A 111750-nucleotide genomic window follows, 5' to 3' on the forward strand; every position below is an offset into this window, starting at 1 on the left:
CTTGAATTTTACTTGCACTATGTCCCATTTAAATGTGTGTCCAGTTGAACTTGAATGTGTGTAAATCAGAGACCATGGGTCTTTTCTTCTGATCGCATTGCAATGTTCCTGTATACGCGTGGCGAGTGTTTTGATGTTTGTCCCATGTGTACAACTAGATACACATTATTCATATAAAAAAGTGACCAGCTGAATGATTTCCACAACCACATCAGTACAATACTCCCTGCAATCCAGTTTACTATAAAAAAAGAAATAAACAGATGCATCAATTTTCTGGACATATCCATTAAAAGAGGTAACAATGCCACCATGATTACAAGTTTTTATCATGAGGAAGTCGGGAGTGGCAGAGAAGTACGTAAGAGTTGTACAGGATATGTACGAGGGAGGTGTGACTGTGGTGAGGTCTGCAGTAGGAGTGACGGATGCATTCAAGGTGGAGGTGGGATTACATCAGGGATTGGCTCTGAGCCCTTTCTGATTTGCAATGGTGATGGACAGGTTGACAGACGAGATTAGACAGGAGTCCCCGTGAACTATGATGCTTGCTTATGACATTGTGATCTGTAGCAATAGTAGGGAGCAGGTTGAGGAGACCCTGGAGAGGTGAAGATATGCTCTAGAGAAGAAAGGAATGAAGGTCAGTTAGAACAAGACAGAATACATGTGTGTGAATGAGAGGGAGTTCAGTGGAATGGTGAGCATGCAATGAGTAGAGTTGGCGAAGGTGGATGAGTTTAAATACTTGGGATTGTGGAAGAGGGGTGAAAAAGAAAGTGCAGGCAGGGGGGAGTGGGTGGAGAAGAGTGTCAGGAGTGATTTGTGACAGAAGGGTATCAGCAAGAGTGAAAGGGAAGGTCTATAGGACGATAGGAAGACCAGCTATGTTATATGGGTTGGAGACAGTGGTACTGACCAGAAAGCAGGAGACAGAGCTGGAGATAGCAGAGTTAAAGATGCTAAGATTTGCATTGGATGTGATGAGGAAGGATTTGATTAGAAATGAGTACATTAGAAGGTCAGCTCAGGTTGTACAGTTTGGAGACAAAGTCAGAGAGGCGAGATTGTGTTGGTTTGGACATGTGCAGAGGGGAGATGCTGGGTATATTGGGAAAAGGATGTTAAGGATGGACCTGCCAGGAAAAAGGAAAAGAGGAAGGCCTAAGAGGAGGTTTATGGATTTGATGACATGCAGGTGATGGGTGTGACAGAGCAAGATGCAGAGGACAGAAAGATATGGAACAAGATGATCCACTGTGGCAACCCCTAACAGGAGCAGCCAAAAGAAGAAGAAGAAGATCATGAGGATTATGCAGACAAGATAATACACTTTGCTAGCAATCATCCATCATCACATAAACAGAGCTGTGTTAAGACACTATTTAAAAGAGTTCACACACATTGTAATACCAAGGAGACTAAAAAGAATGAAAGGCACTATCTTTTCCAACTGTTCACATCAAACAGCTACCCAAACACAACCTCACATTGTTTGCCACTCAAATAGGCATCTCCCCAATTTTTTTGAAATATCTGTTGAGCTACTGCTTACAGTGTTTTACAAAGTAAATACTCATTATTTAATTGTTGGCCAGCACTGCAGCCACACAGTTTCAGCAGAATGATGTCTGTCTGTCTATCGAGAGTTTGCACATTCTCTGCAGGACTTTTCCTAGTTTTTTGGGGTTATAAATAGTATATTTATTTTGGGACCAACATACTTTCACCCATCAAAGACATATCCTTAGTCTACAAAAGATTTTGTATTAGTAAAAACATAAATGAATGTGCTCTATCAAAGTTGTTTATCTACTGTGGCGGGCGGCTGGGACACCTAGAAGGACCAAGAGAGGGACTATGCCTCAACCGGACAACGAAAGGGCAGCCGCCCTGGTTTGTATGGGGGCCACGGGAATTGAGCATGGAAGCTCAACCTTATAGAGACCTGTGGCCACCGCCAGGGGGCACCCGGACAAGTAAGGAGCCCTGGACGTCAGCACTTCCACCACACCTGTAGGTGCTGGCGGAAGAAATAACAGGTACACCCGGAGTGCAGGAAGCTCATCAAGGGGCACCTGGAGCACATCTGGGTGGAAATAAAAGGGGCTGCCTCCCTCCAGTCATCAGCCGGAGTTGGGTGGAAGAAGACAAAGCTCGGAGGAGAGGAGTGGAAGCGGTGAAGGCAGGACTTTTGAGAGGCCCGGACTTGAGGGTGTTTGGTGTTTGAGACACTGGGTTGTGTGCAGGACTATATTTATTGTAAATACTTTAAATAAACGTGTGTGTGCTTGAACCATCGGTGTCTGCATGTCTGTGCCAGGGCTGGTTCTCCACACTACATATACTGTATATATTTTATATTGTCACACACGTGCACCTGGGAGGTAGCTAGAAGGACCAAAAGAAGATAATTCCACGCCAAGCCAGGGGGAGGTAGGGTGCAGTAGACCTTTCTCTTTTATCTCTGCAGACCAGACACAGAAAATTCTGCCTGATTCCAACAAAGTCACTTCCAGTTCCGGGTCCCGATGACATCACTTCTGCTGACCTACTTTAAAAGCTGATCAGTCTCCAGTTGTATTCAGTTCTGTCTTGGACTCAATTCTGTGCACAACTCTGCTCCATATTTGCCTTTAGGAATTAAGAATATGGGTGGTTGCCCCAATCCTTGTTTCATGTGTCAAGGCTGTTTATTTCACAACATATAGGCAGCACGGTGGTGCAGTGGTCGAGCTGCTACCTTGCAATAAGGGGACTGGGGTTTGGAAATTTGAATAGACTGGACATTGTTTAGAAAGGCACACCCTTGTGTATATAAGGTCCCACAATCCACACTGCATGTCAGGACAAAATTCAAGCCATGAAGTCCAAGGAAGTCTTGATACTCCTCCGTGATCAGACTGAACTGAGGCAAAGATCTGGGCAAGGAGATAAAACCATTTCTAAAGCTTGGAGTGTTCCCAGGAGCACAGTGGCCTCAATAATTGTGAAATGGAAGAAGCCTGGAACTCCAAGGATTCTATTATTTTCAACCAACCAGGAGATAAGCCAGACAGCAAGAGTGCTGCGGAGACACACTTTACTGAAACGGCAGTGGCAGATTATTTTTTGTTTGTATTATTTAAGTTTGCTTTTCAAACAGGGAGTACCAGCTTGCCCCCTAACCATTGCAGCTGAACATATCCCATCTTTTCACAACACACACACACACACACATATATATATAAATTATTTTTATTACATAGGTCTCCCTTCTATAAAAAAGGTTATTGAAAGTTCAGAGAAAAGCAACTAGGCTGATCCCAGGACTGTGACATATGGGTTAGGAAGAAAGATATAAATTAAATTCTTCAACAAGAACACAGAGGCACAGATGGAAACTTGTTAAGGGTAAATTTTGCCCCAATTGTTATAAAGTCTTTCTTCACACAGAAAACCACAGACACATGGAGTAAATTTCCAAGTTGTGTTAGGAAGTAGGACCTTAAGAACCTTCAAAACTTGAATTGATGTTATTTTGGAGAAATTTGGTGGATAGGATTGGGAAACGTTATTGGGCTCTATGGCCTGTCCTAGTCCTAATGATTTAATTAATTTCATCAATCAGTTAAAAAACTGGCCGATCAGTAGCTATATGTCTCTGAAAACAGAAAAAGCAGAAATATTCTTAACTCAGGGGAACGATATAGACATCAGTGTTTTAAACATTTGCTTATGTTACTGATTTGACATCCAGTCTAGGTGTCAGTCAAACCTTTCATACAGACACATTACAGCACTGTCTAAAACTTGCTTCTAAAAGTTTGCACTAACCAAGAAATTTTCCATATATGGGGGGCTCAGAGAAGTTATTCCATGCATTTCTTTGTAGTAGATTTGTCTACTGCAATGTGTTATTCACGGACTGTTCAAATTGTTTTATTTGCAGCTTATTTCAAAATGTTGCTGCAACATTTTTACTAGAACTGGGGCGACTGACCACATAATTTCCTTCGTCCTGATACAGGCTCCCAGTTAAGCTTAGTGTTTATTTCAGAATCTGTCTTCTTGCCTATAAAGCTTTAAATGGCCAAGGCCCTGCTTACTTGTCGGAACTTATCTTTAAATATAAACCAGAGTGTGCAGTAAAATCTAAAGATGCCAATGTAATAAAAACTCCAAGGATTAATAAAACAACAGTGTGAGGTGGAGATTACAGCTACAGGACCCCAAAGCTGTGCAACCATGTGCCTGATTGTGTGGCAGATGTCCCTTCAGTCTCAACTTTTAAATCCAACCTGAAGACTCGACACTTTAGCGTAGCACACCCTGATTAGAACTGCTGATTAGCTGCTTGTTAGTCATTTGCACAAAAATACAAGCTTGTCAATTGTTATGAACTGTTACTGACTCTCCTCTCTTCAGTTTCTCTTTTTGGTATCCTACTGTGACACTTTGTGACACTGCTACTTTGGCAAGCTGCTAGTAGTTCTCAGAGACGATGGCCCAGAACATATACTGAGTACAGTATAATTCATAGGAGGTGGTGGGTGCCTAGTTGGACTATGTCTCCAACCTTTGTCCATGACCATGGCCCCCCAGTTTATGTTCTCTTGGATTGTGTTAATTGTGGTTTTTGTTTTTTTCTCTTCTGTTGTCAAGTGTCCATATCTTAATTATAATGTTAATGAACTCATATTCTCACACATACATGGTTTTGGATTGAAATTTGCTCTGCTTTATTATATGTTCAATGTGATTTGCATTTTTCTGTATGTACATGATATACGGCTTAATTATTTCTATCACTGCATTATAGCTGGAAACCATGGAAGCACCCTGTGCGTGAACTTAATGAAGAGCAATATACAAAAAAGTGAATTGACTGACTAATATGTGCTTTGGTTGAATTTCACCTCAAACTAACTGTTTCCTGAGACAAGTCAATAAATTTCACTGTGAAGGCTGCCATTAACCCATTACGTCACTGTAGATATAACTATGGGACGGTATGTTGAGCATGTTCATAAAAAAGTAAACAGCAAAAAGACCTTCTGTTTTTCTCGTGCCTACATGATCACAAAATGACATCAGGTCATGTAGACAAGCCTCACAAATCTAAGAAATGCAGTAATGTGTAATGAAAGCTTCAGTGATCAGGACAGACGCCAAGCAGCAGTGTTCAAGGTTGGTCTGCAGTGCCATCTAGTGTTGTCTGTTAAGCACAGCTTTGGAAAGGAGAGCAAAAGTGCGAAGTTAAAAGTCTGAAGGGAATCAAGTGAGATACTTAACAGCATGTAGATACCATTTTCAAATTGAAAGTGCTGAGTGCTTGTTACGTCTCTTATTTTTTTTAATGTACAGTAATCCCTCGCTACTTCGCGGTTCACTTATCGCAGAAGTTATGTTCCAGACCCATCATCAACAGCAGCCACTACTCAGGGAGCCAGAGTTGGGAGGAGGAGCGAATAAGCTTGACCTGAGGAGTGGAGGAGGAGAAGGAAAAGAGTAAAGGAAGGGATTTATTGTTTGTGCTGTGCTTTTGCTGGGACTGTGTTATACTTGTGGGGAACAGGGAAGGCGTTTCCCACAAGGGAAAAATAAAAATAAAACTTGTGTGCCGTGAACCTGTGTCCCATGAGTGTCTGTGTTGGGTTCGGCTGGCAGTGCCAGCCTGGTGGGCCACAACGTAAATGTTGTAAATGTAATGCCACAACGTAAATGTTGTAGCATTGATTTTATACAGCATAATTTGAACATATTCATTTTGGAACACCTTACAATATAGTAAGTATTCACAAATGGCAGCCTATGCATGAGAACTGTGGAAAAAGAACTGGCAAAAAACAGCAATGTTTCTAGAGTCATAGTTTTTCTATTAGTACTTTTTCTCTGTTCTGAACTTTTGGCAGAAAGGAGAGACCATCAGAATAAAGATATCCTAACTCCGCACCTCCCCACTGGATTGACTCTGTAATGCCACATTAGTAAGAATTACATAACCTGACATTAGATTGAATTTTAAGGGCATTTTTATGAACCTAGCAGGAACCTTGGTGTTTTCCTAAAGTTTAAACAAATTAACAACTGTCAAAAAAAATAACTGCTCTCCATCTAGCATTATTCACTGCGCAGGACATGAGGCCAAACAAACCTTCTTGGCAGGCAAGAAGGACTTTCAACCCATGTGGGACTGAAAGAATGTGGATTTGTAAATTTTTGGTACTCTTGACAGTTTTTTTTTGTTTTGCTAGATTCATCAATCAATATATGAATATGTGATTCAATACACTCTTCACAGAATCCATTAACACAAAATGTGTAATAATGTAAATGTACACAAAAAGGAGAAAAACAAATGTACAATTCAAAAGATTCAAAGTAGACTACATCAATTCCTAAACATTTATTTGGATGTCATCTGGTAAATGAGTCTGAAATATCTACAGCATCCCTCAAACATTTAAGTATTTTTAACTCAATAATACAGTGTAATAATTTTCTTTTTATGAACATGTTTTTGATGCACTAATTACTGACAATTAACTTTTAAACAATTCAAAGAACTCACTCCTACTTTTTGGCTGTAAAATTAACTGATCTCTTTAATTTAGAAAAGAATAAAAATTACCACCAGAAATAGCATAACTACAAGTTAAAAATACTGTATTAAGATTAAACCTTGTCCAGAACTAGTATTCAGAAATTTGCCAAGAATGTTACATCTGCTCTCCCTGGTGATGGTTGTTCACATTTCCTACCAGGCTCTCATGCCAAGCCTTAAAATGTACACACAGATTATAAAAATATTTTTTATTTAAAGATATATTTTATTTGAATAAGAAATCGAGTAAATAATACTGAGTTCACAATGTAACATAGCCTGCTAGAACTTTCTCTCACTCAATTCGGTGTCGTGAGGCCTAACTGGAGGTAGGAAACAAGCCAGCACAGGGTGCCAGTTCATCACAGGGCAAACTGGAAATACCATTCAAAGCTAACCTGATGGTCTTTGAAGATGTGGTTGAACAGAATTCCCACAGGAAAGCTTATGAAGACAAGGGGAGAACATGAAAACTCTGCACAGCCATAACCAGATGCAGGTTTCAGACCTCTAGGATGCTGAATCTATGAGGTAGCATCATTACCCAACATGCCACTGAATTCATTTATGCCAATAATTCCTAATATCTCAGAAACCATAGCCTCTATTCAGTGTCCTTGCAAGTCTCTATTAATTGTTAATATGTTTAGTTACCTACAGAATCTTTGCCTGTAGGCTTTCAGTTTATCCATAGCTCACGATAAGCGAGTCATTCCTTTTCCAGTATAATAAGTGAAACAAGGCATCCCAAAAAGGTACTTGAAATTATGGTGATGGAAAAAACATCAAAAAAGCAGCCAGAAAGAGAGGGATGACCATGGAACAAATGACGAACCTGGCAAAAGACTGAAAAAATATGAGCAATGGCTCAAGACTCCGACACTAAGGTACAGTGGGAGAAGATAAAGTAAGTCGCTCATTCCTTTTTCAACTTGCTGGCTGGCGTGTTTTTATTCTGTATTCAGAAAAGCCTTTGTAGTGAGATTCATATTTGTAAAACGTTTTTATTTTTGTCATAGCTTTAACTGCTTAAAAGTATCATTTGTCGTCACAACTAAAGAGTGGAGCAGACACAGGTTACATCCACCTATGTGTTCATTAGTAAGTGAATAAATATACAGTATACAGGTATGTATATAGTATATATTTATTAGTAAGTTCAGTAAAGGAAAGTAATTCATTGTGTAACATATTAATTCTTTGTCCTTATCAAAACTTCAAAAACAGGTAGCAATACTGATTTCAAGTACATACCCCAACATAAATTGCATATCAGATTATCAAAATAGATAATAACTGTACAGTACAGTAGAACATCAATTTAGGCAAACTGACAGTTGCTCAAAAAAAAAATTGAAAAAGAAAGAGTGCAAAAATGTAAATTGGCTTGGCACGGGCTGATGCATTATTTTTTTTTCTCTCCATACCGTGTTCCTCTTATTGTCGATTTGTCTCACTCACTGTGGTATGAGCGTCTCTAGTACTCTAGCATTCCCCTCTGACTAACACCAGGGCCTGAAGTCTCCAAACTACTCTTGCCATGTTTTACTGTTGCAGACAGGGGCACAAGATGACTACTATACACGCACCCTACTGCATAGTGCCCGCTGAGCACTGTATCCAGCTGTTCGAAACAGCGAAAAGCATGTTTCCTTAACGTCTCACTTCACAGTGGGATGGGGATGAGAAGAAGCAAGACCCACTCCACTCGGTGCTCTCACGCCCTCTTTCTCACCCTGGCATGCAGCAGGGTGAAAATGAGAGGGTTGTGCCAGTGTGCTTGCTCTATTCCCCCTCTCTTTCACACTACTGCACAAGGTGAAGTCCTCTCGAGTTCTCCACAGTCTTACACCAAGCAGCACATATAATTTTTCTGCCTTTCTCACCATTTGCATCTTGACGGTCAAGTGTTGACGTCAACTGTCATTTTTTTAAAATAATATATAGACTCTGGTTATGTTGAATGGAAATGTGGTGAAGTGTTTGCTGTAACTTAAAGCATGGAGACCAGGTGGCTAGCAAAGTAACTATACTGTATATGGGTATATTGCATTTAAAGATATTGACGCATATTACCCATGTATTATATATACAGTACAGCATATGGTGTGTATATCCACACACACCACACGTAACAATGGGTGCAGGTTAAACCATTTTTATTATTTTAAGGGCAATGTAAAGGATTGTCTATGTATACATTTGGCTGTGAATTTCCACTATACACATTGCTTTGAAATGTCACATAAGATGACAATCATAAGAAGAGGTTCTACTGCATCTGCTTAACAACATATCCAATATTGAAAACCTACCACTTGAATATAAGTGAAATTAAATTAATAATGCACTTTAATCCAATTTTTGTTCCTTTCCAACATCATCTTCTTCAAAGAAGGCATAAAGACTACTGCCTTTTGAAACATATTTGATGTTCTGAACTTCTCCACCTGAATTGATGGGCTTCTGAAAGTAAATTTCTAAACAGTCTTGTAACTCTTCCTCATCCATTAGCTCGTTGATACCAGACAGCAGCACCGTCCTTTTGGATTTAACACCAAATGCCTTTGAGAACAAAAAAACAGAAAAAACATAATGGACGAACTAGATAAGGAGAATGGAATTGAACAGTACAATACAGTACTGTCATATTTAAATATATGTACTTACCCACAATTAAACGTGAATTTAAAACATTATGGATATAATAAGGCTGCTGTCATGTCATGCAAGCAAGTCTTTTCATTGCAAAACACCATGCTTAGTATGCGACATTCTTCGTAATGTTCATAATTACCTCAAGTATCCCAAACCCTTATTACATTATGAGTCTTACCTGAAACTTTTTTATTTGCTCATCGTAGTGCAACTGGACAGGAACTGAACAGACCCTTGTTCCTAAATCCAAGGTATATTTTCTTTTCTTGGCTAAGCGCTCAGCAACTGCAGATACAAGAGGAGAACAGTATTTGACAAAAGTCCACTTATTTCTGAGTCATGGCGTGTTCAGGTATTGTGGGTACTACAGAGAACCAAATTAAACTTCTTATTCCAGTCTCTGTTATAATGCTGGATGGATTTCATCTAATGTGTGTGGAAAAGGCAGGAGTGGGGCTGGATATCTGTCAATGACCAATAGTGTAAAGGTGAGCATATTACAAATAAAACAAAAAATGTTGAAATACTGCCAGAATTTGTCTATGTCACTGACTAGAGCCATAAGCCACATCCCTCTGATTAATGTTTATATTCCTCTCTCTGCCAACAGGGACTCCTGATTTACTCTGTTACCAACACTGTAATGATGAATAATTCTAACCATGGAATGGTGGTGACTTTAGAAGTAACAATTATAAAATAGGAGCTTCTGTAAAGTCTTAATATACCTTTGGGGACAAATAAAGTATCATCTATGAAGTCTTGCATACAACAAGAGATCATTCAGTCAATCAAATCAGTTAGCTAAAAGTCAAGTTATTATTTTGAGTTTATCTGTATTTAAGTAATTGAGGAAGCTCACCAAGACTTCGCAACATAGTAACCCTTTGTTTTGTGTTTCAGTACCCAAGTGCCATAGATCTTCCAATCAGCATATTAATTGCCACCAAGTCGTGAATGTAGCTGCACGGCTATCAATTTTCACCAGAGAAAACCAGAACATTTGTGTCACTATGGTAAGCAAGAGACGTCAAAAAAGCTAAAACTCACAACTATTTTTGCACTCAGAACTGGAACCATGGTTTACATCACTGGACTGGATAGAAATGGACTAAGATGTTCAAAAACAGCCAGAGAAGGTGTGATGGATGCACATCACTGAGGACAGCTGTCAAAAATCGAACACCAATGAGAAGGAGGAAGAAGACATGAGGGCAGTCATTCTCACAAACAGAGTTCATCAATATACAGGTCATGACAGAGTAAAAGAACCAATGTATTTCTAGCTTCCCACCCAACGAAAAAGCCAGAGAGATTGATAGTGAAGTTGGAATGACTCTAATAAGTAAACACATTTTAAAAATTAAATTATTTAAAACAGTTTAAAGAATGCTTGTAATTTTCTTTGTAACCCAAATTCGAAAAAATTTATAGTATAAAAAACTGTAAGCTAGTTTAATGAAATTTGTGTCAGCAAAGAAACGAGTTAGAGTATGCAAGGTGTAACATTCAGGTGTGTTCAAGGGCTTTTCAGTAGGCCAATTCTACAGCTCCAATTCCAGAAAAGTTGGGATGCTGTGTAAAATGTAACTAAAAACAGAATGCAATGATTTGCAAATGTTATAAACCCATATTTTATTCAATATAGAACACAGAAAAATATCAAATGTTGAAAGTGAGACATTTTACTATTTCATGAAAAATATTAGCTCATTTTGAATTGATGGTCATCTTAAAAAAGTTGGGATGGGAGTAACAAAAAGGCTATAAAAGTGAATGGTACTAAAAAGAAACCGCTGGAGGAACATTTTGGACTAATTAGGTTAACTGGCAACAGGTCAGTAACATGATTGGGTATAAAAAGAGCATCTAAGAGAGGCAGAGTTTTTCAGAAGTAAAGATGGGCAGAGGTTCACCAGTCTGCACAAAACTGCATCTACAAATTGTGGAACAATTCCTCAACATAAAATTGTGAAGACTTTGAATATTTCATCATCTACAGTACATAATATCATCAAAAGATTCATATTTCATCATCTACAGTACATAATATCATCAAAAGATTCCACGGATCAGGAGACAAAGGACAAGGCTGAAAATCAATATTGGATGCCTGTGATCTTTGGGCCCTCAGGTGGCACTTCATTAAAAACAGGCCTGATTCTGTCAGGGACATCACTGAATGGGCTCAGGAACACTTCTGGAAATCATTGTATATGAACACACTTTGCTGTGCCATCCACAAATGCAGGTTAAAGCTTTATCCTGCAAAGAAGCAGTCATATGTGAACATGATCTAGAAACACTGCTGTCTTCTCTGGGCTAAAGCTCATTTAAAATGGACTGAAGCAAACTGGAAAACTGTTCTGTGGTCAGACAAATCGAAACTTGAAATTCTTTTTAAAAAACATGGACCCCACATCCTCTGGACTAAACAAGAGAGGGACCATCCAACTTGTTATCAGCGCTCAGTTCAAAAGCCTGTATATATGATGGTAAGGGGGTGCATTAGTGCCAATGGAATGGGCAGCTTGCACACCTAGAAAGGCACCGTCAATGCTGAAAGGTACATATAGGTTTAGAGGAACATGTACGCCCATGCAGACGTCTTTTTCAGGGAAGGCCTTGCATATTTCAGCAAGTGTGTATAGTGGGTCCGTGACTCAGAAAAAGTGGCCAATTTTTAAATAAATAATTGTCCCCTGAATGTGCAGACTCCAATCGGGTGGATCAGTCAGGCACCTAAATGATGCCAAAGTGAGAGAATAGAAAAGAGGAGAACTGAAAGAAAACAAAAGGGGAAAAATGAATGATCAAAGAAAGGAGGTTAAAGATAGGAACTGAGAGAAAGGCAGGAGTGAGCGAGAGCTGGTGCAAGACGGGAGGAAGCAGGCGGACGGGAAGGCAAGCCCCAAGAAGGAGCGTGTGGCCAGCACTTAGGAGGGGGCTGAGGGATTGCTCCTGTCGAGTAACTATGCAGCAGGAGCGACCATTGTGCTCAGGGTGTGCTCTCATCATGAGAAGCCAGCGATTGCCAGCGGTGGGAGTGGAGCAGGGCTCGGTGGCTCCCTGTGGAACGCCATGGGACTGGATAGGCCAAAATTAAACTGGAAGAAACAATCAAAACCTAAATGACCAAATGGGAATCTTTCATTATAGTAAATTTTCTTACTGATCGTATTTGTTGCAGTATTAAATGTTTACTTAGCATTGATGGGTGACAGATCCGAGTCACCATATGGGGATTATTATTATTATTTACACTGACAACAACCAGGCCTACAATTTAAACTCATGATGCTAGATCTGTGAAGGAGCACCAATAACGATTGTTCCACCTTGCCGTCCTACCTAAGAGCTACTCATCTGTATTCAATTTGCTAGTGAAACACATTGGCATTGTTACTATTCTACATCTCTACATTTCAGCCCCTGTCAGCTACAGTGAAATTACTTACCTGAAGTATGTTTGGAACTGCAGCTGGCTCCAATAATAGGTAATCAGGAACATGTTTTTGTGCCCTCTTCTTCCCTCTACCCATCCACAGAAAAATGAGTGCTAAAAACTTGCAGGTTCACTTTCAGTAGGTCTTCTATTCAAGTACTCCTATCCAACCTAAGCACTACAAGCCATAACTTCAAGGTATTGCGGTTACCATAAGGAAGTCGATGAAATCCAAATTTACATTCACATCCCAGATATGAGTATTTTCAATCCATTTTCTCGAAAGACAAAATTGCTCTATGCAGCTTCGGACACGTTTGGTTTCATGTTGATCAACTTCCTCATTTATGTCTAAACTACAACCACTACGGTGGCTGTGACCATATGAGCAAATAAAATGTATTCTTAGTTTCAAGGAAAATTGTTCCAAGAATTAATGATAAAGAAATGAGTTCTAGTTTCATTTCGTTATCTCAAACATGCCTCACAAACATGAAAGCATGTTTTGCTAAAACAAAACCGTTGTTGGACATACTTGGTAAGTTTAAGGCTAGGGATATACTCAAGTGCGCGAAGCATAAGCTTCAGGATGCGGCTGCTACACAAACACTGCACTGTCTATACTTGCGGGCGTACTTTTAAGTAAATGTGGAGGATTCCACCAGGTGTCAGTGTGAGAAAACAACGTTCGATTTCGTTGTTTTATAAGTTGAGGGAGAAAGATGTTAAAGATAAAAATTATTTTCATTCTGATGCTGTTGCAAAGGTGCAAAAAAAAAAAAAGGGCAAAAACACCACCACCTTTAAATGTATCACGTTATTACAATGGAAAATATGCAATGCTTCTATTGCCTATGCGAAAAATGGATAAAAAAGCACCATGCATGCATTCACATGCCTGCATTTAACTTGGATGATTTGCTTCACCGCATGGAAACATTGATCACACACTGAAGCATGCAGATTTATCCGGTTTGTAAGAGCCAATCTTAAAGTTAAAACTTTGAGATGAACTCATTATTAGTGTTTGCTTAATTTCAATAGAATATACAATTCTCTCATATTCATAGACAATGGTATAGTCTTTCACCCCTGTAAGTTAGTAGGAGATAGAACTTTATTTCTATAACTAAAATACAGTGTGTTAATTGATTCAGTTGTTGTTTAGAATAGGTGCCAGTACTCAGGGACTTAAAAGACCCATTTTCAACACAGAAATGGGATAGGCATACAGTTTTCTGACCGTTTTGAAGTGATTTGTAAAGATTAGAAATGCAACAAGATTTAAAAGCTTTGAACAAAACTTCACTTAAACAAGAACTTTTCTAATTTTTTCTATTTTAATTTTTTCTTTTTTGCGTGAGCTGTTTTACTTTGAATTTTAACTAAAACTTTTAAAAATGAAGATATTTTGTCTGTGGAATCATTTCAACACGTCAGGCTTTTGCTGAATCCCATTTTTTATGCTAGAGCTGCTGAACTTTGGTAATTTTGGGAAAATGCAGCTACACTGTTAGAGCAGCATTGTGGCTTGCTGTCACATTTTGAAGTAAACAACAAAGCTGACCCCACGTACCAAAAAGCAAAACCATATTTTTGCTGGTACTTTCTAATTTCTGACAAAGTGCTCAGAGAACGTGTCAAAAGAACACTGGGAACCCATGATGCCTGCACATACGAATTCTGACCATGAAGTATAAACCAGACCTAAGCCTTTTTATCATACCTGGAGCCAGGTTACCATGAGCCCTACTTGGAAGATGCAAGGCATTTTTAAAATTAATAAAAAATACTCTTTAGAACAGAATTTTATGTGGCATATTAATATATAACATGATTGTGAAGAAATAATTTTGACTTGAAAGATATCAAACTTATCATTTAAAGTCGTCCCCCCGTCCCCCACCGAAAAGCAATTCCTCCTTTGGGCTTCATAATGGCCAGGGATTAAATGCGCCCAGATGCACTCTTGGCCAGGCTGAAAACTGAAATCAATATAAGTGCAGTACTTGCATGTTCATTTAGCTGCCAACCCCTGTGGTTCGCAGACAAGAGACTGATCTTCAAAAACCATACTCATTTCAATAACATGTTGTGGAGCGAGATGCTCTTAGTGATGATCTAAAAAAAGTGACAATAACATCATCTCCTTTGATGGTTCTCCAGAACTACAGTATATTACAAAAGCATAAAGAACATCACCAAATATCAGTATTACCTCTTCTACAAGCTCTTGACAGGATTTTTCCTGGAATTGAAATCTGTAATGTTTCAATGTATTCATACAAACCTTCAGTTTGCAGAAAGGTAATGACAGCCATTCCATCTTGTTTGTTGTAATTCACATTTTCAATTTCTCCTCCTCCCTGGCTGGGTTTTGAGAAGCTTATCTCTATTTTGTCTTTCATTCTGTCATCTTCAAGGACACCAGGAATATCACGGACTACTAGCTGCTTCCGTGAAATAATGTAGTTTATCTGTATTAAGGATTTAGAAATTATACAAAAAATTTAGTATGATGAGAAACACTCGTAATATTTACAGTATTTTGCAAAGTCTTATTTTGTTACCATAGTTGAGATAATACAATAATAAAAAAACTACACTAGAAATTAAAAGATCAGAATAACAATGTTGATTTTCTATACTGCATACATAAATTATTTATATTTCCATTTACATATGTTGTTCATTTTTTTATTTACCTCAAATTTTACTGCAGAGTTTATTGAAACAGAGGAGGGCTTCACATCCACTTTGCCACTTGGGAGAGTCACTACACATTTAGGAAGTTTCAAGATTTTCTCAGCAACTTAAATGAAACAAAATTGTAAACATTTTAACAACAAACTAAACCATGCATGAAAATAAAAACAATACTCCACTAAAATGTCAGCAACACTTAAAGTTTTGTTACTTAGTGTACAGATCACATTTAGGACACAGCTATATACAGTTGGGCTCCCATCCTGCACATATACAGTAGACACATTCCTCCCATGTCTGCATGAGTTTTCCTCCACTTAGCCAAAGATGTACCATTAGATTAATGAGCTATTTCAAAACAGCTTGGTGTGAATGTGTATACAACTGTGTGCGTAAGTGGGTGATGTGCTGCTAGCATAGACTTTGCTTCCTGCCTGTGACTCTGAAGACGTAGTGTGTTTGAGAATGTTCTGTCACATAATTCATCTGAAACTGTGCTGTTACAAAAATGAAATCTAACTTGTTAGCAGAATTATAAAGGGAAGAATAAGACATCTCTCTATTATAAAAAAAAATCCTGTGGGAGGGAATGACTAGGAGACGATACGTGATCTTCACATTAAGATCACGGAAGACAAATAAAAGACTCCGTGGCCATTCTCTTTCGTCTCACGGGGATATAGAACATGAGATTCTTGCAAGACACACCCTACTTACAAGCAATATCAGAGCACGGCCAGCAAAAAAATCAGTAGTGTAAAGGCACGCAGCACACACAGATCCAGGGGTCTCAGTGCATATAAAGCGTATAAAGGACAATACGTTATAAATGAAACGTTGACGACTAAAAGATCGCATTAGCGCAAACAAAAGGAAATTAATCATCAGGACCAGGTGTAATTGAAAAAATAGCAGGACAAAACAAGGTCAAAAATAAAAGGCAAACAGCAGAAAACAAAGTCTTTTCGCCTTCGCATCATTCAATGCACAAAACGTAGATTTACACAATAATGAACCATACGCTATGAGAATCTGTGGTTCCGCAATAGTTAAAGCAACGACAAGTTTAATTTCAAAGAAAACACAAACATGGTCAGGTGTATATTTATGATCACGGAGAAGCGATCACAACGCGAGCAGCAGAGACACGAAGTGGAAAAAAGGACAGCGGCTGTACAGACTTTAAAATGATCGACGGGCAGCACGAGAGCAGCTGCCCCCCTTCACAACGCGAGCAGCGTTATACGTCCTGCAAGAAAGAGATTTAACCACGCCCAGGGCTGGAATTAAAGGACAATTATTGTTTTTACAACATCACGCAAGACAAGGCAGTGAGCCATCATTTAAAACAAGTCCACAGACATCTAACCTAGCAGTTGTTGGATTGCTTTTGGCAGACATGCATCATGTGCTCCCAGCTCTTAAAACAACAACATGCGACAAGCAGAACAGGCAGCAGCATAAAGACAGCAGATGATCCGACGGCATATCCTTAGCGTGCGTTCAGCCGACCCCACCTTTCACAATGCAAGCAGCGTTATATGTCTTGCAAGAAAGAGATGTAACCACGCACGGGGCCAGAAATAAAGGACAAGTATTGTTTTTACAAAAGTTTTTAAAGTAAAAGTGAAAATAATGCATATGTAACAATTCCCATGAAAATAACAATCTCTTTAAATTGTATATCCGGTAAACCAAACACAGGGGTGGGCGAGCAAAGAGAGCAGGGGGCGGAGCCCCCAGTTGTATACAAAATATACTAATTCAATAATCCAAAATATTCTCATTTCTAGTGAATAACGTTCAGCATAGACTTCTCAAGGATGTTCAAATAATACAGGAAATCCAGACATAATTCATAGTGAAAAGCCTGTCTTTTTCTATATGTGAACAATGCTATACTTCAATTGATATTTGTCTGAACACTTGAGTGGCAAATATCAACTAATGAAATAAAAAACTTTTTAATTTTATAAAGCCTGACTTTAATACAGAGATGTTGCTTCACTGTTCACTGGGATTGAAAGTGAACATTTTCCTGGATGGTTGAAACGGCTTTGTTTAAACTGAAATATCACTGCACACCCTCTGAGTTTGACGTGCCCCATTACAGATCCTTCTTTGGTGCTGCCCATATAATATATCTGTCTATACCGTAGACAAAGAAGGACTCAAGAAAATGTTTAGAACAATAGATGCAAAATACAACTCATCCAAACACAAACAAAACGCTTACTGTGCTGATGAATGTTATAAACTAAATATCCACACACATCATACAGACTATTACATTCGAGAAAAACCATGTATAAGCAAATACATAATTTGGAACCATTATAAATGGTGTAAAGCATAAGAAATGTGTGTATAATATACATATGTACCTGTATAATGATCTGTAAATAGCACATTAGTAAATTAAAGGCTTTGTCTTTCCATATATAAAAATATAATATAAGTCATCGAGCAACAGAAATTGAAGGAGCAAGATTCATGTTTACTGACTTACAGACGTAGATGCCAGCAAGGCAATCACAGTGTTGAACACAATGCATGCTATGCAAACTCAAATATAAATAGAAGTGATATAAAACAAAAGTGTTTGGAAAAGATATGTGATTTAGGCTGAAAGTTTTATTTGAAACAAAACTATTCATGAAATTGTTACATTTTGTGGGAAAAAAATAACAGTTTCCTTCACTAATACTTAATATTATTGTTGTGACAAAATATAACAGGGTTTGGTGTCTGTATAGAAAACGTGTATATACATGTTTATATGGTGTTGATTTTTAATCTTTAACCTCCTTGGCATTACCCTAGAAAGTGACTCATGCTCCGATTTCTATGTTATTACGATTAAGCCAAGTCAGGTACGGGGTGACATGTAATGATCCGCTTTACAGTGTTAAGCTCAAATAACTCTTGGGATAGTATTCTGCTGCCATCTAGTGGATACAATAACAAGATGTGAAAAATCATGAATATGTCTGTGTGTTTTGTCATTCTAAGGTAACTTATCAATATTCATGAGTGGGGTGGAGCCTTCAACCAAAACACAATGGCATGCAACCGAGAAGCTGTAAATCCGGTTTTAGAATAAACTGAAACTGAACCATTAGTTGAATCAAGTGATAGATGATAACAATGTGAATTGGTCATTAGATGTTGGCATGGATAGTGAAACTGATGCATGCGTACTGTATGACCAAATCACCACGATATGCCTGGTAAATTAATTTGCCTTAAGGTTCACTGTGCAATAGGTGCATGGTAAAAAGGCAAAATGATTGTGATAAAGTAGAAGGACAAGAAAGACATTAGTCCCCTAAGCACTGCTCACAATGCAGTGGCTATCATTCATGTCAGGAGAAATGTGGAAGTCATTAAGCCTTGCACAGTGGTAGTTTACCATAACACAATGGGCATGTCCATAATGCATATCAGGCACTGACATTTACCCTCTCATGCTCAAACAGAAAAAATATGATAAGAAAAGTGTGCAAAGAAACACGTCTACTGTCCAGATTGCAACATCGGGCTGTTTGTTGGTGACTGTTTCAAAACAAGTCACACAAAGGAGGCGTACTAAATCTGCATCAGTACAACAGTGGACACTACACATACCTGTCCTACTGCGTTTAAATTGATGTTGCACTATTTACATGGTTCTGTTACACATAGTAACATTTTTTCTTGCTAAAAAAAAAAAAAAATCAGCTGTTTTGACTTGTTTATCGTTGGTGAACAAAACGCTAAGGAGGTTATTGGTGGTTTGAGAATTTATAAATAATAAATATCAGATGTCGCATTTTGGGTCAAAATAATCACAATATTAATTTAAGTTCATATCACCTAGCCTACTTGGTCTTTCTCTAAATACAATCTTACCTTTATGATGATGATCATATATGCACATGAATATTTGTGTGGTGTAATGCTTTAATAACAAAAATATGAAATTTAAACAGATTTAGTATCAACTGCATTTACCACTTTCTTCTTCAAATGTAATGAGAGCTTGTCCTCCCTGAATTTCAAGAGCAGGCTTCTGATGAAGGGAGAATTGGGCATCAATGCGCATACAAGCATCTTCCAGTCTGTTTGCTGCAATCTCTTTTTCTACTTTTGTAAACTTGACTTTTTTCTCTGGAATCTCAGCCTCTATCTGTTTGAAATATAAGAAAAAAACAAACGATACCATATGAATTATGCAGTATGAAGATTAATTAAATAGACTTTAAGCTATAGTGAAGGCAGTAAGGAAAACTATACTCTGTTACGCATAACAAAGATAAAAGACATAAAACAGGGACCTGAATCTATAGAAAAAAAAAAGCTGCAGACGAGCCACAGTACGACTCTCCTACCATGAACTTTTGTTTTAAGTGGCTGTATTCTGTGTTCTGTAATGCAAGATTTTCTCTGAGCTCCTGATTTTCCCGTTTTATTTTATTGTTCTCTTCTGTTATGTATTGCAGCTCTTTCTAAAAAAACAAAACATATTGAAGAATTCCATAAAAAGAAGCAAACAAAGTCATTAACAGGGCACAGGAGTCAAATTTCAATATTAGAAATTAAAAGCAGAGCTTACTTTTAACTGAACAGCAACAGATTGTAAACAGAAGAAAAACATTTCAAATTTGACTTCATGCATTTAAAATATGACAAAAATCAAGCAGATGAACTGTATTAAGCTCTAAATAGATAATAAATTTGATTAAATTACTGGTACACTGAAGATGGGTTGGAGCTCTTCACTACCAACGCCAACTAATGAGCTGAATTAACACTTTTCTCAGATATGGATCAGCCTTACAGATTGTTCTGACAGCATCAAACAATATTTTAACCCCTGTATTATGTTTCGCTTAGAAGACAAGAGATAAAATAACATCCTCAAGGCTGCTTAATCCAATTCAGACTATGTAAGCAGTGTGCAGCAAGTCCATTGCAGGGCTCACTCGTACTTACAAAGATGCCGATTTGGAATCACCTGCTAATCCACCCTGAATGTCTTTGGGGATGTTGGAGAAAAACCCAAGCAGAAATGAGAACGATATGCAAACTCCACTCAGACCACGTCCAGAAACAGGACACTGAATCCATGAGGCAGCAGTACTACCCACTTTATTACTGTGCCAACCGAAAAGGAAACTAATAATTAAAAGAAAGATTCTTCTGTATAGCAACAGAAGTATAACTCATTTGTACTGAAAGCTGCACCAAAGACAAAACTTGTCAGCATTCTTGTTAGCTGTGCAAAGAAAGCTTAGACGAGTACCACTGTGGGTTGGAATTCAAGCACATACTGTATAATAATAATTCTTCACATCTATATAGCACTTTTCTCACTACTTAAAGCAATCTACATTGAAAGTAGTGAGCCACTTCACCCACCACTAATGTGTAGCATTCATCTGGATGATGCGAGAGCAACCATTATGTATCTGAATGAGTATGCTGTAGTGGACAATTTAGCCAGGACATCAGGAGACACCCTACTCTTTATGAAGGATGCTCAGGGATCTTTAATGACCACAGAGAGTGAAGACCTTGGCTTTACATTTTATCCGAAGGATGGAGACATATTTACAGCACAGTGTCCCCGTCACTACACTGGGGCATTGGGACCCACACACCCCCTGCTGGCCTTGCCAACACCTCTTCCAGCAGAAACCCAAACTTTTCCTGGTTGGACTCCCATCCAAGTATTGGCTAGGCCCGAACATTCTTAGCTGGAGGTGGAGGACTTGTTCTGAAGTGCGTGTGGCATGGCTGCTGGCTAATGGCTCATTACAGACAACAAGCTGAATCACATAAAGCAGATCTCGGTGTTATGTTTGGAAACCTTGGGATTAAATCTCCAGTGTGTGATTCATGCAGATTCCTAGTCCTCAGCTGTCTGTTACAATTCTGAGCTACTTTACATGCACTTGATTCTGTCTGAAAACAGACACCATTCTTTCCCTGCACCAAGATTCCATTATGGAGGCTTTACTTTTATAGTAAAGGCACTGCTGTATTTTTAGGTCATAAAAGGTAGTGAATGGTCATAAAGTAGTATGCCATTTGTTTATGCATCTAATAGAATTCAGACTCCTTATCTATCACAATGCATAGCAGAATGCTATTTTCCCATCTTAACTTAAACAGACAAGTGTGAATTTATCTTTAGTGTAGGACCTTTTTTTAAGTCAGTGGCAAAGTTTCATAAACTTATTTAATGTGTCCGCACACACAGAATGCTTTAAATCACTAGCACAGCCTATACAGAACAGAGCAATTGCCTAAAGTACTGTTGTTTTGAAAGCAGTTCATTTTCTGCAGGATATATCCAGCTCAGCTGGGTGAAGGCAATATGCTTTTTATTTTGTTCTCCTTTATTCTGTGTTACCATTACACATAGCAGTACATAAGATGATATACAAATAAACATTCACGTTGGACAGGAGCCCTGTCTAACATGGAGGTCACTCAAGAACACACTCACAAGCTGCTATGACTAGCCAGCTTATGAAATATTATTTTTATATGTATTGTGTATATAAACTACCTGTGTAAGCCTGTGCTGCAAAAAGCCAGAGATCTTAGAAACTATTGAAATCGTCAGAAAAAAATTGAAATGTAGAGATGTCAGGTAATTGAAAGGAACTACTCTGGGCATCTCTCTCCTAGGAGGATGTGTTTTGCCAACGTGCTCGCATCGCTTGTGCATTAGCGGCAGGAGTAAAAGTAAAAGAGGTACCGCTTTGCCAATGTTAGCGTCGTTTTGTGGACGTGCTGGCCTCGCTTGTGTTATTAGCAGCTAAGCGAGTTTTCTGTTTCCTCGGAGGTGGAGCCTTTACCCCAACTCCACCTCTCACTTTCAGGCTGGACAGGCTGACATACACTTCCACGTGTTGACGTTTATATATATATATATATATATTATATATATATATATATATATATATATATATATATATATATATATATATATATTATATATTACATATACACATACACACACACGCATGCACACGCACACGCACACACACACACACACACGGAGTGACCCAAAGATAACGACAATTTTTTTAAAAAACATTTCCAAAATATAAATCACCCTCAAAATACTCTCCCCCTGAGACGCAATACACTTATCCCACTGCTTTTTCCATTGTTCAAAACTTGTTCTGAAACTCGTGCACAGTGATAGCCTTCAGTGCCTCCATCGTTTGCTTCTTGACCTCCTCTATATCCTGAAACACTTCCTTTAAAGTCCCTCTTCATTCTCGGAAATAAGAAAAAAAAAAAAATCGCAGGGTGCAAGGTCCAGCTTAGGGGTGGGAAACCACTGTCATCCCATTTTCTGTGAGAAACTGACGCACACTCAATGCTCTATGGGTGGGAGCGCTAACGTGATGCAGAAGCCACTCACCCACAATTTGGGTCATTTTCTCCGCATTGCATCACACATTTGCTTTAGCACTTCAATCACACTGCTTGGCCAAATGATGCAGAGGACAGTCTAGCACATGCACCTAGCAGCAAACGTTGGAACTAACGCCCCTCCAGCATCCAGAAAAAAAATCTTCTTATACTTGGCCCCCCCTCATATATATATATACACACTCATGGCCGAAATTATCGGCACCCCTGGAATTTTCCTTGAAAATGCACCATTTCTCCCAGAAAATTGTTGCAATTACAAATGTTTTGGTATACACATGTTTATTTCCTTTATGTGCATTAGAACAACACAAAAAAACAGAGAAAAAAAAGCCAAATCTGACATCATTTCACACAAAACTCAAAAACCAGGCTGGACAAAATTATTGGCACCCTCTACTTAATATTTGGTTGCACACCCTTTGGAAAAAATAACTGAAATCAAGCGCTTCCTATAACCATCAACAAGCTTGTTACACCTTTCAACTGGAATTTCCGACCACTCTTCTTTTGCAGACTGCTCAAGGTTTCTCAGATTTGAAGGGTGCCTTCTCCCAACAGCAATTTTGAGATCTCTCCATAAGTGTTAAATCGGATTTAGATCTGGACTCATTGCTGGCCACTTCAGAACTCTCCAGCGCTTTGTCTTCAACCATTTCTGAGTGCTTTTAGAGGTATGTTTGGGGTCATTGTCCTGCTGGAACACCCGTGACCTCTGACGCAGACCCAGCTTTCTGACACTGGGCTCTACATTGCGCCCCAATATCTTTTGGTAGTCTTCAGATTTCATGATGCCTTGCACACAGTCAAGGCATCCAGTGCCAGAGGTAGCAAAACATCCCCAAAACATCTTAGAACCTCCACCATGTTTGACTGTAGGTACTGTGTTCTTTTCTTCGTAGGCCTCATTCCATTTTCTGTAAACAGTAGAATGGTGAGCTTTACCAAAAAGCTCTACCTTGGTCTCATCTGTCCACAAGACGTTCGCCCAGAAGGATTTTGGCTTCCTCAAGTACATTTTGGCAAACTCCAGTCTGGCTTTTTTATGTTTCTGTGTCAGCAGTGGGGTCCTCCTGGCTCTCCTGCCATAGCGTTTCATTTTGTTCAGATGTCGACAGATAGTTCGAGCTGACACTGTTGCACCCTGAGTCTATAGAACAGCTTGAATATGTTTTGAAGTTGATTGGGGTTGTTTATCCACCATTCGGACTATCCTTTGTTGCAGTCTTTTATCAATTTTTCTCTTCCGTCCACGTCCAGGGAGATTAACTACAGTGCCATGTGTTGTGAACGTCTTGATTATGTTGCGCACAGTGGACAAAGGAACATGAAGATCTCTGGAGATGGACTTGTAGCCTGGAGATTGTTGATATTTTTCCACAATTTTTGTTCTCAAGTCCTCAGACAATTCTGTGCTCTTCTTTCTGTTCTCCATGCTTAGTGTGGCACACTCAGACACACACCAGAAGGGGTGAGTCAACTTTTCTCCATTTTAACTGGCTTCAGGTGTGATTGCTATATTGCCAGCACCTGTTTCTTGCCACAGGTGAGTTCAAACGAGCATCATATGCCGGAAATAAAACGATTTACCCACAATTTTGAAAGGGTGCTGATAATTTTGTCCGGCCCATTTTTGGAGTTCTGTGTGACATGTAGGGCGGCACGGTGGTGCAGTGGGTAGCGCTGCTGCCTCGCAGTTGGGAGACCTGGGGACCCGGGTTCGCTTCCCGGGTTCTCCCTGCGTGGAGTTTGCATGTTCTCCCTGTGTCTGCGTGGGTTTCCTCCGGGCGCTCCGGTTTCCTCCCACAGTCCAAAGACATGCAGGTTAGGTGGATTGGCGATTCTAAATTGGCCCTAGTGTGTGCTTGGTGTGTGGGTGTGTTTGTGTGTGTCCTGCGGTGGGTTGGCACCCTGCCCAGGATTGTTTCCTGCCTTGTGCCCTGTGTTGGCTGGGATTGGCTCCAGCAGACCCCCGTGACCCTGTGTTCGGATTCAGCGGGTTGGAAAATGGATGGATGGATGTGTGACATGATGTCAGATTTGGCTTTTTATCTCTGTTTTTGTGTTGTTCCAATGCACATAAAGGAAATAAACACGTGTATACCAAAACATTTGTAATTGCAATAATTTTCTGGGAGAAATGGTGCATTTTCTAGGAAAATTCCAGGGGTGCCCATAATTTCGGCCATGACTGTAATAACATAAGGCGCTATATTGCGCCCGACCCGGCACAGACTGACACAGAGGCACGTGTAAAAATAAAACAAAGACTTTTATTGTTTCTTCACCTGTGGGTCACATCTTCCCTGTGCCTGAACACCACAGGCACAACACAATCCCAACAAGCACAAGCAAAAACACACTCCTTTCTGGCACCACCACTCCTCCCGTCAAGCTTCATCCTCCTCCTCCTCCTGACTCTGGCCACTGAGTGGTGGTTGCTGGCCCCTTTTATATATATATATATATATATATATATATATATATATATATATATATATATATATATAAATAAATGTGTGTGTGTGTATTTCTGCTTATTATTATGGTAGAGTGTTCTTTTTTTTTTACTGTGTATTGGTTTCCTTTGTTTTCACTCCTGTGCTGACTTAGAAACATCTAAAAGGTTCTATGTTTCCCAAATTTTCTAGAAACAGGACTATTTTCATATCATTTAAATTGCCAGAATGTCAGATAAACTCAGATGGTGAAAGGACACTGGGAGTTTGCAGTAGTTAAAAGTAAGCAGAAGTTTGCATAAGTGCTAAGAGAATAAATGTAAAGTTCAAATGTAATCTGCGCTCCAACACCCGACCTGACTTTATTTTGAAGAAAAAATGATAGACAAGCTTGTTCGGCTACAAATTGTTTGCCAAGATTGTTCCAATGTTGTAATGTCTCTGCAAACATGGGGACAGAATTTAAACTGTATTCAAAAGGTTAACCAAACTACATATTTCATACAGTGTGTCAAGCTCATTATTTTATATAATAATTTTCCTTGATGTATAAAATCCCAAAGAGCTTTACAGGCACCCTTGACAATTGTTTGCCTAAATCTGGAAGGGTAAATAATTTTGTTCAAAATCCCAAAGTGAGTTAATGATGGGGATTAAACTTTTGTGGTTATATTTGATTTGCTTAGCGAGTGGTCTGCACTGCTTGCCAGTGAAGCTGGGGTCAACTACTATGAGGGGACAAGCCTACCTGCTCTGCTGTACCCGTCCGTCACTCCATCTACAGTTCACTTTTAATAAATATGTCTTAATGAGTTTGACAGGTTTTCAAGCAAAGGCCTTCAATTAAGTGTAGCTTTTTGAGGCATCTTTATATTATTAAAATGTATTATTGGTATACCTTTGTTAAATGCCTTTCTGAATAAGCCTGCAGTATCTTACTTTGAGAGACCTTATGTATGCATATTCCTTATTATGCAATGCACATTTCCATCAAGAACAGTAATACTTAAAAAATGAATTCAACAATAAAACCAACATTTCAAATTGTCTACTTTCACCTTTACAGTTGAATAAAATTCTCTTTACCTTGCAGTTATCCTTATTTGCAGTTATGAGTTTTGAGAGACGCTCTTTTTCTTCAAGAAGTCGACACAGCTCTTCTTGGGATTTCCTTTTACTGTCTTCAGTACTTAGTTTATCTAATAGCAGTCTTGATTTTTCTGTGTCACATTTCTCATATCGGGACTTGTTAAAATATAAAAAAAAATGTCAAAACTTAATATTAAATTGTAAATTAAATACAAATATCAATATTTTTTCAGCAACAAGAACAATATGCCTGTTTCAGACTTCTTTAAAAACGTTTTAAAGACAGAAAAACTTTCATGTAAGAACCAGACATATTTGAAGCTGCAATTTTGTGCAATGCGATGCTCCCTTCAGTGTTATGACCAGGATTAATGCACAGGCCTACCTGGGTGGCCACATAACATAAAAAAGTCACAGTTTTTTAACATTCATTTATTTCTGTGTGCTAAATGAATATATAAAGAATTAGTGATTTAATTTAAAAGAACCAATAAAAATATTTGGAACTTGTAGTCTAACTTGGTGGTAATCAAAGAGGGGCACTAGGGAAATTCTAGGGGGCGCCTGAAGTGGCTTGACTCTTCTGTAAAAGTATATCTAGTAGCGGGATCTAATGGCACGCTGTGCATCAGTCACACTTTGTCACTTTAACAGTTTCATTCCGCCAGCTTGCAGCAGTGTTACAGTCACTATAGACATTGGTCTTACACAACTGGCAAAAGTCTCGTTCATCTACAGTAGCTGTCATTGAAACGAATAAAGAACAATACGTTTGTTTCCAGCTTGAAAAAAAATACTCCTTTCTGTGATATGGCTGTGTGACACCCTGGTGACAAGACATTAAATGAACGAGTCTTGTAAGGTGAAAAATCTGATCTCCAGCTAGATAAGTCAAGTGACTGAAATTTGCTTAGCTACTTGTACCTGTGAAATACTGCTTTGATAAATTTAAATGTACACAGTTGTGAAAAGAAATAATGAATGGGGTGGGTAGGGGCACCAGTTATGACCTGCATGTTACAGGAGGATGAAGGAGAAAAAGGGTTTAAGAATGACTGGTCTAACTAGCCAGTTTCCTAAAATGAGTTACATGGTGCTTATTTATCCTCTACAGTAAGCTGTCATGTTCTTCCTACTGAGACTCTGTAACTATATCTAGCTTACAAAGTAGAATATTGTCTGTTTAGTTCAGGACTGGGCTCTACAACTGTTGGGTTTTGGATTCATTTGTGATGTCATTGTTAATTTCTTGAATTCTTTCCATCCCATTATGTTATTTATCCCCACTTGTGTGCTGTTGTACCAAATAGGGGCTCGCAGGCAGAGATATCATAGCCCAGGGGCACCCATCCGGGTTAATCTAGCCCTGGTTATGACTATGGGATGGACCTCAAGAAAGCATGAGGAGTACATGAAATTGTATTGGGACACTTGGTCCAAAACTGACATCAAGCCCATGCAGTGCAAGGTACCAAGGATACGCTTTTCCCCCAATATACCATCTTTCCCATTACTGATCGGCTTCTCTTTTCTTCTCTGTGGATGAAGCATGAACAAAATTTTAAAATGTCCTCCTCACAGGCAATGGGATTACCCTGAAAGTGACAGTTACTGTATTCATTCCAGCTGTGACCAATGACAGCATTATGCCATGAAAAGAGCAAATCCTTGCTAATGTCTTAACTTTTTTGGGTGGCACAGATTACAAAGTACTGAACAGGAACCATAACCTTGAGACAAACACTGGATGATCAGACTTTTGTATTTAAGGGTGCAAATTTTAGTTCATTTTTTTTTAAGTACATAAATATTTACAGCCTCATTTAATCTTACTTTAGATGGCATCTGATGTATCACCACTTGGCACACATACAGTATATCGACACACACAGCAACAGGAAAGCCTCCCTGGATATCTAGCACGACATCAGGTATAAAATGAACATCAACATGGCAGCACTGATGCTGTGCCTAGCTGTTAGTAGACTAATAACAGTCCACCGATGGATTTGAATAAGACATGTTAGCTTCTTTCAGTCCTTTCAACGATAATTTCTTTTCAACCACAGAATTAGTATTAGCTGGACACTTTTGAATAGTTTTGATAAAAATGCAATGCTATTATGCATGAAAACCCCAAAAGGGTTGCTGTCTCTGATATGGTCACACAAGAATGTCTGGGATGTACCACTGTGCTGTGTTCAAACTGACACAAGTCAGGAATTTAGCCCTTTCTTATTCTGACTTGAATGCGCTCATGTACACAAGCCATGATAGTTCTGTATCTGTCTCAAAGTGCATGGTCTGCCCATAAGATTGTGCCACTGATTCAGCATTAAAGAATTACATTGGATGCACAGCTGTAGAGTGTTGTACTGTGTTAGCCATAGATTGATACAGGAGAAAGTAGGGTGAAATGACACCTTTTATTGTCTAACTAAATAGACTACAAATGCAAGCATTCGAGACAGCTAAGGCCCCTTCATCCTTGCCTGATGAAGGGGCCTTAGCTGCCTTGAAAGCTTGCATTTGTAATCTATTTAGTTAGCCGATAAAAGGTGTCATTTCACCCTACTTTCTCCTATTGGATGCACAAGTATATAACTAATCAAGTCATAATCATTTTTTTAGCTAAGTTCCAAAGAGCTGATGTACACAATAAAAACAGCAGTGACCTGTTTCAGGTCAGAATACTGCACAGATCTTACGCATGGCCACTCGCCTTTAATAATCATAATATATTTTATTTATATCCCTCTCTGAACTCTCACACATGACACCATCCAAGACTGATTTGTGACCCCGGGTGAAGAACTGCTGCTGTATTAGGCATACAATTTTGATTTAAGTTTTAAAGCTAGCAACTATATAAGCTAACATGAGTCAAACAAATCTGAAGCAATTCCTACCTTCCAAAATTCCAGCTGTTCTTCTGCTTTTTTGAGTTCTTCATCATTGATTGACAGTGGCATTTCCGTCTCTGAGAATGTCTTTCAATAAAGAAAGAAACCTTTATTAGTGACCCTAAACAGTTTTATTTACTTTAGAAAACAACTCTCCAAGTTAAGCTCCTATTCTTATTATGCTTTCATAATGCACTGTCATTAAAACATTCAGCAATTAATAATGGAGAATGAGCTTCAAATGATTATAAAATGCATAAACAAGTACAATGCAGCTTCATATCTCATGATAGCAACATGTACTTATTAACCAAATTGTACATTTTCAGATTAAGAGTAGTGTGTTTTTTTTTTCTTCAAGAGACTTCAGGTATATGAAATTCAAAGCATTGTGGACCAGCAAATGTATTTTATTCAAGATTTTAAAAAAATAAAATAACATAAAATATATACTTCTGGGGCCAATCAAAATTAATATTAATAAACGATGTTGAACAGTGGAGTTAAATATCTTTGAAGAATTACTGTATAATATAAATACCACCAGTCCTTCCATTCTCTAACCCTAACCTTTTAAATTAAAGACTCATAGGGAGCCATAGCCAATCCTAACAACATCAGGCATAAGGCAGGTAACCAGTTTATCATTTGGAACTCTCCTGCACAAACCTACATTTACTCAAGCTGGGCCATATTAAAAGTCACAAATTAATCTAAAATTAATCTAAATTGGGATGTGGTAAGAACCCTGAAATTAGTCAACCCTAGCATGGGGAGTACAGAAGCAGTGACCTGGCTGTGGATGAAGTGTGAGACAGCAGGGCCAACCAATACATTTTTTGTAATACCATATATACTTGCGTTTAAGTTCTCCCGGGGATGCGGGGATAAGTTAGGACTTGATTTTAACCGCATAATTTCCGGTATTTTATAATGTCGGTTGTATAAGTCGAATGCGGAAAACTCACAAGTCCAAGAGATTATGATATGCTAACGCCCACTGAGAGAGTAACCACGGAGCACACTGCCTTTTTTTCATGTATTGTGCCTACGTGACCACACAGGAATACCCAAATTATCCCGAAGCAACATTTGCACTGTTTTGTGTTTTTTGTATCTCACACCCTCATACACCTTTATTGTAAGAGCGTCTCTTATCTACGATGGAGCGTTCGATCAGAAGAAAATATAAAGCTGGTTTTAAATTAAAAGTTGTTGAAGTGGTGAAAGAAATTGGTAAGTGTGCTGCTGCAACAAAATTCAATGTGTCTGAGAAACTGGTGCGGGATTGGAGGAGGCAAAAAGATGTGTTAGAAAAAAATTTAAGTGCCGCATTTTTGAACGTACATGTAAGTCGGGTCTGATTTTATAATCGATTTTCTTCGGGTTTCAAGACCCGACTTATACGCAAATATACGGTAAAAACATACAATGAAGCATTGTGCTGACCCCAAATTAAACATACTTATGAATGAACATGCTGTACAACTGAATTAATTAATGCATTTAGACACTTCTGAAAATAAGAGTGTGGATTAACTGGTTTCCCTATAAATGCAAATGCTTTCTTATTCCATTTACCAAATTACTTAATCATCAGTTGGGCAGTATAGGGGCTCGATGGCTTGTTAGTACTGCCACCTTAAAAGCAGAGTACATCGAGTTCAAATCCTGTGCCCAGCTGCTGTCATTCTCCCCATGTGTGCTCCAGTGGTACCATTAGGGGTACTTCCAGGGCTTTAGCCCCTTATCTTTGACAGCACAAACCCACATCTGTCCTATTCATGTATTCCTATAGCCCCTGATCTCTTAAAGGCTATTCCTGGTTTCTCCAATTTACTGCTCTGATAATGACCACTGACAGTGAGAAAAATCCAAGGGGGAATGCCCCTCAAATGCCAACAGCACAGAAACTGGGAGTAAGCCCGCTACAAGTGTAGAAGCTAGCAACGCCTCTGTCGGAACAGGTTTCTTCAAAGACCTGCATAGATGTACGTAGGCTCTGCAAAGGGCTGGTGTCAGTGTTGTGCTGTGCTGAATTCATCCCCCCTGCCACATCACACACCCCCTCGTGTGTACGTGCATCATGTCAGATCAGGTCAGGTTGGGGAGCATGCACTGGTACCGCACATTCCTACACCCACCACATGACAAAACAGCTAAAGGATCCTGGTTGGCAACCCCCCAGGCAGACACACGGTCCAGTCCCACCCCCGGGAAATGACCATCTACAGTATCTGCTGCAGCCAGGTGTTACACGGGCATCCCCTTGGAATACTCAGGTATTCAACAATGAGGATCTTGTGAGCTGGATCACCCTCAGAGAATTGCGCCACATGGCGGTAGTGCTATAACTGACGCTCCCTCACAATGCATGTAATGTGCCTCATTTGGGGCTCTGACATTCGACACAAAGTCAAACCAGCGGTACCCAAGGATTCTCTGAAGAGACACAGCACCAAAAGAGTCCAGTTTACGTGCATTACCCAAGCCAAAAGGTATTTTATCTTTCTTACGGTAAATATCTAAGTGCTATCGATTAATTCCATCATAATATTCAGAAAGCCCATAGAAATCATAAAAGGACATCATCAACAGGTCAGTAGGTGACAGCAGATAAAATCAGAACCGATTCTGTCCATCCCATCTGGAGTTTGGGGGAAATTATTTCAGCAGGGGTGATATCAACATTCTAAAATCCTGCTTCAGCTAATGTCAAATAATATTGCTATCTTACGATCACTGTAGGGGATGATTTGGTGGTGTTTTGGCAAAACACCGGCCAAGCTTGTTTCCTGCCTTGCACCAAGTACGGTCTGGAGATGCACCACCCTCCCCGATTTGGCTTAAGTACTTTTAAGAATACTGTTGTTTGCATGTGCGCAGTGAAATTTGGGTGTCAACAATGAAGACACATCAAAGTCCCGCACAGGAGGCCAGCCCAAAGCATGACACAGGCACTCAGCCCCAAATGTCACTATTGAGTACGTAAAAGAAAAACACAGAAATGCTCACCTCGTCAGAGTTCCCACCAGATTCATCATTACTGCTGTTCATCCTTTACCTGTTCAAAAGAAAGTGTGGATAAATCATTCATTTAGAACAGCCGTGTCTGTTTTGCTCTACTTTTAGTTATACAAATGCCGCACGTTTTGCGCAGGCGCTAACGTAAAGGCTTTCTCAGCGAAAGGCGTGGAGCAAAACTGCGCCAGCACCTGTCCGGAAGGGCTGCGGTGGCCCAAAGTTTTTAACATGAAAGTTAACTTCAGAATGCGCGTGGAGAGGAAAAAAAATTGTGGACCCGGAATCGACACCGTCAAGAAAATTATACGTAAATGGGGGCTGAAGTACTAAGGTCGTTAGTAAATACCAATTTATCTTACTTTCACTTTCTATTTATAAGTGCTAAAATACAACGTTTCTCGACCGTTCGTTCAAATTAAAGTTTTAGTTTAGACTTAAAAAATGTACCCCGATTGGCCGGGATCCTTCGTCTCAAGCCGTCTTGTTTGCATCTTTACTTACGTGATGGAGATGCGCTCCGAGTTCAAGCTGCTGCTGTGCCTCGGCGGCGTCTGCTTAGGAATAGAAAACGAAAGTTACTAGCTCGTCATTGCCAGGGGCGTGGCATGTTTAGCAGGAAAAAAATAGTTTTGAAAAGCACGAACCTGATATTCATGTTCTTTAAAAATAACTAATGCTGCTAGGTGTCGTCTGGAACGGAGGCCGTTAGCAGCCTGACAACCTGTAAAAAGACTCACGTCAGGGCGGCGGAATGAAGTACTTCAGCCGAAAGAGATCAATACAAGTGGCCAATGATAAAATGACACATTCTGGATGACAGAAGAATGAAATCCGACGAACTGTGCTGCGTAGAGTGGCACCCCTGGGTGGGGCACCAATTTGTTGTGTAGAGTTGGACAGTTTGAACTGTGGGGTTCCTGGGGTCGGGTGTGGGAATGGTATCTCACACAGGTGCTTACTATTGAGAAGGCGAAGCATGAAACACGGCCCGTGTCACATAAACTTTCCCAAGGATTTTCAGTCATTGCCTTCATTTGCATAATTATGAGCTTTAGACAATCACGGCACGCGGCGGTAATGGCAGTCATGTAGTATGAGATCCCCAGTAGCCCAGTCGAAATCACAAGGGTTCTCCATATACCCCAATGCCCAACACCGCCTAAGTACAAAGTTAACTTTTCTCATTAAATCCCGATTTCCTTAGGTCATTTGTTATTTAATTTTTCTATACTCTCTATTGCCTGATTTGCTCATTTTAAAATAAAATATTTAATATAATTTAATTTCAGGGCGGCACGGTGGCGCAGTGGTAGCGCTGCTGCCTCGCAGTTAGGAGACCCGGGTTCGCTTCCCGGGTCCACCCTGCGTGGAGTTTGCATGTTCTCCCCGTGTCTGCGTGGGTTTCCTCCGGGCGCTCCGGTTTCCTCCCACAGTCCAAAGACATGCAGGTTAGGTGGATTGGCGATTCTAAATTGGCCCTAGTGTGTGCTTGGTGTGTGGGTGTGTTTGTGTGTGTCCTGCGGTGGGTTGGCACCCTGCCCAGGATTGGTTCCCTGCCTTGTGCCCTGTGTTGGCTGGGATTGGCTCCAGCAGACCCCCGTGACCCTGTGTTTGGATTCATCGGGTTGGAAAATGGATGGATGGATTTAATTTCAATAAAAAAACCAACAAACAGAAAAAGTAGCATTGACAGTAAGCGACAGTAAGCGACAGACCCCCCCCCCCCCCCCCAAAAAATGAGGGTTCATGATGATTAAAAGTTACTGATGCCTGTGAGAGAACTCATACAGACAAACGGAGCCCAAAAGCAGAGCGAAGAATTGAAAATGGAAGAATTAGGGATTAAGACAAGCAGTAAAATACAGACCACTAGTTAACCAGCTCCCCACCAAACGCATTGCAACTTGCCACTTCTCTATATTGGAGACAGATAAGCCGCTGATCCAAATCGCAGATTTTCAAATAATTAAGACTAGAAAATTTACAATTTCCAGAAGGTAACAGCGGTGAGAAAGTCAGGAGGTTTCCAGTGAGAGACTACCCAGACAGATACTCTGACAGATGTTGTCTGGTTTACAGTTTTTGTATTTTGTAGGAATTGTAACATGGTGAATATTATTGACCTTTTCAGTATATAATTTAGTCACTTTCTTCACCTCACTGTATGATTCTAAGCAAGTCACATTTTTAAAAAGAAAACTACAGATAAATGAGCGGTGGCACAGTGGCTAGCACTATAAATGTACACTCTTAAATGCAAAGGTGCCAAAGCAGTTCTTCAGAGCGATGCCTTAGGGGAAACAGTTTTGGTTCCTAAAAGAACCATCCATATGATGGTTCAAAAAACAACCCCTAATTTAGATCTGTTACAGGTTTCATAAATACCCACAATTAGATGATAACAGATTTTTAAAATATGAAATACGAATTCCTAATTTTAAAAGGACTTTTGCTGCATACAATAGCACAGTTCATGTTTGCTTAATCTGTTAGCATCCTGCTATGTAGTCTGTTGTGTATTAAACATTTCTTTTTTGTCCACACATTAAGAACGTTTTCAGTGTCGAAAGAATCAATGTCATATGCAAAAACATTCTTCACAGAATGAAATGGTTCACTGTCCAGCAACGGTTCTATGAGGAATGACACAACCCTGGAAGGTGCTATTAAAGAGCCGGCCTTTTTAAAAGGGTACCTTCGTTTCCTGGCCTGGTCTCTGTGCGCATGTGTAGACTTTGTTCAGTTCCTTTGTGTCAGTCTCAGTTTTCCCGGAATACTTGAGATTCATCTCACATCCCAGAGATGAGTTGACCTGGGGTGGTCGAGTAGGTGGGTCAGTGTCCCAACGGTTCATTCAAAGTTTCTGATGATGTCAACCTGCACTGAAGCTCTCTATGACCCAAAAATAGAAAACCTTCAGAAAATACGGGGACATTTCAGCAACTGTGCCATAGTTCTATACTTGTAAACTGTCATATGTTGATGTTGACAATACCAGTCCACTAGATGAACCATCGTTTGTTTGATGATAAAACACAGTGATGTGTTGCATGTTGGTTAGCAAGTGTAACAATTTCACTGCACTCTGCACGTGTGACAACACTAACCCAATAAGCCAAAATTTAAAATCCTTTTAATATTTAAATTTTCTAGCTCCCCCCGTTGTATTTTAAATGCCTACACTAAATTTTAAAAAAAGATGTTTCATGCTAATGTATATTTGTTTTATGGCCATAATACTGTAAATAAATAGAATTAAAGTATGAAAACATGAGTAGAACCAGTATCTTTTACAAATGACAGAATTACTGATTTTCAGCAAATATATAATATTCTCAAGCCGCATTACTCCAATTCAGGGTTGTGGTGGTGCCGCAGCCGATCCTAGCAGCACTGGGCGAGAGGCAGGGATCTACGCTGGGCTGAGCTGAGCTGCTGTTCATCTCGGGGCTCAAACGGGAAGTTTAGAGGAGCTGGGGGAAACCAGGAGGACCTCCACACGTACACCGATGACTTGAAACCTGGTGTCTTAAACAATGGAAGTGGATGACAGAAAGAGTGGATCGCCGGTTAATAAAAAAAACAGTAATGAAAACCAGGACCAAAATGTGTCGAAATCGTAATCTAATAATTTACTGTGTCGGCAATTTGTGTCAGTTTCGTCACAGTTTGCATAATTGTAAATATAAACACTGCGTGTTGTAATAACGTTTTTTTAACTACTAGAGAATATCTTTTCTAGTTTTGTTTATTCATTTATTCACAATTTAATACGGTTAACTAAAAGAACGGGTTTTTAAGTATAATCCATATTATTAAAATAACTCCTTAGTTTTACGTGCGGACTTGTTTTTACTATTAGGGTATTTTTGTTGCTTAAGATTTTGTAGTTCGTTTCATTTTCACTTTCTTCACTTGCAGCTGATTTAGCAGGAAATGCACAGGGGGCACAGAGGCAGCTCGTTGTTTGAAATCCTAAAGTCGGGTCGAGTTCTGAAAGGTCATAAAACTTCACCGAACGTGAGGGGATCGGCAGCTAATGGCTGCAAAAAGTCTTCTCTTGCAGGTCCGTGGGCTCCCTGATAATTTCGAGGCAGTGGAGTCGAAGTTACAGTTGTATTTTATGAACAAGAGGAAATCGGGAGGCGAAGTATTGGAGATTAGAAGGCACCCCACGGACAACCGAAAAGCTCTGCTGGTGTATGAGGATGACACAGGTAAAGATCGGCTGGGACTGGGGTGGGAGACGCCACACGTAAACAGACCCCTTTCTGCTGCACTTCCGTATGGCGTGATTCGGTCAACCGGGATCATAAACTTTCACATCTGATTGTTTCGACGGGTTCGGATTACTTTACAGATTTGATTTTAAAAAGGAACTCAACACTTGTCAGTCGACATTAAAGTGGAGGTATAGTTGTGACTGTACTGCTCGGTACTTCGCGAGCCTTGCCCATACACGTCTTTTAAAATCGTTATCATGTTTAACTTCAATAATTAACGCCACGTAGAGTATTTGATAATGGATTTGGTCTTGACATTATTTGAACTTGTGTTGATCGTACGAGACCGGACTGACTATGTGGATGTAAGGGTTCCCCTCGTCAGCTCTGTGAAACTATTCAAACAGCTGATGTCAGGAGAACAAACTGAAAGACCGCAGGGGTCTCCAACTCCGGACCGGAGCGCAGCTGTGCTCGCAGGTTTTTTTATTTTAACCCACTTTCCTACTTAGTGACTTTTTTGCCGCTAGTTAACTTCTTTTCCATTATCTTAAGTCAGGGCCGGCCCTAACAATTGCGGGGCCCTATGAGAAATGGATTGCGCGGGGCCCAGTCGGGGTAGGGATAAGGATAATAAGTGACAATTAAGATTTTGTATTAGAAAATAAATTCGTCTTTGCATTTTATTCATTCTTTACTAAGTACAAAATCACGATCAAATTAACTTTACTTTACGAGCCTTGCGTGTAGCGAAGTCATACAGTATATCATCAAAATTTTGTTTCCTACATAGATCACGCTCAATAGCAAGAATTGCCAAATTGTTCAATCTATCTTCGTGAATTGTTGACCTCAAGTAATTCCTGATTAGTTTGAGGCGCGAGAAGCTTCTTTCACCAGATGCCACAGTTAAAAAAATGAAAAATGAACAAAATAAAGTATTTACTGATTTATTACGTCGTTATTGCATTTGATTACGTGATTTAACGTTTGAACGACAATTTGCATTTGATTATGTCACGTTTGCATTTGATTATGAGTAAATAAAATTTTAAAAAATACCTTAAGTCTACCAATTTAGGGGAACTTGAGGTAAGATGAACCACTTTTTAAAATTCCTTGTCAAATCCACATTTTTTGCTTTTTACCAGTAATTTTCAGTCAGATTATTGTTAATGATCTGCATATGCATGCGCTTGTCGCTTAGGGATGAATCGGTACGTTTTGAGCAAGTGTTTGTGAAAAATTTTTTTTTTATCTTACCCCTACTACGGGTAAGATGAAACAATCGTTTGGGTAGACGAATCACATTATTTTATTTTGTAAAACTATCTTAAACATTTGAAATGAGAGACTATTCATAAAACAAATTGTATAAAGATACAAGTTGACGTGCCGATGATTCTATGGCTGACTGTTAACATAGGGTGGGTTATCAATGTACAGGATCTTCGAATTTTATACAACGCTTGTTTCTGAGGAACAAGCTTTACTCACCGGTGAAAAAATCTTCGTCTGGCAGAAAAGAGAAAATTTAAACCACTGCCGGTAAATTTCAAACTATTCATCCAAAAAATCGATAACATCATCTCCATAAATAGCTCCTCCTATTTGATTGGTTTCACTGAGCTGAGCCATCATAAGGTTAAGAACGGTGTCTGTTTCATCTTACCCCAAGTTCCCCTAAATGACGAGTTTAGAGATAAAGCACCCGAGCAGCTACAATTTTTTTTCAATTTTATTTACTTGTCGTAATCACTTGAAACAACGACGTAATAGATAAAAAACACTGTAAAAACATAAAAACAGAATAAACACGCTGACATATACATGATTATAAGTTACAATGGTTTAATTTAATAATTTACACCTAGAATTAGCGCGGGGCCTATGAAAGTGCGGGGCCCACTGTGGCCGCATAGGTTGCAGTGGCCTAAGACCGGCCCTGTCTTAAGTGACATGTTTTTTAACAAGTAGTTCTCCGAATTGCTTCATTTTTCTTTAAACTGCAAACAAAGAAGCGAGATGTGAAGTGAGGTCGCATATGACAGGCTAAGTCGAGGCCTCAAACTCCAACCAGTTTCGCTCCTGCAGGTTTTTTTAATCAGAAGCCGGTTAATGTTGTTAATTAAACTGTTTTTTTAATTCCATGGCTTGTTGATGCTCCCATTGTGCCACGCCAGACATTTCCAAAACTGTTGGTTTTCTTTTTTCAAAGAACACCTTCAAAATGTTTTGCAGGCATGAGCTGCTCAATATTACTGAGACTTTAACCTTTCTTTATTTTCCGATATTGTAGGCCTATAATGGACACAGGTTGCTGGTCGAGTGTTGACACATTTTGTATATTATTATTGTTTGGCTGCTGATTCAGGAGTCTGAGTCTTAAATAGCAATTTAGTTATTATTAATGCAAAAAAGTTAATTAGCTGCAAAAACTGGACCCTAATTAAGAGAACTGTTAGAATGAAAAGCTGCAGCCAGAGCAGAACTCCAGGACTGGAGTTGGAGACCACTGCTATATTCACACAGGAAAGTTTTGCATTATGCCTTAACAGTATTTTCAGCAGTCAAAAATAATAACAGTATAATTTCTCTTTGGCCTATAAAGTACCCACCAGGAGGAATGTCGTGGAAAAAACGTTCCTGTTTTCTTCAAAGAAGGCAGTCATGGAGTCCAGATGAGAATGCAGAACAATTCTTTACTTATAAGCAGAGTTATGCACAAATGTCTGAGTCCATGGAGTGAGGCCCTTAATTAAACAATTTATGCTTTTTTCTGATTGCATCACTTTATCTAATCCATCACGTCATCTGACTCTTAATATGCAGAACTTTGATAATCTGTTCCATTCAACTAACCCCACCAGTAATTTCCGATTTATGTCGATGCTCCCATTTTTCAGATCATGGCTTTGTTAAGAGAGGTGTTTTGTGGATTATCCTGCTGATCTTAGCACCGCTTCATAGGAGGAGTGTATGGGCTTTCCCATCAGTTTATCCCCACTTTCTGGAGGGGAGTTCTTTACTCATTTACCTCATTCAAACCTTGGTAGCTTTTCTGAGATGAGGCAGAGACCTCTAGCTTAAGCTTTGTTACATTTAGTTAACCCTTGAATTACATTCAGTCCTTTTCCTTATGTTTAATAATTCATTCTGTTCTAGCTTCATATATATACTTGTAATAGACTGTAAAAGATTATTATATATTAACCTAAAATTCTATAGGAAGAAGTGAGCTGATGAGCAGTGTCCATCCATTTACTACACACTTAGCCAGGATGGGTCCTGTGTCAGCATCACTGGAAAAAACCTGGGTGAGGTGCTAGACCATAAAGAGCACAATTACACACACACACTTACTCATAGTGGGACAATTTAGAATTGCCTGTTAACCTGACCATAGAATGGTAACACCTGAACCAGAGTTTGGTAAATAAGAAGGGAAAAAAAAGATCTGGTGTGGAAACCAACAGCTTTTTGAAGATAAGACTGCAACAGCAGATGGTGCTGTGCAAGGCCAGATTAAGACCTCTGGAGGCCCAGGGTGCCGAAGCTCGTAGGATGACCCCCATGCACAGACACACATTATGACCATGACTCACTGTTCTGTATATTGATAATAAATGCATTAAAGTAGAATATTCCAGAACCTTTTTTGCTCATTAGTGTATAACAATGAATGTAACCAAACTATTTGATGAGTGCACTGCCTCATCTGCTAGAAATGCCTTTCTTCTGATAGGGCAAGAATTAAACATTTTTAAAGGCCCATGCCACTTTGGCAAATAATGTATATAACCGCTCATTTTGGGTTTGCATATTTGAAACAAATAAAATAAAATACTGGAAGCAGGTCCTGGATAGAAATGCTGGACACACACTTTTACAGGATGTAAAAGCAGACACATCAAATCAAATCAAACCAAAATTTATTTATAAAGCACAATTTTAAAAAACCATAAGTGTAAACCAATGTACTGTACAATAAAATCAAAAAAATATCAATAATAAATCAGTAAACAAAGGACATAAATTACATAAATACTAAAACAAATAAGTTAGAGGAACTGATTAGAAGATAAGCAATTTACAGAAAAACAATGGATATGAAAAAATTAATAAGTTATTAATAAAACTGATACTAGAGTTACTCATACTGTATACAGTTAAAAGCAATCAAAATAAAAGACACCGGCAAGTGCAGTGGATATTTCAACTATGACAAGTGCCAAAGGGACAAATGGGCGGTTACAGCAACAGAGAATAACACTGTAACTGTCACAATGGGGAATTCTTTATTCAGGTTTGGGTTGTTGCCTTTCACCTTGTTGTTCCTGTCTATGTCGTACCTTTCTAGTTAATCTCTGCTGAACGTTTTAAGTTTTGTTTCAGGGTTCTTGTTCTAGTCATCATTTTTTTATTAAAGCTGATAATGTTTAGTACAGTTTTCAGCAAAGTAATGTCTTTTGTTTCGCAATTTTTTTTTTTTTTCTTCTTCTTCTTTTTGCTGTGTCACTGCAGGGCTGTTGTTTTAAATGACCATTCACGTAGACATTTTGGCAGCGTGGTAACACATCAAATGAATGATTTCATGAAAGTGACATATCGGACAACTGCCCTGATTGTGTCCCAAACACACAGACCAACCATGACTCATTATGTCTCTTTTAAAAAGATTTTTATTTAAGTCTAAGTTTGGACAGATTTGTAGTTTTGAGGAACAAAGTGTGTGCTGAATAGCAGGTTGGTGAGAGTGTCTGTCAGGGAAAAACGTGAACTTTTCAGTTTACTAGCCATTTTTGTCTCGCATATGCTAAGGCTCCTTTACATGCAGAATCTCTGCACTTTCACTCAATTTACCCTGATGGTAGATCGTGCCATGGCAAGGTGACTCAGTGTTTAGTTCTGCTGACTTTTGGATCCCATGTCTAGAGTCTGAGTGCTACATTGGCTGCGTGGAGTTTGAACATTCTTTTCTGTGCTTGTCTGGGTTTTCCATCCCCATCCTCAAAGATGTGTAGGTTAGTTTAATTAGCAATTTTAAACTGGCCCTGTTTGGGTGTATCTTTGAGTGGGCTGTGCAACGGAACAGTGTCCTGTCTTGTTCCCTGTGCTTCCAGAATAGTCTCTGGAGCCTTGTGACCCTGAGTTTGAGAATATCCATCCATCATCCAACCCGCTATATCCTAACTACAGGGTCACGGGGGTCTGCTGGAGCCAATCCCAGCCAACACCGGGCGCGAGGCAGGAAACAAACCCCCGGGCAGGTCGCCAGCCCACCGCAGGACACACACACACCAAGCACACACTAGGGACGATTTAGGATCGCCAGTCCACCTAAGCTGCATGTCTTTGGACTGTGGGAGGAAACCGGAGTACCCAGAAGGAAACCCACGCAGACACGAGGAGAACATGCAGAGTTTGAGAATATTGTGGTAGAATATAATATAAAACTGTATGAAGGATGGGGCAATTTGAAAGAGTGTGGATTAACATCCATCCATCCATCCATTTCCCAACCCGCTGAATCCGAACACAGGGTCACAGGGGTCTGCTGGAGCCAATCCCAGCCAACACAGGGCACAAGGCAGGAAACAATCCTGGGCAGGGTGCCAACCCACCGCAGGTGGATTAACATGGGAGTATTAAAATAGTAAAAAATAATCAGATCCCTTTTCAAATGACAGAAAAGAAAAAAGAGAACAAAAAAAGGCATATTAGAATAATGATAATGAAATTACATGAAAAGAGAATTGGAATTTGTAGAAAAGTGAGCTGAAAGGTTTTCTAGATCATTTATGGAAACAATAGATACTTTTTTTGAAGATTGGTATAAGCAAATAAAAACATTTAATATAGATCAAGAACAGGAGAGAGTTAAGTAGACTGAAATGGAGGAAGCTGCAAAAGTGTTAGAAATGTGTAGTTTAGCTCTAAAAGTTTTTACTAGATGAATACTGCAATGTCGGAAAAACTCGGTGAAATTCTTTAGAGAGATACTGTATTAACTGAAAGAGAGACCACCATCATCAAATATAATCAAAAAAAGACAAAAGCATATTGTTAAAATCAAGTCTGATCCTTGAGGGCCATAGTGGCTACAGATTTTTATTCTCACCGTTTTCTTAATTAGTTTTTGTTGCTAATTAACTTCATTTAATTGGTTTGCTATTTAAGACTCTGACTCTTTAAATAAGGGGTGAGCAACGGTTGTCCTGGAGGGCCACATTGGCTGCAAGTTTTTGTTCCAACCCAAATAGACAGACATATATAAACGAAAGACTTGTGTGTGTGTGTGTGTGTGGAGCAGTCCACTCTGCTCATGCTCAACCTCAGCCAGTAGATGGCGCATGAGTGCACATCTAAATTTTTATTGATGCCAGCATGCACCTCACTTCTCACTATGAAAGACGTGTGTGCAGCAAACGCCACCACGACATTGTGCTAATGGCACAGATGAAGAGGCACAGTGCTGAAACAAAGCAATTGTTCAACAATGTGCAAGAGAAACACCTCAGCAATGGAGGACAAGGCTTGACGTTTTCACTAAAAACATTGTCTATCCATCCATTATCCAACCCGCTATATCCTAACTACAGGGTCATGGGGGTCTGCTGGAACCAATCCCAGCCAACACAGGGCGCAAGGCAGGAAACAAACCCCGGGCAGGGCGCGCAGACACACACACACCAAGCACACACTAGGGACAATTTAGAATCACCAATGCACCTAACCTGCATGCCTTTGGACTGTGGGAGGAAACCGGAGTATCTGGAGGAAAGCCAACGCAGACGCAGGGAGAACATGCAAATTCCAAGCAGGGAGGACCCAGGAAGTGAACCCGGGTCTCCCAACTGTGAGGCAGCAGCGCTACCCACTGCGCCACCGTGCCGCCCAACATATATCTATCTGGAGGCATTTTCTGGAGACCAAGATTAATAGGACTCATACTGTATGCCAGCAATATGGCTAAGATATGGTATCGCCAGTGTCTTCTTATGAAAGCCAGTGGAGCAGCAAGCACAGGTGGGTCCACATCCTCTGCACTTGGTAATTCTTAAGAGTTAGCTGATGCCTCTCCGAGTTCACGAATATGGTAAAACTGCTAGGGAGTCTTTGGGTTGTTTTTATGTCCCAAAGACCACATGTAGCTAGTTGCTTCACAAGAAGTAATCAGTGACATTTTTCTGCTTGCTTTTAGTTGTCTGACTTGTTAAGATCCCAAATCCTTAATTGCGTATTGAGTCTTAGCTGTATTCACTGTTTTTAATTGCTCCTTATTAGCAATATGATGCCAAAGTCAAATGAACCTGCAGCTTTCCATCTAATTTCTCTCTATTTACACTTGTGGGTATTCATCATGCACTATTTGTTTTAATAAAACATTTGGAAGGAAACTAAAGAGAAGAAAGTCAAAGAGTGACAATTATTCTTCTGTTTTAGGCTACAAATCATTTGGATGATATCCTAGGAAAGGCAAAAAAATCTGATTTAAGAACGACCTGACATGGCAGAGTTAAAAACGCTAACAAGTCATGATATTAAACAAGACCTGTTATTGACAAGGGTTGGTTTCTAATTAAGCAACTGGGTTGGAACAAAAACCTGTAGACACTGCAGCCTCCAGGACCGCCATTGATCAGCCTTGGTCAAAACAGTCAAAAGATCATGAGAATCTGCTGCATCTGCAATCTACCAGGGGGAAAAAGCGGATAAATTGTGTTAGTTGGGAGGTACCATGAATTATCCAAGTGACGGGCAATGGGAGATGCCTTTAAGTTCACTTAATATATTAACCAATTCACACACAAATATATATGGAATGTGTTGAAGAGATGAAAATTAATGAATTAGATCAAAATTATATCTTGTTTAATTAAATATGAAAAACTGAATCAAAGCATTAAAAATCACGAGCGTGAGAGTTATGGCAACATTTGTGATTTTATGTTGTATTGAGCCATTCTCCAACAGAATGGAAACTGATTTTTATATTTAAAGTACAGTAGTACCTCGTAAGACATCTGTTAATCACATTGTTAAGAAGTGATATTTTATTAACTACTGGGATTTTTTTGTAAACTTCTGATTTAAAGCTAAATTAAGAGTATGTAGTGCTATTTGGGGGATTAGCTTTGGAATGAGTGCCCACAAAAGGAAATTAACACGATGGTTGAGGTATTAAGTCTCAACTATGGAGCTATAGTTCAAGCCCTTAGTGCACAGGTGTCGAACTCCAGGCCTGGAGGGCCGCAATGGACTTCAGGTTTTCATTCTTATCATCTTCTTCATTAGTGAGATTTTAATGCTAATTAACTTTTGCTTTAGTTTTAATTAACTTGACTCAGGCCCCTTAGTTGTCTCTTTTTTAATTAGCAGCCAAACAATAATGAGACACAACGAGCCGCCACTTGACCAGCTCACCTGTGCCCGTTCACACAGTATCTAAAAATAAAGAAAAGTGAAGGTCTCGGTAAGGTTGATCTCTCAGGTCACCAAAACATTTTGACGAACAGAAAATCAACAGTTTTGGAAATGTCTGCTGTGGCAGAATGAGAGCAGCAACAGGCCACAAAATTAAATAACGAGCTTAATTAACAGCAAGAATCAGCTTCTCATTAATAGATTGGTTGGAGTTTGAAATCCCAGTTTAGCTGCTCATCTGTTGGCTCATGTCATGTCTCATTTCTGTTTGGCTGCCATTTCATGAAGAAACGAATCAATTCAGAGGACTGAATCCTTAAAAACGGGGCTATTAAAATGAAGTGAAAAGGAGTTAATTAGCAGTGAAAACTGGTCACTGATTAGGAAAAGGGTGAGAATGAAAACCTGCAGCCACTGCGGCCCTCCAGGTCTGGAGTTTGACACCCCTGCCTTAGTGGGAGTATATCGATCATTCTGAAAGGATGAGTGGGTCAGCATCTTTACATAATGCCGACTGAAGTCTTCACTTAATTAAGGCCTTCTGAGTTGGTCAAGTATCAGGGCTTTAAATATATACATATATTTGCACATGCTGCAATGACTGTTTTATTCATTTTTTCAAGCTGTTAATTTCAGCAAGTAAATAGTAACAGTTTATTAGCTGTTTCCTCTTCTTCCGTAGCTATTTCCATTTTATATGAAGTTGTGATTTTTTACAGTTTTGACTAGGCTTCTCCAATAGAGGTTTCGACATGGTTTTTTTTTTTTATGGCCGGATGCCTTTCCTGACACCATTTATCCAGGCTTGAGACAGACTCCAAAATGGAGGCTGGGTTAGTAATTGTTCATTAGCCTGGAGAAAAATCTATACTGTAGTATGTTTTAAGTTTGCATTATAGAGTGGTTGTGTTTTATCTTCTTTTCACTTATAAATTCAATGAATTCAATTTGATCAAAGGTATCCATACTATGTGTATATTTGTATATATCATTTTATGGGAACACTCAGTATATAAAATACATGCAGTATTCAATGTGTGTTTGTATAGTGCACATGTTTTACTATACTGTGGAACATCTCCAATGTATTCTACTTTCTTAATAACAGGAAGAAATAAAGTGCTGTCCAAAGAAGCTCATCATGTTGACTTTAAAAATTTTGGAACTGTGAAACTCTTTGTTGAATGTTTTATAAATGAAGATGCAAATCCAGAACTTGGTGAAAAGGAAATCGGTTCATCAGCATGCAAGGTATACTACTTGTTATCATCATTTAGTCTTAATGGAGTTGTTTTTTGTCGAAAAGCAGATATTAATTCAGTAATATTAGTAGATTTAATTAAAACATCATTAGAAACCAAGAAGGTATCAGAGCTAACCAGCAAAATTACTAGAATAGATGAAGAACATGCCAGGTGTCTAAGTGAAGCTCTTCATAGGAAAAGACAGGCTCTGCATTCAGAGCTCACCCTCTTAACAACCAAACAAACTGAACAACTCATTTTTAAATCAAGACATCATTACTATGAACACGGAGAGAAAGCTAATAAGCTCTTAGCTCAACAAATCCACAAGCAAGAAGTTCGCAATACAATCCCAGCAATCACCAACATGAATGGAGATAAAATCATTGACCATAAAAATATAATGCACACATTTAGAGACTACTATAAATCCTTCAAAGAAGACAACACACAATCTAATGCATTTCTTGATACATTACAGATACCACAAATAAATAATTTTATTGCAGAGGAATTGGATAAACCTTTGGCGCTATCAGAATTACTAGATGCTATAAAGTCACTTCAGAGTGGGAAAGCAGAAGGCCCTGATGGCTACCCTGTCAAATTTTATAAGAAATTCTCCACTCAGCTAGCTCCCCTCTTATTAGCAACATTTACAGAAGCTAGAGACAATCAAATTCTACCTCAAACTTTTTGCCAAGCATTAATCACCGTCTTTCCTAAACAAAACAAGGATTTATTACAATGTGCATCATACAGACCAATTTAACTTCTGAATAATGAAGTTAAGATACTCTCCAAAGTTCTATCTAGAAGGATGGAGAAAGTGCTGCCTTCGGTAATATCACAAGATCAAACTGGATTTATTAAAGGTCGTCACTTAGCTTCCAATCTCCGACGCCTGTTTAATGTGATATATTCACCTGCAAAGTCAAACACCCCGGAGATGATATTATCGTTGGATGCAGATAAAGCATTTGATATGATTGAATGAAACTACCTTTTCACTACATAAGAGAAATTTGGGTTTGGCCTGAATATTTGTGCATGGATCAAAATACTGTATACCAATCCAGAAGCTTCAGTTTGTATTAACAACACTTGCTCAGACTACTTTAAACTAGAACGTGGTACCAGACAAGGATGCCCCTTGTCACCACTGCTATTTGCAATCGCCATTGAACCACTGGCAGTTCACTGTCGAAATGCTTATCAGATATAGGGGATTATCAGAGAAAGACTTGAACAGAAATTTTCTCTATATGCAGATGCTATGGTTTTGTATATATCAGACCCACAAAATACTGTGCCTGGAGTCTTAACAGCACTTACAGAATTTCAAAAGATCTCTGGTCTCAGAATTAATTTGAATAAAAGTGCACTCTGAATTCTCTGGAATGATTACCATAAAATCAATACAATTAAAAAAATAAATAAATAATAATTAAAACATCCACATACAGTAATACAGTTGCTTGTGTAAAGGCATGCGATTGAATGGAGGTCATAATATAAGAATTTGTTTATCCCTGCAGTGGATTAGCATCCCATCCAGAAGTGGTTCCTGAATTCCTTTTACCAGATGTTACAGGGATAGCGGCCAACTCCCCAAACTCTGTGCTGGACAGAGCAGAACAAAACATGAACAATAATTATCTTGTAACACTTTGGGGGGAAAAAACAGAGTGGTTAAGGCTTTTGTCTTATAGCTCCAGAGAAGTGAATTAGATTTTTGGCCTATTCACTTTGTGGACTATTTTTTTGGAAATAGTGTTTTCTCAGTCATCTTAAATATAAGAGATTTAGGTTTACTCGCAATTGTCATAGACCAAGTAGGTGTGAGTGTCCATTTAAACTTGGTGTTCCTACTCCCTGTGCACTGGATGTGGCACAATCAGAAAATACATATAATAAAGAGGAAAAAAAAATAATAGAAGACCACTGTAAGAAAAAGCAAAAACAATCAATAAAGAGTTGGGGCATTCGCAGGCAAACCCCATATAATTGAAAACAAAACAAAAGTTATGAACACGTTAAAAAGAAAAAGAGTTTGAGGAGTGCCTGACTCAAGATGCGGATATTCTGGTAATAAGGACTTCCGGCAGGAAGATGTGGGACCAGGTGGATGGACACTGGAAGTGACGTCAAAGGTGGTAAAGCTACCAATCTTCCAGTTGACAGAGGGACAAGGTGTTAGTAAATAGCGCCATCCTGTGTTCTGGCAGGAAATTACCATCACCCAAACACTTGAGCTGTCCCCGATGCACACACGAGTGACACCCTAACCTTATAACTAAAATAGTGTAAGTTACATACTAAGTGTAAAAGTGTTCTTAAAGATTATAATCATATTATATAAAGTGAATATTGTTGATTAGATAAAATGTCTTTTTTAAGTTTTTACTTTCTAGATAGCGTGCAATTTTTAAACCTAATTGATTAAATCTTTTTTTTAATTTCACAGGAGAGCAGTGATATGGATAACGCTGTTGACATCAGAGAAGGTACTGTGGAAAGAATAAATATTTCCTAGTCCAAGAGATAAAATATTAGATAGATTTATTACATTTATCTTGTGAAGTACAGTAGTTTCTGTTTTGTTATATTCAGATTTTCTTTTGGTATTTTCTTGGTTGAAAATATGTAACATTTATTGCAATTTTGATGTTGTTTGCAAGGGTCTGCACTGAGATACAATGATTAGTAACTGTGCATCACAGTTCCGCAGTGCAAATCCTCCATGGAGTTAGCAGGTTCCCCCATGTTATCGCAGGCTTTCCTCACACATCTCATAGACATGCAGGTTAATATTATCATTATTATTAAAACATTTTATTTTTATAGCACTTTAGGTGATCTGGTGAATGTAAATTGAGACTCCGTGCATAAGTGCACTTTGCATTGGATGGGCTCTCTGATTCCCACCTTGGGAGTAGCACTGTGACCCTGAACTAGATTATCAGATGACACAATGGCGGATGGAGTTCCATTTACAATCTCTGAGTGCTGGGCCTATTTGTGAATGTAGAATAGTTACAATGCCAACTCCCAGGGAATAATGCCAATGAAGTCTACATATACACGTTCAAGATATAAATTAATGTATGTAGTTAATGTTCCTAAATATTATTAATATAAGTAAATGGTAGAATATGAATATGTTAAGCTGAAGTCACTTTACACAGAAAGAGAAAAACAAAACTCAAGTTTACTCAGAATTCAAAGAAAATTAATCAATACAAACCATAAATTATAAAACTAAAAACTATTACAAGAAAGTTAACGTGTCACCTCACATGGACCCCGAGTCAGTTGTGCACATGGGATCACTTGGTGTGGCATTTCCACGCCAGCAGTCATCTTCTTCATTGAACCTAAGTTTGCTATTGTTTGATTTTAGATTCATGGGGCTTCTTTTGTGGGGTCCTGAAATACACAGCCTTGAATCTGAGTAAATGGTTAGCTGGATTGCTTATTTAATATCCAGTTATGTTAGGAATAGAACTGATCTGAAATTTCTCCTTCAGATTCGCTGTTGTTGCTGTGCCACACCGATTCTGAATCAATTAATGATGAAATCCTCAAGCTGCACTTTGAACAGTTCTGTGAAGAGCTTGATATTCAAAAAGAGGATACAAACAAATGGATACTCAAATGTGCCAGCCAGGATGGTGAGAATGCTAAATAGTCAATACTTTAACGTCACTCCGTTTTTGATGTTACTATAATACTTTCTGTGCATGTTTCATAACTTAGAAGCTGTTTTGTAATATAACATTTATCTTTTGATCTCTTATAAATTTACTTTGGTGGCTGACATAGTTTTCTGTTTTTATCAATTTGGCGTATAAACCAGGAAATAGGAGTAGAAATAAGTCAAGGTGGTTATGCACGTGATGCATGAATGCAAATAACTTTCTTATGGAATTCCCCAAAGTATTGTGCATGCGCATTTTGCTCAGGGAGATCTTGGACGCCCAGACAAATACCTTAAAGATAGGGTGAGAAGCTCAGTCATCCGGGAGGGGCTCAGAGTAGAGCCATTGCTCCTCCGCATCGAGAGGAGTCAGATGAGGTGGCTCGGGTATCTGATCAGGATGCCTCCTGGACGCCTCCCGGGTGAGGTGTTCCGGGCACGTCTAATCGTGAGGAGGCCCCGGGGAAGACCCAGGACACGCTGGAGAAACTATGTCTCTCGGCTGGCCTGGGAACGCCTTGGGATTCTCCTGGAAGAGCTAGAAGAAGTGGCCGGGGAGAGGGAAGTCTGGGCATCTCTGCTCAAGCTGCTGCCCCCGCGACCCGACCTCGGATAAGCGGAAGAGGATGGATGGATGGATGGATAGATCTTGGACGAGTTTCCACCTCACCGCCCTTACACTTCAGTTCAGTTCCCAGTCAGAATGACTACTGCTAGGAGTTTCCCCTGTGTTTACACGTGTTTCCCCACCTGGACTTTGTCTTCATTCCAGTACAAAGATAAGACCGTCCATTCTAAAGTTGCCCAATGTGAGTGAGTATCCCACCAGGACGTACCAGGGATGTTACACTGAAAAAAAACTATTTAACCCCATAGATGGGTGAGTCGTGTTCTCCACCCTTTCAGACATCTGTGACTAGCCATGAGATCTTAATCCGTTATTAATGCCATATATTTTTTCAACAAAAACAATTTATTTCTTGTTAAGCCCAAAATCCACACAAGGAATACCTCAATGGACTTTTAACAGGTTCTTTTTGTTGAAAACCCCCTTGTCTAAGAAGACAAAATTCCCAAATCTTGGGAAGGGCAGTTCAGAGAGAGACCCCTTCCAGTTTGGTTGGCCGTTGCTGTCAAAAATGGGGTAAATACAATGCACAAAACAGAATACAAGTAATCCTCTTCACAAAGCTAGATAGGCAATCTGTCCGTGCCACCTCGGAAATACAACACAATGCAATGTTCCTCTTCTTAAGTAGTTTTTTTACAAATCTATTTTACCATATGGGGTATTGTGGCACGCTCATTGTAATGATCCACACACTGCTATAAGTGGATAAGAAATAATAAGGGCTGGAATATTGTTTGACAGATGAGCAAAAGATTTTTCCCTATTACGGTCTGAGTGTGGAGCAGTCCCACAACATGCGGCTGAGTGAGGTAGATGCCTAATGGCTTTGTTCATAATTAGGGTCTGGTCTTGGCCAGGGTACATTTTAGATCACTGAAGTCACGATAAATGAGTGTAATGTACAACCTTTAGCTGATCTACACCATGCCTTGCACAGGTTGATGAAGAATATTCTGTGTGTAACCACAAGGGGGCACCACTGAGCCCCAAACTAGCAATTCCCAACACAATTCCCAATTCAAATAAAGGATTTTATTGGACAAAAACACATTTTTCATAAGACCACCAGCAAAATTACACCAGCACACAATTCTTGCCTACTACCTCCTGACTCAGACTCAATTTAAGTACAGTGGCAGGCTTTCTTTTAAGGTCAAGAACTGCTTCTGGTCTCCTATCCAGGTCATCTGGAGTACTTCCAGGTCATGCAGAAACCAGGGCAGTCCTCTGGTGGTCCCTGACAGTGCCATATTTCCAGACTCCAACTCCTATGCCACCCTCTGGGTGTCCTGTTCAGGTTTAGCCCTGCCACCTATCATTTGAGGGAAATGAGCTGCTCCTGGCATGCCTTTTTACCTGGTCCTTCCATTATGGCCTTCTGGCTGGTTATGAATCCTTACTTTATCCCGGCCATGATGCCTGTCCTTCATATCTGGCACCTACAATTTGTCAATGTCTTATTTTTTTCTTTTTGATATACTTTATTAATAAATTCCTGAGGGGACATTGTCTTTTCGCATGACTTTCAGGGGTCAAAGCACAGGGTTGGCCATTGTACAGCAACCCTGGAGCAACTTTCAGGTTATGGACCTAGCTCAAGGGCCCAACAGAGTAGGATCCCATCTGGCAGTTACAGGATTTGAACCATCAACCTTCTAGATACCAGCACAGATTCTGTTTGTATTGTTTATCTTAAATTTAGATTGAAATGTCTCTTATCCAGCACTGCCTGAAGTTATCTAAAGAGGAACTTTTTCAAAAAGAGTGTGGGAAAGTGTAGATATACTCTTCAAGGTTGCTTTATTTAGTCATGCTTACACAAGAAAACATAAAATTTGCCTTCTCAGTTGCATCTAATAAGAAGACAGAAGGAAATGAAAGAAAACAAATAGAGACAAGACAGGTTACAGTAAGGCAGTTTGATTATGCATAGTTACTCAATAATTGTTACAGGATACATATCAAACCTTAATCATTTTTTCAAATATTCCTTATTAAAAAGTCATATGGTGCTAGGAAGAAAGGAATTTCTGGAGCGATTTGTGTGAATTTCCAAAGCGACTGTTCTACCTGATTTACTGAAGTTAAGTTCTACATGTAATGGATGTCTTTCGTCAGTTGAGATTATTTGTAGTTTCTTTGGCATTGTCGTCTTACACACACTTGCCAGATCATTTACATCAGTCCCAATAACATTAGCTGCATGCTTATTATTCTGCTGGAGCTTTATTAAATTTTGGTTTATATAGACCACTAAACCAGGCAATGAAACTGAAAGTGATAACAGACTGAATCATACTGCGATTAAAGGACAACATGAGGAGGAGAAATTAACGCTGATTGCATTTAGAGAATATTTTTTTTTTGTATTTGCATTCCAGTTAAGATTGTTATCTAAATTAGTTCCTATGTATTTATATTCATTCAGTTTTTCTACCTCCTTGCCCAAAATAACAATGGGTCAGCATACAGATTTCTGTCTCTTAAAATCAAATTTCATTTCTTTGGTCTTTTTTACATTCAGAGTGAGAAAGTTTTTATTACACCAGTTTACCATGCAGTCCACTTGATTTAGATAGTGGCCTTCATCCTATATATATATATATATATATATATATATATATATATATATATATATATATATATATATTCAGTCTTGCAAGTCAGTACGGCTTCTGCTACCAATATTAAAGGAAAAATATGGAAACCAGGCAAGTGACTTTTACCAAAATATCAGAGTTGCATATAATAGAAGAAATGGGTTGCCAAAAAATTACATTTGATATGTAAATGTTTGAAGGATGTCAAATATTGGATGGATTTTTTTTTTTAGGAATGATCCAATGATAAACATCTTCCATGTTCCCTGAGACTTAATTAAGGAAGGTTGGACAGATGAGTATCATTCGCTGACTCAATCAATAGTGACCTCTGAGACTTAACGTGCCTTCCACTCTGGACCGGGACAGGTTCCTACAACAACAGCAGTAGTTGGTAGTAGCAGGTGCACAGTGTAAAGGATAGAAGATGAATTGGATCAGGATTTTCTTTCTAAAGTTAATCAAGCCAGTACATCTTCATTTCTTCCTGTCTTCACAAATGTATGCTTGCAACCCAGTAGGACATCTGACAGCTAGATAGTGCCAGGCTACCTTCTGCTTTAGATCTTTTTAATCCTGATTCTTTCAATTCACAACCTCCTTGCTTTCCAAATCAGTGTCATCGTAATTATTTTTGTGCCTCTCAAAGCTAATGTTAGATGATGGGGTGACTGTAGCTTTGAACCTTTCAGTAGGTTTAAAAATTAAGGTTTAAACAATAAATGCAATACCATGTTTTGAATATTACTTATCTGCAATTAGGAACTTTATTTGCAGTACAGTACAGTGTAATAATAAAATGTTGTGACTGCATCTAAATAATATATTTGCCTGTTATCTTTGTAATAATGGCGAAACTTAAGTATTGCGCCATTTCCCTTTTTCAATTTATTTGGCTATAACTGTAACTTTGTTTCAACTGTATTAATCATCTTATACTCTCCCTGCACTCCTGTGTGTTCACAGTTTATCTTTACTTCAGTAGGCTCTTCAAAAATTGTTTTCTTGTTATTTGCCATGTATTGAATGACCTCACAATTTTAATATTCACTTTGAATTTCACTCCTATTTATCGTGTATAGCACCTTGTAATAATGTGCATAAGGTAATGCTCACATTTAACTGGGGGACTCTTTAAATGTAACACCAGCTCAGTTCAGTGACAACAATTTACCATCTTCTGTTTCCTACTAGATCGGGAGAAGATCCTTTCTTACAAAGCGCACAAAATTGGAGAAATAAATGTGTTTGTTGAGCTGCTCAATAATAAAGCACACCGAGAAAAATGTGACCCCAGAAGGTTCACTGTGACAGGATTTAGTTTGGACTGCAAGATCAGCCATATTGAAGTCTACCTCAAAAGCTGCAGTCATGGTGCAGACCTCTGCTTTGACATTGTGGATAAAGGACAGAAATTAATAGTAACATTTAAAGAGGATATCGGTAAGTCAAAAGCGATTTCTAACTCGTGTATGTAAGGAATTATTTTTCATATCCGGCCCATAAGCTTGCCTTGTGGCTGACTTGACAGGTTGAGATGATACAATTCTTCTTTGGTTTTAATTAAAACTGCTCTAGCGTTGCAGTTGCACACCACATGCACTTCAGAAGAAGTTATCCACCTGAAGCTAAACATATTTGGGCTTGTACAGCACTTGGATGGGAGGCCAACCAGAAAAAGCTTGGATTACTGTTGAATGAGGTGTTGGTGAGGCCTGCCTAGACTGTGATCAGAATGTGGGTCTCAATGCCCCAGTGCAGACATGTAAAAATGGCACCAACCTATGGGTGAGATATAAAACTAAGGTCCTGACACTCTATGGTCATAAAAGATCCCTGGGCATCCTTCATAAAGAGTAGGGTGTACCCTAATGAACCGGGTAAATTGTCCACCATGGCCTAGTCATTTTGGCCTCCTAATCAAACCCTGCTTCTAACTGGCTATCTGTCTCACCAACTCACCACCTAACGGCTAATGTGTGGTGAGAGGACAGGTGCAAAAATGGCTGCCGTCACATCATTGAGGTGGATGCTTCACATTAGTGATGGTTGAAGTGGCTCCCCACTCACTTGTAAATTGTTTTGAGTAGTGAGAAAAGTGCTATATAAATGTGAAGAATTATTATTATTTTATATTGAAGTACAAATTCAATTCATTCCCTTTATGTAACTAAAACTTTATAAAAAAAATAATTTCCATACACTGTACGTCAAATTGTAATGACATTCTATCATGAAGTTTAATTCTTTCTTTTGGTTATTGAAATACCACAAATATTGTATATTCATTTATTGTTCAAAAAGAAGTCAAATTGAGGTTAACATAAACTAGGGCTTATACAGGAGTTAAAACTATTTAAATCAAAAGTTTGTTAAATATTAATATGAAAGTGTGTGTATTTAACCACTCCCTGTATAGTCTGTGACAGTTGGGATAAGAAAGTGATCGCAGAGGACCCTATATTTATTATTCTAGTTTTGTGTCTGGACTTGAGCAATTTTATATAAGGAATTTATTTTTCACATCCGGCGCAATATAAGTTTGCCCAAGGACTGACGAAACGATTCTTCTTTGGTATTAATGAAAACCGCACCATTATTTTGATAGTGAAAATTATTTTGGGTGCCGCTTGATTCTGAACACAGTGCTGCGTTGTATGTCTCAGAGTAAATGTAATTGGTTGCATTTTTATTTTTGACTGACTTTTAAGTTCGTTTCTTGAGGTGCACTGCTCATCTGCAGATTCTGAGTGAGCGCTCTCCATGTCTTACTATTTCAAACACAGCGCTGTTGAAGGAGTCGCAATGGGCTACACACATACACGCACTGTGAAAGGTCAAATGAAAGGATTCAAGTCATATTATTAGCTCTATTACCTTAATAAGAAGATACCTGTTCTTTGATTTAGGTCGTTGTCAGAAATTGTGACTTGCTAAGGATCACACCACCAATGGCTGTTTAACTGACATGTCCAGGCTATTTGTCTACCACAGCACAGTGCCTAAGAGAAAACCATCTGACCATTATTACCAACTCATTCATTTTCCTTTTCTGGGATTTCAGACCGAGAAGCCTTTATTAAGAAATGTTCCAAGAAGACATTCCTCAACAAAGAGATCTCAGTTTTTCCTCTTCAGTACTCCAACTCTGTATTGGTTCTGGGAGACGTTGACCAAATCCAGTTGGACGAGGTGAAGCTCTACTTTTCAGATACTAAGAGAAGCAAGGGCGGTGCAATAAAGACAGCGGCTCCTCATCACAATTCCGGTGGTGTCATTATAACGTTTGAAGATCATCACGGTAATTATTCAATAAAGAACTTTTTGCACATCAGACTTTTCTCTAATGATTCTTTCTGCTGTTTATTTTGACAAAGTATGCAGTGCGGTGCAGACGAAGAAAATAGTAAATTCTGTTTCATTTTGATTGAAACAAAGTGAGTATATTTGTATTCAATTAGAAGGCATACATTGTGTTTTAAGTGAACATCATTCTGCTTTAGAAGCTCTTGTACAACCTAAAAATAAAAGCACAAAACGATGTGTAAAATTAAGCAAAGCAGTTTAACCAGATTTTTAATTAGGTTCGCTTCAGTCTTTTGTATTGTCTTTGTTATGTAATAAATGCATTTTGTTTGTATTATTGTGTTAAATCTTTATAAAACCAAACAGCCTTATTGAAGTTTACTCCTCTCTTTTAAAAGTGTCCCAACTAAGAAAAAACAGGAAATAAAATGCAAAATATGAGTGAAATGTGCAGTACATACACTTTATAAAATATTAAACTATTGAAAATAATAGGAAGACTAAATGTGACGGAAAGCTAATCTATACTCCTGTTATCATCTTGTTAATTAAACTTTATATAGGCTCAAAAAGTTTAATGGCGTTATGCTAAGTTTGTTTTTTAAAAGCGATGTCATAATTGAGGTTCAAAGAAGCAAAGAAAAAAAATCTGCGTTACCCAATTCACTATTTTACTGAAATATTTCAAGCAGGGAATCGTCCCCATCCTCGACCGCTTTTATATTTCACTATGTACAAATGGATGCTAAAATATTAACTGATATGTAAAAACAGATCAAATAAACTTTGATAAAATAAAGTCCTCACATCCTTTAACCCATGACCATCGATAGTCATGTCCGAGGATGAGACGGATAATGAGGACACATAACAAGCAATAGTACGGTGCAAAGTGTGGTGCTTTTATTACAACAAACAAGTGTTCCAAATGAAAGAAACGTGTTGTTCAAGTCTTCAATGAATAATAAAAACAGTGATAAAAGTGGAACTTAAACAAAATCCAATAAATGAGTTACAAATCCATACAGGAGAGGTAAACCCTATATATTCCTTTTTTTCTCTTCCTTTGTCTTTGCCAGGACCCTGGTGATTCCCCTCAGACACAGCCCACTGCTTCTCCACAGTCCGCCACCTCCTTCGGTACCCGTGGACCCAAACTGCAGCCTCTACTGGTACCCACTATTCGCTGGACACAATGCCCATCCTTGGATGGCACAGTGTCGTAACACCTTCTATCCTTTAAATTTAATACAACCAGTAAGATGGAAATTTCCTAGCTCATTCTCCTCCTTTTGTACCTCTCCCCACCAGTGATCAATGCCTCTGTCATTTTTATTTTGGTTTCCTTTTTGTTCCCTTTATCCCACTCCCATTCCTTTTATGCTTTAGTGGGCATGGGTAACAAATATCACATCCCAGAGCTGCATGCTTTGGCTCGTAAAATCTTGCTTCACCAATCAACACCCCAGGGCCACTTGTTCATGCTACCATATGCACATGCGCCCATCCCGAGCCTGAGTGCACTGTTTTTAATTAAAAACTAACACACTGCCACAGAACCCAGTCACACCTCATCCAAAACATGACAATAGCAAAAGAGCTCAGTATGTATGACTCCACTGAATTCATTCTATGCTGTCTTTACAGTTGTATTCTTCATAAAATGAACTAGCTCAGGCAATGCAAAAATGGCAAGGTGTTCTGGCAGTTAATTGTCATTCTTCTGAACAGTCTGTGCAGGTGTTTGAGCCCCCTAGCTGTTCGTTCTTCATCTTTGGTTTATCCACTCTCTCCACCAGTTTTTCTGTCTTTCCAAGAGGCTCATTTTCATCACATTCTTACTCTTTCACCCCTAATTCTTGCTATCTATGTATAACTTATTTAGATATCTCATTGATTTTCTTTTCATTATCATTGAAAGCTATGCTATCTTCATTGCATATACATTCCATAATAATATGGATGTTAAAATCCCTTCCTAATTGGTCTACAATTGCTTTAATTTATTTACAAAAAAAAAAGTTATGAAAGCACCCACTATGACAGGTGCCACGTTCAGATGATAAATAATCATTTTTGTAATATTAGTAATGCACTTCCATACGTGACTCGTCTAATATGTTTTTGTTTTCTTTTCTAGCTGCTCAGCGAGTGGCTGGACAAACACATGAACTGCATGGCACTTCTTTGCAGGTCTACCTCTACTATGAGTCTTTCCAGCAGCCATTAACAGGAAAAACACATCTGTCAAACCTTCCTAATGTACAGATCCCAGTGGAACCTGTTCTTTTGGATTATATCTTGCACAAAAAGAAACTCCGGGAAGAGTTGGAGGAGAGTCTACAGCGTATTTATTGCAAAGTCATCTTTGATGAATTGCCGGATGAATGCAATATCATTCTACAAAGCTCTTTTGACCAGGATACGCTGCTGGCTTACAATGTGGCTGACAACTGGACAGAAGATGTTAGCACAATGGTGCACTCATTCCTGAAGAGATATCCTTCTCAGGAGTTTACAGTTGACCGAGACATATGGGAAGAGGTTCAAGCTAAGTGCCTAGCTTTCAACTTCTCTGATCTGAGTATCTACTGTAAACAGTCTGCTAACCAAGTTGTTGTTGTTGGGGAAGAAAATCAGTTAGCTCATGGAAGAGATGCAATAAATAATGTAATAAAAACTGTCCAAGAGGAGTTTGAGGAGAAAAGAAATGCTATTGAGGAAAAGATTGTTTTAAATAACTCAGACGAGCTTGCATTCTTATTAAACTTCGTCTATGAGCATCTTGGAGAGGTTGAGAGCAAAATTGACGAGATTGCTTTAGCGATAATTATTAAAGGACACCGAACAAAAGTTGAAAAAGCTAAAAAAGCCATTGAGATGACCCAGTCGGCTTTGTGCACTAAGAGCTTAGATTTCCCACCTAATACTGAGGCTTTTTTAAGATCAATTGATTTGGAATTATTCAAATTTAACTATTTCTTTCAGAATAGCATTAAGGCTACAGTTCTCCTGGACAAAGATGTCAAAATCATGGCTGTCCAGGAAGACTTACCGAAAGCAGTTGATCTTATTAATGATCTTTTTAGAAGTGAAGTGATTACGCTGTCCTCTGATCAAGAGAAACTGACTGAGGAAGAGGACTGGAAAGAGTTTTTTAGTGATCTTGAAAAAGAAATGGACTCCAATACTGCAGAACGCAGGATTAGCATTACATTCTGTCCTCCAGAAATAAGGCTAGGTGGCTTCTCAAATGATGTCACAGATGCTGCAAAGAAGCTGCGAGGTTATCTTGACAATAAAAGGCCTGTCACGGAGGTCATTCCTCTAAAGTATATACGTGCAGTTGAATTTGTAGAAAATTGCATAAAACTCACCAGTATTCCAGAAATTATGGCTATGGATGTCAGCATATTATTCAGCAGAAATGTGACCTTTCCATGTCTTAAAGTGAGTGGCGTTCCGAACATCATGAAGAGTGCTGTGGCACTAGTTAAATCTCACATTGATGGCATTGTGTCAGAAACGTACACCTACGACAAAGCAGGAGAATCAAAAGTCCTTGAAAAGCACCGTGTTTCCCTCCAGGCTCAGGCAAAAGACCTAGGCTGCATGCTATGGGTGACTTGTTCAACAGATGCAAGCAAAATGTCACTTGTTTGTTCGCAAATCTGGAATTCTTTCCATTTTCAGATCATACAAGGTGACATAAGGAAACAAAACGCTGATGCTTTGGTGTGTCCTTTAAATGGTAATTTGACATTTGACAACCCTTTGGCTATGGATCTCCATACTTCAAGTGGAGATGAAATTAAGCAGGCATGTGAGGAGTTACTCAAAACCAAAAATGTCATAGAAGCGGGCACGGTGATTCTATCTAACCCAGGAAAGCTGCCTTTTCAAAAACTTCTCTTTGCTGTGACTCCAATATGGGGAAAGTGCAATTATGACTTTAGGGGAAAACGCAAAGAGGAAATCTACCTGCACTCTTTAGTTCAGCAGTGCTTGAAAACTGCAGAAGAGGAGAAATGTGCTTCAGTTGCACTGCCTGTGCTCGGATGCGGACAATTTGGCTTTCAGCTCGACTGCAGCGCTAGAGTCTTAACAGAGGCAATTATGGAGTATTGTGAAAGTCAGCAGAACACCTTCCACAACCTGAGGGAGATCTTTGTAGTTGATCCAGATGTTGGGACGATTGAAAAATTCAACAGCATGATACATGATGTGGTAATTCTGTCATCTTCTGTGTACAGTAGTAGGTAGATCGGGGGCATCAGATGTGTGGAGATTATGAGATAGCTCCGGACATTTTATGTTTTGTAGCATTTAGCTAAGCATCTAACTCGGCAATAATATGGCACACAAATCCAAAGAGTCAGAGTCCGGCCTGCAGCTTATTGCTTACGATTTAAAAAAATAAATGCTCACAGATATGTTAACAGTTGGCGTTGAATGTTACTTCTGATTTGTGGGTTTTAGGATCTTCAGATAGGCAGGGGGGAAAAACAGTGTGCCAGTTAAACCATCTAACAAGCTAAAATGACTGCATACAGGTAATCCGAAGTAAGCATTTACGGGTATGCTTTTCAGTCATTTTACTTCTTTAGTCCCTGGCTCACTTTGGTGGGTAGAGTTCTTGCAGAGAACAGTTGCTGCAGTGCTCAGTTTCATTGTGGTGTAGAATATCACATATACTGCATTTAATCATTTAATATTGTTAGATACATTATAATAACAAAAAAGAATTCATATGTAGATGAAGTGTTTCATTTTACCTAAAAGCCTTCAAGAAACTTACCGTATATACTTGCGTATAAGTCGGGTCTGGAAACCCGAAAAGTCGATCATAAAATCAGACCCCGACTTATACGCCCGCTCAAAAATACAACACTTAATCACTTAATTTTTTTTTTTTTTTTTTTTTTACATCTTCTTGCCTCCTCCAGTCTCGCAACAGTTCCTCAAACACATTGAATTTTGCTGCAGTAGCGCAGTTACCAATTTCTTTCGCCACTTCAACAACTTTTAATTTAAAACCAGCTTCATATTTTCTTCTGATCGAACACTACATCGCAGATAAGGAAAGCTCTTACGATAAAGGTGTATGAGGGTGTGAGATACAAAAATGTAAATGTCGCTTCGTAATAGTTCGGGTATTACCATGTGGTCATGTAGGCACAATACATAGAAAAAAAGCAGTGTGCTCCGTGATTACTCTCTCAGATGGGCATTAGCATATCATAATCTCTTTGGACCAATAGTGTGAGTTTTCTGCATTCGACTTATACGACCAACATTGTAAAATACCAGAAATTATATGGTAAAATGAAGCCTGACTTATCTGTGGAAGAACTTAAATGCGGGTATATACGGTAACTCAAGCAACAGGAAACACAGCAAAATTTATAATATCACTGTACTGAATCAAAACACGAGACTGTTATCAATGAAAGGATATGCAAGAGGGGCCCCAAAAAATTCCCAGAATTGGTCAATATATTACAGTAGTAAGGTGTAGTTAATGACTATGCCACTGGGTTTTGTATGCCTGCCCTCTCATTAATCAGTCTGTCATGTGGCATTGTGTTGAGTTGATTGAGTGCATATTGACATTTACTCTACAATCATGCATGTGGCTTTGCCAACTCTTTTTTTCCCCACGCCGAAAAAAGTACATCAGGTCATAGCAAACATCAAAACAGCGACGGACCTGTTCCTGAAAAGTTTCCACATTAACAGACAGTTAATCAGCAACATTACACTGAACTGCTGAGGCGGCTGTAGGAAAACATTAGGAAGAAAAAACATCTGACGTCGTGGAGCATGCAAAACTGCATTTTGCCCCATAACAGCTCACCTGCATGCAATGCGTTTCCAGTCAAAGGGTTTTTGACCACAAACAATGTGGCTGTTGTTTCGCACCCACCTCCCACCACCGTATTCTCAAATCTCGCCTTCATTTTATTCCAAAAATTGAAATTCAGACTGAAAGGAAAAACGATTTGCCACCATGGAACAAATTCAGAATTAAATCGCAGGATGTTGTAGACACGGTAACAAAACAGAAATACAGGTAATGTTTCCAGGAATGTGAGAAGAGTTGGAACAAATGTATTGCGTGTCAAAGGGAGTACTTTGACATTGACTATGTAAAATGAAACTGCTCTAAGTTGTATAACAAAGTTTTTTGTTTTAAACAATTCTGGGAATTTTTGGGTTCCCCCTTGTATAAAATCAAAAGGTACAATAAATTAAATCAAAGTCTTCTGTTATTGATTATGTTATTCTTGACCATTTAATCCTGGCAGCAATTGCCTTTGAAAAATGTTTATAATCAATCCTGTAATTATACACAGTAACTGTCTTGTTTAAATTCTACCAGGTCAGTAAAAAAGAAGCCAACAAAGTTCAAGACAGCACTAGAGATCAGTCTGCAGCAGGTACGGTTTCTGCTACACCTAACATTATTAAAAGCTCTCTGTTGATAACAAGTGGCACTAAAGTTTTATCTGTTACATTCATAACCTCTTATCCATGGGTAAGATTTGCTACATTTTATAATTATGCGTACAGAAAAGTGTTCAAAGGCATAACTTTGAGCTTAGCAAAAACGTGGGACATTTATTTTCAAATTGTTGTTAAGCTAGCAGAGGATTCTCATTCTTAATGTGTAGTGTAAAAGACCTACTGAAGCAGCTAGCCCCCAAAACTTGAGCGTTATTTTCAAGTCTGTGACAACTGCTTTCTCTATTTGGCAGTGGACTGACACCCTGTCTAGGCTTGTTTTCCCACCTCATGTCTAGTGATGCTGGCATAAGCTTCTCGTTGTGATTCTGGATTGAATAAAGTCGCTTTACGCTTATCTTCACTTCTTCATGAAGCATTTGGTTTAATGATTTAGTCTCCTTTGTAAAGGACTGTCCAATTTCTGCTTCTGTGTATCTAACGTGGTCTTTTGTCAGAACCCCAAAGCACAGTCTGTGCCCCCACTCTTAGAATACATTAATGTACATGTTGTAATGTATTTTTTCCCATAAAGGTTTGTATACTAAATTGCTTTTTTAATTTTCTACTAGAATAATTCATTATTGGATTGCATTTGCTTGCATGTCTTGTTGTTAAAAAATCATCTGCTCACAATTGCATTTTTCAAGTTGCAGCTACGCCGTGCCCAACAATCAGTGTAGCTGGATTTCCAATTAGCCTGAAAATTGGAGACATCACAAAAGAAAATGTGGACGCCATTGTGAATTCAACCAACAGCACACTAGATCTTAATTCAGGTAAGCACCCAAAAGAATATTAGAGGTAAAAAGTAAGACCAAAAATATCCTGCTATACTCACATTGTCCCTGGGTACTTTAGTCATTGTGTCTAAGTTAGTTTGCTAGTTCTCAATTTTAAGCTTTTAGTTGTTGACAAACATGCTACAGTAACTAATGACTGATACTGGTGAGTGGGATGTTTGTTATTTTCATTTTTCAAATATGTGAAATAATGGATGACATGACATTCAGTCAGGTTTTGTTTGCAGTGTGCTGCACGCAGTAGATGAGAGTTGGCATGTCCGTCACAGAAAGTTGCATTAAGTGGTGAGGCCTGGCCTTATGATGCAGTCCGAAAACTCAAATTTGATGTGATTGTTCACCCCCTTTAGGTGCGTTTCACTGTGTCTGCAACAATTCAGCTCAGGTGAATGAAAAACGCTCCTCAGCGCTCAGCTACAGAGGGATTAAAGTCTGGGAGAATTATAAACATATACTACTATATATCATTCCTAAAAACCTTACTTTTATAAAACTGATTATTTGATAATAAGCATCTGACATCTGTTACACCCTGAAGCTGTCTGTGAAAGGTCCTCAGTGGACATAATGGAGTCTTGACCACGGATGATTGTGTTGCCTGAAAATAGCAGTCTATAAACGCAGGCCTCCATTAAGTAGTAGTTAATAGACATATGTGAATCACATATACCAGTTAAAAGGGTAAAAATGTATCAGAACTCACGAAGACACTTGCGTTTAGCCAGGATGGATTGATTTCCCTTACTGGCTAAGAGGCCAATATCATTTATGGACAATAGAAATCTGCCTCCCAGGACCATTTATTCTCCCGTTGTGCAGAGTGTCGGTATTCTTCTGGTGGAACTCTCATTTTGAAACCTGTGGTACTGTATGGGTGTAGTAGCTCCAACTAGCAGCCCCTGTTGGGGTCCATGAGTACAGGAGGGAGCTGCCAGGGGAAGACTCCCTGTTATGTTGAGGTTCTATCTGCCCCTGAAGTGCTTTCTGAACCAGACGTTCTCCCAATTCCAGGTTGAAAAGGGTCCCCCGACCTTAGCTAGATAATTGAAGTTGAGAGCGGAGGAGGACAGCACTCACTTGGAGAGGAGAATGAGAACTGGGGAGTCATGGTTGGTTTTGTATCTGTTGTGGATTCTGCATATTCTGGGGTGCTTTTGCTTTATAAGAATGGTACTTCACTGAATAAAAAGGGCTGTGTGTTGTGGAATATAAGTGAAGGGACGTTATGCTCAGACTATATAATGCACTAGTAAGACTGCGTCTGGAGTACTGTGTTCATTTCTCATCATCAAGATACAAGAAAGACATAGCAGCACTTGAAGCTGTGCAAAGGAGAGCAACCGTGTGCATCCCAGACTTAAGGACATTTCCTACTGTAACAGACTCGGAGAATTAAAATGATTTAGTATCGAGCAGAGAAGATTGTGTGGGGACCTAATCCAGGTATTTAAAACCCGCAAATGCATTGCTAAAGCAGATCCAGCAAACATTCTTTCGTCTTCAGGGTGAATCACATATTCGAGGACATCAGTGGAAATTAAGAGGAAGTGCATTTAAAACAGGAAGCTCTTCTTTACATAGATAGATAGATAGATACTTTATTAATCCCACTTTATGCAGACAGTTGTGGGACTCTGGAGCAAACTAGTAAGACGTGTAGTTGAAGCCGAAACCTTGACAACCTTAGCTATTAGCTAAGCAAATGGGCTTGATGAACTCGATTGGTCTCCTCTCATTTTTCAAATTTTCTTATGTTTCTGTGTTTCTTATTTATGTTGGTCAGTTGTGTCTGGGGTTTGGGGGAGTGAGATGTTCCTTATCTGCCACCGACATCATTTACATTATTTTATTGAAGGTGCTGGTTTGAATTTTCAGCTTTTGCAATTTGTAATGTCATCCAGAATTTGAATATGAGGAAAGAACTACTATTGCCATTATAAAGATATCACAATCTAATCCCCATGTTACTTCCCGCACCAGTAAAAGTCATTAACTATGTTGCTTTTAATAAATGAAAATCAAAAACTGCTAATTCTAGCAACAGAAGTGCTAAATTAGCAATAGACGAACATGCATGCTAATTCTGGAATCTTCTGATCTTACTAATCAGTGGGCGCAAACAAAATGCCAGCAGTGGTCTCTTTGTAGAAGTGAGTCAAAAACACGAGTGTGAAATTATTACAAACACCGAGCTGCAGTAACCCTGGATACTTGGCAAGCGGAAGCACACATACAGGAGCTCTTCAAAGTCAAGTTGCTAGTCTATCTATAATGCTTAACCTTATTGATTAAATAAAAAGTAAAACATTTCACAATCTTGGGGAACCCACAAAACCTTATGGGGTTGAAGCTTGCCCACCTTGGTTACAATATTGTATTATAATCAGTTTTATTTCAGGTTTTGTTATATCGACTTGCGTCCTTCAAAGGATATACAGAGCCGTACTTCTTTTGCTTTGAACGCAGGTGTTTCTGGAGCCATCCTGAAAGCTGCCGGAAGTGCTGTTAAAGTTGAGTGCAAGACGCTGGGTAAGTGAAAACTCTGAAAAATCTGAATGGCGAGGTTTCAATGTGTCTCTGTACTGGTAATTAAGGTTAGGAATTTCAGAAGTAATGTGAAACACCAGATATAGCAAAGGGAATGAGAGGAACTTGAGGAGAATTCACCGTAGATCACAGCCAAGTGAAAGGTCATTGAGCAGAATGCATGATGTGAAGCTTTGTAAATAATAAGGACAACCACTGAAATAATTCTTATGTAACATTCTTAGGCTGGTATGTTGGAGCACCTTGCATTCTTGGTCTGTAATTATAGGATTTCTTGTTCGTTTTCAAAAAGCTTCTCGTTCTATCGAGTCATGGTCACTGACGAAACCTGAACTTGTCCCTCATACTCTGACTGTCCTGTTAGGCGCTCAACCTGCTGATGGGGTGGTTTGTACTGGTGGTGGAAACCTCAGCTGTAAGCACATCGTCCAGATGGTTGGCCCAACTACAGCAGCTGGAATTACCTCATCTGTGGAAAAGGTTCTGGAAGAGTGTGCAAAAAAGAACTTAACTAGCGTTTCCTTCCCAGCAATTGGAACAGGTAAAATTTAAACAAGATGCTGCATTTTCTCCTGTACCAGTTGTGGGGCAGCCCAGAATATCCTCTGTCTCTTTCTGTTTTAACCTTCTATAGCAAGCGGAGTTAACATTTAGAGACAGGTCAAAATAAATTTCTGATAACTTAAAATGTAGTTAAAATGTCCGAAACTCCTTTAGATTCCTGAAAATCTGTTCCTTTATATTTTAAGATCTCTGCAACACATTATCTCAAAATTTCAGTACATCTAAAATACATTTTCAGATATCGCAAAATAACTGCTTGTGCATTTCAAGATCTTTCAAACTGAGATATTTCCAAATCACTTCCTGTAAAATTCACTATTTTTTAGTGGTTCTTCTCATTTATTTTTTGATGTCTTGAAATGCATTGGAGACCCCTCAAAATGTGGAGTCATTTGGAGATATCTTGAAGTGTATTCCAGATATCTGATAATGGACAGGAATCTATTTTGAGATATCTGGAATAGCAGAAAATGAAATTCAAATATCTTAAAATAAGTTCATGTCTTTTTAAAGATACCTTAAAATGTATTTGAGATATCTTGAAATCCATTTTGAGATATCTGAAATGGAGCAGAGAACGATTCTAAGATATCACAAAAAGAATTTGAGATGTCTAAAAATGTATTATATTTTATTTATAGTATCTGAAATGTGAGTCAATATGAAGATATCAGAAATGTGATTTCTTGATTACACACCCAGAGATCTTCAAATAACATCCAGGCCATTTTGAGATATCTGAAACGCATTTTGAGTGATGTCCGATACATTTCTTACTATCGCTTCCTGCCCCTATCTACAGTGCATTTTAAGATATCTCAAAATAAGCTAAGGATTATTTCAAGATATTTGACAGTTATCTGGAAGTCCCGATAAAAACATGAAGGCCATTTTACAGAATATCTTGAGTTGCATTTGCGATTTCTCAGAATGCCTACAGGCTCTATTTCAGATATTTCAAAATGCATCAGAACTTTATTTCAAGATGCCTTGAATTGCATTTGACATACAATATCTTGAATTGCATCTGAGCTGTCTCAAAATATCATTTTGCGATCTCTTGAGATCTATTTGAGATATCTTAAGATGCATTTTAGGTCTAAAAATGGATAATCTGTTATTTATTTTAAGAATAACTAACCTCCATTTCCAGATATCTTAAAGTGCATTTTGAGATATTGCTAAAAGTTAATTCGGCTTGTTATAATCGTGTCTCTTTACCTTTTTGTGAAATCATCATCCTGTCTGTCCCTTCTCTATACTTGTAACAAATTCACTGCTTTGTCATCGTGTGCTTTAATCCACTTTTATTGTTTCTCTAAATATTTTATAATCTCTAGGACCCAAGTTGTATTTCAGAAGCTTGATATCAGACGGACTCGGCATTGCTTGATTTTAAAAGTAACAGAATGGCCGTTGCTCTTTGCCAGTTTGTTGGTTTTGTACTGCAATTATTTTCTACTGATTTTGTTACTGATTGCTGTTTCTGGTAGCCTTTTGTATTATGCCTATTGTGCCCTATTTATTTATTTATTTTCAGACTGTTTGTAAAATGATGAAGTATTGGATTTTGTTTAGAAGTTTGACTGTTTTGATGGTGCTAGTTCAAGAAGGACTGGAGAGCAGCTTTAAATCCTTTCCTCCTTTTTTTTCCTCTAGGTAAAGGGAATATTGCACCTTTAGACTCCATTGAAGCGTTTCTAAAGGCAACGGAAAATTATTTTACAAAATCACCTTCCACAAGCCTCAAATCTGTGGCAATTGTCGCATTTGAGCAAAAAATCTATGACTCTTTTAAGGAATATTTTAGTCAACAAATCCAGCAGTCAAGCGGAACAACCCAGGTATGTTTATTCATATAAAATGTCAACTTCCTTAACTTACTTATTATGAAAGAAATGTTCAAAAATGGTTCTGACAATGTCTAGAAGAGGCAAATGTAAAAGTTACTTTGGGCTGTGTAGTAGTTACTCTTCAATGAGTCCGCGGCTCTTTGAAACTCAGCACAGGTTTACATGGAGTTGAATTGAGGCTTCAGATTTGTTACCTTTCACAGAATGTCAGTGAAACTGTGTGCAGACTCCAGAGACAACTTATTAAATGTCACGTATGATTTTTTTAATTAAATGCAATAAGCTGCACAGCTGCTTTTGAAAATGCCTGTTTTTTTCCTGACCATGAAGCTGAAGTTTCCTCCTGTTCAGAATTAACTTTCTGCTTATAAGTGAAATAAGAGTCGCAGCAGGGCTGTCTTAATGTATGGGTACAATGGGCAATGGCCGGGGCCCCCCGAAGCATAGGATGCTGTTAAGACGGCCCTGAGAGTCGGGGAGGACAGCAGCACTGCAAGTTGGTCTTTGCTTATCCTGAAAATAACATTAGCTTGTCCCCTCTGTGATAAGAGGTCCATGGCAAAGTGCGAATTTTAAATAAATAATCATGAGTCTCGGAGCGTGCAGGTGCTGGTGACACGCACTGCTCCGAGGCTGATTGGGTAGGGTGCTTGGCTGATCGCACATTCACATGCAAATGTGAATGGGTCAGTTAGTAAAGACAGCACTGGCGCACACAATCGGGGCTATAAAGAGACAATTGGATAAGAAGAAACAAAAAGACAGTCCAGGAGTATAGCTGAAGAAGCAAATGGTCAGGAATAAATGAGATGGCAAGAGCAGCATCAGTGCGTGAGAGAGGAGACAGAGTGACGGGGCTCCGCAAGCAGAGCAAAGAGAATGGTGCGCTGTGGGGTGTCTCTGTTAATCAGTGTAAGAACAGGGATGGTGAACAAACCTCCCAGACATCCTTTACCTTTTGGAAACTAAGAGCACTTATGGACAAAGAATAATCTTCATTTTTTTTTCTATATTAGGTATTGGATCCTCAGAACACCTCTAGACCTCCCACTGTGTCCATTCAAGGTATTATCAGTCATCAAGTTTTGAAAATGTGCCGACAAATGAACCTCACTAACCTGAACAGGAATAAGAGGGTTCAATTTTGTATAAATGGATGGAATGTGCAGTAGTTCAGAGGGTGTAGTAACACAGCCTGCTCGAACTCTGCTTTAAGACAGACAGACAGTAATCAACAGAAGCTGGGACACTTGTGCAAATTGTTTGCTTTAACTTGCAAGGCTTAATTTACTTTCATTGCTGCAGAACATCTGTAGGTTGTTCCATGAAGAAGGCCCATTTGTAACATTCTGAAGTTTCCTTTTTTTCAGTTTTTGCTAACGTAAACTTTAAATTTAAACCCCTGGCAGTTTACTGCTTACCTTTTCACCATTTTAGATCATTGCATTTCAACTAAGTAGGTTTGAAGAAAAACTGAGGTGTTGTAAAACTTTTGACCAGTAGTGTACAGTATATATGTATGTGTATATACTGTATATGGAATGTAATGCAAAGTTGCTTTACTTCATTCAATTTCTCGTTTATTTAAAAAGCTGACATTTGCCAGTATGGTACATTAAGGTCAGTAGGTATCTGCTAAGAAAGGACTTTTCAAAATATTAATAGTCCAGGGTAAACCCACCCAGTAGAAAAAACTAAATACCATATATACTAGAGTATAAGCCGACCCGAATATAAGTCGAGGTACCTAATTTTACCTACAAAAACTGGAAAAACTTATTGACTCAAGTATAAGCCTAGGGTGGGAAATGCAGCAGCTACTGGTAAGTTTCAATAATCAAAATAAATACCAATAAAATTACCATACATTAATTGAGGCATCAGTAGGTTAAATGTTTTTGAGAATTTATTTCAAAGAAAAACAGATAACTAGCTGTGTAAGTGGAGAAGAGGGTCAACAAAAACAATATGGTATCTCGCTTGCGCACGCGCTTCTCTCTCTCTCTCTCTCTCTCGCGTGCGTGCGTGTCTCTCTCTCTCTCTCTCTCTCTCTCCCTCGCGTGCGTGCGTCTCTCTCTCTCTCTCTCTCTCTCTCTCTCGCGTGCGTGCGTCTCTCTCTCTCTCTCTCTCTCGCGTGCGTGTGTCTCTCTCTCTCTCTCTCTCTCTCTCTCTCACACGCGCCTGTGTGTACCTTTACAGCTTTCTGTTGGGTTGGCGGGGGCAGCCAACTCCAAAATAAGCTGAGGGTGAAGTTTTTCAGCACATTTTGGGTGCTGAAAAACTCGGCTTATATTTGAGTATATACGGTACCCCAAAATCTCAAACGCTTTGACTGATTAAATTAAAACTTGGTGATGTTATAGGAAAGAGAAAATTAGCCGACTCTTGTTTTTTTTGTATTTCTCAATATTATTGTTGTAGCGAGTGTGTTATTCTTAGGCACCACATCCTTTTTGCATCTCAGCATAAAGAAATGTGGCTTGCAGTACGTGCAGATAAGCTGCACCAGCACAACACCACTGACCAATCAGAGGCTATAATTGTGTCAAGGATTTTGACTGCCGCTTCACGCAGATGAACAAGAAGCGATGTGAAGTGAAGACTCAAAGCTCAAAGAAGACATGCTTAGCAAGTTGTGTCCTTGTGTAAACACTGTACTCTGTGTTCTGTCAGCTTCTTCCTACTCCTCACAATATGGTATAAGATACGTACAAATTTAGAGAGGGCAGACCTGTTTCTGATGGATTGTCAGGTGTGCTTATATAAATACACTTCAAACAACAGGGTGGGGGACGACGGGCCCTTGGTGGTGAATTACAATGTTCTAGAGAAACAGAATGACCCCTTGGAGGTCACTACACTCGGGTTCACAAAGCTGAAGCAGGGAAGTTCTGGTACGGCATGTCGGCCCACTTGAAGTCCAGGGTACAATGCAAGCTGGGAGCGATGGCATTCCTTGGTCGGTTTAAATGCTTGCACAGCTCAGTAAAGGGGTCCCCCACAGACAGAACATAGAGGAGGTGGACATTGTACTTGCAGTAGTTCACTGTTATTTCTTTTCACCTGTTTTTATCGGTACAGTGCATAAATGTTCAATTCATTGGACGGGCCATGTACTGTACATGTGCAGCCTCGAAACATCAGTGCTGTATGTGATAAGTTAAAGTAAAGCACGATTCAGTTTATATTGCTTTTGATCTAAGCCCTCCAAAACTTTGTAACAGTAGAAGATTACACTGAAATCTGACTCAAGCTACCATTTTTACAGAATATGCTTCAGGATGAAATTTATATTTATACCTAACCAGCCGCATTAAAAAAAAACAAACAAACAACCTCACACTGTTCCATTGCATTCAAACTGGTGTGGTGCTGAGGTGTCACCCGTTACATGGCTGCACTTGGGCAAATATTGTATCTGTAAAGCTACTCTGTTAGTTTCACAGTACTGCTGATACATCAGATTAACCGACACCACTATAACTGATGCCCACTCTCTCAGGAAATGTCCCAGCCAAGGCCAGGCAACACAGCTAGTCGAAGTGTGTTACGTATGTATGTGTGTATGTGTAATCAATCAAAATTAACATCTTTAAAATGAAAACTTCTTTAATTGAATAAGTAAGGATAAAATGAGAAAGTGGTTCAATGTACCACAGACAACCGTGAAGTGTTGGGGTCCCTGGTGGCAAACCCCATACACTGTAATTCAAACAAAAGGCGAGTTATAAACGCATTAAAAAAGAAAAGAAAAAAGCCTTTGCAGATGTGAGTCTCAAAGTTGGCTGTTTCAAGATTCCGCTGATAAGGACTTCCGACAGGAAGAGGTGGGTTCAAGTGGGCAGATACTAGAAGTTACGTCAATCTTCCGATCTGCAGAGGGACGAAGAGAGAAGGTGTTTGTAAACATAGTCATCCTGTGTCATCCATTATCTGAACTTTCAAGCTGCCCTCAGTGTGTCAGTATGTAAATATTTAAACTGTGTAGTGTTTTCTGCATGTATACAATATATTGGTCGCTTTGAAAGCTTAAACATACATCTTCATGTCTTCAGGTTATACTTACTTATTTTCTTTGAAGATAAAACAGATTCAGCATATAAGTGAATATCACATATGCACTGTAAAAATACAGATTACACACAGCAAAAGGCTTTCAAGAGTTAAAAGTTCAATTTAGATTCCTATCCCCCCAATGCTCTTAAATCAAATCGGCATAATTTTGGGTTCTTCTGAGACACACACTTGGACGTACCTTCTGGTGCGTCTGAATGTGCGATCCCAGTTCCCAATGGCTTTCTCTTTCCTTTCATGTGTGGCCTGGTCTGCTCAGCCTGGATGTGAAGGGTTCTTGCTTGCACTCAGAGTTGCAGCAGCCATGCCATGCATTTCCTTCCACAGCATCTATCACTTCAGATAGAGACCTGTGATTTTAGTCTTCTATGCCTGGACTGCACCCTTTACAGTAAAATGGGAAAACATCATGTTTTATGTTCTTGTATTTGTCATTATTGTCTTTTTTTTGGCTGTTGTTAGGTTTTTCATTTTCATTCTGGTGCAGATTTAATTTAATATTAAACCCCATCAGATCAGCGGGTATGCTAGGAGTTTGTGCGTTCAATGCCAAATCCACAGCACCAGTCAGTAAGTTGCCACTCTCTCCATTTGTGTTGTTAGGCCTTCTTCAGGCCTTATCACTGAAAGATTTTGGATTTCCTGAAATTTAGTTTCTGTTTGGTGAACTCCCTAAACAAAACATTTTCAGGATGTATCAAGGTTTACCTTTTGTCTTATAATTAGCCAGTAAACAACATGATTTAGTTTGAATCATATGTAAAACACAGATGCAGTATACACATATTTTAAAATGTAATTAAATGTACTTTAAACTTTTGTTATACATTTTAATAGGGTCTTCATTTCAAGTAAAATTATTATTTGCAATTAATCACAGCAAACCCTCATTATTTAGATGGTTGATGGCCCTTACACGCTGTGCATTATGAAAGTATTCAGACAACCAGTTTGGAATTGGAATGATTTCTTCTTTAGCCTATGAACTTGCTTACATTACTGTGTAATTCTCTCACATCTGAAGACTTGAAGTAGGTCTGAACTCTTCTCCTACACTCCTACTGACTTATATGAGAGAAGGTGGCGAGGCAGCTGCATACTACATATGGTGTCACAAAAAAGGGAAAACCGTGACCAGTCATAGCAAATTATTCTGAATGCACTTGCTCGGTGGTGTCTATTAAAACTGTGTAATGCTTCTTAGTTTGTTGTGAGTTTTGTGCTGCTTTCTAGTAACGAGTCCTTAAGTTTTTATCTCTCCTTGTTTGCCTCCAAGGCTGTCCTATCTTCGCCATTGAAGTGAGAATCTGCAATGTCACTGTGGCTGTAAAGAAAGGAGACCTCACATTGGAGACCGTCCAAGGGATTGTTAACACGACCAACAAGACTTTCAACTCGACCACAGGTAAGAGTTTATCTGTCCTTCATGTGGTTCACCCACAGTTTATCAAATACTGTAAGTGGATTAAATTAAGAATAAAGTAAGAATGATGCTGACAACAACAACAGCACCATTTATTTCCATGGCACATTTTAATACAATAACGTAGCTCAAAGTGCTTTACAAAGGTAACAAAGAGAAAGTTACAAGGAAACAAAACAATTAAGATTAGGCAATAATATTAAAGAATTAAGTAACAACAAAAAAGGTAAGGCCAGATGGCTGGGAGGACAGAAAAAACCAAAAAAAAAATTCCAGTTAGGCTGGAGAAAAAAAAAACAAAACAAAATCTGCAGGGGTTCCAAGGCCAAAAGACCACCCAGCTCCCACATAAATGTTCCTAAATCAGACCTCTTAGTTTTCATGGTTAATATGATAGGATTTGATGAAGTTGGTTTTGTAAATAGACGAGACATCCGCCTTCAGTCTGTCACCTCAGGGGCTGCATGGTGCCTTGATCAGGTGGCGGTAGTGCAGATCACCACCACAGAAGAACCAGAAAAGACAGCAGAGAATAGTGGGGATTAGTACAGGTAGTGAATTCCTGAATAATATGAGAATTCAATGCCCATATAGTCTATCAGGGATACAACTGAAATGTAGCTACGAGAAAGCCAAATTAAAATAATGGATTTTAGTAGTTTTGTAAAATGTTCCACAGTGTTATCCTGGCGAATTTCTGTAGGTAAAGTATTCCAGATTTACTTGCATAACAGCAAAAGGCTGCCTCACCACTTCTTTTAAGTTTGGCTCTTGGAATTATATGCAAACCATTTTTAGAAGATCTAAGGTTAAAACTTGGAGTGTAAGAGGATATAGGAAGGAGCGAGATTATTTAATGCTTTCTTAAACCATTAATAGTATTTTAAAGTCAATTCTGAATAACACAAGTAACCAATGTAACAGCTCTAAAACTGGTGAGATGTGCTCACATTTTCTTTTATCAGCTAAGACTGTGGCTTCTGCATTCTGCACTAATTGTAGGTGATTGATGTTTTTCTTAGGTAGTCCGGTTAGGAGTACATTATGGTAATCTAGCCAACTAAAAACAAAAGCGTGAACTAATTTTTCAGTATCTTGTAAAGTTACAAGAGGTCAAACTTTTCCTGTATTCCTTAAGTGAAAAAATGCAGTCCTAGTTATCTGGTTAATATGCGATTTAAAGTTTAGATCAGATTCAAAGATTACCCCTAATTTCTTTACTTCTGCCTTGATTTTTAAACCTAAGGGGTCGAGTTTATTTCTAATATTCTTACTATTTCCATGTTCACCAATTACTAAGCTTTCTGTTTTCTCCCTATTTAGTTTGAGAAAGTTACTACTCATCCATTCGGAAATACTGCTAAGACATTAGATCAGAGAGCCAAGAGCATCAGGGTCATCAGGCACTATCCTTTATAATAAAATCCCTGTGTGCGTCCAGGTGTCCGTGTGTGTGTGTGTCTTCTGGTGAAGTGCGCATGCGCGGGGAACGGTGCGATGCACAATATTACTGTCAGAGAAAGTTACAGGCGTTTTACGGAAATACAAACTAGTATTACTGCGAGAGGAAATTAAAGGTACACAATACAGTGACTCATATTACAGCCACATACAAGCCAGTATTACTGTCAGAGGAAATTAAAGGCATATTACCGACGCACATGCCTGTATTACCACCAGAGAAAATTAAAGGTATATTATGGACGTACAAGACAGTATTACTGTCACAGAAAATTAAAGACATACAATACACAGCGGCAGCCCACGAAGAGCGGTCAGCTCAGCAAGTAAACATCAACAAAAGAAAGGCTAAAAGACAAAGAAAAATACGACCAACAAAAAGAATGAGGTCAAGGTCCCTTGCCATTTAATATAGACTGTTTCTACTAATGTTTATGCACTACTGTTCGAGCGCCCGTTATTGTAACGGGCTTAATGACTAGTAGATAAATAAAGCTGTGTGTCATCTGCATAGCTGTGGTAGCTCACCCTGTGCTTTGATATAATCTGACCTAATGGAAGCATGTAGACTGAAAAGAGCAGCAGACGCAGAGTAGATCCTTGTGGCATACCATATACAATATCATGTATCCAGGAATAATTCTTTGCATTTATATAGCGCTTTTCTCACTACTCAAAGCGCTCAGCAATTGCAGGTTAAGGACCTTGCTGAAGGGCCCAACAGAGCAGAGTCCCTATTGGCATTTACGGGATTCGAACCGGCAACCTTCCGATTGCCAATGCAGATCCCTAGCCTCAGAGCCACCACTCCGCCATAGGAAACACAATCCCCACATTTAACAGAGAATTTTCTACCTTTTAAGTACGACTGAAACCAGTTCAAGATGCTGTCAGAGAGGCCCACCCACTGTCTGAGGCCATTTATATGAATACTGTGGTCTATGGTGTCAAAAGCTGTACTCGAGTATAAGAGATTAAGAACAGATATATATCCTAAACCTGGTTTTAAAACCTGACTGAAACTTGTCAAGAATAAAATGTTGAATCAAGTAATCATTTAGCTGCTTAATAATTGCATTTTCTAGAATTTTACTTAAGAAAGGCAAGTTAGGAATTGGTCTAAAATTGTTGAAAACAGAGAGGTCGAGATTATTTTTCTTGAGCAGTGGTTTAACAATTGCAGTCTTTAGACAGTCAGGGAAGAGTCCCGTATCTAATAATGGACAAAAATAAAGCAAAAGCTCCACAGGTTTCACTAATAGTATTTAGCAAGCATCCCATTGAGTGAGCTGGGTTTAAAAGATGATCAATAGTTGAGAGAATAAAACTTTTGGATTATCAGCATTTTCATTTGTAATTTTAGTGAAATAGGACGTCCTCTCAAGGAAGACTGCATTGTTCTGTTCTATTCTATGCTATTCAGTTTGTGTTTTTTCCCCAATTTACACTCGGCTCTACGGCATGTTCTCTTTGAATCAAACACTCTTTGGGCCTTCCAAGGTATAATAGTACTGGAAGATTTCTTAACGGTCTTTTCAGGGGCCAATATGTCAACTGCAGCTCACACCTTAGCATAAAAATTCTCCACCTTACTATTAACACTGTCAGCTCTATTGAGGTAAGCACTATAATCTGATTTGATTATTTAAAATATTAGCAAACATTGAAGCTACATATGTTTCAAAATAATGTTTTTTTATCAATATGCTTCTCATTAGTTGTAGTTATCAGCATTTTTACATTAAATAATATGCAAAAAAATATATACCGATATCCACGAGCTGCCTCACGTCAACTTTTGATTCTTTTGAAATCACTAAATCCAACATGTGTCCTCCTTTACAGTATGTGTGAAATGGCTAATGTGCCAACTGAGGTCAAAATAATGCAGTAAGTTCAGGAATTCTCTTGCTTTCAAGTCACATTGGATATCCACATGAAAATGAAAATCACCTACAGTATAATTAGGAAACTGTCATAGTTATTATTATAGATACCAAGTCTTTGAATTCTTCAATAAAAGACGTATTATATTACTATAATTGGTCAATACAAGAGACTGGGAGACTCCTTGAATAACAATGATAATATGCTCAAAAGACGTGAAAGTACCAAAACTGGAATTTTTAACATTTGATCGGCTTGAGTAAATACTCCCTAAACCCCACGCCTTTTTTGCCTTGGCAAACCGAATGAGCAAAGCTGTAATTTAGAGGTGCTGCTTCAATTAACACTACTGCACCATCTGAGCTGAGCCATGTTTCACTTAGTGGGAGAAAGTCGATTTTCCTATCACCGATAAGATTGTTAATGTAAAAAGTCTTGGTGGTTAGCGCTCTAATATTTAGCAAAGCCACATTTACATTCTTGGAAGAGCAGAGCTAAATCGGAGTGCTACATCAGCTTGGAATGGTAATAAAGTTTTTCATATTAATGCTGCTTTATACAATTTTTTTATTGAATCTATAATATGTTGTCATCGTTCTTATACAGCGCACATCTAAAGGTGAAATTGTAATTAAATTATTTGCATTTATACTGCTTTGTTTTTTTTGGTTAGATTATGCTTGGTTATTATAGTGCTAATACAATGTACATCTAAAGGTGAACTCAGTACAGAATTATCACATCCTAGCAAGGCATTATGGAAAACATTAGGAGTAAAATTATGTAGTCAGGAAAGTTTGCTTACCTTCGAGATGTTTTCGGAGATGATCAGGGTGCCGAATCTGTTTGGATGCAAACCATCTCACTTGAAGAAACGTGGTCTCTCCCAGAAAAGATCCAAGTGGTCCATTGAAACTGAAGTTTTGTCTCTTTGCTAGAAGCTTCTCAAACAGTTGTTCAAGGCCACCAGACAACTATACAATTAATCTGAAATTCTAGCCAGAGGCAGGGGACCTGAAATGATGATTCACGCAGCCGGGGTCCTGTCCTTCTTGGCTACAACAACAACAAAAACAACAAATTTATTTATATAGCACATTTTCATACAAATAATGTAGCTCAAAGTGCTTTACATGATGGCTAGAAGGAGTGCTGCAAAGTCTACCTTTAGAACCTGTCAATGACGCATGTCATTTACGCCCGCATGTAATATGATGGTCCCAACAGCCCTGTCCTTATGCTTCTTGAAGATTATCAGTGCTCTTCTTGTACACGTGCACTGGGCAAGAAATGAAAGATTTCTGTTTAGGGTATGAACTATTAAGGTTGCATACAATTGAGTCCCCAGTAACAAATTCTTCACCGAAGACTGCTGGCATGGTGGTGGAGTGGAGAGGGTCGAAGTGGTTCTGGATGGCGATGCTTGGCTGAGCTGACGGAGAATGATCTAGCCTTGAGCCCCCATCTGCATTGCTGAAACAGCCAGATTCCATTGTCGTCGTCATTCCGAGTATTAGTGGGGAGTAAAAACTCACTTGGCCCAGTGAACGTGCGGCATGGCGCGGGTTTGATGCTGCTGAATCGAGACAAGTTACAATGATCTCAACTGCTGAGGAGGACTGATTTAGTGGACAAGCCTTCAGTTCCCTGAGGTGCATTTGTCTGGCTAGGAGTTGCTGAACGTGACTCTCAAGAGCCAGGAGTTGTTCTTCGACAATGTGCTGCAACAAGTCGGCAATATTCCACTTCCCAATAATCATTGGGTGCACTGCCCATGTTAAAGCTCTGGGTGTTCAAGTTTTTAGTTTTGTAACCCATGGATAATGAGTAAATCTTGCAGACACAGACAGAGAATGAGAGATTATTAGGCAGGTTTCATAGATTCTTGCACACTGCTGTATTCATATTACTACTGTAGGCAGCATATTCAGCTTCAATCAGCTGGAACTTTTTAAATAGTGCAAAGTAAAGTACATAGGCTGAATTGTAATTTTAGTTCTCCTTAAATCTTCAGCGGTTCATAGGTGTTTGTAGATGGCGCAGACTCTCTTCTGATTCTGGATGCACTTCTTCCTCTTCATTTCATGGATTTTAAACCAAGCAGTAAAAATTCAATAACTGCATTGGCTTCTCTTTCTTTGTCTGTCTAGGGGTATCGGGAGCCATCTTTAAAGCAGCCGGAAGCTCTATTCAGGATGAGTGTAAAATACTCGGTAAGTGGATTAGAGGACCAGTAGCCTTCAAGGAACTCGGACCCTGCAACTGAGGGCCACAATCCAATGGGACAAGCTGTACTGGTACATTTGTGCCATCTACTGGGTGTAAGTGGTAATGCATGAAGTTTTACTAAGGTGTGCCCTTTAGAGCAGGGTGGCTCTGTTTGCCTTCAGGCGGCGTGACTTAGTGAACGTACCTGTTTAATTGTCACCTGTGACAGACTCTGTCACCTTGAGCAGGTAACACGGCAAAGTAACAAAATGTAAACAACAATATCTTCATATAAACTAAGTATGCACTTGTAAGGCAGCTTGGAGTGTGTTTGTTTGTGCAAACTGCTTTACTAGCATAACGGTGCTATTACAGTCATTACACACCTCGAAAGAAACCTGAAACCAAAGTGTAGGACTGTCTTAAAGGAAAAAAAAAACAATCATTTTAGTTTTGTGTTACATCAGCTTCTGATCTGCACGTCTCTTCGTTTTAATATCCTTTTATGGAGTAGATGGAGCTTCAGAAGAAGTTCACTGGACCATCTGAAGCTTTCTAGCAGTCTGCTTTGATACAGTCCTTTTGTTTTGTGCAATTCTGTCAATCTCTGGAGTTTCTCTGCATTATCTAGGTTATGTTATTGTAATATCTTAATCCAAATAGTGAAATACCTGCTGATTGTTTTCTTCTGTCAACTGAATAGCCATGTGGTTGGTTAATTTCAGGTGAAACATAGCAATGAAATACCACAACTTTGTCATTAAATTATATTATCTTTATCCACTAAAATATCTCCTACTAGCCGTTCCCCGTAGTAGTAGTGAAACAGGACAAACTTTAAAAATCAGTAAAGAAAAAGGTATTGCTAGCTAAGTGGAGGCAAGGTACACTCCAAAATGCAGAGGTAGACTGACTCCCTACTCCTGATATCATGCTTCCCCCTCCTCTCGGCCCGCAGCCTCTGTCTCAGATTAGCACGAATATATCGCTCCTTCAAGCCAACTATGATACTTAGCACGATGAGAGAAGTTGCAAAATCAACCGGAATGTTCAAGCAAATTCTAGAAAAAAACTTGATCTTAATCCACTAAGTAGTTCTCTCGATTGCTAGCTAAGCAGAGGTAAGCAACGCCCCTCGGCCCCACACTCCTCTCCTCAGCCTGCTACGTTTCTCTCGGATTCACACAAAAAAATCGTACTGCAAGTGAACTATGATACTTGGCGCCAAGAGAGAGGTCGCAAAATCAACCGGAATGTTCAAACAAATTCTAGGAAAAAACCCGATTTAAATCCATTAAGTAGTTCTCTCGTGAAAAGCGGACAGACAAACAGACAGACAGACATTGGATTTTATATATATATATATATATATATATATATATATATATATATATATATATATATATACCAATAACTGCGCACTGCACGATAACATGCAGTGAATACACTTGACTTGTAATTACTTAGTACGTTTTCTTTAATTTTTCACTTAAGCTGGCACTTAAGTCTTCAAATCTGCCTCAAAAATTAAGATATGAAGACGTAGGGGAAGTGACAGTGAAAGTGGTAGGAATGAGAACGGCGCTCGTACACATGCACCACACAGCCACCCTGCTGGCTGCTGCCAAGAGTTGATTCTACAATAAAATAAAAAGAGGAATAACCTTGGAGGTCAATCATCACCCCGAAAGCGGATAGCAGGCGTCACATAGTGTATGTGTACCAAGTTTCAGGTGAATAATTCAAACGGTTTGCGAGCTGCAGGTGATTTAACATCCTGGACAGACAAACAAACAGCTACGGTAGCTTATATATATATATATATATATATATATATATATATATATATATATATATATATATATATATATATATATATAATATAGAGAGAGAGAGAGATTTAGAGACATGCATCTTTTCTGGTTAGTTCAGGAGCCAAATATTTAGTTTGTATGAAGTTTTACTGTGATGGTGCACGGGCTGGGGTATATCAAATTTAAAAATAATAGTTCTTTACATTTATATGGCGCTTTTTCTCACTACTCAAAGCACCCTTCACGCTGGGAGAACCCAGGATGTGAACTCCCGATCAATTTGATTTGATATTTAAGAAAAACTCAATATGCAAAAGCCAATATTGTGACGTTCAACACTTTTATTTATCATAACACTTTAGGTACTGCAAAACACATTCATTATTCATTTCCTGTTACGTAACAAGACCTTAATAAAGGCTTCTTCTGCTATTCGTAGTACTTGTAAAACATCACTAGATGGATTATTCATCTCTGTGCTGTGTGCCATATTGACATGATGGTAAAATGACTTTTTAATATGAAGAAGGATTCACACGTCTTACACTAAATATGTAATATGAAGAGTAACATGTCTCAGGTAAGCCACCTCAGACCACTTCAAAGTGTCGTTTTGTTACTGGGTCACATTGCAGAGATGAATAAACACTTTATTGATGCTTTGTAAGTGTTATGAAGACCCAGGGAAGTGTTTACTAAGGTCCTGTAACATAGTAGTGAATGAGGAATAAATGCATTTTTGAAGTACCTAAAGTAAAGTGTTACCATATTTGTTTTTCCACAACGTCTTCTGACCATTAATTAAAATCCGCAACATCACCAGCACTCCTTCTAAACGTGTCTACGCCGACTTCTCCCGTGTTGCCTGGCAATGAGGAGTGTGTGAAGATAGTGAAGCGAGGATCAGAATAAGAAGACAGTGCATGTAATACAACATCTAAAGATAAAACCTGTCATGAAGAGGTCACTCAGGGGACATATGGCACCTGCATCCTGGTGTCCCACCTCCCCAGAAAAAATGCAAGATGGCATAAATATTTGCTATCCTGCTGCTTTGAGTGTGACTAGATAAGCAACAGGTGGAAGGATATAAAGGCTTCAACGACTCGCCATATTGAAAAACAAACATCATCTACTCAACAAGCACACTAGAAGTACTCTGAATTTCTCTGGTCAGAGGACCACCCAAAACACTCGATTCGCCCCACACCAGAGGTGAGACCTTCACACAACCATCCATTTCACACAAATTAAATTAAAACCACAGCCTTCAGAGACAGACAAATAGATAGAAAGAACTTTATTTGTCCCCATGGGGAAATCGGGCTTTTTACAGAAGCTGTTTTAATAAACAAATATGCAAATAGATAGATGAATAAATATTAGGCCTGGGAAAGTAAACGCATCAATTTTTGCGATTAATCTCCTCTGTTTAACGCATTAAAAATATTGCTTCCAGGTACGAAAACGAGGCATACGCCTCAGGCAGAACTTTGGTCAGGGTGGTATTTTCATGTAATTTTTTTTAACATTACGAAACAATAATACTATACGGTTCATGCTGGAGAGGCAGAGGGCCATGTGGCTGGACAGCTGCTGAGCACTGTACTTTCAGGAGGCGCAGTGCGTTATGCAAATGAAACATCTGAGTGGGAGCAGAAAGTCCTGGGAAAAGGGTGAAAGGAGCATGAGTGTGGAAGGTGCTAGAACTGAAGCGCTTTTGTGTCGAGGTTGGTGGCGGAGCACAGGAGTCGCACACCGCGCTGCTACTTCTTGTCCTCACCCGTGCTGCAGCTACCCCGTGTAAGAGTGAGTAGAGGGGCTCAACCGTGAAAGAGCGACGAACGCTGAGGCGAAACACCATATAGACAGAGTAGAGGAGTCGGAGTGCGACGAAATTTAAGGCGATCACAGAGCTGCTTTTATGTCGGGAGGCCCATCCTCCTCAGACGGGTCTCGACCACCTGAGCAGAGAGTCTCTCTCAGGTCAGGACTCGGGGCTACTACACTGTTATTTTCATGGCACACCAGCTGAAAAACACTTGTGTAGAGTATAATTATCAAGTTGTTGATGTTGATGAACAATTGAGGATAGTATTTTCGGAGTTTTAACACAAGTTTTAATGTATGTTAATTTAAGAGATGCTTATTCTTTCAATTAAATCAGTCATCAGCAGTGCATTCCAAGTCAACAGTCATTTGGATCTTTTATATTTTACTCAAAGCGTCTGTGTCTCATATGCCATACCAAACTGAGAATTAATACACTGGCCTCGTTTTCTTATTTGCTATCTTTTCAACGCCTTTTAGGAAGCCACTCAGATTCAGGTTGTATTTGCTGAAGTAGCATTTTGTTAAAAGTTCAGGTTTAAACTCTTGTTTAAGTTTAAACTATGTCTTTGTGTTCATTCTACATTAAATTTATATTTCAATGTGTATTTACTTCTAGATATTTATATCAATGTCACTCCGTAAATAGCCGTGAGTAGCCTATGACATTTTTTCAGTTTCTTAATGAAGATTTATTTGTGTAAGCAGGTAAAGATTAGAATCTAAGCAATATCTTTATCTTAATTGCATTATTTCATACAAGTCAATACTGAACCAGCTAGAAATACAGAGAGATTCACTCGAAAGAGGCCCCCAATATTCTGTTGTAACTCCCATTAGGATGAAGCAATCTGAACCAACAAAATACCCTATATACCTTGACGTATGTGTAATCGATTGCATTACATGCGATGCTGGAAGTGGTTTCCATTTTCTGCCAGACACATGTTCCTGAACGCTTTGGCAAGCATCTTTGGGGTTGGGGTGAGGGAATAACAGCAATTTCACATTGGATGTTTTCCTTCAAATCTTGTTCCGATAGACGTTTCCTTTGAGCATACCCCAAAGGAAGAAGTCTGGTGGTGTCAGATCCGGCAACCGTGGTGGCCAAAGCACCTTTGAAATGTCCCTGTTTGCCGAAGAAAGACTCAATTTCTGCTATGCTTCTTGCCGATGTGTGACACGTTGCTCCATCTTGCTGGAAGTAACCTTTCGTTAACTCGCGATCATCCAGTTGATTCTGACATCGCTTAAACGAATTGGTGAACCCATAGGTTCGCACGATGAAGACGCGCTGCTCAATACTGTACACCACCATCCTGATGAGAAGTCGAGTGACTGAGTGAAGGGATACGGGTGGTATGTACCCAGAAGTTGCAAACGGAGGTTAAACGTCACGACAGCTGTGCAGTGTCTACGTCATCGCTCCGACTCAGGGGCACCCCTGCTTGTTCGAAGCTCCATATACATGAGGAGCACATTGCACGTTGTTTTTTCAGATTGCTTCATCCTAGCAAGAGTTATTACAGAATATTCGGGCCTCTTTCGAGTGAATCTCCCTGTATCTTTAGTCTATACCAGTTTAAATTTAATTTGAAAAAATCATTGTGTAATTATGACACCTAGATGAATAAACAGCTGTGATACAACAAATGGAAAATGTTTATAAGCCATAACATTGATATGGAATAATATGCCAAAGTGTTTGTTTTTAAACAGGCAGTCATGCAACGGTGGACTTTGTGGTAACCAGTGGCGGCTCACTCAATTGTGACTTCATCATACATTTAGCTGGGCCCAAAACCATAAGTGACGTGACGTCTAAAGTGGAAAAAGTGCTCCAGGAGTGTGAGAAGCAACAAATCTCGACACTGTCTGTTCCTGCCATTGGGACAGGTAATGGAGTGCGCACATCATTTTTCCTTTTTTTACTAAATCCTTATGTGATTGCAATTCTGATTTATATAATACATTCTAACTTTTATGGCTTATCTTTTATTTTGACAAAGGTGTGTGTGTGTTTTTTTGTTATTCTTCATTTAAGGAGGAGGAACATTAAAAGCCAGGAATGTCATTAATGCCATGCTACAAGGATTTGAAAATCATTTATCTAAACAGACCTCATCGTCCCTCAAGCTAATATATATTGTTGTGGACAAGGACAACATCCTGCAGGATTTTGTGACTGGAATAAAGCTGTGGAGTATTACCCGGTTCCTTTTAAAGGAAAATGTAATGAAGGTATGTCATCTCTATGTAGCACCCGCTGTTATTTTCTGTAGAGCATTCCCTAGTAGCTGGACTGGAGTTGAATCCACGTAATTCTTAGGCAGCTCCTGTTCTATTAGTCCTGCTTAGAGCTCTGAAAATATTTACAAATGCGCTTCAAGTAAAAGATAAACAATAATGCAATATATCTGCAATCCATCGAACATCTGTATATAGGTGCTATACTATACATTTTTAATTCAAATCAATCTGTCACTATTTTCAGACTTGTTCAGTATGGGAAAAGCGATCTTAAAGTATCAAGAATAGTAATGTAATAGTAATAGTCTGGAGTTTTTTTTTGTTTTTTCTGTCCACCCTGGCCATCGGACCTTACTCCTTTTCTATGTTAACTAATGTTGTCTTATTTTAATTTTGTATTTTGTCTTTTATTTTTCTTTTCTTCATTATGTAAAGCACATTGAGCTACTTTTTGTATGAAAATGTGCTATATAAATAAATGTTGTTGTTGTTGTTGTAATGAATCATAACACAGCAGATAGAATTTCAATATGTTTTATTTAAAACTAAAATATGCTTTTAATTTTGAGCTTTCTGCCGCATCTGTGGATGCTTTTTGGAGTAATTTTTTTTAACGCATTTTGCAGGGCGCCACTGCCAGCAATGACGAAGATTCAAAGTCGGACACTGAAGGTACTGCTGACTACAAAATGTCTGTCTTTCAGACGAGTGTGTCATGGTCAGGCCAGCTCTCCTTTCTCAAAGACTACAGTGGCCACATACACGAGTTCAAGGGGTGTTTTCTACATGTGTTCAAGTGGAGCTTACAGCTTTTATGAGCAGATGTCATTTTGTCTTTCAATGTTCTCATATATTGTGAATTCCTTGTTTAATCAGAGTGAATACTTTCCTTTCTAAAATAGATAATCACAAATGATAAGTATTAGAAGAATTAATGATGTGGTTTAAAAGAAAATATATACCGTATATACTCGTGTAAAAGTCAGGTCTTGAAACCCGAAAAATCAATCCTAAAATATGACTTTCAACGACTTTCAATTTAAAACCAGTTTCATATTTCCTTCTGATCAAACACTCCATCATAGATAAGGGACGCTCATACGATAAAGGTGTATGGGGGTGTGAGATACAAAAAACACACAACAGTGCAAACGTTGCTTTGGAATATTTCGGGTATTACCGTGTGGTCACGTAGGCACGATACATAGAAAAAAAGGCAGTGTGCTCCGTGGTTACTCTCTAGGTGGGCGTTAGCATATCGTAATCTCTTTGGACCAATAGCGTGAGTTTTCTGCATTCGACTTATATGACCGACATTATAAAATACCAGAAATTATACGGTAAAATCAAGCCCCGACTTATACGTGAGAGAACTTTAACGCGAGTATATATGGTAAATAAGAATTGGCTCAGGTCAATGCAAATGGAATAACAAGCTTACAAACATTTTTAAAAAAGTCTTTTAGTTAAGTGTTCACAGTTCATACAGGTGGCTGAGATTTTCAAAATGGCACCCTACAAATACTGAACACACATCAATAGATAGATAGATAGATAGATAGATACTTTATTAATCCCGATGGGAAATTCACATTCTTCAGCAGCAGCATACTGATACAATAAATAATATTAAATTAAAGAATGATAATAATACAGGTGAAAAAAAAAACAGACAATAACTATGTATAATGTTAAATATTAACGTTTACCCCCCTGGTGGAATTAAAGAGTCGCATAGTTTGGGGGAGGAACGATCTCCTCAATCTGTCTGTGGAGCAGGACAGTGACAGCAGTCTGTCGCTGAAGCTGCTCTTCTGTCTGTGTTCATGTGTGTTCATGACTCCTTGAAAGCATGTTTCAGATTATTTTAAAAAGTTAAAAACCTAATTTGCTAACACCAATTATTTGGTACCCTTTGGTTTTACATTTTTTTTGAAGGGAAGGGAAGTTAGGTTATTTTCAAATCAAAGTTATTTCTTCATAATCATGGTATATATAAATTTTCCACATGAAATTGTGTCCTACTTTTAAGCGCTTTCTGTAAAGTAAAAAAAAATGCATAGGTTTGCTGAATTAGTACGAGTCCAAACGTGAAAGCAAAACTCTCAAATCTTACTGATGGTGTCCATTTTAAAGCAGTAAAGATTTCAGCACAAGAAAACGAGCCTTTAGCATTTCTGATGCCTTCTTGGGACAACAAAAGTAATTTGATCACAGGTTCTTCATACTGTTTTCTTGAGGTAAGGATACGTTTCCTGTTCAGTTGTCTGCTTACAGTGGCTGTCATTGGAGCTTTGATGTTTTCCACAATTGTCTGTTGCGTCAGTGTTGCACAGAATGGTGCATTAACCTCCTTGTATCTGTCCAATCCAATTCTGTTTTATCAACGGTTATGCTCTGCCGTGGCTTGTAACAAAAGATGCACAAATTGTGTCACGTATAGAGGCAGAGCTGTCGGTATGCCATGACATCACCTGATTTGGGTACACGTCTGTTATCACACTATTGTGAGTGTATGTGCTTCAAAATGTGCAACAACCCTGGCAGCCCATGTGTACTCCAATCCAATTGTATTATATGCAGTGCTGGTGCACACACTGAATCGCAGAGAGACACAGTCGTTTAACGACAGATGCACACTCATATCATAGGGTTATTTTCTTTCCTAAATGGCACTTCACATACAGTCACATTCCATGCTGCATTGGCCCTTCCAGACATAGCTGCGATGCAACCTTGGATGTGTGTCACCTTCTACCAAAGAAAACAAACTATTTATTGTTGTGTTTTCATACGTTGACTGGTCGAGTATCGACCAATATTTGATTACATTTTTTGATGTGAATAACTGACATTTTCTGCACGTTTTAAAGATTTTGTTTTCGCATTGAACTCATTTTAAACTGCAGGAAAAGGCTATTAATTTTTCTAAATTGATACAAATAATGCTTAACTTTAGAACACAAGTTAATTTGGTAATTTTAATTTATAACATGATTGTGAGCAAATTAATTTGACACAAAGCATTCCAAACCCATTTCCATTGCATGTGGTGGTATATGCTCACCATATACACTTGAACAGACCATATAAACCGTAGAATTTCTGGTGCAGCTATGAAATCCTTCCCTTTTCAGTACTAGTTTTATTAAACGTTAATGTTTGGAGAACATCTGAATATATAAAGAATGTCTTAGTAGACCAAAAGTTGGCTTTTCCATGCCGATTCAGTCAGGCCTGATTAATTTGAATTCAAAAGTAAGCCTTTTCTTGTCATCATCCATCAGCTGTTCTGTTTTTAAGTTGAATTTGCCGTTATAGTTGCTGATGTTTTCAGCTAAACACATTATATTTTATAACACAAAACTACAGTAGGTAAGTCATTATCCATTTTTACAAGCCTATTTTCTTTTGTCCACAGATGCATCAAACACGCCCACCAATATCGATATAAAAATCGGAACTGTAAAGTTGCAAGTAGAGGTGGGAGATCTCACTTCTGAAAGGACGGAGGCAATCGTGAACAGCACCAACGCTACTTTGGACCTTTCATCTGGTAGGCACATCTAGACTTTTATCAGCAGATTTGTTTGTTTGTTATTTACTGTAAATTTGAACATATTCAACAGGCTTATTTACCTCAAACAATGTCCTCCAGTGTGATACGCTAGGATCAATAGACAAACAAAACTGCCAGGTCATTGTAAATGTAGGGATCGGATCACAAGAAGTGTGATGAGATGAGTGTGCTTGTAATCAGGTATCTGTAGAAGACAATATGTTGTGACGGAGTGAAGCCACTTAAGGGAACTTTATTGTTAGAAAAGTGAGACATCTTTGCAAGCAAAGCTTCACAATTTTATTGCAGAGCACATGGGTGCTGCATATGAGGATATCCACTGGTGTTCTACTTATGCCTTTCACGTTAACTGGTTGCAGAGCTATATGAGGATCCATTTTTTCCAGTTTGATGACATTCACATACCACCAGATTGCATCCTTAAAGTCGGAACATCTTTAGGTTTTGTTCCACTTCAAAAGGGTTCCATGTGGGGCTTCTACCTGCTGCTTCATCCTGTCAGAAAATGAAGGAAATGATGATGTGGGAACATCAACTGCTTTTGGATGACTTCAACTTTACAGTACCTTCAGAAGATGTATGCTGTATATAAACTACACCACTGGACTAAAACCAGATACTCAAAAGTGAACATTTGACCAAACGACACTTAAGGTTTAGGGAGCAGAATGTTTCAAAGGTTGACACATACAGATTGCACTGTCGGGTAGAGGGGTCCTTTCATTCCATTGGCTGGCCCAGCGCTGTCTCTCAGCTGTAGAATGGCCAATAAGGGGAGACAGCTTGATGGCTGACGTCTCCAGGACTCTGACCAAATTCAAATCCTATTATGTGATATCATGTACTGTTAAATTCTGCTCTGTACTTGTAATATTTTTATTTTACTATTACTAGGGGGCTTCACCAGCGCTATGCACTGTTGTGAAGAGGAGGGCTGAACGCACCCCAAGGAGACGCTGCTGCTCCTCCAAAACCCAAAATGCTGATACAATAGGAAACAAATAAGAATTTTTTTAACCTCCTCTTTGCTCGATCAGCTGCTGGTTTACTGCTGCTGCCATGCTGCATGATCTGTACTTCATGCGGCGCTTCAAACATTTAAAAGCCTGCACAGCAGCTGCCCTTTGGTCTCACTGCTTTGTCTCTCTTCTCCGGCAGACATCCTCAAACACTATTCGATCTCTTTTCCCTGTTCCATTATTTCACCGAGTGATAATTTACGTTTGTTTGCGCTAATGCGATCTTTACTATCATTTTTTTGAGACTTTTGAATTTTCCTACTTTCATTATCTCTAACCACCTGCTCGGCATGTGTATTGTGTCAACGTGTTTGAATTCTTTATGACGTTCTACTTTGTCATTTTCTGGCCCCAGGCATGGTTAAATCTCTTGCCACAAAAAAATTTTAAGAGCTGAGAGCACAGGAAGTGTGTCTGCCAAAAGCATCACGGAACTTGCTTCCAAAGGTTGTATCACGTGGCTTGACCGTCTCATGGGACGTGAAAGTGTCTCTCTTCAAAAGATCACGTCTCATCGCAGGAAAAAAGTCTCATCTCGTCCCAAGATTTTTTTTTTATAATAAGAGAGATATTGTATTGAGGATTACTCGTGGTCTGTTCTGTCAAAAGGCAGAGCCTGTTAAAGCCCACTATGGCACTTCTTGTGTGATTTTGAGCTATACAAAAATAAACTGTATTGTATTGTATTGTATTGATGTCTAATAACACGACTGGAAATTTGAAATGGATTCCATTTTCCTTTTTTTTATAATTAGTAATTAATTTTAGTTTATTTAGTAATGTTGCCAAAAACAGAGACCTTATTGAGTAGCACTACAGCACATCAATGCACTCCAACAGTTCACTTTCCTGTGCTGTCCTGACACTCTAACGGTTTTGTTGCACTGTTTGTTTGACCTGATCACAGCATGTTGTGGCAGTCATGACAGCTAACGGTTATCCTGCTTGCTGAATTTCAGGAGTATCTGGAGCAATTCTGAAAGCAGCTGGGCAGTCTGTAGCAGATGAGTGCCAGAGTTTAGGTAAGCACATTATCTAACTTATTAAGACTGTGCCTCTGCCAGTTTGCCTCTCTAGTTCTCATCACTCATTTTTATCATCATTATCCTTTTTTTATGTATTTTAGTCAAATTGCTTTATATTGGAGGAAAGAGACAGAATTGTATTTCCTAAAGATTTATAGTAAGCCCAGAAAAAGGTTTATTGTTTATTTTGGTGAAATGTTTTGTCTTCCCACTCTGATTTCTATAATTGTGTATTGTGTAGTGGGAATCATCTTGAAAGTAAATCTTTGAATAACTGGCCAGCACATCCCCGAGCACCATCTGCAAACTCCAGCTTTTTAAAGCCTTTGTTGAGGTTGACATCCACAGTTGTGTTATGGCTGCCATCCTCTGTTGCTCATGAATAGCCACTATACAGTAGAGAGATGCAAAGAGCTCAATTTAATCTTATGACTTTCACTACCAACCCACCTTACTCTGGCTCTGCGTCATGGGGGTCTGAGACAACCAGGTATGGGGTGCCACTTTAACACAGGACTTTCAAAAGCACACTTAAGAGTTTTCTGATGAGCATTCTAGATGCGAACAGGCCATTCAGCCCAACAAAGCTCACTGGTCCTATCCACTTAGTTCTTCTAAAGAAACATCAAGTCAAGTTTTAAAAATCCTTAAAGTCTTACTGCCTACCACACTACTTGGTAGCTTATTCTAAGTGTCTATGGTTCTCTGTGCGAAGAAAAACTTCCTAATGTTTATATGAAATTTACTCTTAACAAGTTTCTAACTGTGCTCCTGTGTTCTTGATGAACTCATTTTAAAGTAACAGTCTCAATCCACTGTACTAATTCCCTTTATAATTTTAAACATTTCAATCATGTCACCTCTTAATCTTCTTTTGGTTAAACTGTATAGGCTCAGCTCTTTTAATCTTAACTTATAATTCATCCCCTGTAGCTCTGGAATCAACCTAGTCGCTCTTCTCTGGACCTTTTCCAACGCTGCTATGTCCTTTTTGTAGCCTGGTGACCAAAACTGTACACAGTACTCCAGATGAGGCCTCACCGGTGCATTATATAAGCACCATCATCATTTGATGGAACTGGAATCAATTGTTTTTGCTGTTTGTTCTGTTTTAGGTGTGTAAATCTAATGATGCTATGCAGTAGTTAGAATTACATGTAGCTGTACTACCTGTCTAGAATGAAATCTAAGTAATCGATGTAGACCTCATGATCTTCATTTGATATATGGGTTGTCCATTTGCTCTGGTATAATAATAATAGTAATAATACACACCTGATCCCTTTCCTTTGCAGTGGTCTTTTCCTCTTCAGATAGAGTCCCCCATTTTCACTGCTTCCTCTAGTATGACTCATCAAACTGACTGCTGTTATAGTCAAAGTGTTTTGCTGGGAAAATGTGGTGGTTGTCGCTATGGCATTGACTGGCAAGACCAAATTTCTTATTTTTAGACATTTGATATTTTTATTATCATTGTTGATTTTTTTTAACCTTCTTTTACATGTTTTGCCTATTTTTAATTTTTCTCCTAAATCCTACCAACCAGAAGGACACACAGATACACAGGCACTTGTGTTTTATAAAGGTGCATACTAATTGCCAGTATTTTTATAGATGAGTTATTTACTGAATAATCCTTTTATTATTCTCACTGTATTTATTTTTATTAAGTATCATAGGCAGAGATAACATTGCGGAGACATAAGTAGAAATGTGATCAAATCGCCGCCTGTGTAGACTTTGCAAACACGCGTGTCTTGCAGTTTCCCCCCACATCCCAAAGCCATGTGCAGGTGAGTTTGTCCTGCGACAGACTGCCACTCAATGCTGTTAAGTTGTGGTGCCTGGTAGGACTGAACCGGATTGGGCAGGTATATCAAATGGATGGATGAATGGAAATATTCAAGGATAGGATTAAAATATAGATGTGATCGGAACTTCGTATTTTGCCGCAATGGATTCACATTGACCAAAATGATGCAATTTCTGTCCATTTCCAACAAATGCAGAAGGAGACGGCGGCTATATAGGAAATGGAAACCACAAATGAAGCCAAACATCCAAATCTCCATCGGTGCTGAACCCACAATCTGATAGTGTAGTACATTTGTGGGAGAAGAAGAACTGCACAGTGCCAGCATACAGTGTACTTCCTCGGGTTTCATATTTAAAAAGCTAGAATACTGAATTAACAGAACATTTATGCAAAAAAAAAAAAAACTTAAGTGTCTACGTTAGAAATACCATACCATAAATTTAGTGTACACGCATTTCTTATGTGGTGTGGTGGCAAAGAGGGTAGCACTGTTGCCTCCTCAATTCAACATTAGTGGTTCAAATCCTATAGCCTGTCTGCTGCTCATGTTCTGTTTCCTCCAAAGACATGGAGGTCAGTAAGGTAAGTTAACAGCCAACTTCAGTTCAGCTCTGTGCACTGCTGGTGGTGATGGTGGTAGAAGTACTGTTCTACGTACAGAGCACAGTGTGAATTTCTTAGTTACATTTTGGCCTTACATACATGTTCTGTACTAAATGAAGTTTTGGGCAACAATTACAAACAAGAGACATCCACACTAGAGAACGTCCGGAGAAGAGCAGTTAAGCTGAGTCCAGGGCTGAGGTTTGAGCTATGAGGAGAGATTGAAGGAGCTGAGCCTTTTCAGTTTAACCACACAGAGATTAAGAAGGGACAAAGAAACACAGTTTAGAAAGACTGGTGACAGTAAATCAGCCTTTATGCTTGTGTGTGTGTGTTTCTCTTGTAATGGACTGGTGACCTGTGCTTGGGTTGTTCCTGCCTTGTGCTCAATGCTTGCTGAACAACTGCTCAGGATAAAGTAGGTTTGGAAGATGGATGGATGATTAAAGTGCATAAAAAAAGAAAAGGAATCAGTACAGTGGTTCCCAGCAGTCGTTTTAAAATAAATTCTTCCACAAGAACATTAATGGTACATTTCCCAGAAATGTTAGAAAGAACCATAGACAAATAATACATGCTGGAGAGTAGGCCTTTATGGGCCTTCATATCCCAACTTGACGTTATTTTGAACAACCTGAGAGAATTGTTTGAAAGTTTGATGGGCCGATGTCTCCAGCAGGGAATGCTTGCTCCCTGGGATTGTGTTCTTTTTTAGAAATGCAGGAAATACTGTACTTGAATCTGTATATGTGCCGCTTCAGTAACTATGGTGGAAGTATTAAGACAAGAAGATTATGGAACAAAAGGATATATATTTAATTTGCTTTAAAATTCATCTTTCACTCCCAATATACAATGTAGTATAATAATTTATACAAACGAATTCAGGCTGAATTGAAGCAATCAGAATAGTACAATCATCGTCCAGTTCTTCAGTGGACTGTAGTCTTGGTTCGGCGGAGTGCAGGAAGCATTCTTCTTGCAGATGGTTTCTGAGCAGAAATTCCCTGGCGCCCATAAAAACCCAGTGAGCTATCTGTGACAATGACCAGGTATGTGTAACTATTTGAATATGCTGTATGTGACTGAGCTCTTCTAGGACCCAAACACAGCATGTTCTTTTGACTGTCTATCTGTGAACCCTGCACCTCTTCTAACCACTAATGGTCTTTGACTTAAAAAATTGCCCTTACTTCAGCTGCATGTATGCTAACATAAGTGAGCTCAAAAATCACAATTATCAAATAGTTATTTTACAATTCCAGTTATAGCTGAATGGCCTGTACTCATCAAAATTGTTCCAACGTACGAATGTTTGAACACGCAACATATTGATACTCTCAGGAGAATTTGTTAAAGCATAAAACTGCATAGAACAAATCACCTTACCCAATGTATTTCTTACCTTTTGACAAGGAGTAAAAAAGCAGGAGTAGCATTCCTTAGTCCTTATGACTGATCCTGGGATGAGTGTGTGCTTAAATGGAGCCTACAATGGACTGGTACCCCTTCCAGGGCACCTAGAGGTGTTAGAATGGGCTGCAGTGCTCCTCGACCTGGAAATGGACTAAGCAGGTTTAAGAATGCATGTTACGTATATTTAGTGGGGTTTAGTGTTAAATGGATCACACATGGCCCATAGCCTTTTACTAATACACCAGCATCTTACAGTTGCTTGTAGTACGAGGATTATGAACAACTGACATGCTCAGAGGTGATGATCACACAGGAATCCTTGTGGTTTTTAGCACAGAACTCAGGTCGCCAGTTAGACAGTCTTTCAGCGTAACATGTACTTCCTACACGCAGTGACAAATCAAAATATTGTTGAGTTACAAGTGCACCCTTGTGCTGTATGAACTTCTTTTTAAAGTTCTGACCTGGCATTGTGGGTTCCTTGTGGTGTCCTAAACTGACTTTCCATTAATTTCAGTTGGTGATCCATACTGTAAATTGCTTTGATCACATGAGACCCCTTGCCTTTTCCAAAGTAAGCCCCTGCCATGTGCCACCCAGACTGTTTTAGTTTTGATGTATTTCCTTTCTTATTTTCCAAGACATGTTGTAGAATAATTAATTTGTTTTCCCAGGTGCTCAACCGAATGACGGTGTGGTGATTACCAAGCCAGGTAATCTGACGGTGAAGCACATAATACACATGGTAGGACAAACCAGTATACCAGCTATTACCAAATCAGTAGAAGCAGTTCTGAAACTGTGTGAAGAAAAGAAGATTACATCAGTCTCATTTCCAGCCTTGGGAACAGGTAATATGGAAGCACATCAACGTATCTCATAGCAGCTTATGGTATAGTAGGTGGCTTTAAACATGACCAGGCCCCTTCAACTGCCCCAGTAACAACTGACGACTGTTAAAAAATGTGAATGCTTATTGGAATTAATGGATGGTCTGGTGAAAGCTAATTCTAATGTGAAAGACACAACTACTGTAGAGACAGCAGCTTTCAAGGACTTTGACTCATCATTAACATTGGGAGGCAAAAAATGATAAACTACAATATAAATAATAATCCAAAGAAACAATAGTAATAATCCTGAAGCTAGGATAGCATGGCAGATACAAGCACAACAAAATAAAATTAAACAACGAACATTGCAACAGGACTGTGTGGTAGAAATTGTTACCTTTAATATATATATATATATATATATATATATATATATATATATATATATATATATATATATATATATATATATATATATATATATGTGTGTATGTGTGTGTATGTATGTATATATGTGTATGTGTATGTGTATGTATGTATGTATATATGTGTATGTGTATGTGTATGTATGTATGTATATATGTGTATGTGTATGTGTATGTATGTATGTATATATACTGTATATATATATATATATATATATATATATATTTATATATATATATATATATATATATATATATATATCTATTAATAATAATCAATCCAAAGAACCAGGCAGGAGGAAGCTTGTCCTTTTATTTCTCATCATGGAGAGGAATACACTGGAATGGTCACAAAGTAAAAGCAGAGAGCTATATCTATAGATAACTGAATTTAAATAACAGTGCTAAATCAATGATTACATATCATACTCTGATTGGTTTGCTGGTTTCCACCATCTGAATATTAACTTGATTGGTTAAACGACACGGGGTGTTCAAGCAGCCCACATACCCCAAAATAAGTCTAATTTCTATTACATTCTTGGTCCTTACAATACTTTTCAATACGTCTTGAGTTCCTGTATGGATGACATCTGTCAAGTCTTACTGGGTACACGAGAGTCAGCCAACTTCTTGAACAGTCACCTAGAGCCTTCTTGTTTTTTGTTGTTCTCCTGACCTTGATCTGGTTTCCTGCTATGCTTAAACAAGCTTCTGACATAAGCATACCAAAACAGCATATGTGCAATAGCTATAGTACCCCTAAATGACTATGTGACCCCTAAGTATCATTTCTCTTCCTAGCTTTGAATGTGTTGCTAAAGACTCATTTAATTTAAAGTATAAGCAACTCTCAAGTGGGCTTACTTTAAAGCTTGCATTCAAATACCACAAACATTGTCCTCCATTGCTTACCATCATGTATGTCTTGATTGATGACACTCTCCACATTCACTCATGGCAGGATTAAAAACATTCTCCATAGCTGGTGTTTTGCTGGACAAACTCTGAAGTTGTGCATTGAAAGGATGGTGATATTGACTTGTTTGCATATGTTCTCTTCCTTCCATCCCGTGGTCTGCACCACCCCCCTCCAACGTTAGTGCATATACGTTTAACCATCTGTACCTTCTCCTACACAAATTGCTACAACTCAAGCCCACATTTTTCAGTTCTGTGATGTACCTCATCACGCGGCCCTCTTCAAAAAATATTGTGCAAAACAAAAAGACTCCTAGATTCTCACCTGGGTAGATGAAAAGAACGAGATATGGGCAGAGTTAAAGACCTCTAAAATTGGGCACTGCAGTCTAGGAGTCACCCTCTACCTTTTTGATTTATTTGTCTTTTAAGGGGCAGGTAACCTTCTCGCATCTGATGTCGCCACTGCAATGATTGATGCGATTCGTAACTACAACACATGCCACAAGAATCCTTCAGTTAGTCTGGTTCGTGTTGTGATATTTCAGCAGAAGATGATGCTCGATTTTGAGGCAGCTGTAAAGAAATTTAAAAGAATTGTTGCCGGGAATAAAGGTAAGTCAGTGGTAACACTGAAAATGTTTAAATGTTTGTTTGGGAGCACCTGATCAGATATCATAATCGTAGATACTTCCATACTATCATAATTCCCCACATGGCCATCTACTATGCATTCACTTCAGTTCATTTTTGTGTAGCTCTCTTCTCAGAGTGCGGGCACAGAACGCGGTGACAAGTTAACATGCATCCATCCCAATTATCTACTTCCCATCCTAGCAGTACAGTGGTGCCTCTGGTCACGAAAAATCATAATTTGTTCCAAAACTCTGGACGCAACCCGAACATAATTTCCCCATATGATTGTATGTAAATACAATTAACCCGTTCCAGACCGTACGAACTGTATGTAAATGTATATTTTTTAAGCAAAAAAATAGTTAATTACACCATAGAATGCACAGTGTAATAGTAAACTAAATGTAAAAACATTGAATAACACTGAGAAAACCTTGAACAACAGAAAAAACTAACATTGTAAGAGCTTGCGATAGACCCTTACGAACCGTTCGCTGTAAACTTTTTTTTATGAGTTTTAAGCACAGGGAAAAAATTAAATGCCACTTCTCTTGCGAAACTTTTATCACCATCATCTACTGGCTTTAAATTCCTCACCTTCGCCACTCGAAGAAGGATTATTTTTCAGCAAATCGCCATGAATCTTCCTGGCTTTCACGCATATAATCGCCTCGCTTACGCTATCCCCTGCAAGTTGCTTTTCGTTGAACTACACTAGCAACAGTTTTTCCACCTCTTCCAGTACTTGAGGCCTCTGCTTGGTTAACATTGTAACTCCTTTTGAAAAATCAGCTGCTTTGTTAGGCCCTGCATACGCAAACAAAAGAAAATGGGAAATGGAGAATGGGAAATCATTGGCGCGTACGAACCTGCGTAGGGAAACTGGCCGCCAGTGTTTTTGTTCGCCATCAGAGTGTGTGGTCGTGAACAGATGCAAAACTTTTTGATCGTAACCTGATTTGTACGTGTTCGGAAACGTTCGTGACCAGAGGTTCTACTGTACTAGGTGCAAGGTGGAAGCCAATCTCAATTCATTGTGGTAGTCCATCATAGGGCACACTCATAAACGCACCCACAGTGGCCAAATTAACACACCACCTAATACACATCTTTTGACATGTGGGATGAAAAACGATGCAGGCAGTGATCAACTACAGGACTCGAAAATTTACAGTGCTGACCGGCGCTAATCATTGTGTGTCATCAGCAAGGAATCACTCAGGGTCTCGCCCCTCTCTATTTCACATCCGAATCTGAAGTTCATCTGTTACACAGTGACATGCTCTCTCAGCCTTGCTACCTCTTCCTGACCCCAGACTGCCATAGTTAAGGAATGGCCTCTGTGGTCGAAATTTAACATCATATTAAAGAAAAAAACCTCCTCTAACAGAACAATTCAGTAATCAGGCAGTTCATTGTATTTTTGAATTTCTCCTCAGCAAAATGCCTTGGATGGAGTATTCTTCAAAAGCAGTCCGTTATGGTACGGTCAGAATAATCGGAGAATACAAAGACTAGAGATTCATTTTATAAACTGTTGAGTTTACTTACAGTGTCAATCAATGCAAACATTTTACTCCGGCTGGTTCATTGGTTTACAACCAAATGATTTATATAAAATAAAAGTCTTATTATATTATATTCTGGTTCATCTTATACCTTTGAGTTGCACCACCACCCTTGAAATTTCCGTGCATATAACAATTGTCCATTCTCGTTTACGTCTGCTGATTTCTTAGTCATCCTTCAGTACATTTTGTATATGACATCAACCTTTCTTCTCATACATTATTTATTTACTTGACCATCTCAGTATTTTTCCTAAACCAATTCTTATATTTCAGTGTACATTTTGTTGTTCACTTGACCTTTATCTGGTTTCCTGATATGCCTGAACAGGTTTCTGACATTTATTAACCTTTTATGCTATTTCTTTAAGATGAATGCTATGTTACCCTAAAATTATTCTTCCACACCTCCAAGTCAGAAGTGAGTGTTCATATGCCTTTGCTACTTCAGTGTTGTTTCAATTTTGTCTTCACTTGACACATGCCATTTGTAGAATGGATTTACCGCCCCTGCGTGGAGTTTGCATGTTCTCCCCGTGTCTGGGTGGGTTTCCTCCGGGCACTCCGGTTTCCTCCCACAGTCCAAAGACATGCAGGTTAGGTGGATTGGCGATTCTAAATTGGCCCTAGTGTGTGCTTGGTGTGTTTGTGTGTGTCCTGCTGTGGGTTGGCACCCTGTCCAGGATTGGTTCCTGCCTTGTGCCCTGTGTTGGCTGGGATTGGCTCCAGCAGACCCCCGTGACCCTGTGTTCGGATTCAGCGGGTTGGAAAATGGATGGATGGATGGATTTATCGCGGTTGAGGGATACAAAGAAAAGACGCTTGAATGTAGGGCACAAGATCAACTAGGCCCACAAAGAGATTGCCACGTCCCTTCAGTTAGTTGCATGTTCAGAGGCAACCTTTTTGCAGATGAGTGACAAGATGGCTGAGCTTTATTTTCAACTGTATATCATTTTCCGTTTCCAGTTTATTCCATAACACATAATGGCTTGATGTGCTAAATTCCTCCGTTGATGTTCCCTATCACAGTATGAAAGACCTGGACAGTTTAAGTGTTTGTACCCATCAATTTTCCCATCATACATCAGCTTACAATTAGCATTTTTGTCAATTTCCTTTTAAAAATCTGATGTATTATATGATTTTTGGTTCGGCCTCTTGTGAATCTTGAATACTGGTAACTTGGTCATTGTACTTGTCCATCCTGATGGAACAAGAGTTCAGTTAAACCCAATGGCTGGCAGAGGGTGAGTGTGATCTGCAGCAGCTCCTACATAAGACCTTCACTGTCATGACATGTAGAAGTGAAATTTAATGCTGGGTTGTTATTTGTGTTCCCCTGTGCAGGACAGGCAAATGCCATCTCCAAAAGAACACCTGAGAACGTGCCCAATAGGTACTGTCTCAAGTCTTTTCCTATCAGCACTGTTGAAGTATATGGTCGTAATAAAGATGACCTCTCAAAGGTAAGCAAATGCATTGATGACCTGATCAGGGAGGAGTGCTGCACAAACCACCTTGATTCTGAGTACATTCGGCATTTACTGGGCAGCGAACAACAAGAGATATTGACGATGAGTGAGAAAAAGCAAATTGAAGTTGATATTCAGGCAAGCAAAATATCCGTTACTGGGAAGCGGGATGATGTGCTAGAGGCTGTTGTAACAATCAGTAAATTCCTTCAAAATGCAAAAGAGAGAGAAGCCAGAAGACAGGAAGAAGAAAGAATACAGAAAATTGTTCAATGGGAAACTGTTGGCAAGAAGGAGAAAGTAGTGGAATCGAGCATCAACTACGACTTGGAGCTGGCCTACCAAAAAAAGGAGAAATCCTTCACTTATGTGAGAAAAGGAAAACCTTACAATGTGGATCTGGAGAAGATGATACAGACAAATGCAAAGGGAAGAGTGAAGAGAATTCGACGAGTGCCTCTGACCGATCCTGACACAGGTAAGAATGGCTGAACTATCAATCAGTCGTTTTAAATGAGATAGAAGATGGACAGATTAACTTCAGAAAGGACTATTATTAATAAATGCACCATTTACTTTTTTTTCAGCATTAATTGAACTTCCAGAAATGTGGACAGACAAACAGAATCCTTTCAGTATAGTGGTGCTACCCACAGACTCGGAGGAATACACAAATATCTGCAAAGGATTTATGAAGTCATGCCAGCATTTTATGAAAACATCCAAAAAAATTGTTCAAGTGGTTCAGGTAGGAGTGTTCCCACCAGGAGGCATTCTTCATTTTTAGAGCATTGTTTTTCTTTTCCATTCTTGGTTTTTGGTTAACGTGGATTGTAGATCCATACCATGAAGGTTTTTATGCCTACTGAGATGGCAAAGGCTAAGCACAGAGTGTGACATGTTCACAAAAAATTCTTTTTGTTTAAGACTTTTTAGTGAAATTGAAAGTAGAAACAATTCAAGTGAAAAGAAAAATCTGCAGCACACGCACAAAAAATAATAAAGCTTGTCATCTGTGATGTTTCAGGGTCCTATTTTTGTTTAATACCTTACTACGTAACTAAGTGCGTTCGTATATATGGTACTGTGTACAGTCAGACGACTGTATGACTTTGTATCTTGACACTTGAGAATACACTCTGGATTTAGCTTGGCTACGTCTGAATTATAGCAAGGATCAATAGTGGATCAATGCAAAGCCATGCATTTTATATCACAGCTCCAGCTTATTCAAAACTCAGCTGCAAGTCTCCTTACACGGACCAGCAGCAGCGAGCACATCACACCATCCTGCTCCATCTTCACTGGCTCCCTGTGTCCTACAGAATCGAATATAAAATCCTACTAATAACCTACAAAGCTTTAAATAACCTCGCGCCAAACTACATCAGTGACCTTCTCCATCACTATGTGCCTGCCCGCCCACTAAGGTCCTCTGATTCTGGTAATCTTGTTGTGCCCCTCACTAATCTACACTCCATGGGTGACAGGGCCTTCAGCTGTATAGCACCCAGACTCTGGAATCACCTACCAAAATTAATCAAGTCAGCTGACTCCATGAATTCTTTTAAAAAACAACTCAAAACTCATCTGTTCAGGAAGGCTTTTAGCTCTACTTGACTTTATTACCTTTCTCTCAGTTTACTTCTCTGTCAAGATGCTAATGTAACCTGTATGTGTGTGTGTGTGTGTGTGCGAGACCAGCAATTATGTTGTCGTTTTTTTTTCTTTCTCTGAATTCACAGTCGTAATCTTCTTTATTTATTTATCTGGTTTGTACAACACTATATACTGTATACCCTGCCGTTCTTCTTATATTCTGTAAGTGCCTTGAGCATGGGAAAGGCACTATATAAATAAAATGTATTATTATTATTTTCTTAGCTAAACCAATACTTCATCTTAACTTCGCCAAACATTAACACACCAACAATGTCTGTGGGAGTTTATGACCAGTAGGAACCAAACTGGCAGATAATAGATAGAAAATAGCATGGAGCTACAGACTGTGTATTGTGACAGAAAACTGCTGCAGTTTGGGAACAGGAGGACGAGGGCCTGTTGTTCGTCACAATTGTGGACTTCCCACAGGCTTATCATTTTCATGAATGCATTTAGCATGTCATTGTTGATACTTCAGCAGTCCAACTGAGTTGTCTAGTGGTTGCCTATGTCACAGTGGGTGGTGCTGCCACCTTATGAATCCAGGAGCCTGGACATGACCAAGGTGGAACTTTTACATCTCTGCATGGTTTCTCCTTCCACACCCTTAAAGACTTGCGGGTTGGGTGAACTGCCAACTCCAAACTGTGGGCTCAGAGCTGCTCCAGTCCTGAAATCTCTTAAGCACGTTGGGAAATGTTAAGTTCATGTTACTCTAAGGTTTTGTAAATATGTGTCAGCCCTCCGAGTCTGTACTAGGCAAGGGTTTAAGAAAAAGCAGAAACTGTTAGAAATCACGTTTTTGTAATCCACTTGACTTCTAGATTGAAAGAATTCAGAACAGAGACCAATGGGAGAAGTATGCCGTGAAGAAAAAGGCAGTGGACAGGAAATACCCCAATGATCAGAATGAATGCATTCTGTACCATGGAACCACCAAAGACATTTGCCAGAAAATTAATAAAAATGGTTTTAATAGAAGTTTCTGTGGAAGAAATGGTGAGTTGAAATTTTCACATATCACAAATATTGACCAAAGCAAAATGTGGTGCTGGCCTACCATAAACACAACAAGTAATCTTTAGTAGAGATTAGTCATTTGACGTATTTTGAATTACTGTGGTGGGGTGCATGAAGCAGAAGCTTAACAGCATGCAGTGACAGACTGGATGGACAGAACAGACCATAAACAGCACAGCTCTGCTCTGTGGTCCACTTGTAGCATCATATTGTCTGTAGTAATACGACCCCTGCTCCTTACAGTACTGTCCAAATGTGTGTAATACACTCAGTTTATGCAGTCCTTATGGATTATTATTAGGAAACAGGAGGACCACCCATGATCAAGGTCCCCAGCCCTGGCAGTTTGACTACCAGCAGGCTGCTGCACTGCATGTTCTTGACAGATTCCAGAACTGCCATTTTCCTTCCTCTGATCACATAATTTGTTTGTGCATTTTGGTTCATGCTCAGCAGATGTTGCTGTTCTTCTTTGTATTTGTGCCATCTTCTTGATCCGTCTGTCTGTGCAATTTGCCTTAAGAAAGACGCAAACCTCGATAACTTAGAGTAGGTTGCTGCTTGCCACATTTTTTGCTTAACCAACCTGTTTCACATCATAACCTTTCGATTAAGACTAAGATCAAGGTTTTAGTCCCAGTGGTTCACAAGTAAATGCGTAACGGACAGACCCAACATTTTTGGTGTTAGTGAAATTAACAACAGGTGCACTAGAGGGACAACAATGAGATGACCCCCAAATCAGGAATAGTTTAACAGGTGGAGGCCACTGACATTTTTCCCTCCTCATCTGTTTTTTCACTAGTTTTGCATTTGGCTACGGTCAGTGTCACTACTGCTAGCATGAGGCGATATTTGGACCCTACAGAAATTACACAAGTAGTCCAACTTCTCCAGGATGGCACATCAATACATGTCATTGCCAGAAGGTTTGCTGTGTCTCCCAGCACAGTCTCAAGGGCATGGAGGAGATTCCAGGAGACAGACAGTTCCTCTAGTAGAGCTGGACAGGGCCGTAGAAGGGCATCAGTCCAACAGCAGGTATCTGCTCCTTTGGGCAAAGAGGTACAGGATGAGCACTGTCATAGCCCTACAACATGACCTCCAGCATGCCACTGGTTTGAATGTGTCTGACCAAACAATCAGAAACATCCGTGCCAGACATCCTCTAGTGGGCCCTGTGCTCACTGCCCAGCACCATGGGGCTTGATTGGCATTTGCCATACAATACCAGAATTGGCAAGTCCACCACTGGTGCCCTGTGCTTTTCACAGATGAGAGAATGTTCACCCTGAGCACATGTGACAGACGTGAAAGGGTTGGGAGAAGTTGTGGAGAATGTTATGCTGCCTGTAACATCATTCAGCATGACCGGTTTGGTGGTGGGTCAGTGATGGTCTGGGGAGGCATATCCATGGAGGGACATACAGACCTCTACAGGCTAGACAACAGCATCTTGACTACCATTGGGTATCGGGATGAAATCCTTGGACCCATTATCAGACCCTATGCTGGTGCAGTGGGTCCTGGGTTCCTCTTGGTACACAACAATTCCTGACCTCATGTGGCAAGAGGATGCAGGCAGTTCCTGGAGGATGAAGGAAAAGATACCACTGACTGGCCCTCACGCTCGCCTGACCTAAATCCAATAGAACACCTCTGGGACATTATGTTTCGGTTCATCTGACGTCGCCAGGTTGCACCTCAGACTGTTTCAGGAGCTCAGTGATGCCCTGGTCCAGATCTGGGAGGTGATCACGCAGGACAAACGTTGTCAAGCATGCATACAAGCACACGGGGGCCATACAAACTACTGAGTACAATTCTGAGTTGCTGCAATAAAATTTCATCAAAATGGACTCGCCTGCTGCATCACTTTTTCACTTTGATTTTTGGGGTGCCTTTGAATTCAGCCCCTCTGTAGGTTGATAATTTTCATTTCCATCAAACGATGTGGCATCCTTTCGTTCCTAACACACACATTACCCAGTCCATTGCAGTAGAGATAGCCAGCAGGATTTTTTCCCCTTTGAGATCTGATGTGTTTTCAAAGTGTTCCTTTACTTTTTTTTGAGCAGTTTAATTAGGATTACAGGGGGCACCACGATGCTTGGGACAGTTGCCATCACAGGTGTTTGAGATTACTCAGGTGTGTTTTATTCATTCAAGTCTGTATGACCATCAGCATCAAGTGACTCCGTGAGAACCCTAACTACAAAGAGGACTATTTCATTTATGTTAGGTAGAATGCCCAGAGGGGACTGGGCGGTCTCGTGGCCTGGAACCCCTGCAGATTTTATTTTTTTCTCCAGCCCTCTGGAGTTTTTTTTTGTTTTTTCTGTCCACCCAGGCCATCGGACCTTACTCCTTTTCTATGTTAACTAATGTTGTCTTATTTTAATTTCTTATTTTGTCTTTTATTTTTCTTTTCTTCATTATGTAAAGCACTTTGAGCTACTTTTTGTATGAAAATGTGCTATATAAATAAATGTTGTTGTTGTTGTTATTAGTGCAGGCGTAAGATACCTGTTTGCTTCTGCCCTTTGGAGTCTGAAGTTTCCATTGTTCAACATGAGCTGTGATAATGAAATTCAAAAAAGCCTTTATGAGGCTGAAAACCCAGAATAAAAACACTAGAGACATTAGTAAAACCTTAGCATTGCCTAATGCAAATGTCTTGAATATCGTTAAGAATGAAGAACACACTGGTTAGCTCAGTAATCGCAAAGTGACTGCTAGGCCAAGGAACACTTCCCTGCTGAAGACAGAACAGTCCTCACTATGGTAAAGGAGAAGCTCCAACCACCTGTTCGAAAGACCAGAAACAGTCTTCGGTAGCCATATGTGATGTGTCAGAGACGACTATCTGAAGACTTCATGAACAAATACAGAAGCCACGCTGCAAGACGCAAACCACTAGTTAGCTACAAAAACAAGATGGCCAGATTACAGTTTGTAAAAAAAAGGACTTAAAAGAGCTTTCAAAATTCTGGAAAAAGGTCTTGTGGACCGACAAGACAAAGATGAATCTGCATCAGAGTGATGGCAAAGGCAAGTGTGGAGAAGAAAACGAACTTCCAACGCAATGCATACCACCTCATCTGTTAAACAAGGTGGTTAGGGGATGCATATCTGCTGCAGGTACTGACTGGCACACTTATCTTCACTGATGATGGAACTGCTGACGGTAGTCACACAATGAATTCTGAGGTGTATAGAAACATCTTGGCTGCTCAAGTTCCAGTAAATTCCTCCAACCCCATTGGACAGCACTTCATCCTACAAGAAGATAATGATCCCAAGCATACCACTCAGAGCAAAAATAAATTCTTGAATTGCCAAGCCAGTCACCGGATTTAAATCCAACTGAACATGCCTTCCATATGCTGGAGAGAACTTAAGGAGAGAGTTGAAGATGGCTGCTTTAGAGGCTTGGCAGGGAAACCCCAGAGAAGACCCTCAGCACCTGAGGTGATGTCTGTGAATCACACAGAGTATTAAATATGACTGCTTTCATAGACCTGCCATTGTCGTGTCCCAAACATTATGGGGACCTGATTATTTATATATATATATATATATATATATATATATATATATATATAATATATAAGCATGTAAATACCCTTAGCATAAAGTCTGCAATGCAAAGTTTGGTTGGATTGGATTGGTTTGTACTTTTAAACTGCGGAGCAGAGGGGTAAACCAAGTAAAAATGTGTCTTTGTCCCAAACACCATGGAGGGCACTGTAAATATCTACCGTGAGAGAGAGCGCCTTATTTATTTATGCCGTGTCCCGAGAGCATTGCATTATTTTGTTGTCTGTGTATAGTCCAACAGGGACAGTTTTGGGACCCTCCTCAGCTTTTGTACCACCCAGCCGTTGGTTTTTCAATCCATACAGGTGTGTCTTGTCATTTCCTGCTACAGAAGAGCACCATCCTAAATTTTTTTAATCTGAACTTAACCACAAGGCAGGCAAAGTTTAACTGATGAACATCTCTAAAGAGGCTCATGTAGACATGGCGGGTATCAATTCCTGCCAGAAAATAAAAATTCAGGACAAAGTTTGAATTAGTGTGGGCACCAGAAGGCAGTGCGGTTGGCTTGCTCTGCTGGCTCAGGCCTCACCGTTAATGTTCTACTTGTGCTTTATTTTCCAGCTATTAAATTTGGACAAGGGACCTACTTTGCCAAGGAAGCGTGGTACTCTTGTGAGGATCAATATTCAAATCCAGACGAGAATGGACTCAAATACATCTACAGAGCTCGTGTCATCAAAGGGAAGGTTTGTCAGGGTTCTTCTCACCTAAAAGAGCCAAGTCCTGTGAATCCTGGGAATCCAAACTCAGACCTCTGTGACTGCGCTGTGGACAATCTAAATAAACCTTTCATATTTGTCATATTTTGTGATTTTGGAGCATACCCAGAATACCTGCTCACTTTAAAAACTCTGTAAGCAGAGCCTCCTGCTGCTCATTGGAACTCTTATAAATATATTGTGAAAGGTTAATGGTTTATAGTAAAGAATCTTCATTGTTAATAAATCACACAGAAAACACCCAAGTTATGAAATGTAAGGGACATGGGCATCAAGGCATTAATTGCTAAAATGTAAATTGTACTACTGCCAAATAAACAAAAAAAAACAAAGGAATTGCTGGGAACACTGTTCATAGCACAAAATAAAATGTCTCCAAATGAACCAAATCTCTGCGAAGATTATTAATAGATCAGCCTGAATGAATGAATCTAACATTTTATTTACATTAACGCGTAAGAAGTGACAGCCATGCGGTTCAGACTGAAAGGTCAGCCCACGTCACATACAGTCTTTGACTGGAACGGCTTGCTAAAAGACAGTAATAGAGAAAATGCACATTACGTGCTCTTGATGGTTATGTGTTCAAAAGGAAATGCCACAAGATTTAATTATTGCTTAAAATCTGAATGGCTATTCTTCAATGGTGTAGAAAAAAAAACATTTAGTTCTTTCCTTATGCAATTTTACATGAAAAAACAGATTCTGTGACGTTCTCTACAGTATTGTGGCTAACAATTATAAACCACGTCTGTAACACAAGATCTTAGTTAACATCAGTTTTTTATCTCATCTCGACAAGCAGATCAGTCACAAACAATTTTAAACAAATATGTTACCATATGTAAAAGCTTTTAGAAGTCTACAATTGTTAAATAATACTAGATTGCAACTTTACAGTTAAAGCCATTTCAGAAAATGCATGTTGGCCTTTATTACTGAATAGTCACATTGTACCTTTTATTAAAATAGCACCATCTAGTGCCCATTTTATGAACTACAGGTCATTACTGAATATCCATCCATCCATTTTCCAACCCGCTGAATCCGAACACAGGGTCACAGGGGTCTGCAGGAGCCAATCCCAGCCAACACAGGGCACAAGGCAGGAACCAATCCTGGGCAGGGTGCCAACCCACCACAGGACATTACTGAATATCTGCACAAAAAAAATTCTAAAATAAAAAATGAAGGGAACTTTAAAGCTTCGCACACTTACATGTATTTATTCTCAGAGGATTTGTGCTTAAAATGAGTGCACATTCTCTCTCAGCATTAGACAATTGTGTGAACTTGTCAAAGTGCTGTGTTACTATTCCATACAACTACAGTATATATTACACATTTCTGTAGTGTTTGTGTTAAAAAGATCACCAAAAAACTGGTAATGGGGCTGTTTATTCAGCGTCTTAACTGACTGAGCCATACAGCCACATACTGTACATAACTGCACAAAAGGAATGGTGGGTGCAATCCTAGCCATATAAACCATTCTGCTGCTTGAGGAAATGTAAAGGTGCAGCAGTAGAAATAATCTCCACCTTCACTTTACTGTCATTTCAAGTTACATCTACATTTATAAGTCACCTTTCCTTTAGCATATGAAACACGGTGTGAATACAGCGTTGCAGGAGTTATTCTCAAGGATTAAGGATCTTTTAGTGTCATTCCAACATCTATGTGCAGAAACAAAATTCAGTACTCAGGTCGTGGTAATTGGAACAGTGCCCACAATAATCCCATAAAAAAGTAGCCCCTTAACCCATTAGAGACTTTGTAATGAAGGTATCCCAGATAAACAAATAGAACAAAATAACACTAACATATAAATATAGTAAGATAACTATGGCTAAAATAAATATTACGCTATGCCCTGTAATTAGCAGCAAATAAAAAGTAGTAGCAGTAGCTTAGCACATGAGCCTACTGAAACAAAATGTAAAGTGTCATATAAATCACAGTACAAAGTGTACAGTCACATTTAGTGATAACGTATTCAGTAGTCTAATGGTATCAGAGAAGCAGCTGCTCCTCACCCTGGTTGTGCCAGCCTGTGAGCTGTGCATTCTCCTGCCCGATGGCAGGGGGGCACACAGTCCACGTGCAGGATGAGTGACATCTTCCATAATGGAGGCGGCTTTACTTTGGCACCTATTGGTGAAATGGCCTCGATGGTGGGTAGGCTGCTGCTGCTCCTGGCTGCAGCACATCGTAATACAGAAGGTAAGGATGCTCACTACTACACACTTGAAAAAGGAAGTCAAAATCGAGGGGCACAGACCAGCCCACTTCAGCCTCCTCAAGGTGCAGAGGTGATGGTGGACTTTCTTTACTAGACAGGCCATGCTGTAGCTTCAAGGGAGGTCATTTGTAATATGCACACCCAGGGTCTTTAAGCAAGTGACAAATTCAACATCTTCTCCATTGATGTAACGGGGGAGACGAGGCACAGTGCCAGTCCACAATCATTTCCTTAGTTTTCTCAACATTGATAGTAAGATTGTTGTCCTTACACCAAGCCTCCACTATTGCCACTTCCATCCTGTATGCTGATTCATTATTATGAGTGACAAGTCCTACCACCACTGTGTCACCTGCAAATTTCACTATGTGATTGTTCAGTCAGTGACATATGCAGTCATATGTCCATCAGAGTATACAGCAGGGGGCTCAAAACACACCCCTGGGGGGGTGCCAGTGTTGAGAATGATGGCAGATTTGCTGGTTTGTTAGAAAACCCAAAATCCAATTGTAAAGTAGAGTTTAATCGAAGTAGGGAGTTTGTGTACCAGCATTTGGGGGATGATGGTGTTAAAGGCCGAGCTAAAATCCTAGAAGAGTAACTTGACGGAGTACTTTCTCTCCAGGTGAGTGAGAGCCAGATGAATCACAGAAGAGATTCTTCCTAGAAGCATATTGATGGGGGTCCACTGTTACATCGATGGGTCTGTTTTGAGATTATAGATTATATATTGAGTACTTTGAGATTACAGGAGTGAGAGCCACCGGATGGTAGTCATTCAGACAACACACTGTGGAGCTCTTTGAGACTGGAATGATAACAGAGGTCTTAAGGCATGTTGGCACAGCTGCCTGAGGCTTTGAGATGGTCTCTGTTAGCTGGTGAGCGCAGTCCTTCAAGACCCTGCCTGGGATCTCATCTGGGCCTGCAGCTTTATGGAGATTAACCTTCAACAAGGACCTCCTTACATCTGCTGCTGACATGGTGAGGGGGAGTTAATCTGATGGAGGGGTCAGTCTTCTCAAAACAAGCATAGAAGGTATTTATAGAGCATCAGGCAGAGAAGTCTGTGGGGCACTCTGCCTCTTTGCTGTTATAATGTGTGATGCTCATAATGCATTAGTAGGAATATGACCCTGTATTTTAAGAGTAGTTGTTTTTTGCCCCTTTTATTCTCACCACCAGTTTCCTTCTTGCTGCCCTGAGTGTGCCTGCCCAAAAGCAGAATTCCAAGCTCTCAGTAATGAACAGACCTCTGCATTCATCCAGGGTTTCTGGTAGTGATGTGTGGCGATTGCCCTGGTGATCTAGATTGTAAATGTTAGCACATATTCCTCGCGGTCCAAACTCCTCCATGTGTTGCTGCTGCCTTAAACATCTGCCAGTCAGTACATTCAGAACAGTCTGTAGCTTTTATTAAGACAACACAATCAGAACCAGCCACATCAAGAAATCTATATATTCTTTTCCATATACAGTACACTTACCCAAATATGTAGCAAAAAAAAAAATTTAATGCCATAACTTCACTTCT

The 111750-nt window shown here is 39.1% G+C and overlaps 2 protein-coding genes and 1 long non-coding RNA gene across 4 annotated transcripts; 2 read left to right on the top strand and 1 right to left on the bottom strand.

Moving 5' to 3' along the window:
* Positions 1–7717: 7717 nt before the first annotated feature.
* On the bottom strand, positions 7718–33053 carry nmi (N-myc (and STAT) interactor). Its single transcript, XM_028806545.2, has 11 exons — positions 32949–33053; positions 32806–32855; positions 32296–32344; positions 29287–29367; positions 26375–26533; positions 19766–19882; positions 19389–19563; positions 15395–15501; positions 14980–15166; positions 9423–9529; positions 7718–9151 (listed from the first exon to the last, which is right to left on the bottom strand). Exons 3-11 carry the CDS (start codon positions 32335–32337, stop codon positions 8939–8941), a joined length of 1188 nt encoding a protein of 395 aa, XP_028662378.1. The 5' UTR covers positions 32338–32344; positions 32806–32855; positions 32949–33053; the 3' UTR covers positions 7718–8938.
* A 3101-nt stretch (positions 33054–36154) lies between these two features.
* parp14rs3 (poly(ADP-ribose) polymerase family member 14-related sequence 3) lies at positions 36155–108363 on the top strand. 2 transcript variants are annotated; one of them, XM_028806542.2, is made up of 26 exons: positions 36155–36521; positions 46063–46205; positions 48666–48705; positions 49729–49872; positions 54324–54572; positions 56194–56430; positions 58576–60662; positions 62818–62875; positions 63590–63718; positions 66209–66271; positions 66654–66830; positions 68513–68697; positions 69723–69771; positions 74057–74185; positions 79702–79764; positions 85123–85299; positions 85448–85644; positions 86280–86325; positions 89075–89209; positions 91212–91274; positions 95787–95963; positions 97724–97906; positions 100846–101448; positions 101558–101718; positions 103457–103631; positions 107817–108363. In XM_028806542.2, exons 1-26 carry the CDS (start codon positions 36344–36346, stop codon positions 108110–108112), a joined length of 6144 nt encoding a protein of 2047 aa, XP_028662375.2. In that variant the 5' UTR covers positions 36155–36343; the 3' UTR covers positions 108113–108363. The 2 variants fall into 2 exon arrangements, with proteins under 2 accessions (XP_028662375.2, XP_028662376.2); XM_028806543.2 differs by having other exon boundaries at positions 63596–63718.
* On the top strand, positions 41224–42284 carry LOC127528905 (uncharacterized). The gene is made up of 3 exons (XR_007935522.1): positions 41224–41668; positions 41940–42014; positions 42157–42284. It is a non-coding gene; the product is annotated as an uncharacterized LOC127528905 (long non-coding RNA).
* Positions 108364–111750: the final 3387 nt, after the last annotated feature.

Source organism: Erpetoichthys calabaricus, chromosome 8 (genome assembly GCF_900747795.2).
Source record: "Erpetoichthys calabaricus chromosome 8, fErpCal1.3, whole genome shotgun sequence".
NCBI lineage: Eukaryota > Metazoa > Chordata > Cladistia > Polypteriformes > Polypteridae > Erpetoichthys > Erpetoichthys calabaricus.

Bases quoted from the DNA above. Each gene is read 5' to 3' on its own strand.
- nmi (XM_028806545.2), bottom strand. From the start codon at position 32,337: ATGAACAGCAGTAATGATGAATCTGGTGGGAACTCTGACGAG. The intron at 15,502-19,388 runs GTAAATGCAGTT...GTTTCATTTAAG, and splicing joins TACATTTGAAGAAGAAAGTG to TTGCTGAGAAAATCTTGAAA. The intron at 9,152-9,422 runs GTAAGACTCATA...TTGTTCTCAAAG, and splicing joins AGCAAATAAAAAAGTTTCAG to GCATTTGGTGTTAAATCCAA.
- parp14rs3 (XM_028806542.2), top strand. From the start codon at position 36,344: ATGGCTGCAAAAAGTCTTCTCTTGCAGGTCCGTGGGCTCCCTGATAAT. The intron at 48,706-49,728 runs GTACTGTGGAAA...TTTCTCCTTCAG, and splicing joins CGCTGTTGACATCAGAGAAG to ATTCGCTGTTGTTGCTGTGC. The intron at 62,876-63,589 runs GTACGGTTTCTG...GCATTTTTCAAG, and splicing joins TAGAGATCAGTCTGCAGCAG to TTGCAGCTACGCCGTGCCCA.